The 144,179-nt window shown below is 42.7% G+C and overlaps 4 protein-coding genes and 1 pseudogene across 4 annotated transcripts in view; 2 read left to right on the forward strand and 3 right to left on the reverse strand.

Moving 5' to 3' along the window:
• The first annotated feature begins 1,897 nt into the window (after positions 1 to 1,897).
• On the forward strand, positions 1,898 to 84,792 carry LOC146547090 (BCL-6 corepressor-like). The gene is made up of 13 exons (XM_085264154.1): positions 1,898 to 2,695; positions 23,577 to 23,656; positions 37,521 to 41,123; positions 47,747 to 48,005; positions 52,190 to 52,630; positions 52,725 to 52,952; positions 63,700 to 64,055; positions 69,419 to 69,577; positions 74,992 to 75,158; positions 75,732 to 75,877; positions 77,336 to 77,413; positions 78,731 to 78,914; positions 83,088 to 84,792. The coding sequence occupies exons 2-13, from the start codon at positions 23,654 to 23,656 to the stop codon at positions 84,382 to 84,384; spliced, it is 6,921 nt and encodes a 2,306-aa protein (XP_085120280.1). The 5' UTR covers positions 1,898 to 2,695; positions 23,577 to 23,653; the 3' UTR covers positions 84,385 to 84,792.
• Positions 84,793 to 88,834: 4,042 nt separating this feature from the next.
• On the forward strand, positions 88,835 to 89,596 carry LOC146547091 (uncharacterized; annotated as a pseudogene).
• A 38,316-nt stretch (positions 89,597 to 127,912) lies between these two features.
• On the reverse strand, positions 127,913 to 131,117 carry LOC146547092 (mid1-interacting protein 1-B-like). The gene is made up of 2 exons (XM_085265284.1): positions 130,961 to 131,117; positions 127,913 to 130,251 (listed from the first exon to the last, which is right to left on the reverse strand). The coding sequence occupies exon 2, from the start codon at positions 130,067 to 130,069 to the stop codon at positions 129,587 to 129,589; it is 483 nt and encodes a 160-aa protein (XP_085121410.1). The 5' UTR covers positions 130,070 to 130,251; positions 130,961 to 131,117; the 3' UTR covers positions 127,913 to 129,586.
• A 220-nt stretch (positions 131,118 to 131,337) lies between these two features.
• On the reverse strand, positions 131,338 to 141,548 carry LOC146547093 (tetraspanin-7-like). The gene is made up of 8 exons (XM_085265758.1): positions 141,323 to 141,548; positions 136,561 to 136,749; positions 136,275 to 136,349; positions 136,091 to 136,186; positions 134,679 to 134,834; positions 134,404 to 134,487; positions 134,242 to 134,313; positions 131,338 to 133,149 (listed from the first exon to the last, which is right to left on the reverse strand). Exons 1-7 carry the CDS (start codon positions 141,401 to 141,403, stop codon positions 134,245 to 134,247), a joined length of 750 nt encoding a protein of 249 aa, XP_085121884.1. The 5' UTR covers positions 141,404 to 141,548; the 3' UTR covers positions 131,338 to 133,149; positions 134,242 to 134,244.
• Positions 141,549 to 142,447: 899 nt separating this feature from the next.
• xdh (xanthine dehydrogenase) overlaps positions 142,448 to 144,179 on the reverse strand; it is a 16,048-nt gene continuing 14,316 nt past the window's right edge. The window contains exons 34-35 of the mRNA XM_085265759.1: positions 144,038 to 144,179; positions 142,448 to 143,489 (exon numbers count right to left, since the gene is read on the reverse strand). The exon at positions 144,038 to 144,179 is cut by the window's right edge and continues 26 nt beyond it. Of these exons, the coding sequence (XP_085121885.1) occupies positions 143,439 to 143,489; positions 144,038 to 144,179 (193 nt within the window). The 3' untranslated portion in view covers positions 142,448 to 143,438. The remainder of the gene's footprint in view (positions 143,490 to 144,037) is intronic.

Genomic DNA, 144,179 nt, shown 5'->3' on the forward strand with positions numbered 1-144,179 from the left:
TGCCAGAAAGTGATCATGATTACCGTCCGCAGGAGCGCGCACAGCTGCCTAAAGCTGTAGCACCCAGATTACTTACGTAGACAGCTTCCGTGCAACTGATATAAAGTGCGGTAAGCTGAAGACAGCTTCAACCGTCTGTTTGTTTAAAAATAGTAACGCGACCGCATTTTCTTGTTAGTAACTGTAACAGCGTTGTAACAATAGGAATAGTAATTATTTAGATTACTCGTTACTGAAAAAAGTAACGCCATTAGTAACGCTGTTATTTGTAACGCCGTTATTCCCATCACTGTTAGCCACTTGGCTATGATAGTAAACAGTAGACACTGGGGGCCAGAGGGAGTGTTCGCCTGGGGCACCAAACAGGCCAGGACCGCCCCTGCATAGATAGATACATCAGTGCAACGTATCCACAGTAACTTAAAGTGTGATCACAATAAGCGCTATTTTCATTATTAGACTGGTTCTTTGTTGCCTTATGACCCAGCTTACATTTTCTTAACCATTTCAATTTCGTTCACAGAAGGGTGGGAGTCCATACCAGCTGTCACAGAATGTTTTTCTTAGATAGATTTGTGCCTGCAGTAATACCACAACTGCAGATGGTACTAAACAAACACAAGAAAACTGAATAGTGAATCCAACCTTCAGCAGAGATGTTCCCAGGATATTTAAAAGAGGCAGGAGAGGACCAGCAATAACTCAGGGGCTTCACGGGAAAATCAGAAACTTCACTGAGAAATTAAAAATAATAATAATTAAAAACCAACACAAACCAGCTGATTTTCTTTTTATTCATCGAATTATGATCAGTTCAACTGGCACACCTCCCGCTTTTCAAAGCTTTAACTGAAGCTAACAAATACACTTTGGTTCAACAGTAAAATTCTATCTTTAGTTTGATGTTTAAAACTTTTTTTAAAAAAAATATAAAAGTCAAGTGGACCAAACCCCTGTAAGCCATTAGGCAAAGGAAAGTGGGGTAGTGGACTGTTTGAAATCAATCAATGGAAGAACTTTCACTGCATATTATGTAACATCCTAAAGTTATATTTACAATGTGCACTGAGGAGGGAAACACGGGTTTTATCTAGAAAGGATCTGCAGGGCATATATATCAGAAAGTGATACAGGTGAATCTGTTTTTAACTCTTCTGCTTCAGCCTGCTAAAAGCAGAACACTGGATCACATCAGGTGCAGGGTTTCAAACCACTCCTTTAAACTCAGAACACTCTTGTTTGTCATCTAGTTTCTCGTCTGAAATGTTGTTTACTTTTGTTGCTTGTGGGGTTTATTACCTTTGATTTTAATCAAGTGTTTAAAAATAAGTTTCACTCTTCTGTGGATGGTTCTCCTTGTTATTGGCTTCTCTTCTGATCACCTCATCAAATTTCAGTCAGGCTTAAGGCTTTAATATTTTTTTTGGCATTTTCACTCCTCTATTATTTTCTTTTAGTTTGTTTTTATTGATCATGCTTATTCTTATTTATTGTATTTATATGTTTATGCCTCTCTGTTCATTTTGTGATACATATGGAATAGAAAGTGCCTTATGGATAACACATATTTGAGAGTCCTGTGCTGGATTTTTTTTAAAGAATTGTAATAATTAATATACTAAAGTTTTTATATTTAGGTTGCAGTGGCTTTTATTTGTTGTTGTTGTTGTTGTTTCATCCACAGCAATAAAAGAAAAAATACTGCCTCATGAATAAACACTTTTTCCCACCTCGGTTACTTCCACATGAAAATGACACAAACGACACGGTTTGGTTTTATTTTGGAATCTCCCACCGGAACCGAAATTTGTTAATTGACTGAAATTTGACAGTGGAGCGCGAGCGCGGCGGAGAAAGACGTAGAGAAAGAGAAAAAAAAGAAAGAGAGGGAGTCCGTGTTCGCGTGGAGGAAAACAGAAAAGACAGCGGCGGGTGGAGAGGAGGAGGAGGAGGAGGTGGAGGAAGAGCGGGATAAACCCAGCAGACGCACGGACGACGGGACGGCAAAGAAAGAAAAGGTGGAATAACCTGCGAGCTGCGCGCGAGGCGCCCGGAGGGATATTTTTCTCCTTTTTTTTGTTTGTTTGTTTTTTTGTTTTTTGTTTTGGGGCTCAAAGTGTTTGGATCTGATCTGCTGCTGTCGCTCCCAGCCGGGACTCCGCGGAGGGACACACAAACACACACACACACATACGCACTCAGGGCTCAGTCCGGTGCCGGACGGCACGTGTGCAAGACGGTGGGTGCGTGCCCAGGTGTGCGCGGTTGTCTGTGTGTTTGTGAGTGTGTGTACGTGTCTGCTGTTCGGGGTTAAATTTGGCGTTTTTCCAGCGGAGTTCTGCGCAGCACGGGACACCTTGTTTGTGACCTGTGCGTGCGCGGGCGCACACGACGCGCTCGTGCTCTTTGTAATGACTTTGGAGCGTTTTTTTTAATCTTCTTTTATTTTTAATTTAATTCTGGGAGGAAACCGAATCCCGCTGAGTGTGTGACAGCGTGTCCACGAGCGTGCACGTGTGCGCACACGACCCCGTCCTGCGCCCGCACGCGGCGGATCGATGAGGAGGATGGATTTGTGGATTTATTTACCTTGATGGTTTTTTTTTGTTTGTTTTAATCTCACCTGCTTGGAGCGGATGGATGTTCAGTCGGAAGTAAGAAAAAACTGGATTTTACAGCTCAGGAGAAGAACACGGTAAGTTTTAGAGTTATCTTTGAAATAAAATAGAGCTAAGTTTACATTTAAACTCTTCTGTTAATCCTCTAATGTTCCACTGATGATTAACATGTCTGTATATAACTTTGCACCAATAAACAGACACTGACGTCTTCATATTATCCTGCTTTTAATTCACTTTAAAACACTCAGTTATTCCTCAGACTGAAGAAAATATTCTTTACATTGCTGATATAATTTTTTCCTGCAGTTTGAGAATTTTCCTGCTCATCTCCGACATTTTTTTTATGACTTTTATTGCACTTTTTGTCACATTCACAAGCGCAGAGAGCGCTATCTCCTGACCTAGTGCGTTTGTGTTTTATTTCAGGACAGCTTTTAGAGTTTTCTAAATGTAAGAATTTGCTGCTTTTCTTGTGAACTTGTTATAACTTGTTATAACCTTTTCAGAGCGTTCCACATTAAAGTTTCTCAAGAAATCACTTGTGTGATACCATCATTGGAGATGTGTGCCGTCCATGTTTTTGTGTCACATAACAATGCTGTTCATTTCGTTGCCTCTCATTGGTGTAGTTTCGTTGTTACTTTTGGAACATGTTCAGTAAACCTATGCTGCAGGTACGTCGTAACATACCTTCGCCCTAACCTGACATGCACCTCCCCAGAAATGTAGATACACATTGCGCGGAGACAGTTGCCTGCCGTTGTTTCCTCGTACACTTCCAGCTACTTCTTCTTCTGCTGTCATTTTTCAAATTGAGTGAAGAGAATGGATCAACTAGAAGAGTGAAAGTTCACGACCAGCCTTGTGTTTTAGCACCTAAATTGCAGAGCAGCACTTGCTCACCACCACAACTATAAATGCTCGCAATAGCAAGGTCATTAGCCATGTGGGAAGGATACACCTGGGCTCTATGCAGAAGTAAAAGTCCTACATAATGGGGAAATTATGGTTCAGCGTTGGAAGCTCGTTGACAGCCTGAGTGCAGACACAAACTGGCAGTCTACTGGCCAAAAGCTTCTGCTGTCAGGTGGGGTCAGCATCAAAAATATGATGCCACAGGTCTGTGGACGACTCTTGCTTGTGCATCAGCCAGCGACAGAGAACTACAGTGTGTTCTCTGTGTTAAAAACAATGAAATTTGTGCGTTCTCCTCCTACATTCTTTTGATATTTGATGGGGTTTTTGGGGGGTTTTGTTGGCAGTTCTTCTGTTCTTAGTGAACTCCGGTGTCGCCTCCCTTCCTTGTTCTGGACCACTTCAGCATTCGCACAACCTGCAGTGTCATCCATGTCAAGCAGTTTTGATTTTGGTAAGAGTGCACAGGAGCACAACCCGGGAATACTCGAGTGCGGCTGTTTCACACTTTAGTTCTGGCGCAGCTGCTGATCACTGCGGCAAAGCTTGCAATTACATCTGACGCACTCCTCATCATGAATCCCGGGTATGTACCTCTGAAGTCATACCTTTGGTTTGTCCTCTGTATGGCATTGAGTCTCATCAGGAGCCTTTCAAAAGTGGAGAGTCTGCAAAACGGCTTTTGTACTGGAATTTAACCAGATTATCTGACGCTGCTACTCTCTGTAAATAAAAAGTAGACCTTTCACTGTTTTAAGCGACATGGAGTGGAGAGCATGCACATATTGTGGCAAACTATTTTTATCCCAGGTAAAATTAACACCTTTGCTGCACAAAGCAAAAGAGGGCGAACACAGGACCAGCACAAAGAATCCAGTCAATTTCCAGAATAAAAGAACATATGTGCACTGCTTATGAAGCGTTCTTGGTATAATTGATGTAAAGGACAGAACGAAACCTCATCCACACCCAGTCTACTTTCTGGGTTACTCATGCCAGCCACCAGGCTTAAGCAGGGGTTAGACCAGGGGTGAGCAACTCCAGGTTTTAGATGTGTCCTTGAACCAACACAGCTGATTTAAATGGCTAAATTAGCTCCTCAACATGTCCTGAAGTTCTCCAGAGGCCTGGTAAGGAACTGATCATGTAATTCAGGTGTGCTGACCCAGGCCTGGAATTGCCCACCCCTGGGTTAGACTCAGTTAAAGACCTGCATGTGGACACCTGCAGACACCACAAAACATTCTTTGAGGTCCCGACGGACACGCGCAGAAGGTGGACTTCAGTACAGAGACTCTGAGAATGAGTTTATACTCTAAAAAAATTGTACACACAAGGTCTGCAAAGAACCTTGTGCTCATAGCTGGACTGTGATTTTTTGTTTTTATGGGCCGATGTTTTTTTTGTTTTTTTTACGTAATGGTATAAACAATGAAAGGCGGTGGATTGGCCAGATGCTGGCAGATGTGTAAAAATAACTCAGTTGCTTCGTGGTGGCTATGCCAGAGCTTCCACAGATTCAGTAACATTAGCAAGTGGCTGGTCTCCACCACTTGGAAAGGTGGGAAAGGTGAGGCAGGAGGAGAAGAGACCCGAGGCGGCCGCCGGCCGAGTATCAGGTGAACTGAACTTCAGGTGAGAAGTTATGACCTGCAGTCTCTCTGGGTCAGATATGAACCAAGTTTAGGTGGAGTTTATTTTCGTTGTGCTGACTTTTTACAGTCAGTTACAAAAATTCGTACTGCGTACTAGCTAGCATGATGAAGTTTCTGGGCGGGTGCTTTATTTTTTTCATAAGGTTAGTTATTAGAGAACGGAATCGTCTCGTATTCAGAGAAAATATTACGTGTTTCGTATTGAGGTGAAAAGGAACGCGATTTGTCCCGGACTTCAGCTAGAAAAAAAAGACACAAAGCTGGAGTTATTCTGCGTCTTTACGCTGCACAGCTGCCTCTTCTTCTCTCATTCTCTCCCCCTCCTTCTCCTGTTGCTGCTTCAATCAAGAAACTGATCAATGATCAGCTGATCGGCTTTTCTGTCGCAAGTCCCGTCAGCTGTTTGTTTATCGCCCACTTTGCGCCAGAAAGAGAAAACCAGTGGAAAACCAGTGGAAAAAGAGGAAATCAGTGGATGTCGCGCTAAACAACAGCAGCACGTTTGATCAGCTGTTGTTAGAATTTAATTAATATTACTTTGTAATATCAGCTGGTGTTTGCTGGAGCCACAGCTGTAAAAGCTGCTGGTCATGATATCGGTTTGGATATGTGAGGAGAGGGAAACATGAAGATGAAACCAGGAGATGAATCATCAGAGCTGAACAGGTGATGGATAAACAGGTTTACCTTTTAGGTGACATGAATGAGTTGAAGGGAAGTTATGAACTGTTTCTGAGAGACAAATAACACCAGGATCCTTTTTCTACGTAGCTGACAGCTGGTGCAGGGGCGGGTCTAGCAAAGTTTTGCCAGGGGGCCAGGTAGGGCATTACCAGGGAAAGGGGGGCACAAGGAAATACTTTTCTTTCTTATTCTAATTTAAAATGTCTCGCTTTTATTAAACAATTATCTGAATCGTACAACCAACGTTTTCATTTGATGTAAAATGTATAGAAATCCATTATTGTACATTAGATTATTGTAATCTTTTTTCGGGGTCCCATCATAATTTCTTCAGAAGAAAGTGCTGTATATGATGCCAGTATTTTCCCACATTTTCTAGATGCTGTACCAGTACTGTGTGTAAGTTTTATTCTTTCTCACCTGGCCATCTGTTTCCTTTCACTTTTTAAAGGTTGCCATGTTAGAAAAGATATTTGCCCTGCCATTGATGTGGTAAATAGTTTATGAAAATATCACTAAATCTGTCATTTATTATTTTTAATATTCAGTAATGATCATGTCTTCTCTGTCTTAATTTCAGGTTTCCACCATGTGTTATAGATGGTTTAGGAGGTTAATTCGACCAAGCAGTCTTTGGGTTTCGGCTAAGTTTTTTTTATAATATCAGAATAGGAAGGATGGTGTAGGTTTAAGTTCATTGGATTAATACATAAATCCCAACAAGACAGTGTACATCACTGTCACAACAGCATTTGTTTTCATTCAAAGGCTTTATGGTTTTTCCTATAATACCTGGTGGGCCAGTCTCTAGTTAAAATGCCGGGGCCGATTTTTTGTCCCAGTCCAGCCCTGCTTGTGTTCCCTACTTTATGGTGGAATTAAAGTCACTTGATGGAACAGTTCCCGAGGTGATGCACGCTTAGAGAGTACCTAAGTGTGCATCAGTGGGTTATTTTTAGTGTGGTTATTTTGACCTGTGGAAACAGTAGTGCACTTCCCCACAGAGTAGGTTAATTAGACAACCAAGTTATGAGAGTGCATTGTCTAATGATTTGTTTGCAGATGTTTCTTTTAGGTGATTTTTCTATTTTTGTTTTGCTAATGTAAAAGTACGACTTCTGGTCAGTTTGAAAGCATAAACCTGAAAAGCACCATTACAGCAGGCAGTAGCAGTTTAAGTTGGGCCTGCCCTGATTCGAGTCTCTCTTGCAGTAAACACCAGCAAAGATGTCTTTAGAGTGCTCTGTCCAGTCGATTGGTGCTGAAAATTGAAATTAGCAATGTTAGGAATGGACCATTTGAAGTGTGTTTTTGAATGTGGATCATTTAATAGCTAAATTTTGTTTATACAGAGATGTTTAACCAAGGCATTTTTTGTTCTATAATTTGCTGGGTTGGTCCTTTTGAAAACCAAAATAATTCCATGATTGCAATTGAGGGGAGTGGGGTTAATTTCTGATTGCTGATCAAAACTTCAGCTCATATGTTTTTCACAGAATCAAACTGGGTGGACAGGCTCAATTCTTGCCAGTTATAATACCAATACCTCAGCCATGGTTATTTACTGACACAAAGTATTGGCCAATATTAGTCTTAAATTAAGTGATGATGGAATTTTTTACCTGACCTCAGTGTTTGCCATAAGATTAGACTGGATTAATGTGAGTGGTTTAAAAGAAGCGCCATCGTTTGATGGAGTGTGTCAACTTGCTTGTCCACAGTCTATGCAGGGCTCTAGACTAACTTTTTGCCATGGGCGTACCGGTACGCCTAACTTTTTAAAGTTAGGCGTACCGGCACAAAAGTTAGGCGCACACAAATTTTATAATAATTTATATAATATAATGTGTTTTTCTGGATACACTGTGCTTTTTCACCATTCAAAGATTGATGACACCGTGTCAGAGCACTGGCTATGAATTTCAGATGGATCAGGCCTTAACTTAACAGAAAAGTTAGCAATAGTTCTTTTCCTATTACAGCTACATCCACTTCTGTCGTGCCTAGGCTGCTCACTAGGGCTGGGTATCATCACTGATTTCTATAATCCATTCGATTCCGGTTTTCAAAGTCCCGATTCGATTCAACTTAGCCTCAGACAGTCAGAAATATTATTTCTGATCATTTATCAGTACTGACTTCATCAGAATTGTGAACATCACAGCAGATGCCTTTGTGTGAAAGTAACTGAGAATAAAACACAGAAAAACATGAAGGAGATTTTCCTGGTCTGGCTTTTTATAGCAGATAACCTTAAAAATATTCTACAATGTTCTGCATATAAAGTTTAAATTTCTTCAGTATTGAACAACAGAAAAAATAGGCTTTCTTGTCCGAGGTCATTTAAGTGAAAAAAGGAAAAGACAGCAGCCACAGCGCTGTAAACAACGGTAGACTGGTGGGTAATAAGCGAATGAATAATACAGAAAACAGAGATTGGAGACGGGAAACTGTTCTTGAAATACAGAGAGAGAGAGAGAGAGAGAGAGAGCTAGCTGTGCATGAAGTGTGATTTTTAATAGTCGTGGAAGCAAAACGGCAAAATTCATGACGACATTGATCAAATGTGAAGCGCAGTTTGCTGCTTCTTTTGCTGCTTGCTCGGTGAATTTTGGTTGGAGAGAGACAAAACCTGCAGCTCAGAATCAGCGCAAAAAGACGTAATTACAGCGCGGACCGGACGCATCAGAACCGCTAAGCTCCGACAGAGTGTCCGTCTACGGGCCGTCGGGTTAGAAAGCCGAGAAAGACAAAGTTGATTCTGATGCGTCGGTCCGTTCTGTGTTTACGTCTTTGTGTGGAATCCGTGTACCTGCTCTCATTTACTGTTTGGTTGTTGTTGAAATGGTTTTGTGAGCTTTAATCTGAGAATCTGACGTTTCTGGCAAAACACAGTTATATTTAAAAGTCGATTCAGGATTTAATGAATTGATATCGCTTTATTCAAGCTACTCACCTCCCACTTCCACCTGCACTTTCAACTGGACCACGGCCAATCAGAGAGGTCCCGCTCCTTACTATCTCTTATTGGTTTAGTCCACGATAGGGGCATAATGTGTGTCTGTTGTTGACCACAGGGAAGGTTGCAGATTTTTTTTTTTTTTGCTACCCGAACAGTTGGTCGCACAGGTGCAACCAAATATTTTTTTTAGTTGCACCACTGAAAAATTTGGTCGCATTTGCGACCAAATTGGTTGCGCTCTAGAGCCCTGCTATGATTAAGTCAAAACATTTCCAAACATGCAGCACAGTGCAAAATGATTGAGACACATCTCATGAGTTTATATTTTGCTTCCAAGCAACCAGACCTAGCAGCTGTAAGTTCTTCAGGCTTTTTGAAGCTCTTTCTTTGGGCATTGGCTGCTTTTTCACTCATTTTCAGGCTGCGGGTTGTAACTGACCATTTTCAGAGGAAAGTCTTTTTTTTTATTGTTGTTGTTGCTGTTGTTGTTAAGCCACTTAATGAAAAAACAAGATTGAAATGCCACTGGTGTTGGGGATCTGAGTGACAACACCACTGGCATTTCTGAGCATTACTGTGATCTGAAACCCACTGCAAGGCAGTAAAATCATACCTGGGTCGAAAAAGCACACAAGGGAAAACAATCAGTCATGGATTGGCCTCCCCAGAGCCCAGACCTAAATGTTGTTGAAGCAGTGTGGGATCATCTTGATAGAGAACAGAACCAAAGGCAGACAGCATCCAAAGAAGAGCTTTGGTCTGGCTTTGTTCTCCTTCAAGAAGCCAGGAGAACAATTCCTGAAAACTGCTTAAAGAAATGACAAGAAGGCTTACCTAAAATAGTTAAGGCTGTGTTGAAGAATAAAGGTGGTCATACCAAATATTGATTTTAAGCTTGTTAAATTGTTCAAGAACTGATTTTGCCTTATGGAATGTATTTCCATGTATGTTTGCAGGTATTTCAACAAATCACTGCACCTATTTCCAATTTTTCAAGCAAAATATAAAGAAATGAGGGGTGGCTAGAGATTTTTGTACAGTTGTACAGTATTGTAGAAAGAAAATGATGATGTATCAGTATTAAAAAAAAAAAAACCAAGCAAACTTACTATGTTCGGGGGCTCTCAGCTTGCTAGTTTTGTCCAGTTTAACCCCAAAGACAACAAACACCCAAACCACCTTCAGAGATATATTTGGAATCACCATTTATTGGATGGTGGGTGGCCAGTTGGAAAATATGTCCAGTTAGCCACAAATAAATTCACTGGGTTACATTAGCTACAGTATCTTTGCTAGTTGTCAGGTCATCATAAGGCAAACTGGCAATATGTTAACTATCATCAGATGTGGCTATTTAGATTGAACAAACCGTGATGTTAAGCCTGCACCAGATTTCTTTGGCAAAGGCTTTGAGAACAATAAACTCATAATCCCGTGTTTCTTTCCAACACCAGTAAGATATGTCGTATTGTTTGCTTTGGAGACCCCTAGTGGTAGAAATCACATGCTGTTTATTATTAAATGAGTCTGCGCTTCTTTATATCTCTGTCTGATTTTCTTCAGTGTCACGTTCTCAGAATATTTCTCTCAGCCCAGTGAATTATCTCTTGTTGTGTTCCTGCAATGACTCACGCTCTGAGTTTGCTGTGACACTTCAGTACTTCTTCCTAAATCATGTAAAACCCACAAGGTTCCCAGAGTGTAAAAATATCGCTTATGTAATGTATCCAACCGTCTGTACTCGGATTACAGCCATAATTGCTGTGAGAGAGTTTTTCAAAGTTTAAACTGATCTGAAAATTTATTTTAGTCATTTTTATTTGTGTTTCGTTCATTAACTGATTATCTTTGTGGTTTTGATTTCTATAGTTTTATTTTTCAGGCCTTGTCTGGCAGAGCTGTGCAATCAGCTAAATTTAATTCTGTAATTCTGTCTTCATTTGCTTATTAAAATAAGCTGGTTGAGATTATTCTGCCACATTCTGTTTTGCAATAATGCATTACACACATTAGGGAAAATGTAAAGGAAGAGAATGTGAAAGTCAGCTTCTCTCCCCCATTGTGAGCTTTAGGTCAGCTCACAATTATTTATGTATTTCTTTGTTTAGTTAGTCAATCCATCTTAATTATAATTAAAGATCGAGGAAATTTACTAAATTACAAAAGACAAGGCTTATTCTTTTTAAAAAAACAAGTCTTAAAGTAACTGTAATCGCAGTATTGACCAAAATAACTGTCATGATTTATTTATTTTTTTATTGTTACCATAATCGAGCGTCACTATCTGAAGTCACATACACCAGTAATCAGTTTTAAAAACGATTAGGGAACTTTAATTGAAGTCACATATTTTGATGAATCTCCCAAAGATTTTCCTGGGCTTTCAGCTGTTTTTTTTTCTGGTCTTCATTCTGTCCTAATATTTCCAGACCTCCCACTGTGTTTCTGAAAAAGAAGAAAGAAACCCAGTTTTGGGGGCAGACTCATTCTCTTTGCAGCTACTCATTTAAATCTTGGGCAAAATAGATTTTTGGCTACTTCTACACTAATCCGGGTAAATTTGAAAGCAGTGTTTTTGTCTAAAAACGCTCCGTGTCCACACTATCGTTTTCAATCGTTTTCATGCACACTGAAAACGTTTACTGCGGATGCGTGAAACGTAAGACGATTCGACCTGCGTCATTTCCGTCTGCCGTTTATTTATTTTCCAGTTCTTTGAAATGTTGTGGCAAGATGGGAAAGTTTTTTTAAAGTTTTTTTAAATGGACCGACAATGAGGTGGAGTTGTTGCTGCGAGTAACACAAAAGTACAAAGTTGCTGAACAACAGCTCTGAGTAAACATTCCGTCGTCTTTGAAGAAAAGCTATCTGGATCATGTATAAACTGATATTAATTTTTAATAAGGCTGTCAAAATTGAGACCAAACAAAACAACTGCTGTACAATGCCATTGCCATCTTAGTTGAATTGGTCACATGACTGCATCACATGACTAAATTGCGACATCGTCTTCGAAAGCCTCCGTTTTCGCTGTCCACACTGCGACGCGAAAACAGCATTTTCAAATTTATTCACTTTGGAGAGCGTTTTAAAAAAGCTCAGTTTTCCTTGACCAAAAACGCCATCACAGTGTGGATGGAAGGCCAAAACAGAGAGAAAAATATGTGTTTTCAAACAAAAACGTATTAGTTTGGACATGGCCTTCATTTGATCCCATGTGGCCTTCTGTTATGCAGTAGCCATGCCTTTTTCCACTCTCTCTTCTGTATTTCTTGCAATCCTTAGGTCAAAAAAAGCTATTTTATACTGCTTTGCACCAGGCATTGAAATCTAAAAAGATGAATGTGATCTTTAGATCCTGGTAGAATCGATTAATGAAAATCAATCCTTATGTTTCGCTATCGCCTTCAGTTTGAGGTTAAAACAGGAGGGTTAAAGATGATTTTAGTACCTTTTAAAGGGACTTTATTTCCTCTTTTCTCATTACCAGAGAGATTTCCCAGCCATCAGCAGGGCAGTCCAGATAAATCAAGGTTAAATAAACAGCGTTTTCCCTGCAGGGGTCATTAAAGTTTCATCTCAGTCTCTCGTCTCGTAAAATTAAAACAAAGCTGAGCGGAGAGCACGAAGGTAATGAACGCGTCCAGAAAATTGCAGCTCAGATTGGCCTCGGTGGCCAGCAGCACAGCTGGATCATCAGGAGTTTGAGAGAGGAGCTCCACGTGCAGCTGGCTGCAAACACAGCAATCTGGAGCTGACGTTCGCAACTGTAACATCTACATCTGTGAGGGAATGAGAGGAGGGAGAGATTTTAGAGATGTTTCAAAACATATAACTGAAGGCAGCTGAAAGAGGAAAGATACACTCACGTCATAACTAAAAATGTCTGAGTAGTTTAAGTTCATCTGAGCAACAATTTAAATGTGCTTAGTTTGAAAAAGTAACTTATAAAGGAAGAAGAGGAATAAAGGACGAAGCCACTCTGAAAAAGTCATACATAAATGTCAAATATGCATTTTGTTGTCATATGCTGCATTTTCTCGAGACTTTCTTTAAAAAATAGCTCCGATTTGGTTTAAAATATTACATAATATTTCTAAGAAGGGCTTGCAGTTTCCATTATCTTTGAGATTTTAACATCTAAGAGAAAATTATGTGGCTGAGAAATGCAAAGTAATTTGGTGTTCGTCAGATTTTCTCACAAAAGCAAACAGGGCTCTTGAAGATTCCAGGTATAACATCTTAGTCTGAGAATCAGCTAGAATAGCCAATTCACAACAACATAAAAGCCTTGTTTTTCTTGTACTGTGTCACTCTTAACCCTTAAAGCCTGAAATATGAAATAATTGTGGAAAAATCTTTTTTTTTGTAACATTGAGAGTTTATTGAACCATCTGAGAAATTTGTTAAAAAGATAATTACATTTTAATTTCCATAAATTACTTTTAATTTGTAACTCGTTTACTAAATCTAGCAATTTTTTTTCCTTAAAAATGCATTTTTTTAATGTATGTGTGTAATTAGGTTTGGGTTTCGAAGGGAAAAATCACACTGATGATGTAAAGTCTCAAAAATGCATTAAAAAAGGCATCAAATACAAAACACTATAGGCATTTAAGGGCTTAAATTTAAGGACATACAAATCCAACCTTTTCCATTCACAATCCAGTGTACATAACTTGGATTCAGGTACAGTGGGGCAAAAAAGTATTTAGTCAGCCACCGATTGTGCAAGTTCCCCCACTTAAAATGATGACAGAGGTCAGTAATTTGCACCAGAGGTACACTTCAACTGTGAGAGACAGAATGTGAAAAAAAAAATCCATGAATCCACATGGTAGGATTTGTAAAGAATTTATTCGTAAATTAGGGTGGAAAATAAGTATTTGGTCACCTCAAACAAGGAAAATCTCTGGCTCTCACAGACCTGTAACGTCTTCTGTAAGAAGCTTTTCTGTCCCCCACTCGTTACCTGTATGAATGGCACCTGTTTGAACTCATCATCTGTATAAAAGACACCTGTCCACAGCCTCAAACAGTCAGACTCCAAACTCCGCCATGGCCAAGACCAAAGAGCTTTCGAAGGACACCAGGAAAAGTATTGTAGACCTGCACCAGACTGGGAAGAGTGAATCTACAATAGGCAAGCAGCTTGGTGTGAAAAAATCAACTGTGGGAGCAATCATCAGAAACTGGAAGACATACAAGACCACTGATAATCTCCCTCGATCTGGGGCTCCACGCAAGATCTCATCCCGTGGGGTCAAAATGATCATGAGAACGGTGAGCAAAGATCCCAGAACCACACGGGGGGACCTGGTGAATGACCTGCAGAGAGCTGGGACCAAAGTAACAAAGGTCACCATCAGTAACACACTACAACGGCAGGGAATCAAATCCCGCAGTGCCAGACGTGTTCCGCTGCTGAAGCCAGTGCATGTCCAGGCCCGTCTGAAGTTTGCCAGAGAGCACATGGATGATACAGCAGAGGATTGGGAGAATGTCATGTGGTCAGATGAAACCAAAGTAGAACTTTTTGGTATAAACTCAACTCGTCGTGTTTGGAGGAAGAAGAATACTGAGTTGCATCCCAAGAACACCATACCTACTGTGAAGCATGGGGGTGGAAACATCATGCTACGGGGCTGTTTTTCTGCCAAGGGGACAGGACGACTGATCCGTGTTTAGGACAGAATGAATGGGGCCATGTATCGTGAGATTTTGAGCCAAAACCTCCTTCCATCAGTGAGAACTTTGAAGATGAAACGAGGCTGGGTCTTCCAACATGACAATGATCCAAAACACACCGCCCGGGCAACAAAGGAGTGGCTCCGTAAGAAGCATTTGAAAGTCCTGGAGTGGCCTAGCCAGTCTCCAGACCTCAACCCCATAGAAAATCTGTGGCGGGAGTTGAAAGTCCGTGTTGCTTGGCGACATCACTGCTCTCGAGAAGATCTGCATGGAGGAATGGGCCAAAATACCAGCTACTGTGTGTGCAAACCTGGTGAAGACCTATAGTAAACGTTTGACCTCTGTAACATAACCTTTGTTGGCAATAACAAAGTATTGAGTTGTATTTTTGTTATTGACCAAATACTTATTTTCCACCCTAATTTACGAATAAATTCTTTACAAATCCTACCATGTGGATTCATGGATTTTTTTTTCACATTCTGTCTCTCACAGTTGAAGTGTACCTCTGGTGCAAATTACTGACCTCTGTCATCATTTTAGGTGGGGGAACTTGCACAATCGGTGGCTGACTAAATACTTTTTTGCCCCACTGTATCTGCAGACCCCCTTAGGTCTAAGTCATCATTGTCTAAGTCACCCACACCTGTGATGTAGCTTTTCATGATGACTGAAATAATAAGATCACAGATATAGGATGTAGAAATGGAATTTGTCATTGAAGGCTATCTGGTTCTCCTTTTGAGATGCTGTGGAGTTGCTGCACCTCCACATCAAAAGCAGCCAGCTGAGGTGGCTGAAGCATTTAATTAGGTTGCTCCTGGACGCCTCCTATGTGAGGGGTTTCGAGTATGTCCAACTAGAATGAAAACTCACACGTGAGATATTATACCTCTCAGCTGGCTTGGGAATGCCTTAGTGCCCTCCCAGGAGCGCTGGAGGAGGAGCATCTTTGTTGACTCTGCTGCCCCTGTGATCTAGACCTGGACCTGGACCTAGCAGCAGACAATAATGATTACTTATAATGATTACTTTCTGTGTCTGCTGACTGCCAAGACTTTGGAGGGGGGAACGTGATATTTTCTGACAGCGTAGAATGAAGGTCATCTGTATTCCTCACTGTGAGGAAGAGGCTAGAAATCGTTTTTTTTTTTTTTATCTGTGAAGTAACACCAGGCTGCACTAAAATATTGCTTTCCTAACTTTGTAAAGTCCAATATAACAAGTCAAGAATATAAATTTGCTAACTTTAAAACTTTAAACGACGAGATGAAGATAAGGTAACGTTTAAAAATTTATTTTTCCTGCTAATTCATTGTCACTGGTCAGATTTCAGCTCAGTGTGGGAGTCTCGATTGCTGGTATCTAGAGCCTTGTTAGTTTCTTCTTTTCCTGCTCTCCCTGTGTTTGCACCACCGCACACACAGAGTGGAGCAGACAGAAACTGGAGAAGAGAAATAATGTTGATCAGGTTAAAAACAACACTTTATGTTACCGGAAGTGTAATAAAAAGCTTCCTAACACTGGCATTTTTCAGTCTGTCCCACTCCCCTGACCCCAATGAAAATTTTGTTCAAACAAAAAATCTGTTAATGTAGCAGAGGTGAAATACTAGCAAAGCCTAACAGACCCTCCTGCTGCTGATGCATTGTCACATATGTAGCAACAAAGAAGTGAATAGATCAGTCAGTTTCAGTCATACTTAATCCACCCTTTTGAGTAAAGATGTAGCAAAGATATAGCAGTGGCGGTCCTGTGACCTGCTAGCTTTACCTGTCCACCCATATGGAAAAGATATATATAAATCTTATAAAGTTTGTATCTGTCTTGTGTGAAACTTGTATGAAAAGCATATAAGAGTGAAAACAGATATAAGATCCCTTGAAAAATTATATAATGAAACTTGTATGTTTTGGATACTTACTAAAACAATGTATGAAAGTAATGAGAAAGTGGCCACTTTCATGAGTAATCACATATATGTTTTTACTATTTCTTTTCCATATGAGCAGTTTAAACGGGAATAAATTTTTGGCTTATTGTTTGAAGAGGTTCCACACAGACGTTTATAACATTGCATGTTTTTAGCATCTAATCTCAACGCTTGCCTGATATTTATGTAATTTATTTATATGCTTTAGTAATTATCCTGGACTTATGTGCTATGTGACCTTCTGTCTACATAAAATCTCTAAAGAATGAATAAAAAATAACTTCATCATCACTTCTAGCTACTTCCAGCACTATGGAGAATAAGAAAATTCATCGTGGAAAAGCTAAAAGGGATACAATTCTATTATTTTGTTAGACATTTCAATGAAAAGGTAAAGTGTCATTGATCATAGTCTTGTCTTTGAGTGTAAAAATAGTCCAAATCTAAGTTCATTTGTGGGTTGAATTAAAATCTACAAAGGCCCAGGTTTGTTTGCAGAGCCTTGAGTTTGACATGTGTGCCAACCGATCTACTAGCATAATGCTAACAGCACTGCTACAGCTAGTTCAAGTTTGAGCTTCTAAAGTGTTGATTGTAGATTTTATATTTTGCATTTCACATGATTATGAGGATAAAGTCCTGAAGAAATTATAGAATAATTTGGATAAGAAATGATCTGGTCTGGCACATGAAAAAAAAAGAAGATTTTTAATATGTCCATCCATCCATCCATCTTCATCCGCTTTATCCAAGGCCGGGTCGCGGGGGCAGCAGCCTAAGCAAAGAGACCCAGACCTCCCTCTCCCCAGCCACCTCCTCCAGCTTATCCGGGGGAATAGCAAGGCGTTCCCAGGCCAGCCGAGAGATATAATCTCTCCAGCGTGTCCTGGGTCTGCCCCGGGGCCTCCTCCCGGTGGGACATGCCTGGAACACCTCACCCAGGAGGCGCCCAGGGGGCATCCTTGTCAGATGCCCGAACCACCTCAGCTGGCTCCTTTCGATTGGGAGCAGCAGCTGCTCTACTCTGAGCCCCTCCCGGATGGCCGAACTTCTCACCCTATCTCTAAGGGAGAGGCCAGCCACCCTTCGGAGGAAGCTCATTTCTGCAGCTTGTATCCGCGATCTCGTTCTTTCGGTCACTACCCACAGCTCGTGGCCATAGGTGAGGGTAGGGACGTAGATCAACCGGTAAATTGAGAGCTTCGCTTTTACACTCAGCTCCCTCTTCACCACGACGGACCGGTGCAGCGTCCGCATTACTGCAGCTGCAGCCCCAATCCGTCTGTCGATCTCCGGCTCCCTTTTCCCATCACTCACGTACAAGACCCCGAGATACTTGAACTCCTCCACTTGGGGCAGGAACTCATCCCCGACCCGGAGTGGGCACTCCACCCTTTTCCGGCTGAGAACCATGGCCTCAGATTTGGAGGTGCTGATCCTCATTCCCGCTGCTTCACACTCGGCTGCGAACTGTTCCAGTGCGAGCTGGAGGCCCTCACCCGATGTAGCCAACAGAACCACATCATCTGCAAAAATCTGAGATGAGATTCTGAGGCCACCAAAGCGAAAGCCCTCCGCCACTTGGCTGCGCCTAGAAATCCTGTCCATAAAAATTATGAACAGAACCGGAGACAAAGGGCAGCCCTGGCGTAGCCCATCACCCACCGGGAACGAGTCCAACTTATTGCCGGCAATGCGAACCAAGCTCTTGCAACGGTTGTATAGGGATCGAATGGCCCGTAGCAATGGGCCAGACACCCCATACTCCCGCAACACCTCCCACAGGACACCCCGAGGGACACGGTCGAACGCCTTCTCCAAGTCCACAAAACACATGTAGACTGGTTGGGCAAACTCCCATGCACCCTCAAGTATCCTGGAGAGGATAAAGAGCTGGTCCAGTGTTCCGCGACCAGGACGAAAACCGCATTGTTCCTCCTGTATCCGAGGTTCGACTAGCGGATGAACTCTCCTTTCCAGCACCCTGGCATAGACTTTCCCAGGGAGGCTGAGGAGTGTGATCCCCCTGTAGTTGGAACACACCCTCCGGTCCCCCTTCTTAAAGATGGGGACCACCACCCCGGTCTGCCAGTCCACAGGTACTGCCCCTGATCTCCACGCAACATTGCAGAGGCGTGTCAACCAGGACAGCCCTACAACGTTCAGAGCCTTCAGGAACTCGGGGCGGACCTCATCAACACCAGGGGCTCTGCCACCAAGAAGTTGTTTAACTGCCTCAGTGACCTCGCCCCCGGAAATTGGTGGGTCATTCCCCTCATCCCCAGACTCTGCTTCCTCCTCGGAAGACGTGTCAGTGGGATTAAGGAGGTCCTTGAAGTATTCCTTCCACCGCCTGACGTCAGCAGCGCTCCGCCAGCACTATACACAGTGCAGGTAGAGCACCGCTTTCCCCTCCTGATACGCCTGACGGTTTGCCAGAATCTCTTCGAGGCAGTCCGAAAGTCTTTTTCCATGGCCTCTCTGAACTACTCCCACACCCGAGCTTTTGCTTCAGCCACTGCCCGAGCCGCATTCCGCTTGGCCTGTCGATACCTGTCGGCTGCCTCCGGAGTCCCACAGGCTAACCAAGCCCGATAGGACTCCTTCTTCAGCCTGGTGGATCCCTTCACCTCTGGTGTCCACCATTTGGTTCGGGGATTACCACCATGGCAGGCACCAACCACCTTGCGGCCGCAGCTCAATGCAGCAGCTTCGGCAATGGAGACGCTGAACATGGTCCATTCGGACTCAATGTCCCCAGTCTCCCTTGGAATGCTGTTGAAGCTCTGCCGGAGGTGTGCGTTGAAGATCTCGCGGACTGGGGCCTCTGCTAGACGTTCCCAGCACACCCTCACTACGCGTTTAGGTGCACCAGGTCTGTCCAGCGTCCTCCCCCGCCACCTGATCCAACTCACCACCAGGTGGTGATCAGTTGACAGCTCAGCCCCTCTCTTTACCCGAGTGTCCAGAACATATGGTCGCAGGTCTGGTGATACGATTACAAAATCGATCATCGACCTACGGCCTAGAGCGTCCTGGTGCCACGTGCACTTATGGACACTCTTATGTTCGAACAGGGTGTTCGTTGTGGCCAAACTGTGATTAGCACAGAAGTCCAATAACAAAGCACCGCTCGGGTTCAGATCAGGGAGGCCGTTCCTCCCAATCACGCCCCTCCAGGTCTCGCTGTCGTTACCCACGTGAGCATTGAAGTCTCCCAGCAGGACAACAGAGTCTCCATCCAGCACCCCCCCCCCCCCCAGGGACTCTAAGAAGGCTGGGTACTCCAAACTGCCACTCGGCGCATAAGCGCAGATGACAGTCAGGACCCGTCCCCTGACCCTAAGGCGCAGGGAACAAACCCTCTCGTCCACCGGGAAAAACCCCAACGTACCGGCAGCAAGCTGAGGGGATATTAGAATACCCACCCCAGCCCGCCGCCTCTCACCAGGGGCAACTCCAGACTGAGACAGAGTCCAGCCCCTCTCCAGGAGACTGGTTCCAGAGCCCAAGCCATGCGTAGAGGTGAGCCCGACTATATCTAGCCGGTACCTCTCAACCTCACGCACTAACTCAGGCTCCTTCCCCACCAGAGAGGTGACATTCCATGTCCCTATTGCCAGTCTTGGCAGCCGGGGGTCAGTCCGCCAGGGCCTCCGCTCCTGGCCGCCACCCGGCACACAATGCACCCGACCCCTATGGCGCCTCCTGCGGGTGGTGGGCCTGCGGGAGGATGGGCCCATGTCTCCTCTTCGGGCTGTGCCCGGCCGGGCCCCATGGACTAAGGCCCGGCCACCAGACGCTCGCCCTCGGGCACCCTCCCCGGGCCTGGCTCCAGGGCGGGGCCCCGGTAACCCTGTCCCGGGCAGGGTAAACTGTTCCCTCGATATCCTTTTCATAAGGGTCTTCTGAATCGCTCTTTGTCTGGTCCCTCACCCAGGACCAATTTGCCATTGGAGACCCTACCATGGGGCAAAAGCCCCCAGACAACATAGCCCCTGGGATCCCTGGGACACACAAACCCCTCCACCATGATAAGGTAGCGATTCAAGGAGGAGATTTTTGACACATTTTTAATATGTTTACCAGAAAAAAAATATGAAAACTTGTTAGTTGGCTTATTGTAGCCTATGTGAGTTTACTGTGCGCTTTGATGTTTTAGTATTTCAACATTTTTAAACTAGTCACAGAGTTTTATTGGAAGACATTATACATTTTATTTTACTTTAGAGTCTGTGACGTAGCCTGATCTTCAGTAAATGGTTACAAGAAATTCATGTGACACTACGACCTTACAGAGAGGGGATGCTGGCTAATTTGGATGTCCAGTGAAATTATTGAAGATCATCTCTTGCCTGAGAAGGCTTAAAGACGTCACAATGCTGCTGTCCCAATTGAGATATGGAAAATAATACATAGATAAGAGATGACAAAGAAAAAAATTTGTATTTTTGTTAAAAACATCTTTTTTATACTGTGAAAAGTAAATCAGACTCTTGTGTTTTTATGCACAAACTCAAAATACAGATCTAAAAAACATGAAAGAAAACTTTCCTCCTCTTCTGAGAATTTGGCTCAAATTGTGCCAATAAATTTCCCAGTGAGCAGATCCAGCTGTGTTGGTAACACTTGACGTAATGCTTTCCCAGGCTAACGTGAATGCTAATGCCAAGTCTGAAGCAGCCACGATGTCCTCACTTTGACGGTTTTTGTACTGCAATGTGTGCACACAAGCATACAAAGACTTGAACATACACACTCAAACTCACGTGTGCACACACAGACACACACACACAGCTGTCCTTCAGCGGTCTGGAGATAAGAGCCGTTATTGAAATCCCAGCTCCCTAACAGCCATCAATTACTCTGTGTGTGTGTGTGTGAGTGTGTGTGTGGCAGCTCGTCAGGCAGCTCTGTGCGTGTCTGCCGAGCAGCGCTGATACGTTTTCTCTCTCCGCTGGATTATGAGTTCCTCGGGAAAAGAGGCGACGTGCCTTATCAGTCCTCCGGCTGGGCGATAAAACACAGGTGCGCACACACAGATGTCGAGCGTCGTTATGTGGCTGCAGACAGAGAACGGTGTGTGTGTCTGCGAGTGTGTGTGCTTCACTGTCAGCGCAGCTGAAATGAAGCCCAAACCGTGCACCAGACTACATTGACTTTCTCTAACTTGTTACATTTTTTAACCTTTTATGAGTGAAAGTAAAATCATAAGGTACAGGTGGGCTCACATTATGCAGCAGGCTTTTGTGCAACACTTCAGCTGCATTAACACAGCTTGCAGCTGTTTTGCAACCTTGACACCTTTACACCTTCACTCTTCAGCACAGCCTGAACTCTTATAGGCAAGCTTATAATTTCTTTCAGTAGTCTTCAGGAATAGTTCTCCAGGCTTCTTGAAGGACAATAAAAGCTCTTCTTTGGATGTTTCTGCCTTTTGTTCTGTTCTCTGTCAGCATGATCCCACACTGTTTCAACAATGTTGAGGTCTGGGCTCTGGGGACGCCAATCCATGACTGATAGGGTTCCATTGTATGTTTTTCTATCTAGGTATGTTTTTTACTGCATTAACAGTGTGTTTGGGATTATTGTCATGCTGAAAAATGAATGAAACTGTTGCTAATCAGATGCTTTCCAAATTAAATTGCACTGTGGTTGAAAATCTCACCGTACTTTTCTGTGTTCATAATTCAGCAATTTTAACAAAGCTCCCGAACACCCTTGGCTGAAATGCAGCCCCAAACCATGACAGAGCCTTCACCATGTTTTACAGATGGCTGTAGACAATGTTGGACCTCTTCTGTACATACTGATGATGATTTGATCCTAAAAATCACTCTATCAGACCTGTTACCACTGTGTGACGGAGGTGTGGTCCCTGGCGTAGCTGCAGGGGAGGGGTGGAGCGGTGAGCCACAGGTGGTGGCGATTGTGTCATGAGTGTTTTCCTTCTGTGTGTCTATATAGTGACGGCAGAGTCGAGCGGGAGGCGGGCTGGACCGGGACGAGCTGTCACGGCGCATTGTTATTATAAATAAAAACGTAAACGTGAGCAAAAACGGTGTGTGTGTCTGTGTGTGTCGCATACATCACACACTGATTTTAAATCCAGTTCTTGTATAATTTGGACTCCATTGATGGTTATACCTTGAGGGTTGTGAATGAAAGGAACGAACTGTCTGATCTGTACCCCTATTGGTGTTCTGTTATTGAACTTCTGTTCTAACCACAGCTTATCCATAATGAAGGTATTCATAAGTCCAATTGGCACCTGTACCCACATCGGATCGATGACTGATTTTGTAATCATATCATCACACCTGCAGCCATATTTCTTGGATACGTGGGTAAAGAGAGGTGCTGAGCTGTCAACAGCTCACCACCTGGTGTTTTATTCAACATTTTGGTTCTCAGATCTTCTTCAGGTCAACTTGTGTATGAGTGTAACTGATTGACTTCATTTAAAGTTTTAATACTGAAGAACTTTCAGTGAAATCTGACATGGACATGGACAAAAGTCTGAAGTGAATAGAAAGAAAAATGCATAGTTAAACCAGATGTTCCAGTTATTACTGACTTTTTTCACAACCCTCCAAACACCTGTGCTCACTTTATCAAAGTATCGTCTTCTCAGACCTTCATTAGGTTTGCTTTTGTACAACAGCAGCTGGAATGCTTCCAAACTTTATGTGAAGTTCTTACTTGAAAAGGAGGCAACAACTCCTGCCTGTTTGAACTCGTGTTTTTCAGGCATGTGAACAAATTGCACAGCACTACAGATGATATTTCTTGCTATTCACACATTAAATGCCCTTGACAATCTCTGGAGTTTTTATATTTAATGCAATTCTATGAATTCACTGATCTTTTAGTTCATCAGCTTAATTAAAACACAAAGGTTAAAATTTGTGTGTAGTGTGTGTAAAAGTGTGTACAACAAATCAAACGGAGTCTGTTTTCTGAAGTATCCCTGCTCTGGTTAAAAAGAAAGAAAGAAAGTAGTGAAAATGTCAAAGGAAATGATTTGTGTTACACAGTGAGACCTTTTTCTTTGCAGAAACCTCATGTGGTTTCAGTCTGACCTGCTCTCATGTGGTTTTTCTCTCCATCTGCAGACATGGTGGGCTGAGCGGCGTCCTTGAGGCAGACGGCTCCGTCTGAAGCAGAAACCAGCGGAAGGCAGGCCCGCAGCATGGTAAGGTTAAAGTTCAATTTCAAGTTTATTTTCCTCTGAGCTGTCGGAGCTTTACCTACAGACTGAACTTAACCCTTTAAGACCTACCATAGAACCAAGTCCGCCAGAGCTTATATTATTATTTTTACATGCTGTGGAGCCATTTTTGGGAGCATTTCAAGTTGCTATACATCAATACAACCATTACAGCCTAAATTTTAATATGTCTGCATTAGGTGCATAGTAATTACATAAATTGCAAAAAAGTGCAATAAACTACAAAAAAATTGAAAATCGTTTTTGTTTTTTTAACATATATTTCTAGTTAGAGAAATTTAAGAGGCTCATCCCTCAAAACTGTAAATACAAAAAAGTTGCACAAACTAGTTTCCCACCACAGGAAATTTATTTTGAGTGTCTTCATAGTTTTATTTTTGAAATACACCAATTTTTATACACTGCAGGAAAAATGAAAATAAATATTATAGTGCAAATTTGCAAAATAACAGCATATGCATCAAAATAAACTATTTCCAGCAGTGCAATATGAGTCCTAAGCATCCCAGAAACGACACAGAAAGTCATAAACTCAAACATAACTTTTTAAAACACAAGTATAGGCTCATAAGGCCCCGATCGTAAAAAAAACTACATTTCCGCAAAATGACGTCACTTCCGGTTTCGGGCAGGTCATGCGGTCATGTGATAGTTCGCGCTGATGGACGTAGGAAGTGTTACAAACAGCTGATCGGATCGGCGAAGCGTGTTTCTGGAATATCATGTTTTTGTTGCTGCAAGTGATTTTTATGCAGTTTTTGCAAAGCTATATGTGGAAGGAAACTGTGACCTAGGACAAGCTGATGGCATCAGATGTAAGTACAACTCCTCCGGTTTCATATACAAAAAAAATTATTGCGCTAGCTTACGTGGTTGCAGAGCTACCGGGATTTAAAAATAGTTACGCAAAATGGAGCGTGCCCGCTCCGATCGGCTGTAAAGGGTTAAGTGATAATCACTCCATGCAGAATGAAGTTGAAATGATGATGAAACTTTTTCAACTTAATGTAAGATTTTTAGAGAAAGTCTGAGTTTGGTATTTACGATACAGGAGTCGGGAAACATAAATGAAAATGTTGGATAAGCAACAAAGATCGACCGGTCGATTGTTGTTCCCCTAGACAGCTACTGTAGCCAATATTTCCAAGAGTTTTTCGTGACATGAAATAGCAGTCTAAGCCATGACCTCAGTGGTTTCAGAGTAACTGTTTGGCAGTTACTCTTTAGAAGCTAATTATTTGTTGAGTTGAATTTTCAAGGAAGTGACCACAATTACCAAAGTAAAACATCAAAAAACAAGAACAAAGGTTGGTGATTTTAGATATAATTAACAAAACCAAAAATTGCATACAATATTTTCCGTCACACCTGAAAGGCTGATTGCATATTGTCTTCACCACACCGGTGGGCAATGGGGATGACCAGCTTTGTGACCACAATAAGTCAAGTATAATTTTTAAATTGATGCCATAGATGTAGCTACTAAAAATATCAGTGACTTTGACCTCAACTTTAAATTTGAGGTTTCAAGTTCTGAAAATCTTGTGAATGCAGTAACTCTCTCAGAGAAAGATCTGAACTAGGATTTATACCATAAAAGCTTCTAGGTGAGGGGCAACACTGAAGAGAATTAAATCAGCAATTTGATTTAATTAAATCATATGTCCTTCCTAAATGAGGAAGGACATATGATATTAAATAATCAGGCTGCATGCCCTGGGGTAGCTTGTTTGCTTCTAAATTTGGACATGTGAATCAAATTTCCTTAATTGTGGTGTTGCTTTGTTGTTGTTTGTTGGTATATATCTGTTGGTGTCTGCGTACATCTCAACACTGTAGCACAACACAGCAACAAGCAAATAGGTGCCGTTTAGAGTGCGTTTAGAAAAAACAGCAAACCTTATTGGCAGAATGGTCAAAAGTTTGGGCGCTACAACCTCAAGTGTGTTCACTAGGGGTGGGCGGTATAAACGGTATACGGTAGAAACAATATGAATTTGGCCAACGATAGAGATTTTGACTATACTGCTCTACCACGATAGCACATGTTGATGGTGTCATCAAGCTGCACCTGTTTTGACTGAAAGCATCACAGCGGCTGCAAGCATGAAGAGGAGAAGACGGTGCTCATAAAGAAGAACGGTGCGATGCCGGTCATATGCACCTGGTTTGGGTTTAAGCAGTTGGATGTTAAGCAGAAAAATATTATCTGCAAATTATGCCTGGCGACAGTAATAGCGAAGAGACGAAGCACGTTTTGGAATATGAGGAAAGCCAAAAACTGCGCTTCCTCCACTTTCATACCATTGATTCATTAATGTTGAATTCTCTCGCAGCTGCTCTATTCCCATGTTGTTGCAGCATATTAATGACTAGCCTCATATTGTGGATGGATTTACTCAGCTGTTCTCCTGACTGAAGTTTAGTTAGTTTACAGCATCTTGCCATGCGATTGCATTTGTCCCTAATCATCAGGAACCCTCCCGTTAACTTTCATCGAGTGGAAAAAAGTTAACATTCATCCTCCAGCGTCACTGTGTTTATGTTATGCTAACATAGCTGTGTTGCTAGCAATCACGTAGCACATCATTATATACCAGCTAGCCCAACATCAGTAACCCTAAAAAAGTCACTGCTGTTTAGTTTTCTGTCTTCATTTATGTTGGAAGTGATAGCAGAGCTGTACATTTTAAATATAGCCACAAAGTCGCTAAGTTGGCGACACTGCACGAGGCTCCTGACTATGGTAGCTGTAATGCTCCAACAATCCATCAAGCGGTACAGTGTTGTAGCTTACCTGTCTCAGAGTGACGCTGAAAAACTAGTTCATGCATTTATTACTTCCAGGCTGGACTACTGTAATTCATTATTATCAGGATGTCCAAAAAACTCACTGAAAAGCCTTCAGCTAATCCAAAATGCTGCAGCAAGAGTCCTGACAGGGACTAGAAAGAGAGAGCATATTTCTCCTGTTTTGGCTTCCCTTCATTGGCTTCCTGTTAAATCCAGAATTGAATTCAAAATCCTGCTCCTCACATACAAGGTCTTAAATAATCAGGCCCCATCTTATCTTAATGACCTTGTAGTACCATATCACCCTATTAGAGCGCTCCGCTCTCGCTCTGCAGGCCTACTTGTTGTTCCTAGAGTATTTAAAAGTAGAATGGGAGGGAGAGCCTTCAGTTTTCAGGCCCCTCTTCTGTGGAACCAGCTTCCAGTTTGGATTCGGGAGACAGACACTATCTCTACTTTTAAGATTAGGCTTAAAACTTTCCTTTTTTCTAAAGCATATAGTTAGGGCTGGACCAGGTGACCCTGAATCCTCCCTTTGTTATGCTGCAATAGATGTAGGCTGCCGGGGGATTCCCATGATGCATTGAGTTTTTCCTTTCCAGTCACCTTTCTCACTCACTATGTATTAATAGACCTCTCTGCATTGAATCATATCTGTTATTAACCTCTGTCTCTCTTCCACAGCATGTCTTTATCCTGTCTTCCTTCTCTCACCCCAACCGGTCGCAGCAGATGGCCGCCCCTCCCTGAGCCTGGTTCTGCCGGAGGTTTCTTCCTGTTAAAAGGGAGTTTTTCCTTCCCACTGTCGCCAAAGTGCTTGCTCATAGGGGGTCATATGATTGTTGGGTTTTTCTCTGTATCTATGAAGCGCCTTGAGGCGACTTTTGTTGTGATTTGGCGCTATATAAATAAAATTGAATTGAATTGAATTCAAAGTCGTAGTAAAACATTTTTGACAGATTTTTGAGCGCCATGTACCACGTAAAATCGCACATATAAAATTTGAGGTCAGTAAGCACAACCAGAATTCATACATAAGGCACACCGGATTATAAGGCACACTGTCAATTTTTGAGAAAATTGAAGGATTTTAAGTGCGCCATTTAGTGCAGAAAATATGGTATACAGCAGCAGTCCCCAACCTTTTTTGCGCCACGGACCGGTTTATGCCCGACAATATTTTCACAGACCGGCCTTTAAGGTTAAATGCAACAAAATAAAACTAGTACCGGTACCGAAGATTTATTCATAACACACGTGAAAAGACCCAGGAAAACCGAGTTAACGATAAAATCGATAACAAAATAACGCTGAAAACCAATAAAAACCCTGAAAACTATACATTTCACACCTGAGCCTCAACTCTCGCGGCCCGGTACCAAACGACTCACGGACCGGTACCGGTCCGAGGCCCAGGGGTTGGGGACCGCTGGTATACAGAAAAGATCTATTTATCGCAATATATATCGTTACCGCACATGCTTCAAATTATACCGCAATTTGGATTGTAGGCCATATTGCCTGTAGTGTTTTCAACGAGGATGTTGGTGACACCGAGTTAAACCACAAATGAAGACCCTGGAGTTTAGTTGCAGCTTGTTTAATTGTCTCCATGAACATGTGGTGAAAACTGAAATGACAGAAAATAAACTCCATCTCAACAGGCAGAAGCATGTTTACATCAATAAAGTACATTACTAAAACATTCATGTTAGAAAAATATACATTAATATCCAAAGTTATCTGTATAAACTGTCATATAAAGTAACTTACGGCGTTCCAGCCTGATAATTCGGAGGAGATGGCATTTGATTACATCTCCATACTGCCTTTAGCATGAGGAGCCTGTTTCTCAGCAAAACCGAGTGCTTGACCAAAAACCGGAAGTACTTGACCGGAACCGGAAGTGCCCCGCCAGAACAGGAAATATATTTTAGCGAAATTTTCCTTTTAACTAAAACGTATGTAAAGCATGAATTATTCATTTTAACAACACATATTAATTTTTTAATGGCAAATCTTTTTAGAATTATTTATTTCAAACTTATGAACCTATTTATTCAGAGAAATGCCTTAAGGGCAACACACTCCCCGCCTGGCTTCGGGAGGCCACTAAGCTAAACAAACATTATGCATTCAGTCTTTTGGCATGAGGAGGATAACTTCTGGTCGCATAAATGTCTTTATGCACCCTTGATTGCATGTCTTTACCTCAATTTTCCTTACTCGATCGTCCTTGCTTGGGAATGTGGCAGTGACCCTGGCCATGGGCCAGCTGTTTCGTGCAACCTGCTTGTCCTTGAGCAGAACCAGGTCACCAACTTGGAGGTTTCTGCGTGACCCGGTCCATTTCTGCCTTTGCTGCAATGTGGGTAGATACTCTTGCCTCCAGCGTGTCCACAACTGGTTGGAAAGGGCTTGGACCCGTCTCCATTGTTTGTTGTAGAGGTCTTTATCCGAAAAGTCTCCAGGTGGGGATAGGAGGCAAGATTTCTGCGTAAGGAGCATTGAAGGGGATAGGACGAAAGGGTTCTCTAGATCAGAGGACACTGGGACGAGCGGCCTTGCATTTATTATGGCTGTAACCTCAGCCATGAGTGTGCATAACACGTCGTGAGTCAGTTGAACCTTATTTTGTAGTAGCATGGAGTCCAGGATTCTGCGGGCGACTCCGATCATGCGCTCCCAAGAGCCTCCCAAGTGGGATGCGTGTGGTGGATTAAACTCCCAACTGTCGCCTTGGATAGTTAGGTACGGTTGGAGTGATTTATCCATTCCAAGTTCCTTTGAAGTGCTAATAAAATTGGTGCCACGGTCAGATAGCAGCTGTTTGGCGGGGCCTCTCAGAGCGAAGAAGCGGCGGAGGGCGTTTATGCAGCTGGATGTGTCCAGAGATTCGATTACCTCAATATGCACAGCTCTCGAACTCATGCAGGTAAACATGATGGCCCACTGCTTACTTTCAGCTACTCCGCCCCTGGTACGCCTGGTTGTTATGGACCACGGTCCGAAGACATCAAGGCCGACGTAGGTGAAAGGAGGACAAGTTTTTAGGCGTTCAGGTGGTAGGGGTAGGTCCGCCATGAGTTGTTGTTCTTGTTTTCCACGTAGTTTGCGGCAGGTTAAACATTTGTGGATTACTGAATTGACTAGTTTTTTGCCGCCTAAAAGCCACAGCCCAGCAGCTCTGATTGCTCCTTCCGTCAGATGACGACCTTGGTGCCTTGTTAGCTCGTGGTAATGGCGAGTGAGCAGAAGGGAGATGTGACTGTTTTTTGGAAGAATTACTGGGCTCTTTTCAACACTCTCAATTTCTGCGTGTTTGAGTCGGCCTCCAACAGAAATGAGACTGTCCTGTAACATTGGGCTGAGCTTCTTGAGGGGGCTCTGTTTTGAGATTGGCTTGCCAGCATCAAGGGCAGAAAGTTCCTTTTCAAAGTATGCCTTCTGTGTCTCTTTGAAGATTACAGTTTTTGCTTGAGCATTCTCTTCTGGAGTTTGAGGCAGATGACATTTGTGCCAGCCTTTGCATTTTTTGTTTGGATTAGTCCCATTGAAGGACTTTGCAATGTGGATAAGATTTGCTATGGCTCTGACTAAAGACTGAAAAGTAGAAAAGTGCTCAAAACGCTTACAGATGAGTACTTGGAGGTGAGTGACGTAAGTTTTTACTTCTGGTCTAATTTCTGAGTCCTTATCTGGTTCAATCAGGTCAAACCTTCCACTCAGTTGTGTTGTCTCTGCGGCAGGATGGTGGATGAAGGGTGGTCCGGTGAACCAACTGGACTTTTTTAGTTGGAATGCCGACAGTGACCTAGACGCATGGTCTGCTGGATTTTCCTCTGTGCGCACATAATGCCACTGTTCTGGCTTTGATGACTGGCGAATGCGCTGTACTCTGTTGTGAACGTATGTGTAAAACCTTTTTGACTCATTACAAATGTAGCCAAGCACTACCTTACTGTCCGTATAGAAGTGCACTGCATCAAAGTCTAAGTCCAACTCATCTTGAATGAGGTCAGCCATTTCTGCTGCCAAGACGGCTGCACATAGTTCAAGTCTTGGTATTGTAGGTTCTGACAGTGGGGCTAGTTTTGCTTTGCCCATTATGAACCCAACCTCGACCTTCCCATCTGTTTGAACTGCCTTTAAGTAGGCTACAGCTCCTATGGCCTTAGTAGAAGCATCTGAGAATAAACACAGTTCCTTTCGCTTTGCTCGACTTAGTGAGGTGGATGTGTAGGTTCTGGGAACATGTAGTTCTCTTAGATCCTGAAGGGAATTTCTCCACGTTTCCATCTGCTTTGTTTGTCCTCTGGAAGGGGTACGTCCCAATCTGAACATTCTGAAGTAAGCTCTCTGCGTAGGGCCCTTCCTTGGATTGTAACGGGTGCCAATAGGCCCAGGGGATCGAAGACGCTATTGACAGAGGACAATACGCCACGGCGAGTGAATGGCTTGCTTGAGGTGGCCACTGAGTAAGTGAATGTGTCTCTTGTTATTTCCCAAATGAGTCCAAGGCTTCGCTGGGATTGTGTCTCTTCACCACTTAAATCTAAGTTTTTAATGACAGGAGCACAATCTTCTGGGCAGAAGGCCTGCATAACTGCCTGAGAGTTGGAAATTAACTTATGCAGGCATAGGTTGGATTCAGCGAGTGAGGCTTGTGTTCTTTGAAGCAAGTCTATAGCCTCAGCAGGAGAGGGGACAGAGATCAAGCTGCCATCTACGTAAAAGTGCCTCTCCATGAACTTTACTGTATCTGCACCATAGTCTTTCGAACCTGCTCTGATGGCCTTGCATAGTCCATAAATGGCAACAGCGGGGGATGTTGAGTTGCCAAACACGTGGACTTTCATCCGGTACTCGACAACTTCGTTGTTTAGGTCGTTGTCCCTATGCCACAGAAAATGGAGGAAGTTGCGGTGGTCTTCGCGTACCATAAAACAGTGAAACATTTGCTGTATATCTGCCATGATTGCAACACTTTCTGTCCGGAAGCGGAGAAGAACTCTGACAAGTGTGTTGTTTAAATCAGGGCCAGTAAGGAGGACATTGTTAAGTGAGACACCCAAGTACTGGGCGCTAGAATCGAAGACAACCCTGATCTGATTGGGTTTTTGTGGGTGGTAGACTCCAAATGTTGGAAGATACCAGCACTCTTCTCCCTTTTCCAGTGGGGGGGCCACCTCGGCATGACCATTGGAGAGGATTTTTTTCATGAAGGCCACATAATGCTCCTGCATTTCAGGTTTCCTATTAAGGGTGCGTTTTAAGGAGGAGAACCTTGTGGCCGCCTGCTGTCTGTTGTTTGTTAATTGCTGGCGGGGTTCCTTAAATGGAAGTGGGGCGACCCAACTGTTGTCCACGTCTCTGTAAATAGCATTGTCCATCATTTTTAGAAAGAGAGTGTCCTGTTTTGAGTGAGCTGGTTTGTTGTCGTTATCTGTCCGGTTAAGAACCGTTTGACCCAGAGTTTGTTCGGGCGCTTTACCTGGCCTGTTTGTGTGTGGCATTTCTTTGACTTGCAGAAGGCTATTGCATGGTTTGAAAACTGTAGGGCGGCCATTTTCCAGAACGACTGTCTTCAGTGTGCTGACTGTAGGCCTATGAACATTACCCAGACAGACCTCCCCAACTACAACCCACTCTAGGTCTAGGCGCTGGGCGAAGGGGGCGTTATGGGGGCCGTTAATTCTCTGCCTGACCTTGTGTGCCTGTAAAATGTCTCTCCCTAGTAGCAGGAGTATTTCGGCTTTAGGGTCTAGCTCAGGGATGTACTTTGCTATGGTACGGAGGTGTGGCTGGTGTAGCACTGCGCTGGGAGTTGGGATTTCATTCCTATTGTTAGGAATGTCCTGACACTCTATGAGCGATGGTAGAGGGATCACCACTGACCTATCCAGTGACTCGATATGAAAGCCTTCAGCTATTTTACCCCATGTTTCTACAACACCAGAGCATGTTCTAAGATTGTAGGAGAAAGGTTCACTTTTAATGTCAAAAAGTTCGAAGAACTCAGGCTTGGCTAAAGAACGATTGCTCTGATCGTCTAGTATTACATATGCCTTAACATATGCCTTAACAGCTCTGTCTTTGTAACCTCACCCATGTGAGACATATCTTGGAACATGAACGTCCCCACTGACCTGGACCGCACACGTCTGTGCAGCTTGTTGTGACATCAACCGTGTCATGACTGTTTTCTCTCTCCCCGCCATTCTTTTGTGCTGGAGGTGGAGCCTTGTTGGTCTGTGGTGGAGGACCGGGATGCATGACTGCGTTGTGACTTGTGCTGTCACATTCAGAACACTTTACTAAAGATTTGCATTCCTTCGCAAGATGAGTGTCTGAAGAACAGCATCTGAAGCATATTCCTTTCTCTTTGAGGAAGGCCTTTCTTTCGTCCAGTGGTTTATTCCTCAATGTTCTGCATCTTTTGAGCGGGTGTGGCTTGTTATGCAGTGGGCAGTTCCGGTTAAAGTCCTTGTTAGGGGGAGAAATATTGGTTTTGTGTACAGTAATTGGCTTGCTGGAATTTAAGTTTTTGCAAAAGGTTTTTCTGGTTTTAAGTTTTGCTGTTGGAAACTTGGATCATTGCATTTCTTTGCCTCTTTACATATGAATTCACAGAAGTACTCAATAGGTGGGAAACAGCCTTGGTTGTTCTCTTTATATTGAGAGCCGTGTGACATCCACCTCTCCTGAAGTCCATATGGGAGTTTGTCTACGATTGGGCTAATTCCACGAGAAGTGTCCAGATAGAGTAGACCAGGCAGATGGCCGTCTTCCTTAGCGCCTTGAATCTCTTGCAGTAAATCTCCTAGTTCACGTAGCTTGACATGATCTTTGACTGTTATTTTGGGGAAACTGTCCAACCGTTGGAAAAGTGACCATTCGATTGTTTCTGATGCTGCATAACATTCATTCAGTCTTTCCCATGCTTTGCATAGAGCTAATGTGGGGTTGTTGACATATACTGAACGTATGCATTTCACCTGATCACTTGACTCCCTCCCTAACCACTTCGTCATGAGATCTAGCTCTTGAATGGGGGTGAGTCGGACCTCAGCTGTTGCACTGGTAAACGAAGAGCACCATGCTCTGTAGTTCTCTGGCCTATCGTCGAACTGGTAAAGGCCTGAGATTATTAAATCTCGACGTGCCATGTATTGGGCAAAGGGCTCTGCTGGATTTAAAATGCTGGCTGTGGTGTTATAGTTATGTTGAGGTATGAATGGTGAGCCGCATGGGTTGAGAGGGGTATTTTGTTTCTCCACTTTAGGTTTTGTTTCACCTTTCAGCTGGGTTGGCTTATTTAGAGCAGCGATATTATCTTTGGTAAGCCTTGTTTCAGAGTCGATGGGTTGTGGCTCTAAATTGCCTTCTTCAGAGGGATGCCACGTTACAAATGTGTTGGGTGAGCTTGCTTGGGGGCAAGAAGTGGTTGGTAATTTTTGTGGACTGGGAGATAGCATTTGAGATCGTACATATTCATTTGTATGTTCTAATTTTACACTTTCTGATGGAGATTTTCTACTCTCAGGTTCTTCTTGTATTGCTTCAGCTTCCTCTAGCACTTCTGCTTCAGCTACAGCAGTATCAGCTTCCCTCTGTAATGTTAACACTTCTAATTCCGCATCTATTTTTGCCTTTTTCAGTTCGCTTTGAGCTTTTTCAACCTTTAACTGTGCTTCTTTTGTTGCATAGCATGCTCTCACCTTGGCAGCCTCTGCTTTAGCTCGAGCATGGGCAGCGCTTACTGCTGATCCAGATGAGCGGCTGGTCCTTAAACTGTATGCAGACTTGTTACTGGATGCCATTTTGACCGTGATGAATCATCAGTAGGCGCCTTTTCACTGTAGTGTTTTCAACGAGGATGTTGGTGACACCGAGTTAAACCACAAATGAAGACCCTGGAGTTTAGTTGCAGCTTGTTTAATTGTCTCCATGAACATGTGGTGAAAACTGAAATGACAGAAAATAAACTCCATCTCAACAGGCAGATGGATGTTTACATCAATAAAGTGCATTACTAAAACATTCATGTTAGAAAAATATACATCAATATCCAAAGTTATCTGTATAAACTGTCATATAAAGTAACTTACGGCGTTCCAGCCTGATAATTCGGAGGAGATGGCATTTGATTACATCTCCATACTGCCTTTAGCATGAGGAGCCTGTTTCTCAGCAAAACCGAGTGCTTGACCAAAACCCGGAAGTACTTGACCGGAACCGGAAGTGCCCCGCCAGAACAGGAAATACATTTTAGCGAAATTTTCCTTTTAACTAAAACGTATGTAAAGCATGAATTATTCATTTTAACAACACATATTAATTTTTTAATGGCAAATCTTTTTAGAATTATTTATTTCAAACTTATGAACCTATTTATTCAGAGAAATGCCTTAAGGGCAACGCATTGCCCAGCCCTAGTGTTCACCTCTGGATTTAAAATAAGAACGTGGGACAGTTAAAAGACCCTGGTCAGGTGACTTGAGAGCTCGGCCATATAAGCAGGAGCCTGGGCATATAGAGCTTTTTATGTTAATAATAGAATTTTAAGATGGATTATTTTAAATTTATTTTTTATTTTAAATTTTAGTGGAAGCCAAAGAGAAGCAAGAATAGAGGTTATGCCCAAGTGTAACCGGTTTCTGCTTCATCCCGCTGCAACAGTTCGGCCCAAACAGACTCCTCGACTCTGCGTTGTGTTGTGTTTTTAAAAAGACAAGGAGTCTCTGATCGATCGTTGCCACTTTATTTCCTGAATGGAAACAACGGTGTTGTATCAGTGCAAATGGCTCGCCACACACCACTCCGCACAGCACACTCTCGTATGGCTACGGCAGACTGGCCGCGATTACTGCAGCCATATTACAATTTTTAGTATACAATAAAATAACAGCAACAACAAGTGATGTACCTGAATGGAAACAACGGTGTTGTATCAGTGCAAATGGCTCGCCACACACCACTCCGCACAGCACACTACGGCAGAGCATCCATTAGCATTCCGCTTTAGCATACAGTTTCACACATTAATAAACAAATGAAAAGTACATAAAACTGGTGTTGGACATGTGTCCACTAAGCACTTATTACACTCGGTGCTCATCAGCTAATCAAACATGTTTTATGTGTCTGTACTACTTGGCTATATCGTGTGCGGAACAATACAACTCACCTCTCGTATGGCTACGGCAGACTGGCAGCGATTACTGCAGCCAGCCTCACCTAACCAGCCACACCGAGAGGGGGGGCGCTGTTTCCCCATTGCACTGATATTTGTGGCAAGTGGAATAATACCATATAAACACTGTTACACAAGCACCACCTAATTTTCGCATCATTTCTTGGCCAACTGAAGAGAAAGGCTTGAGAAAGACATGAGCTATAGTGAGCTATATTAATCAAGCCAGGAGAAAATTAAAATGCTAAATATATAAAATAACGAAAATATCCAAATTATTGAATGAAATTGGTCAGATAAAAATGAAAACCATTTAGAACTGTGACATTCTTGCCAACCCAATTCTGTAATCTGTTACAGATTACACTAACGTGTTAAATGGCTTCAAATGAGTCTAAAATGGAACTAAGGAACTAAAATGGAATATTATATTCTTATGCCCTCAGATAAAAGTAAATATATCATTAGTGATTTTCAGGTATGCTGTTTCATTGTTGTGGCTTCATCGGTTCAAGATTGGAATCTATCAAAGAAACTGTTTCCCTCAATCAGCTGAAGGAGAAGACGAGCGACAACTTTCACAAGGATTTTTGAAATTAATGGCAATTTGAAAATAGATCTGTTATCGTCTAACTATAATAAATAAATGCCTGATTTATCTTGTTTAATTTTTGTTCCGAGCTGCTTTCTAACCCTAATTTTCCTTTAGCTACACTTTTCAGTCTCAACCATTCTCCTTTCTCGGTGCCTTAAAAAACAGAGCGAGTGAAGGATCTCTGCCTCCTCCTTCTCATCTCAGGCGGCAACCCAGCTGTCTGGATAATTTCCTAATGGCCCTGCGGCTGATAGCCAATCAGAGATGGTTCACCACGCCGTGTGACAGGAAATTCAATTAGGCTGCTTTTTTTCTTTCAATATTGCGCTCCCTGACTCTCTCTCTTTTTCTGCCATGCTTTCCCTTTGTCTCTTGCCCTCTCTTTGTTTATAGCATTTCCTCTTTTCCCCCTCTGTCTCTGGCTCTTCTCTCTCACCCCCTGCCTCCTCTCTTTTTTTCATCTCTCTGTTTCCTGGATCTGCCGAGAGAGAGAGAGTGAAAGAGTAGCTCCGGGCGTCGTATGTCATCCAGGAATACTAAAATAAATAAATAAAAGGAAAGAGTGCTCTTATTTTTCTCCATGACAGGAAAATGAAATCACAGGCTTTATGTCTTGCAGTTGAGATCCCCTAAATAGACAAAATTCTTTTTTCCTCTCTTCATTCCCGTTTGTCCTTGAAGTGCGAATTTAACCATGTGGTGCTTAACCATATATTTCAGAGTATGTACTGTACTAAAGGGAGAATCGCCTGCACTGCAGAGCCCACTAACATCCAGCTGACAGTGTGGGATACTTAGTCTTCAGCAAAAGTCATATATGTAATTTCATATCACAAAATGTCATATCATAAAATATAACCATTAAATGCACTGCGGAATCTCATATTGAAAAATGTCATATCATGAAAGGTTGGATCACAAAATTTCATCACAAAATATTGTATCAACTTAATGCTTCACAGTGTGCTGCATCACATTGCAAAATGTCGTATGAAGAAATGGATCGCAAAATATTATAAGATAAAATTTCAAAAACTGTTTCTTGACTCAAATATAAAGATTTGCTATTATTCTTAGCATTTTCTGTATCAATCTGAGAATCAGAAAGGTTGTTGCCTTTTTTGTGCATGAAAGTTTTTCTGACTTTCTGTTAGTCAGAATTAATGATTATTGTAGAAAACAGTTCTTGAGGATTTTACAAAAGAATACAGTTATTCATTATTTTCTCTTACTCTCTGTTACAGGTGGATGCCAGTGCAGCTCACAGGATGAACCCGTTAGCTGCCCTTAGTATTGACCGCAATGCTCTGGTGGGGGAAAACCTTCGCCCCCATGGAGGAATTTTTTATCCTGGCATCCATCCTCTGTCTTCTGAAAAACCCCAGGAGCCTGGTACCTCACTGCCACTTGGCTATGATCTCCTGTATAAACCAGATGTATCCCTGCTTGAAGGCCAGAAATCTGCAAATGGATATGTTGGACTGTATAAAAGCCCAGCACCAGGACTGCAGAAACCTTTACTTGTTCCTGCTGCAGCTGGTGATGGCTTGGGCTTGGACCGCAGAGTAGGATCCAGTGACAAACAGCCAGAGCTGGGTTTGAATGGTACCAGTAGCTTTCTTAGACTACCTTGGATCAGCCCCTATACCGATGCTACAATGTACCCCTTCCTGGACATGGCATACAAGGCCTCATTCCTGTCTCAGCAGCCACCCTTCATCCACCAACAGCTGGCATATCAATCGTTGTGTGCCTCCAGGCTTGGGAACAGCACGCCTGGAGAGGAGAGACTTTTCTACCTGCCTCCTTATTTACCGGCCCATATCTCTTCTCCACTAGGCCCTCCAATAAGGATTTCTACAGCCACCCCAGCTTCTACAGTACTTTCACCATTACCCCACTGCCAGGACAAGACATTGCAGGGCATTGGTTCTCAGGTACATCAAGAACCCTCTGCCTTCAGCACCAGTCCTCAGAATCATCAGGATACCCAAGCTCACGCTGTTCACCATACAGAGCGACAACATGAGAGTAGCAGCAGCAGTGGTGGAAAGTCCACTCAGACCACTTCTACCAAAAATACTCTCAGCAAAACTACTGATGGAAACAGTAGCACCCATGTTTCCAGCTCAGCTGGTACTGATGCCTTAGAGTCATCCCCAGTTACCCTTCCTTCTTCCTCACTTCCAACACCCCACCATCTCAGCAACAGTTCTGCAGAACTCCAAAAGTCCCTTAGCAGAAGCACTTCCTTATCCTCAACCTCAATTTCAGTGTGTCACCCTTTTTACATGAGCTCTGAGCACTCCTCCCCTATACACTCAGGCAGCAGTAAAACCAAAGATGTCACCTCTGACTGCAGTAATAAAGAAAAGTGTATATCACCTGCAAAGACATCACTTGACAGAGTAGGACCTCATAAGGCTGCCAAAAACCCCAGAGAAAAACCTTTGGATTTGTCTGCTAAAGAGATGGAAGGTTTTCCAAGTGGATTCCCAACCAGATTAGAGACTCTGTCCAAGTTGGGGTATGTGCCACCATCTCATTACAAGCTGTTAACTAGTCAAGACCAACAGATCAAAGAGAGTTTAACCCGACCTGTTAGCACATCAGCTAAGACTTCAGATCATCCCGAAATGATCAGCACTGCAGGCCCCAGCTGGGCTACTCCAGGTCCTTCCTCTGCTGTCATCTCTGACCACAGCAGAGGCTCTCAGTCTATGAAAAACCGAAGTGTGGACAATACTGTTCACCAACAGCACCCTTCTGGCTCACCTGGCTCTAAGAGAGTTGAGTTAGCCAGTATTTCCAGTACTGTCTCAGGAGGGCAACCTTCTGCAGCATCTCCTTCTTTAAATGCCAAAGTTGGGTGGCCACAAGTCCCACCTACTGACTCTGACAAAGTCCCTCCAAACAGCAAAGGGGAAACTCACTCTGGAAAACAAATCTTAACTTCTGCTAAGCCAGAGGTTAAAGAGAGCCAGACTAAGCATCAGCAGCCATTTCGTTTAGAAAATGGAAATGGCTCCAGCCAGATGTATAGTGATTCCTATCTTCCTCCTGGCTTAGGTTATACTAATCGCTATGTCCCGTACTCAGTTGCAGAAAATATATCCATGCAGCGACTGTCAATAGCAAGTAAAGGACATGTGTACCCGCATCCACTATTACTCGGTAGCAGCAGCTTTTACTCATCTAACATTCCACCAAGACACGGCCTCCCATATGGAGTTCATTCATATCCAAATTCCCAAGAGATTACCTCAACTCCAGTTTCAAAATATTCAAGTCTTACAAGCAAAGAACAGCTTGAGATCAGGTCCAAGAGCCAGGATAAACTCTGGACTTTAGAAAAGCCAGATGTTGACAGCTCTCGCACACGTGATAATGAGAAAGACAAGTCCAAGGCCTCAGGTAAAGGCCTGTCTGCCGTAAGAGATGATATAGTTTGCATTGACCTGGTGCATGATGAGGCAGAAGATGATTTTTCCACCAGTAATTGTGGCTCCACATCTACCAGAACCGAAGATTTCTCCAAACATGTACAAATCAGAGAAACAGAGCCAGGGCCTCCAAAAGGCATCCTTTCAACTCAAGGTACAGAGCAGAGACTAGGTTCACTATCCCACACTTCTCATCACACCTCTTCCTCACCTCCTCCTACTGGTCAGGATAGCACAGTGGAAATCCCAGAGGAGGAGGAGGAAGAAGCAATTAGTCCATTCCCAGATATCCCAGAGGAGGAGACAATGCGATGTGCCCGAACGTCTCCACAGCAGTTTTCTAGAAAATGTAAAACTGGAGCCTCTGCTGGTTCTGGGAATCAAACGTTGAATGCTACTGGTGGTGGGAAAAGTGTTACAAGTGAGGTTAGATCAGAAGTTTCAAGCAGTAAAAATATTCAACCTCAGCAAAGCCCTTCCAGAAACGTAAGCTCTTTGGTTCCTGGAAGCAGAGAAAATAGTTCTAGTGATTGTACTAGTTCCAACAACAGCATGGGAGTAGTCTGTACAATGAGCCCAAAGAGCTCAGCTCACCATGGCAGCACTCAATCAGAAAGTCCCGTTTACAGCAGTATGGGACAGAGTAGTAGAGACTTCAGTCCTCAGGTTCCAGCATCCAGAAGTTTTAATTCCAGGCCATCACCTGGAGGAGCCCAACTATATGCCAACAGCAACCTAAGAGGCCCCTCATCATGTAACGGAAATGCAAACAGTCCAAATTTTAGAAATTTTGTTGGGCCATGCTGCAGAAATCTGACTGTGAGGGCACCAACTTTTGAACCGAAACTTTTCAGCAGCCCAACTCGTGAAAATGTTAACTCTATGCCTACAAGCTACAGGAGCAACAGCCCTCATGGTGAGAACTGCAATGCAGTACAATCAAATGCTAATGCCAGAGCTCCTGCATTTGGAAAGTTTAGTAGTCAGAGTTATGGAAGATCCCTCTCTAAGAGCCAGCCTTCTGGAAATTACCAAACAGCCGGTGCAAGCAGCACCCTCAGGGTTCCCACATATGGAAATAGTTTTATCCAGGGCCCAACCTGTCAACACCTTTCACCAACCAGTGATGGTCTGAACACGATGCCAGTGGATCCGATGCTGGAGCTGTTAGTTAACAAAGACCTTTCCTCTACTATTAGCTGTGGAAATGAGAAGGAATTCAACATGCAAGACTGCGTGGATCCCCTGGCAGATGAAGAGGATGGTCACAGCAAATCCCGTGTCTCTGGCCTCACCAAACGCATTGCCAATTCATCTGGCTACGTGGGAGACCGATTCAAATGTGTGACCACAGAGCTTTACGCTGACTCGAGCAAGCTGAGCAGAGAACAGAGAGCACTTCAGGTAAGGCATCATGTCCTCATCCCTTCGTTATTCAATGATGGTATGGTGAGACAGAGAGAGCAAATCAGATTTTCTCTGGTGGTCTGGTGTGCTATGATTACACCACTGCTGCCTCTTTGGGTTTGTTTTCTGATATTGATTTTTCAGCTTACTGTTCATTAAGGTAATTTAAGTCACACTCACTGAAAGGAAACAGACTCCCCATTCACTGTGGTCCAATTCCACAGTGTGAAGCTTCTTGTAAACATGGAAAAAGTATTTTAAACCAGGGTTACTTTTTTAAAAATGACATTATCTAATAAAGTCCTGGAGCAGGGAAATGCACAGGAGACTGAGAATATTTACCAAATAATAAATTGTGCCTGAAAGAAGGTCATTTCAATAATTTCTTGTGCAGTTATAACATTATGATAGCCTAAAAAATTGAGACTTCCTTAGCTGGATGATTGAGCATGCATCAAAAAGCTTTATCATAGGTTTTTATGAACATTCATATGTGGCTAAGTTCCTTTGCCATTTTGGCTAAAATATGGTTGGAATGCAGCTTTTAACTCAACTGTTGTGGTGTTTCTCGGTTTTATTAAGAAATTAAACATGAACATATGTGTCAGTTTTGCCTGCTGATGCGCAGCCAAGGAGATATTTGTAGGAGGAAGCAGGAATTGGTTTTCTCTGAGGATGCGGTCCCTCACTAGCTTCCCACCTACAAATTATCTTTGGAAGTTGCAGGAGGAGTAAAAAGAGAATGCTGTGATTGTTATGGCTTCTATGTAGGAGGAGTGAATCTCAGCATATGCTGCAGAGCGCTGGTCTTTAAATTACGGTTTTGATTTATCAACTGATTGTTCAATAAGAAAAAAACAAAAACAAAACAACCACAGCATAGCGTCAGCAGTTTTAAATTATTGTGGAAGTGGTGGAGAGTTAAGGACATGAACATTCGGATAGAATCACCGTTTGCAGATGTCTGAACAACTAAAACCCTCCGACTGATTCTAAAGTTCATTTTCATTGTTGGTTGTTTCTTTTGCTTTCATGCACAGTCAAGTCACTTAAACCTTGTTTATACAGGACCCAATGTACAAAAACTGAATGTAAATATGGGCTTATATGAGGTGGCTAATGAGTGAAAAATATTTTGAATTTGAATTAATTCAATGATGTGGCAGTAAAAGAGGAGGTAAGTAAAACAGAAACAGTAAAATGTTGCTTTAAAAAGCAATTATAAGCCACAACCTTAAAGTTAGCCCCAGCTGGTGGATTTTTGGTCTGCATTTAAAGAAATCAGCACTTTCAGCTGCGCTCACAGGGCCAGAGTCTACTGTTAATGCTTCTGTTTTTTTATTGTTAACCCTGATCATAGAGTGTTCAGATCTAATCCAACCATACAAAGAAAAGCAACCTAGAATGTCAACAACAGACTTAGCAGACATAATATGGGATTTTAACCGTAAATCGGGAGAGGAGGTTTGTTTGAATCTGCAGTGAAGAGTGGTCGGATATGAGGAGGTATTTAGGAGGAGAGTGGCTGCCTTCTCCTCCTCTCTTTTGCTTTTCTGCCTGCTGATATTTGGGGTCGAGCTGAGGTCGAGTTAGGATAACTCAGCGGCTCTGTGGCTCCAGGCAACTGTTAACCTGATGGTTTTTCCCCAAACTGTGAAGGAAACAGTGGAAGGAAGGAAGGAAGGAAGGAAGGAAGAAGTCTCTTTTGCGTTTTTTCTTCCTTTCTGTCTCTATTTTTATATGTTTATCTTGGCTTTTTCTATTTTTTCTCTTCATCTTTCTCTCTGAACATCATTTTTGCTTTCTTTGTTCCTCCTTCACCTCCTCCTCTTCATCCTCCTCTCAGTAGATGGAAGAGGATGAATTCATTGTTTTGTTTTGGGTTTTTTTCCTAAGAAGTCCTCATCTTCATCCTGCAGTCCCAGATTAGCTTTCACTTCTTTAAAGTTTTTGTTTTTGTTTTGTTTTTTATTTACTGATGGAAGCTGCTAAATGAATAATGAAGTACATTTCCAGACAGGCAGCTTTAGAAAGCCTATACTTTACATTACAGCTGATGTAACGCTATTGAATTATTTGGGACGCATAAATTTTTTGTGGTCAATTTGCCTAAATTTGTCATCATTTGATGTCTCTTTGTTTTATGGTCATTTTTTGCCTTTTTGTGGTCCTTTTTTATCTCTGTGTTTTAACTCTCTTCATCTTTGTTGTCATTTTATATCTATTTACAGTCATTTTGCCTTTCAATTTCTTGTTTTTTTATCTCTTTGTGATCATTTTGCATCGCTTTCTGATCATTTTCTGTTTATTTCATTTTGTGCCATTTTCTGGTCTTTTTTTATTTCTTTATGGTCATTTTTAACTTATTTTTATTCATTTTGTGTCTCTTTTTGTTCCATTCTTCATCAATTACAGTGTTGAGTTTAGCATTAAACCAACAGCTCCAGAAGGATAAACAACAACTTCAGGGTCTTGTGTTTTCAGTAAAATTCTATTAACTATTTTTTTTTTTAAACTTTTTTTTTCAGGTGACACTTGAAGCCCAGGCACCAGATAAACTAATTACGCAATATTACATTTAGCCATTACTGTTGCACATGCAGGTTTATTGTTGCACTGATTCTTCATGTTGGGCTCCATGTTTTCATGTGTTTCCTGTCCATCTGTTTATTCCCTGTACAAAGCTGTTTGCTCAGTCAATCGTGGCTCCTGAAGGAGGGTGCCGGCTCAAATTAACTCACATTTTTGCTCCTACGCCCCTGGGTGCTCTCAGCTCTGGGCAGCAGCGTTGGATGGATTTGTAGATCGTTTCACGGGCCATTAATTTTTAAAATGGGTTTGCGGTCAGGGCAGAGTGAGGTGAGTGACTAATACCAGGATGTCAGGCAGCGGATCAGGGGAGCAGGCACCAATGGTTAGTAAGGGCATAACAAGCCTGTAAAACCAAAGATGAAGCTTTCAGAAATGAGTGTGGTGCATCTTGGGATGTAAGCTGTAAACATGCATCTTCTTCTTTAGGATCATAACAAAATGTCTTTCAGACATGATTGGAGGTTTCTTGATTTGTCTCTGGTATCTTAGTTCAGGTAACAGAGCAGAACAGGAGTGGCAAATATTTAAATTCTGAAAGAAAATATCACGTGCTGGTGGCTACAGAATATCCTAAACAAGAGCATCTGAAAAGACATCGGTAACAGTGAATGGGGAGAGGCAGGTGATGGTAAAATACTTAAGGAGTATAAAGCGATTTTTGAGATGAGCACTGCAAGAACGCTTGCCAATGGTTAGAATTTAAGTAATAAAATAAGCCGAGGTCTTTTTTTATTATTAAAATGGCCATGAAACTCTGTCTTTAAAAGAATCTCAAATGACAAATTGCTGTTAAGCACAGAAAAAAAACAACTATTAATGCCATTAATAACTCTTTAAAGGCAATAAAAACTTTACATTACGGAGGTTTATGTAATAATCAGTAAATAAGAAAATCTGATCATGTAAAGAAAATAACATTTGGAGTTAAGTACTCACGCAGCAGGCTCAGCAGATGCTGAAGCACATAGAGTGCAGAGCTTGCCAACTTTCTGAAGAGTCAGTCGCTACAGACCTCCAAACTTCATGTGACCTTCAGATTCGCTCAAGAACAGTGGCAGAGACCTTCATGGAATGGGTTTCCAAGTGGATGCAGTGGTGTAAACCACACTCCCACTGGACTCTAGAGCAGTGGAAAAGTGTTCTCTGGCGTGACAAATCAAATGGTCTAGAAATCTAATGGATGAGTCTGGGTTTGGTGGTTGCTAAGAGAACAGTACTTGTGTGACTGCATTGAAATAGAAAAAGACAAAAACTGAGTCAAGCTGCATCGAATCAAGCCAAGTAGGTATTTTTGCCAGGATTTCAGTGTTTTTTCAAAATCCTTATTCTGTATTTTGCGGTGACTCAAATAAAATTCTGTCACACAATACGCAGGGATAAAAATTTTGTTGACCATTAAGTTACGTACAGGTGACGTTAAACAAGCCCAAGTGGAGACAGACATATACATAAATACCAACACTGAACTATGATTTTATTAAACAGAACTGTTAATCCATAGTTCAAATGAATGAATGAACTGATTTTAAAAACCCTAAATTCAAAATCATTGCGCTGAGTTTGAAAGCGTTAGAGGTGAAAGAGGTTAGATAAAGTTAAAAAAAAAAAATGAAAAGAGATGAACATGCTGAAAGGAGTTGAGGTGTAAATGCTAAAAGTTTCAAGCAAACTGTGATCCCAGTTGAACTGAAAAAAACAATCTGACAGATTGTGAGGAGAAGAACTGAGGGACTTTGTTGTGTTTGAAGCTTCCTGAAAGGAATCAAAGTATGAGTGTACTTTAATTGGTCATAAATGATTGGTCACTAACAGCATATGCAGTTATTTTACAGAAATGCATTAAATTTGCTGCCTTTGGTTGATCGTTTGAAGGAAAGAAAGATTCTCCAAAATATGATGCTGTTTTCTGGACTTCATCCCAGCAGCACCTGTTCACTGTTTGTTTGGAGCAGCTTCACATATTTCTCTGCGTGTGTCTGTTGCAATGCCAGCAGGGAGTATTTTTTATCTTTCAAAGCAGCAGAGTCGGGGGGTCACAGAGCGACTTCTGAGTGTTTAGGATTTGTGGTGTGTTTGTGTTCTGAGGCAGTGAAATCATGAAGCTTCTCGAGGCTCCAGCTGCCACAGAGAAACAGAGGTGAGTACCTCTGGCTGACAGCTGCCGCCGCCTGTGAGGATCACTGAAAGTCCGGAGTTAGAGGTCAAGAAGGGAAGGTGATGGCGACCAAATGCTGATTCTTTTTTAGGGACCAATCCTACAAATATTGACTGAAAGAGGTCAAATACCAAATGTGAACAGGATCAGTTCAAAAGCAGAAGCTCTTCTTCCTGAGAGCTGGAAGGTGACCCAAAATCTAAAAAGATTAAGATTTGTCAAATAAACAAACCTCTAACCTCTAGCGGGCTCATTATGTTACCTGAAAATTACTTGCGTATATTTCTATGCCAAGATGGACTCTGAATGACAGTACAGAATAATCCGCATATATTATATACTAGCCCTTTATATATCTCCTCAGTTCACACTCCGTATTAGGGTCCTGTGTCTTAAAGCCCTCATTAAAAGTTCACTTTCTTCTGATTGGCTAGCTCATGGAAGTCTGCCTGGGAGCAGCACCGAGTGCTTGTTAGCTGGTCAATATTGAAAGTACCACAGCTTTGGGTTCATAGGGATCACTTTCATCCTTAGTTACCTCATTTGAAACTCCTGAAATGTTTACATTTAATAATATGTATTACTGAAAACAAGGAAAACAGATCAAACCTGTGCTGTACTGGTTGTTTGGTTTCGTATATTCACATGGAAACAAAACAGTAACGCTGCATGACTCCAGTTTTGATGGGCCTAAACCCCCGTCCACACAGGGTTTCAATCTGGTTGCCTAGGTAACCCTCTAGTATTTACTACCCAGTCATATATTGGCGGTATCCTTAGCACTTATTGGTAGTCGCTTTAATTGTGTAACTTAATGAACAGTTTAACTCTAGACCAATCCAACGCCAGCAAATGTGTCCTCCATTATCACGAAAAGTCAGTAAATGTCATGGACTTTCTTACATCTCTGGTTGCCATGTTGCTTCACCGTGTGTGGATGATGCTTTACATTAAAAGCCCAGGGTTCTAAAAACTCAGGTATCAACTCAGTATGTACTGCATAAACTCCATGTAAAAGATTCTTTATGACTCTAATTTTTAAAGCATCAACCCTACTATATGTTTACTTTGTTGTCCTGTTGGTTTTCTGAAGCCAGAAATGACCATCTTTGGACGAGAAGGTCAAGTTGTAATTTTTCTCCTCATATCAGGTGGTTTGTTTTGCAAGCTGCATCTACAGTCCGTATGGAAGCATCACACAAACACACAAACACAGATACCTTCAAATTAGTGTGAAGTAAAATCAAAAGCTGGAGCTCAGTGTTCTTCTCTGTTAGTACAGTTAACCACACAGCGGCCCATCATTGGTTAGATAGTCCAGAGGTCCAATTCAAGGACTCCAGATAGCTGAGCAGCCAGAGCCACCTGTGTCGCCACCCACCTATCAGTCAAAGAGGCCACGTCCCTAAGAATGCAAACTTTGAGTACAGTCTTTGGAAAGGAGAACATTAGCTACAGAGACCAACACAGTCGTTGTATCAAGCTGTAAACAAGTTTATTTCATAAATGTGGACATTTAACATTTTTATCTCCAGACTTTGCTGCTTGATCAATCTCAATTTTTTTAACTAGTCCTCTATCCTTCATTTTTTATTGAGCTCACTTGTTTTTTGTTTTTTTGTGTGTTTGTTTGTTTCATTGAATAAGCTGCTGTCTGTTGGCTAAATCAATCAGAATAAGTGGACTAATTAATGTACTGATCCATCCAGCTTTAGGAGTGCTGGTTGGTTTCTGGGGAAATAATAAATTTAAGATGTGTAATGAAGGTCAAGAGGGTCCAAACGCCTCCAGGCTAAAGCAACATGTTGACACTTAGTCGTGTTTCAGGCTCGACCGACGCAAACTCTCATATGTGCTTTTCTGTTTTTCTCAGCGTGCCATGCTTCGCTTCTCCGAGCTGGAGCTGAAAGAGAAAGATGGAGACAGAGGACGAGGAGGAGGAGAAGGAGATGAAGAAGAAGTGGAGAAAGAGCTGGCAGAAGGCCAGCAGGGAGAAGAAGAAGAAAAAGAGGAGGAGGAGGGGGAGAAGAAGACAGATGAGGCGGGTTGGGAACGCTGCCAGCAGAGTGAAGGGAGGCGAGGAGGGGGAGGAGGAAGAACTCCCACTGCAGCCGCTGCTGAGGCTCCAAGAGGTAAGAGGATTTCCTGAGAGTTCTGCAGGATGACGCACACACATGCACACGCACACAGACACATGCACACATCACAGACCCACAAAGACATAAAAACACACGCCTTTCTTTTTTCCAGTTGATCTCACTCGCTTGAAGTCGCTCAATTTCTTTGTCTCTTTCTCTCCTTTTTGTGCTCTCTCTCCATCTGTGTGTGTGTGTCTGTTTGTGTGTGTGTGTATCTCACATACACGCACACATTTGAACTCTGGGTGCACTTCTCTCCTTTTAAACTGAGCGAACCGCTGCCCTCATTTTCTCTAGAAAGCCAAGCGTGCCCGTTCAGTCACACACGCAAACCATCAGCGGTTTCTCTTCCACATTTTTAAAAGTAAAAGTTTTAAGCGCAGAGTCCCGATTTGTTTTGTTTCACGCTCGGTTCACGCTGCTAAAAACAAAAAAAGTCCCAAAACGCTATTTCAGGATCATTCAGTAGGTGTTTTTTAGGTGGTCGGTTTTGGCTTGTTTCAATGAGTTTTTCAAACTAACCAAACAAGTCTGACTGTGATGATTCACTTTAAGTCATTTTTAACTTGCATTTCTTGCAGTCACAGCTCCACAGGCTGAAATCTGAGACATTTTAAGGTTCAGTTGTGTTACTCATGGCTGGATTCTTATGTTTAACCTGCTGTCAGTTTTTTGTTTGTTTTTTTGTTTCAGATTGAGTCATTCTTGGGTATATAGCAGTTTATTTTGTTTGCAGTGTAAAATTACAATTTTTAGTTCTGTGTTAAAGCTACACTGTAGATACGTTGTAACCACACGCCCCTCTGAAACCCTACAACATATCCTAAAGTGTGTCTTTGTAACTACACACTGCGCTGGTGCAGGCTCTGACTATTGTGGTTGACCTGACCAGTGCCGTAGATTCCTCCTGAGCATTTTCAACATTTTAGCAGGGGTTTTTTTGTTGTTGTTTTTTACAGTTTATTTATCGGTAAGAGTACACTCATTGTCTCAATATAAAGACTCATATATGTAACGAAAAGAAAATGCAAAACCTACAAAAATCTTTAATAATTGGCAACGGTGGGAAGGAAAAACTCCTTTTCAATAGGAAAACACCGCCAGCAGAACCAGCCATCTACCCCAAATGGATAGGGGTGAGGGGAAGAAAAGTATGAATGCTGATAAAAGTGTCAGACAGTTACAAAGGGAACGTGGTAGGCTCTGCAAAGGCTCTGCAAAACTGTGGTTGTGTTATAAGTATGGAGTGTTCTCCTTATCCACCAGCAACGAGTCTGACAGTCTGAACAGGGAACTTATAAGCCATTAAAGTGAGCCAGATACCCCATTCTCCCTAAGCATACTCGGACAGAACATCTGAGGGATGTGATCAAATGTAGGCTCAAGCGTGTCAACCAGGAAAAACCCACATCAGCCAGAGCTTTAAGGACCTCAGGGCAAATATCATCCAGCCCCAGGGGCCTGCCAGAGAGGAGTGCTTTGAAAACTTCAGCAACCAGTAACTTCTGCCCTTACAATCAAGTCCTCTACCTGATCCCCACTTCTTCCATAACCATGTATTTGCTTCAGCTACTGCTAGAGCAACTTTCCACTTGGTATGCTGGTAGTAGTAAGCTTCTTCCAGAGCCCCACAAGATAGATAAGTTTGATAGGACTCATTTTTAACTTGTGGTGTCCCTAATTGGGTTTGGGGATTTCTGCTACAGAAAGCACCTACCATCTTGCTACAGACCCTAGCAACATAGAGGCAGACCTGGCCTGTTTGGACTCGGTGTTGCTGGTCTTTGATGTTCTGGTGGAATTTGAAGATCTTCTGGACCACGACTTCTGCTAGACACGTACAATGTATCCTTCCTACACAACTGGGCACACCAGGCCTCTCCAGCATCCTCCTCCACCGTTGTTACTTGATGCAAAGCATCACCAGGTTGCAATCGGCTGTCAGCTCTTCTCCTGTCTTCATCCGAGGGGCCCAGCCGTGCAAAGCCAATTATTCTATTACAGTATTGACTATTGATGTGCAGCCAAAGGTGTCTTGGTGCCATGTGTATTGAATAACACTCATATGCATGAACACCGTGTTTGTTTTGCACATCTGTAGTTAGCACAGAAGACCACTCATGTTCAGATCAGGCAGGCTGTTTCTCCAAATCTAACCCCTCCAGGTTTCACCGTTATCACCTATTGTGCGCTCTCCAGCACCCAACCCAAGAACTGTGTAAAGGTTCAGGTACTCCTAACTGTTGCTTGACACACAAGTGAAAGAATAGTCAGAGCTTGTTCCCTGATCTGCAAAGGGAATAAAGGTGAACCTGCCCTTTGTAGCTGCTTCTCAGCCTTGGAAATCCCCTCTCCATTCCCTCTCTAGGAGATTGGTTTCAGAACCAGTGCAACATGTTGAGGTGACCCCCACTATATCCAGCCAGTATCTCTCGATCTGTCACACAAGTTCAGGCTCATGCTTCTACAGAGCAAATAAATAAAAGACCGGTGAACATCTATACACTGTTGTGCTTTTACTGCCTTACTGCATTTTCAGTTTTGCTGGCTTTGTCAGAAAGGTGATACAGTTGTGCTTTTATGGCTTTATAGGCAATGTGGGATTACATTTTAGGATTAGGGGAAGCCTCCTTTATAAATATATCTGACTTTGTGACTGTGCAAAAATCATTTCCTTGAATGCAAACATTTTCCATTTGAATTATAGTGTTGCCTTACATATGGCAACTTTTTGGGAGGGGATTTTATGTCAGATTATTGCTGACCTCTGCTGCAAAAAAAGATTTTTAATGAAATCCTAAACTAATGAAAGGATCTCAGAAACATTGAAAGTATTTTTTTGACAAAATTCAAATCAGCAACTTAAAAAGTTTTCGGGAAAATCAAGAGTTGCTCAAATCTGCCGCTGCTGTTCTCAGGGCAGTTTTATTCTCTGTGTGCGTGCTAAGCGGCGGTCTTTAGTGCACGCAGCCAGACAACAACGTTTCCATGACGATTGCTTTGATGGCCCGTTGCCATAGCGCATAATGTGCCTGGAAGCAACGGGAAGCAGGGCAAGTCAGATGATTCAGAGAAGAGAGAGCATGGGAATATATGGAGGGAGAAAGATAGGGAGGCGGGATGATTAAAGACAGGATGAAAGAAGAATAAAAAAGATGACAGAAGAGAGAAAGAAAGGAATGAGGAGAAGAAGAGAAAATGTGAAGATGAAGATGGAAAGAGTGAGCGAGAGACATAAAAGATGAGGGAGAGTATAAGGCGCCTGTCTTTGATCCTCTCAGCGGAAAAACAGAACACAGCTGTGTTTGTATTGCTCACTTTGTGAGGACTCAGCTTCCTTATGGGGACAAAAAACAAGCAAAAGGTAAATCAGGACACTTGAAGATGAAGATGAGGTTAAGGCATCATTTTTCCCTGGTTTTTCAGAAGGTCCTGGATGCCATCTGGGTCAGTGGTGGTGTTGTCCAGGGGAAGATTAAAAATGTTTCAAATAAAATTATAAGAAAGCAGCTGGATAAACCCCTGAAATTAAGCTGCAAGATGAAGGACTCCTCTGCTTGCAGACCATAAATAAAGGAAGTTGGGATAACGTATGCTGTTAAATGATGAGGGCACACAGCTGTGTAGGTTTTGGTTCAGTTAAGAGCAACAAGAACACATATACTGTAATATCGCCTAAGTCTAACTTCCAGTTTTTAATATATGGTCTCAGTTGAGGTTTTTTTAGATCAATTATTTACCAAGTCACATTTCGTAAGAGGCAGGCCATAAACTTTCCAAAGTAAAATGACAAAAAAACACCCCAGAAACAACTGGAAATAATACTAACCGACTGACATCAGTTGTCTCCAGTTGACCAACCTGAATGCATAGCTCTAACTGTCGTTGTCTTTGGTTGTAACTAATAATGCAAGGTCTGTTGGCACTGAATGCAACTATTTTCATTTGGCTTATGGAGCGCCACCAAAAATCTTAGCTGTCTGTCTTTTCTGTGCATTCTTCTTCTTCTTTAAATCACTTATTGAAATCAGTGTCTTCAAACTATTACAAATTATGCCAATGTGTTTTCAGTAGTTAGTGTCTTCCCTCAGTCATTTTAAGATTCAGGCCCTGTACATGAATAGTGGTGTTAAACTAAGATGTACATTTTTTGTTTGTTTTTTTTGTTTTTCATGCAGGTTTACACTCTCCCTGCCCTCACAACCACCTCCCTGTCTTGCCACTTTGTTGCAACTCCGACAACCTTCCCATCCCCAAGGAGAAGAATGATGGCTTTATGGAGAAAGAGAAAAAGAATGAACATGAAAGAGGAACTGGTCAGGAGAAAAAGACAGAGAACACTTGTTTTGGCTCACAGACAGAACAACAACAAAGGTTTTTCCCCCCATCCAGAGGCCTGTTTCAGGGAAACACCTCCACCCTTATGTCCAGCCCAGGCCTCACAGGTTCGAATCTGAATATGGAGATAAGTCGGCGGCGTATCTTCAGCCTTGAGCCTTTCCATCAGAGCAGCATCATAAACAGCCGGCTGAAGAGAGGGAGGGAGGAGGACAGAGAGGAGGAGATGGAGGTGGAGGAGGGGACGGAAAATCTGAGCAAGAAAGCCAAATTCACAAACGGTAAGAATTCAGAAAGTCTTCATGTCTGTGATTTTATCTTTTTCTGTTGGGATGCTGGAGTCTTCTCCTACTGACTCACTGGTCTTGATTACAGAGTCATCTCTGGAAGACGTGAAGAAGCTGAAGGTCTGCATCGAGTTGAATGGCCTTCGGCTCAACAAGCCCCGCCTACCCGGGGAGTTCAACCAATGGCTTCCCACTGGTCAGAGATCAGCAGAGGCCAACAGGAAGTTCAGAACAGATGTCCCATCCATCAGGGCGAGGTCAGACATCAGCGAAGGCTGGTGTGAGCCCACATTTATGAGAAGGGATGGAACGAGAGGTAAACCCTCAAATTTTGCTCTTTAAACTTGACACTTTGCCTCAGATGATTCTACGTGTATTCAGGATCCGACTAAAGAACAATAAAAAAATTTAATGTACTGTGAAACTGGAAACTAAAGAATAAAATGTGTTTAGACACGAGTAGAGACATGTCTATAAGCTGACAGCCCATGTCAAGTTTCATGATGATTTGGACTTGTTTCACTTATTAAACCACACTTCTAACCCACGCTGCATGAGGCACACATTTATGTGTCAGCGGCAGACCTCTAACAACTTTTATTCTGAAGGCAGAGCTGTGGGTTCAGAGCAGAAAGCTCTGCTGCTGTTGCTGCTCGTGCTGATGAAATCTCTCTCTGCGTCTCTCTGCTGTCATCAGTCCTCCACCTCTCCATTTCCTCCTCCACCCCCTCTCGTCTCTCCCTCACAGCTCTTTTTCCTCTCTCTGTGATTGCCGGAGCACACGAGTGGAATTACACCAACGACGTATGTGTATGTGAGCGTGTGTGTAAATCTGTGTGTGTATGAACCCGTGCGGCCTCGTGGCGTGCTAATAGCCGTCTAACATCTCCCAGATGGAGCTGTCACACTCGCAGTAATACATAGGGAATGTGTTAGCAGCCTCCTCCTCCTTGTCTCCTTGCTCTGTTTGTTGAAGGCTGCTCGGAGTGGCACTCACAGTCTGTGCTTGTTCTCTTCAGGATGTCAAATTCACTTTAACTCAAACCAAATAAATCCAATTAAATCCAAACCTGCCATTAGTGGTGGTGGTGGTGGTATTGGTGCATCTGACTTACAAAGTCTCTGCTGATTTCATGCACTTGCCTAAGATCTGCAAATTTACTACATGCTAATGATGCTGATAACAAGGTCTGTAAAGCTATTACTTTTTAGGAGAAACAAGTTGGAATTATTGCAGACCAACACGTAATTAATTTAAATAAACCCAAATGCAGCACATTTGAATGCTGTTGGAACTTGATTTGTCAAGATGATACAATCAAAAGCATTGATTTAAATGTGATCCATTTACATCAAAATAGGAATGGACCAAATGGAGCACCCTGTGGTACACCAGATTTATGAAATAATTTAGGTGTTTAATTTGAACAGCCATTGGCTGCTTATGGTTACTTTTCTGCTGTCGTGGAGTTTGCTGGGAGCGCTGAGCAGTTATATTTACCAAAGCATGCACTGCAAGGATTTTGCTCACACTGATTGTTTCTCTGTATGAATGAATCTGTAAATACTGAAGTTATGTCAGTTTTTGTTGTCCAGAAGATTAACTTTACCAATGACTTAAAGCACTTTGAAGATATAGGCAAGGCCTTCTTTGATAAAGACATTGTCTAGATGGGAACATATGTTGCTCTAAACCTGTTTATTGCATTTAGCACTGATGGCCTAATATGCCACCATACCATCAGAGACGCAGGCTTTTGAACTGAGCACTGATAACAAGCCAGATGGTCCCCCTTCTTTTAGTCCAGAGGATGCTGTGTGTTCCATGTTTTTTAAAAAAAAAAAAAAAAACTATTTCAATGTGTCTGATCACAGAACAGTTTTCCATTTTGCCTCAATTTTAAATGAGCTTTTGCCCATTTCTGTATAATGTTCACATAAAGCTTCTTTGCATGATAGAGCTTTAACCTGCAATGGTGGATGGCATGGTAAACTCTTTTTATCTATTTCTGGATGCGTTCCTGAGTCTATAAGGTGGTTTTCATGACAGAATTATCTTTGTTTTTAATGCAGTGCTTCCTGACAGCCCAGAGATCAGAAGCATTCATTACTGATTTTAAGCCTTTTTCCTCACACACAGAGATTCCTCCAAATTCAGTGAATCTTTTGATGATATTGTGTATGTTATATGAGAGATCTTCAACTCTTTTCAATTTTATATTGATAAACTATTAATAACTGCAATTTTTTACAGACTGGTGAAATCTGCCTCTCATGGATGCTCTTTTTATACCCAGTCGTATTAATGATATGTAGTCAGTTAACTTAATAACAATGCCCTCCAATTGTTTCTTTATAGCACCAATGATTTTTCAGGCACTTCCCAACTTTATTGACATGTCTTTCTGTCATTACACTCAAAATAAGGTAATATTGTTTTTATGAAAAACGCCTCATTCTATATAAGACTGAAGCCATATAAGAACTCCTCCTGCATGTATGGGGTAACATGGAATCTGACTGGGCCATGATACTCAATTTAAGAAGCAGCCCGTAGGACAGTCATTGGTGTGAATCTTGGTGGTAACCTAAGAAACCACTAATGGTTGTTGGTGGTAATAGAAGCCATCAGGCTGTAGAAAGAGTACTTTCAAATTTTGTTGGGCCAGGGGACTCCTGAAAAACCACCAATACCTGGGGTCGAGAAAGACTGCTGCCGTGACAAAAACAGAGGCTATACAGAAGGACTTTTTGTTGGCCTTAAAGAGGTTCCAGTAAACCATTCAGAAACTCAGGAAGGGAAAGCAGGGCTTGGTATTTTTGGTCGGGGAGTTGCTGGTGCACATTGTGAATACTGCCATGTGGTGGAAGTGGTACTTTGAAAAGCTCCTTCCTTCCTGCAACAACACTGTTGTTGGTCAAGTTTACCAAAGGAAGCAGAGACTGAAAACTTGCTGAATATCTGGGCAAAAGTTGCAAAAGTTTCCCCCTAAAAGCTCTAGAAATTGTTGGGCAGTCTTCAGACACACCTTTTCAGGGATACATGAACATCTGGAACAGTACCTATGAGGTAGCTGGGAGAGATTGTGGTTCTCATTTGCAAAAGGGTTCCCTCATATGTGATTCAATTGTCATGGTAACACACTGTTCAGCCTGTTGGAGAAAGCTGAGACGGAAGCTTGGACCCTCTTTTCCTTCTCCAAAAAATTCCACCTTGGAACAGTGGGAAAGCTCTGTACTAGGGGTGCAACGATACACAAAATTCACGGTTCGGTTCGGTTCGATACTTTGGTGTCACGGTTCGATATTTTTTCGATACAAAAAAAAATGTTCATGCCTTTTTAATTTGTCATTTATTAAAATTATAAATATATATTTTAACACAAAAGTACAGTTTTTAAATTTAACCCTAACCCTTGTGCGTGTTGTTTTTTAGCTCGTCATATTGCAGCCACAGAAATTCTTTTGTCCATGAAACCATAAAGCTGCACTTTCTTTTTGCCTTATAGTCTGATTTGTCATAACTTCTCCGTTTTGTGGTAAGCTTTTCTTTGGCTGTCACTTCTTCACCCTGACCTGTCTTATTTGGCTCAGCAGAACTGAAATGCTTTTACACACGCACTCACATAAGCTCAGCGATTCTCTGCGCGACCAACCTCTCACATGTTTAAGCTGCGGGAGATTTCACTTGTCATGTTTGCATAGTAAGCTAACGATTAATAAGACTATGTCAGAGGAATTGGTGCACAAATTATCATCACTCACAGATCAGTGCTGTCGCTCTCTATACACAGTTCGCACGATTGCAAAGTGAAAGCAAAAAAACAAGCGCAAATTCAAACACGATTTCAATATGTCACATATTGACAGTGGCTCACCCAATGACATAATTACCCAGCTACATTTCTGAAAGAATGCAAAAGCATTGACATATATTTTTCCTTCCTACAATAGCCCGACAGGCAGGGGAGAGATAGCCCCGGGACGTCGGGCTAGCGATATTGCGAGCCCTGTATCTGATTGAGGAATCACTCATCTTTGGAAAAGAGAGTTTATTACAGAGAAATGTCTCTTTCCAAAATAAAAGCTATACTATCCGCTTCTTCTGGGCTATATTCTCAGCAGCATATTAAACATATCAGGTCTCCATAAGGAGAATCCTGTGCTAACAGCTGTCTAAATGACTCGGCTAAAGTTTGTAGCATGCATGCTTGTTGTTTTTGTCTTTGCATTAGGATGATGTCGGTGTAAATGTGCAGTCATATTCGTTGTGTTCCCACTAGTGCTTTCAGGTTAATCTCGTTGAAATAACCTTAACGCCACAACACGGCAAATCTCCGTTAACGAGCTACCCTATACAGAGGGGCTAGACGGCCAACACGTTAACGAGCTAACTGCGCTAACACACTAGCTCCCACCCATGTAATTGAGCATTGCATGGCACATCCAACATACTGTTTTACTTTAGTCCATGACTCGCTTACCTTCAGGGTCATACGTCACATGAAAACCAAAATAATTCCAAACGCCAGATCTGAATGAGGGTGGGGAGGTCCACTTCTGTCTCGCTAGCTTGCCCTGCGCTCTTCCTTCTGACCATCCTGTCTGTGTTGAGTGCTCAGTGAATCTGCGTTCGACTACTCCGCCTAGGCTGCACTCTCGAGCCTAGGCGGAGTAGTCAAATGCAGATTCACTGAGCGCTCAACACAGACAGCATCGTCAGAAGGAAAGTTGATAAAATAAATTACAAATTTTGTATTGTTCTTTTTTTTTCTCCCCTTTGGTTTTCTTTCTTTCTCTCCCCCTCTTTCTTTCATTCTTTCCCCCTGTCCTATCCCACAGTCATGTCTGTCCCGTTTGCAACTGAAAATAAAATAAATTCATAATTATAATAAAGGTCAATCAAATGGACCAATATGATGATCCACTTAAAATAAATCCTCTTGGCATCTTTCTTGGCCTCAAGACAACAATTCTGATGGCTATAGATCCAAACGGGACACAAAAAAAAAAAAAAAAAAAAAAAAAATTGAAAAAAAAAAAATTGAAAAAAATTGTATTGTTCGATACATATGCGTACCGAACCGAAAGCACTGTATCGAACGGTTCAATATCGATACGAATATCGTTGCACCCCTACTCTGTACCCATGGGATCATGGGAGTTTGACAATCAAGTCTGCATGTGTCTTATAAATTTGGAGAATATTTTTTTCCAGGTTCCCTGAGGTGAAGTAAGAGGTCCTCTTAACTGTATAACTACAGGTTTCATGAGTCACAGTTACCTGTGGTCATACCTCAGTATAAGCAAGCCTTGACATAATATCAAGCATGTCTTGGTGGGTGTTAAACTCCATAGAGGATGTCCCTTGTTGCCATTTCTGTTATTCATGGACAGGATCTCAGGCATAGCTGGGAAGTGGAGAGTGTCCATTTTGGGAACTTCAGGATAGCATCTGATTTTTGCAGATGGTCTGGTTCTGTAGGCCTCAGAACATACTTTTGACACATACTGGGACGTCTGAAGCAGAGTATGAAGCAACTAATATGAGTGTCAACATTTCTAGTCCATAATTCTCTGCAGGAGAAGAGCAGATAAGTTCTTCTATGATGCAGGAGAGTTGCTGCCCCAAGTAAAAGAGTTTATCTTGTTTATAGAGGATGATAATGTGGACCATGAGATTGACCAGTGCTGCATTCACAGCCACAGGGGAGTTGTACCAGACCAGACAACCAGACACCCTACCCTTATCTGGGATCACTCTTTGAGGGTGTTTTCATACCTATAGTTTGATTACTTTGGTCTGAATCAGTTGGTGAGTTTGTAACCTTGTAGCTTTTCCATGTGGTTTGGGTTGTTTTCACACAGAGAAAAATCAGAGTGAACTCAAAGTTAACCAAAATACATGACAATGAAATACGTGAGAATGTTCAGTCTGCTTATTACTGAGATGTCTGGGTTGGGAGCAACAAAAGTAAATACAGGAACACATTGCAGTCTTCTGATGTATCCGAGAACACTGAGAATTCATGTTCATCTCACAGCTAGTTGCTGGTCCATACACAACTTTGTACATCATAGTGCAATTCAGTATTCCAGAATGCAAAGCATACAAGTAAGTTTTTTAGCTCAAACTTACAACATACTAGGGTGCCGGTTTGGCTCAGTCGGATGAACGAGCGACCATGTTCCGCATGGTTGAAAGTAGGGCTGCCACAAACTATTATTTTGATAGTCGACTAGTCACCGATTATTTTAGCGATTAATCGACTAATCAGATCATGCATCCATTGGACGTAAAAGTACAGCTTACTGCACAAGCATGCATCTGCTCTTATATAACTATCATTAGCTTACAGCTTTAAGTGTGTAAGGTATGTGCTAACTAAAAATAAAGACAAGATGATAGTTTATTAAATTTTAATGAAATTTGCAGATTGTTTTGGTGAAGTTTAATAAACTCCTTGCTATCTAAAATATAACAGGACACCGGAGTATATTCTCCAGCATCTCACACTTCTGATAATCATTTGTCTGCTTGACGTTTATTCAGCTGTGTAAAAACTAGAAGTTTAATCTCAGCCAAACCGATTTACTCAGGAACAAATAAAATACTACAAAAAGCCAAACAATAACATATTTAAGTTATCTAAGTGACTTATATATGTTTAACCTGAGTAGTGGTGGGTTTGAAAACGATTTGCCGGGAGTCCATTGTTCTCACGGGCTCTAGTGAGCCTTGCCCCCGGCTAGCTATCGAGCTAGTGGGTAACAGACGTCTCCGAAAACGTCGGAGCGCTTTTGAAAATATGTGGTGTCTTGATAAACTGAGCAGATATTTGAGATTTACACGGCTACATTCTCGTCTGAAAATATGTTAAACGTTTATTTTGTGACCCAGAAAGAATAATAAGAGTAATATTAAAACTAACTAGCAGCCACCATTGTTGGAAACTGAGCTGGGCTGCGCTATTAATTCTGTGATACAGTTTCTTCTTCTTCGGGGTTTAACGGCAGCTGGCATCCTTGTACATGCAGTGCTGCCATCTTCTGTTTCAGTCCATTATTACACTCTTAAATCCTACTACTTATCCCTGCGTCTTTTGTGATCTCATAAAGCTTCAAACGACGCATCGACTATCAAATCAGTCGTTGACGAAATCGTTGACGAAATCGTCGACGTAATCGTGACTCTTCGACTAATCGTGGCAGCCCTAGTTGAAAGCAGCCAGCCCGGGTTTGGGTCTGGCCCGTGGCCCTTTGCTGCATGTCATCCCCTCTCTCTTCCCCTCCGCTTTCCAGTATATATTCACTGTATTTATCCAATAAAGCTAGTCAAAAGGGCCAAAAATATATATTTAAAAAAACTTGCAACATAACTGGTAACAGTTCATTTGTAACTCTCTTGTTCAAAGGGTCTCAGTGCTGCTGTTTTGGACCCAGTGCGATTACTATGTTCACACCTGCACAAACAAACCGCGCCAAGGGGGAAAACAGATTAAATACCGAAGGTGTGAAAACACCATGAGATATATTGGAGAGTTCAGATAATGGGAGGGAAATTGGAGCAGAGTCACTACTTCATTGTGTCAAAAGGAGCGAAAAGATTAAAAGCTCCAACTCTAAAAAGTTCTCATTGTAACCTGAAGCCAAGTGAGGAAGATACAAAGTGATAGAAACGCTCCTGTTGAATTCTATTCGTAAGGCTCTTCTTCTTCACAAGCTCAAGAAAAACGTTTGTTGGTCAATTTCATGACTTTTTAGACCTGGGGATAATGTCACCAGTTGTGACATTATTTATAGGCAACCTCTCCTAGTGAGTGTGGTCGTGGGCATTTGAAGGAAAATTACTATTTACTGTGTACTTTGAACTATATTGAAAGATAGCCATCTCCATTCTGTTCTATAAAGACTATGTTCAATCCTAGTTTTATTCAGTTCACTGATCTTTACAACTGAGATAATGGAACTTGGGGAACACAGTAGAATTTTCTTCTACGATCGATCGATATGCACAGTCGCACCTGAAAGCACCAGGTGTTTGCAAGAGGGGCGTGGCCAGTGATTCCAGATAATGATCATGTCATGCTTGAGAAAACAATGAATGCTGCAGTTTGATGATTAAAATGAGGAGCTGTTTTACTGCGACACATCCAGAGGGATTCGCACAGACACACACACTCAGTATTAGCCCTGTATGTGTGTGGGTCTTTATACGTGTCTCTAATTTTGTGCGTCTGCGCAAACTAGCTTCCAGTAAATGATAAATTCCTGTTTAGTAGCTTCACACATTCACGTGCGCCCTCATTATGTGCTGTATATGTTAATCCTATTCACAGAGAATGAGTACGTAGGTGAATAAAGTGTGTGTGTGTGTGTCTCTGTGTGTGTGTGAGTTTGTGTGTGTCCAGGCTGATAAATAATTCAGCAGATGGAAGCGGCGTGACTCCCCGTCGGCTCTCAGAAAAAACCTCTGGCTGTGTGTGTGTCTGTGTGCATGCGCGTGCAGTGGCATTTACACATTAGCGGTTGTGTGTGTGTGCGTGAGCGTGTGAGACGGCACAGCATGTGTGTGTTTTTCTGTGTGAGTGTTTCCTCCAGGCGTCTGCAATGGAAAACATTGCAAGCACTCTCTCTCTCCTCCCCTCCCCCACTATTTGCTACCTCGTTCGCCCGTTCACTCGCTCGCTCGCACGCCTGCTTGCTCGCTGCTCCACTCAAGCGAGGAAGCTGTGTGTTTCTTTGTTCCTCTCTCACGCTCTCTCTTGCTCTGTCTCTTATTATCTAACCCGTCCCCGGCTGAAGGACAGACGGCGGCTCATTTTGGGCGATGAATAGAGTCTTTGCACAAACAGGAGAATGATCACAAGCTGCAAGAAAAGTTTAAGTTTGTCGCACAAATTGGCCATTTTTAAGGTCACCCTGAAAATGTATTGACTCCGATTAACAGAATACAATTTTTAAGTGACGTCCACATTTAGGTTGGACATACATTGACAGCTGGCAACTTGGATAAAAAATACCATTAACACAAAGCCATGGAACAAATTTTTCTATCATATCTGGTGTGATCTGTGTTTTAAACTGTCCTCATTTTCATTCATAACTCTAACTCAGCACTTCTAAGGGATATCATCATCCTTGATGTCCATCCAGCCTAAATCTCCATCAAGTCCCTGAAAAATCTTAGAACACGACATATTGTTCTAAAATAAATTAACTGTGGTGTATCACATCTTTGGAAGTTTCGTTTTTCTAGCCATACTTAGGCCTGTTTACTGCCACACCTGTTGTCAATCAAGAAATAACTTAAATAGGACCTGTTTGACAAAGTGGAGTAGACCAAAAGCTCCTCAAAAGCTAGACATCAAGCATAATCCAAGGAAATTCAGGAACAAATGAGAAAGGTAATTGTGATCTATCAGTCTGGAAAATATTATAAAGCCATTTCTAAAACTGTGGGATTCCAGTAAACCACAGTGAGAGCCATTATCCACAAATGGCGAAAGCATGGAACAGTGGTGAACCTTCCCTGGAGTGGCTGGCCAACCAAAATTACCCCAAGAGTGCAGTGAGGACTCATCCAAGAGGTCACAAAGACCCCAGAACAACATCCAAAGAATTGCAGGCCTCAGTTAAAGTCACTGTTCATGGCTCTTCCATAAGAAACAACATTCATGGTTCATGGAACCAGGAATTTTGCTGTCTACAAAAACATCCTAAGAAGAATGTCCAGGCATCTGTTCATGACCTCAAGAAGAAGTGCACTTCAGTCCATCTCTGAAGAAGAACAAACTGAAGAATTTGGAGTGGCCTAGTCACAAGACCTGACCTGAATCTGATTGAAATGCTGTTGCATGACCTTAAAAAGCTGGTTCATGCCCCAAAACGCTCCACTTTCACTGAATTACAATAATTCTGCCAAGATGAGTAGGTCAAAAAATCTCCACAGTGCTGTAAAAGACTCAGTTATGACAAACACTTGAATTGCAGTTGTCACTGCTAAGGGTGGCCTAACCAGTTATTAGGTTTAGGGGGCAATCACTTTTTCACACAGAGCTGTGTAGTTTTGGATTTTTTTCTCCCTTAATAATAAACACCTTAGTTTAGAAAGTGAATTTTGTGTTTGCTTGTGTTATCGTTGTCTAATATTTGAATTTGTTTAATGATCTGGGGAAAAAAAGTGTTACAAACATAAAAAATAGGAGATCAGAAAGGGGCCAAACACTTTTTCACAACAACTCTAGGTCTTCAATATATTCTCTGTCAGAAACAAGCCATCCTGTCTCTTTAACCCTCATCCATCCATCTATTATCTTGGCTTATCCAAAGTCAGGTTGTGGTGGCTAGCATCTCCCTTAGAGATAGGATGAAGAGTTCAGTCATTTGAGAGCAGCTCAGAATAGAGCTGCTACTCTTCCACAGCGAAAGGAGCCTATTGAGGTAGTTTGGACATCTGACAAGGGTGCCTCCTGGGTGAGATATCCCAGCCATGTCCAACCGGGAGGAGGCCCTGAGGAAGACCCAGGACACGCTGGAGGTTATATCGCTCTGCCGGCCTGGAGATGCCTAGGATGTTCCCCTGGAGAGAAGAGAATGTTGTACTTTCACCTACAAATTTGTTTCTAGAGATTACTGAATCCATTATATTTTCTCCTAGCATCATATAAATTGCACTTCAGGATTTATAAAAACTAAAATAGAATTAACAACCTCTGATTCAAGACTGAGATATCTGTTAGATGGATTGTGATAAAAAGTCATTCTTATCTCTGGATAAATTGGAATCACTGTGACCGTCAGCATTTTAATGTAACTTTAATTAGTGACCAGATACCTGCAGGACATGCGTTCTGTTCACAGCCAAAACAGTGATTTTATACCTAACATAATGCTTTTAGTCATTGTTCAAGTATTTCCACCACGATAAACAAGTTGATACCTGATGACTTTTTAAAAAAATTATTATTAATATCATTTGTAATTTTGAATCAGTTCTGCCAGAATTTATGTTTTGACCAGAAACAATTCATCCCTGATTTGTCTTTTGTTTTTTCTTTCAGTTTTCCACATGGCCCCCCATCCTTCATCTCCTACCCATCTACCCCGGCAACCATCCAGCTCTGTACCTCGGCAACCTGCTCCCACATCTTTTGCCACCTTCACTTCCTTCCACCTTCAGGACAAGCATCAGAAGTTGAAGGAGAGCCACAAGGTGTCCAATTTCCTTCCTTCCTTGCCTTCTCTTCCTCCCTCTTTCTCTTCATCACCTGACCCCCATCCATTCCGCTGCCATGATGATGACCCAGACAAGCCGAAAGGCAAGCGTCCCTGCAAGACGAAACACACCAGAGGAGAAGCAGCAAAGGCGGAGGGACAAGACGAGGGTGGAAGTGATGAGGAAGAAAGGAACGGGAAGGTCAGTTTTTTTGTTTTTTTCTCTTTATAAAATGTGATTTATTTATTATTTATTTAGAACGAATGGATTTTTGAAGGACACCTTGAATAGAACTGTGAGCATCTGAGAGAAAGTGCAAGAGGTCATCTGTGTATATGCTTAGTTTATGTGCTCTATTTCTTCCGCTGCGTATTAGCAAGGGGATTACTGGCCACATCAAAAGAATAGAGGACAAGACCTCTGACTCATTTCCTCTCAAAATATGAAAATAGAAAAGTGTGATTCATTTTGTTTTGCCATCACACATAAAAATAATGAGACAGGCAGGCCACCTTAGATTTAAACTGCACCCTTCAAATGCACACAAATGTGGAGAAATTGAGTTTGTTTTTGGTTTTTTTGTTTACTTAAATGCAGAAATGGTAACACATGCAAATGATGTGACTCAGAATGACTCAAACGCCCACACACTCACCCAGAGGGATGATGTCAAGAGGGAGCGCTTGTTTAACTCCTTGATATCGTTTTATATCTGTAGTAATACACCACAGCTGAAGGTAAAATCTAAGTGTCTAAATCAGGTGCTCGTCTGTGGACCGAAAAGAAAAGGGCATCTGGAACCGTTGTTTTATATTTGGTAAAACAAGTCCAGGTCACAACACCCACCAGTCTTTCTGGACAAAATGGTCCCTATAGGTTTGAAATACGATGGCTAGAAGTCAAAGTCTATGAGATAAGTGTGAGATATCCTAATCCTCAAGAGAAGTCTAAGCTAAAATGCCCATAAAACCAGTAACCAGTTCAAGATACCCATAAAACTGTCTTGGTATAATGACAAAACCTAAACGAGTCGCACATGACTAAAACAAGATGGCAACAAGTCCAAGTAAAAACATAATTTCTGCAGAAATGGCCAGGACGGTTTTCCAACACTCTATTTTTCGGTCTTGTTGTTTGTCCTCCCTCTCGTCTCTTTTCCGTCTCTGTTAATCGCTGCAATTATCGTCCTGATTGGAGCTCACTGGGAAAACTCAGCAGGGACGTATGTGTGTTTTTACTGTCTGCGTGTATGTGTGTGTGCATGCGCGTGTAATTCAATTCGCTGCAGATTAAACTGAAGGAGAGAGCGAGCGAAGGAAGGAGGGAGGGATGGAGTGACTGAAGGTTATGAAGGAAGAATAATATTCTCCACATGTACTGCTGGTGTGCGTGTGTGTGTTCATACTGTGTGTGTGTGCGGGCGGAGGATTGTGTCGTTTTGACAGCTGCTGCACCGGAGATTTCCTCCGGGCAGCGAGGACACAAACACACGCTCACACACGCACACACTTTCTCTCTCTTCTCGCTCAGCCCTCCTCCTCCTTGTTGGAGTCTGCTGCGCTAGAAAACACACACACACACACCTCCAGGGCAAAGCTCGCATCCTGTTTGCCGATGCGTGGCGGCGAGCGGCTTCGTTTGACAGACGCCTGCACACGCACATTACACACTCACACAAACACCCTGACACACATAAAAACATTAACACGCACACACCGTCTGGCTGCTAAGCGGTGGAGGCTGTTACGGTGGCGTCAGCAGCTCAGCGCTGCATTTTCATCCAGCTCTACCTGCTTCTGATTTGATTAAAAGTACAGAATATATTTGTGTATATTTAGGTTTGTTTCTGCTTGAATACCACAGAAAATACTTTTCATCACTGGAAAAAGATCAAGAAAATGTCCTCATTTATTAAAGTGACCAGTTAATTTTAATGTAAATATATTAGGACCATTATCAAATTGCTTCTGCCAATATTGTGAATGTTTAGTGTTTGTTGGTCTTGGTTTTGTTTTTCATTAATCTGGCAGTTCTGCCAAAGAGCTCCTGAGCGATGAACACTTGTTGAACTCACAGCCTTGAACCTTAATGTCGAAATAATTAACTCTTTGCAGGACCCAGTATCCTCTGGTTGGCTGATAGTTGTGTAGTGTGGTGCAGTAGTAGTAATTGCATTGTTAGTTTTGATCTGATTTCCCAGTTTGCTGCTATATCCAGTTTACTCTGCCGATACAAAAGAGAGAAGTCATCTTGATTTTTCGCCAAATCATCCAATTCTGACCTCCTTGTTGTTTGCATGATGGACAGGCTGATAGATGTGGTCAGGCAGGAGTCTCCATGGACTGTGATGTTTAAAGATGACACTGTGATCTGTAGTCAGAGTAGACATTAGAAGTAGTGAAAGTTGATGAGTTTAAATTCCTGGGGGTCAACCATCCAAAATAAAAGACGGTGCATAAGAGAGCTGAAGAAGAGAGTGCAGGGAGGGTGGAGTGGGTGGAGACAGGTGTGCAGGGGGATTTGTGACAGGACAGCAGCAAGACTGAAATGGAATGTTTACAAGATGGTAGTAAGAATTGCTGTGATGTATGGTTTGGAGATGATGGCACTGGTGAAAAGACAGGAGGCTGAGCTGAAGATGTTTAGATTTTAATTGACAAGATTAGAGACTGGACAAGATTAGAAATGAGTACATCTGCGGTTGAGCTGCTGAGGTTGAGCATTCTGGAGACAGAGAAGCAAGGCTGAGATGGTTTGGACATGTCCAGAGGAGGGATAGTGGATAGAGCAAAGGATGGAGATGGAGCTGCCAGGCAGGAAGAAAAGAGGAAAAACTCAGAGAAGATTCATGGATGTAGTGAAAGAGGACAGAGGCAGAAGATTGGTGCAACAAAAGAAGAGGCTAGAGGAAGACTGTGATGGAGGCAGATGATCCCTTAGGAGCAGTCTAAAGATGAAGAAGAAGAAAATATCCAGCTGATTGGATCTGACTGTGCTTATGTTAAACAGCATGTGTTGCGGAGTCATTTCTTGGCACATATTGGGCCCCTTACTGGTGGGGCATTGTTTAAACACCATTAATCCAAAAGATCAGCTTTGTGGTAGAATGGGAAATTTCCATCATGGGTGTGGAGTTGAAAAATCTGCAGTAACTGTTTAATGCTATCATGTCAACATGGACCAAAATCTCTGAGGAATGTTTCCAGCACCTTGTTGAATCTGTGCCATGGTCAATTAAGGCATCTGGATGCAAATTGGGGTCCAATCCAGTGAACTGGGTAATTAATTAGCTGGTGGGTGTGTAGAAGATTCAAAAAGTACACCAAAAATGCCAGATGTTGCATGTTCTTTTAGCAAAATGATTACAGTATAGTAAGCCAAATAAGCTAAAGTTGGTAGATGGTAGTATGTACAACCAGTCTAAAACAAGCTTAAAAGACATCAAAGACTTCAAAAGTAGGTCAAAATCCAATTCCAAGATAAAATCCACAACCAACCCCAAAATACATCTCAAATACATCTTGAGCCAAAGACCAAATCCACTGCCGTCTAAAGCCTGGTCCAAAGTCATAATCAGAATCAGTCCAAAACTAAACTCAATTATTTTTTTCGAAAATTAGTCCAGACCGTGTCTAAAACCAGTTTAAAACCAGTTCCAAGATCAAATTTGCAGCCAGTCCACTACACACTCTGGAACAATTCCAAAACAACTGCAAATCTATTCTAAACCCAGAAACCAGTCCAAGGTCGAAATCACAATTTGTTTAAAATCAGTCCAATACTGTCAGTGTTGGGAAGGTTACTTTTAAAATGTATTCCACTACAGATTACAGAACATATGCCCCAAAATGTATTTTGTAACGTATTCCGTTACGTTACTCAATGAGAGTAACGTATTCTGAATACTTTGGATTACTTAATATATTATCATTCTTTTTACAACTACATTAATGTACTATTGCTGTGTGATTTATTACTATTACTGAAGGTCTGAACCATGGTAAAGGGACCTCTGGCTAATACGTCGGTTCCGTGTTGGGCTTGTAGCCAAAAAATGCAGTCGATTCTTAATAGCTTACTTACAACTGGGCTCGTCAGGCACTCTTCTTGGCTGCAGTGGTTATTATTATATTTACATGCTTCCAGCTCCCGTTTCTGCTCGATGACAACTCGTAGTTTTCCACTCCCCTTTTTCTCCCTCCTCGCGCTCACAGACACATAACGTGTATGGCAGTCCATTCTCCCTGCAGCACGGACTACACTGCCCATGAAGCTACATTCTTTAGGGCTATGCCTGTAGCATTCTGCCTATTAGCTTAGCACAACAACAACAACAAAAAGGCGCTCTCTCACCCAGGAAACACACAGTCGCAGAGAGAACGCGCGTCACCCTGTAACCATGGCAACCGTAACGCTGCCGCCTGGAACAACAGAACGTAGCTGTCAAACAAAACCCAAACAGTCCTGACCCGCGACAATATGAAACAGGAAAATACCGCCGTGTAATCCATTTATTTCAACAAAGTAACTGTATTCTGAATACCACCTTTTTAAACGGTAACTGTAACGGAATACAGTTACTCATATTTTGTATTTTAAATACGTAACAGCAGTTCATGTATTCCGTTACTCCCCAACACTGAATACTGTACATGTTCGAAAGTCTAAAAGTAGTAAAATAAGCTCAAAACCAGTTCCAATATTTAGTCCAAAACCAGATGAAAACCAAGTTAAAATCTATACAACAGTGGTCCAAAAAACCTTGTAAATACCACCTTAAAACTAATAACATATTAACCAAATGTGAAGCCAAAACCCTGAGCTCCAAAAATTATCTAATTTTATGAGATGATGTGAAAAAATTCACACAGGAGCTGCAGCAAGTTCTCCAAGTCCAAAAAGTTGTGCAGAGAACTGATCATCAAGAACACATGAGGACCTAAAATGACACCACGTGGAACCCCACACAAGAAAGAAGACGTTACTAATCCTGCTAAAGCTTTTCTTTGTTGTGCGTTAGAGTCAAAGTGTGATCCTGAGTGGCAACAACGCACAACAACACGCCTGAGGAAACAAGATAAAGAGGAAACACATGAAGGGGAACAGTAGGGAGAGGGGCGAGAGAGGCATGCCAACAGCGAGGAGAGGGAGAGAGAATCCTAATTTGTTCCTCCTTTGCTCTGTCTTTTACTTTAAGACAAACCATCACTCCCTCCTCCTCTTCCTCCTTCTCCTCCTCCATCTCCTCCTGAGCTTTCTGTCATCAGCCTCAGGCTTCACACACATACTCACAAAGGAAAACACACACACACACAAATCACACGAAAACAGAGTCGCGGGAGCAGAGGTGGTGACAGTGCTATTTTCAACCGAGCCTGAAAAAGTAGGGCTGTGCATGTGTGCTTTCGAGGGGGGGGGGGGGGGATGTGGCAATGACAGATGTAGAAAGACAGTGAGCACATGTTTTTGTGTGTGTTTAATTGTTTTGTGGGTATAAAAAAAAAACTCAAGCACATGTTAATCACTTTAAATGTCACCTTTTTTTCCTCCAAACACACACACAGGTCGCTCTGTCAGACTCATCTCGCTCGCCCAGTCATCGACCTCCTTCCCCACAACACACCCACAACGCCCGTCCCGTCCCTCCAGAGGTGCGCCGGCTCATTGTGAACAAAAACGCCGGAGAGACGCTGCTACAGCGAGCCGCCCGGCTGGGATACGAGGTAATAAAATGCAGACACACACACACGCACAGGTGTGCGGAGAGGTGGGTAACAGTTTTAAATTAGGCAGTCACAACTGTTGGTTGTACGTGCAAATTTGATTGACTTTAGTTCAGTTTGTAACATTTTAGTCCATTTATTTATCGGGGCCATTTTTGGCTAGTTTCCCTCGAGGACAATGTAGTCCATTTTCCCCTTGAGAGCTATTTTAGTCCAGTTTCCCTCCATCAGTGTGCACGTGTGCATGTGGTAAGTAAACTGCATGTTGTGTGTCTTGCAGTGTAAAAAGCACGTAAAGGATAGTTAAGAGTAAAGAGGTACAACTGGTGCCTTTACCATCTTAGTCCAGTTTTCCTCTTTGAGCGGGGTTTTGGCAGAGGTTGAAGCAAAAACTGAAGTTTGATGAAACCATTGAACAACACTTCTGGTCAGCATTGATTCTGGCAACCCATCAGGCAACTCTGGAGAATTTGTTTCCTGTTCATGTGTAGTGTCCTGTTTATGTGGAGGGGGTGGAGTGCTGCTGTCCTCAGCTGTGGATATGGTTGGAAAGGAATAATTTGAGGATCCCCTGAAACCCACTGACACGTCATCCACAGAGGAAGCAGTCTGGGGAGGATGACTCACACATTTCTGTCGTTAAAATCTCTGAAGTAATTCAACAGCTGTTTATTGGACTGACTGGGGTAGGGGTTTCTCTTCTTAAGAAAGGCAACCGGAGGATGTTCTCCTTCAGCAGGATCCCACTCCTCAGTTTCTCTGAGAAGGTCAACATCAGGGCATACTCAAGGTGAGATTTCACCTATTGGTCAATCCTCAACTTTAGGTGGAAAGATGCAGTTTTCATCCTCGTTGTGGACTTGGAGAAGCTATTCAGCCATGTGCCTTGAGGTATCCCGTGGGGAGGGATTCAAGGGTATGTGGTATCGGGCTTGTTGTCACAGGATATTTGGGTCCTGTACAGCCGCAGTGGTTGGTGGTCTTAGACTTTTGTCTCTGCTTTTGCAGATTGTGTGGTTTTGTTGGATTTACTGAGCCTTGACCTCTAGCTCACACTGAGGTGGTGTGCAGCCAAGTGCGAAGTGGCTGGAACGATAATTAGCACATTCAATTCTGAGGTTCTCAGCTGGAAAAGGATGAAGCCCACTCCAGGATGACAGCAAGTTTCACATGAAGTAAAGCTGTTCAGAAGTTCATAATTGAGGGAAGATTCGAGCAAGACATTGACAGACAGATTGGTGAAGATGCTGTAGATTTACTGGTTGATTTGCCCTCAAACATAAACATGAGCTGTGAGTAGTGACCACAAGAAAGCTTATCACAGCCAGCTGTAGATGCCTCCTTGGTGAGATGTTCAACTGGTAGGAGACCCAGGACATGTTGGAGAGATTAAGTCTGTTGCCTTGCTGTCCCTGTTGTCTGAAGAATTGGCATCTTTGCTTAAACTGCTGCCTCTCTTACATGAAAATCTGAGTCCAGTTTTCCTCTCTGACATGTAAGTCTAGTTTTCCAGTCCAGTTATTCTTTGTTATATTTGTATCCAACTGTCTTCAGTGGTTTTTTTAAATGTCATTCTCATCAGTAAATTCAGTTCTGATTATAAACTCTAAGAACAAGAACAAACATCACTGAATTCATGGCTTCTGGATTGTTGCATCAAAATGCTTTAAAAATAAATGTTTTTTTTTTATCTTTGATGTCAGGCTAAAAGAAAATCTTTTCGTTTTTTAGATTTTAGTTTGGCATTATGAACATCAGACATGTACACCGAAATACGCTTGGACGTTTTCACACATTCATCCATTCATCCTCCTCCGCTGAGCATTGTTCTGCCTCACTCACTCTTTTTCTTAGCGGAGATCATTAATTCACACACTCCTCTTCTCGCCTTCCTTGAACTTTAATCCCCCGCTTCCAGATGAAAAAGATTAGAGAGAGACTTGCTTCCCATCCTTTCACATCCCCTCTCTCTCTAATTGAATTAGCCCTCGGCTCACCACTCACTCATTCCTCTTTTTCCCTGGTTTGATTCATTTTTCATAAAAATGAAGTCTCACCTTCATCTAAACACAAACTGAAACGCACGTGTGTACCGATCTACAGCAACAATATTTTCAAATTACCGAAGCAATAATTGGATCCGAAAGGAACAGTTAAAAGAGATAAAAATCAGACACTGGTCTCGTTATTGCAAGTGCAGAAATAGTGAAAAAGTGTGTAAAGAGTCTCAGCTTTTCTTTGCCGCATTTCAGAGCAGCAACAGTTGATCAAGATGACTGCAGTTCATAATCAAAGCAAAAAACTGATGCTTTCATGTTCTGTTCTCAAATGTGAAATTTTGCTGTAAAGTGAATGGGTTTTTCTTTTCTTTTCTTTTTTTTTGCTGATTGTACAAAAAATGGAAAGGCTCCTCTGTGTTCTTGAATGATAATTGGAAATGAAAATACTCATCAGATGCAGAACCATTTTAAAACACTGCATGACCAAGAAAAAAAAAAATCAGACAGTGTAATATTATATTGGACCATGTTTAGCTTTGATGACAACACAAGTGCATCATGGCATCGTTTCAATAAGCTTCTGTCCAGTTTTGCATAATTTTTCACCAGGATTGTGAACACATGAACAGATGATGAGTAAGACTGTTGTATAAAGACTTCTACAGCACATCCCAAAGATTCTCAGTAGGGTGAAGGACTGAACTCTGTGCCGGCCAAATCATGTGTAAAAAAATAAATAAAATATAAAATGATGTCACATGCTCCCTGAAACACTCAGTGTGAGCCCGATGAATCCTGCCATTGTTTTCTGGGAAGATGCCCGCGCCATCAGGGGAAAAAACTGTTGATTATTCAGTCCGATAGTCAGCTGACGTCATTTTTTGTGCACATAATATCACTGAACCTCGACCTGACCAACTGATGCAACAGATAATATTGTTGCCCACTTAGATTTGTAAATTAGGCAACAGGCGTGATGGGTGCTTCACTTCATCCACCTCTCGTCTTACCTTTATGCACCCATACCTCTGAACAGGCTAAATGTGAACTCATCAAACGCCATGACATTTTCCATTGCTTGAGAGTCCGGTCTATGTATGTTCCCTAGCAAACTAAAGCCTTTTTTTCTGATTAACCTCATGATAATTGGTTTTCTTAAAGTTATCTACAGTGTATCAGACAGTGTAATATTATATTGGACCATATTTAGCTTTGGTCCCGTTCCCTTGACTTCTTGGTTTTCCTTCACCATCAGAATGCCAAGAAAACCAGCCAACTACCAAAATTACCTCTAAATGATGCTGAACTGATGATTAATGAAGGTTTTTATTTTTATTGTTGTTTTTAATAATTTTAACATTAAACATCTGATTCAGAAAAGTCTGATAAAAATATCCACCTGCTAGTAAATATATGTTGTAAACTATTGTTGGAAGCAGGCTGATATTACTGTCCCGCTTTCCTGGCTGTCATCTCAGGTAACATCAATTTGAATTTGTGACATTGTGTTACAAACATCACAGCACTTTTTTTTTTTTGTTGTTATTTCACTCAAATTCACTCAATGGGCTTGAAAATTAGTTTGGGATTTTTGTTTTGTTTTGGGGGGTTTTCAGGGTCACACACACACATTCACATGGTGTGAATATTTCATGCTCTGTGTGACGGCTCCTGTCAGGGCTCACAGGTGTCGCCTAGCTTCTCGCTCGCTCTCTCTCTCTCATTGAGGTGCAGCAGTGAAGCTAATGAGCTCAGTTTGCATATGAAGCCATCATCCATCATCGCATACACACACACATTAACACACAGGTTTCCGTGCACACGTATAGAAGAACAGAAACAGTGAGGCTTTAATTATATTCTTAAGGTGGAACTGCTCTTTACTTGTAACATGATGTTTCCATGTTGGTATGTTCTCCATATAGTGTGGAATAATAAAGCCCTGTGAAACAAAAGTGTGTCTTTAAGGGCTACTATATATTTTTTAGAGCTAAGGACAATTTGATTGAGGTGGTTGGTTTTATTGTTTGTATAGATGACTGTATCATCTACATAGAGACAACTAAATATTACCACATTAACCCAACAAAACATTGTTTATCTGATCACTTTTTTGTGTGTTTGTGGTGATATATATTTAGTCCTGTGCAATTCTTGCAGAAGGTCAAGTGGGATGTGTAAGGGGGGGGAGTCAGCATGAGTAAAGAGTGGAAATGATATTCACAATAAGTCAATTTTATATGTATTTTATTAGTAAACTCTTTTCTTTATTTTGGAAATAATATTAGGCATTCTGTTGTTTTTAGGTCATTTTTTTCTCTCCTGGATTTCAGTAACTTCTTGTGGTCATTTGCTGATTGGTTCCAGCAACAGTGCACGATGTTTGTGGATTGATAACATATGGTGCAGCTAACAGAATTAATATTCCCATGATGAATTGAAGTCACATTCAGGGAAGATGGAAATGAATGTTGAGACGTTTCTACATTTGTTGTACAATTTGTAGTTATCATTTGCACTGTTAACTTGGGGACATCTTTTAAAGACAGTAAATTTTTCTGGTGGCACTGGTTGGTAAATGTAGCCAAAAATCACCTCTTTCTAAAACCAGAGTTGCTACTGGTGGCCACGTTTGGCTAAGTCACACAGACCTAGAAAACAGCCAGAAACCCACTGGTCACTAAGAGAAAATCTGTATTTCCTGAATGGTTGGCAAGTACTTACTGGCAGTAGCTAGGTAAAATTAGTCATAAGGTGGTATTTGATGCTGAACTAAAAAGCTCTTTGAAATTGCTTTGTTCACTGGCAGATTGCTGCAGTCTGCAAATACTTACCAGCTACTTGCCAAATAATAGTGAGACCTGATAAAGTGCAAAGCAAAACAGAAATGGCAAACATTCACCTTCAAGGTAAGGTTGAGCCTTACAACTGCAACCAGCACAATTTAAAAAGTACAACCTTTACTTTGAAGGTGACTAGTCCCCTTTTATGGTTTGTATCAAACTTTGTGTCTTTGTAGACAAATCACCATTTTCCATGCAAACTGCAGAGGACTATGGCAGTCTACTAGAAAGTTTTTGATGCAGCATCCCTTTTAGAACAAATTCCATGTGGTGACTACCATCGGCCCTGAGCAACCACACAACAACTGGCAAGAAAATACACTTTTTTCCCCCTTGTGACCTGTGGTTTCCAGGGTATCATAGGGGATGTATTCACAGAGGTCTCAAGGCTTGTGTGAATGCAGCCTGACACAACATCTTGCGTGTATAGCCAAAATTGTGCACACTGGACTATTGCAGAAGGATTACAACATTAGAATGAATGCAAGATGAAAAGTTGTTCATATTCTGTGATGGGTTTGTGACAGGAGGGAAAATTTACTGTGGTCTCAATTTGTTTCCACATTTGCAGGAGGTGGTCTTGTATTGTCTCGAGCGGCGAATCTGTGATGTCAACCATAGAGACAATGCTGGGTACTGTGCCCTACATGAGGCCTGTGCCCGTGGCTGGCTGGGCATTGTACGCCACTTGGTGGAGCATGGAGCCAATGTCAACTGCAGTGCTCAAGATGGAACCAGGTACCTTGCATCAAAGGAGATTTCTGCATTTGTTAGATTAAAATATAAAATTAAAGTGTAATATGAGTTCTTGCACAGGTTTCCTGGATGTTTGAATCCTATCCACTATCGGTAATTCATGAAAGATGTGTAAATGGGGACAAAGCTGAAACTGAGGTCATGAAAAATCAGATGGACTTGCAGCAAACGTAAATGTTTTGCAGGCTTAATCACATTTGAACCAAATTTTAGAAATGAATAACCTTTATAAATTTAGAAATTGCTTTTATTGTTTGTCCATGTGAATACAGAGTCAGAAGTGTTTTAGATGCCTTATTATGTTTGAGCTAGTCCAAGAACTCAAATCCAGTCCAGATTCACATCTTATTATCTACCTTATCTAAATTAAATAAGGTTATGTGAATATAATGGGTTATGTGTCTTCTTCCAGTGAGCACATTAATATTAGAAACTGTTAAGCACAAAATAAAGTAATTTAAAGTCAGGTAGCAACAGCTGCTGCTGAAACTGATTTTAAAAAGTCCTTCAAGTGATGAGGACAGATTCAGTCTCTCTTTCTTCTTTTCTCATCAGGCCACTTCATGACGCTGTGGAAAACGACCACGTGGAGGTGGTGCGCTTCCTGTTGGCCTGTGGCGCTGACCCTACTCTGACCTCCTACTCAGGACGAGCACCAATCAACATGACCCACAGCGCTGCCATGGAAACCTTTCTGGAGGGTAGGACAATAAGGAGAAGGAAGAACATTTGTGTGTGCTGTCTGTTAACTGTTGCTGTTTTTTACACATAAATCAAGTGCTGCTGATGATAATGTTTTGACATCTGTCACTTTCTTATCTGGTCAGATGGACTTAAGTTTTCAGAGCCATTAATTGACTAAAAGTTTTAGGTGGCAGTGACAGTTTCAGGTCTTGCATACTCTGCCAGTTATGAATATGGAGCATCACTACACAGACGTTTTCACATGCTCAGGTCTGGACTCTAGCTGAGTTCGTGTCCAAGATTGTGATGAATTTTTTCGTAAAGCCAGGCAGTATTCTTCAGTTTGTTTTTGTCTTAAAATGTACACCTAAACCCTGAGATCGTTTGTCCTCCTGAAAAGGTTTTCAGGATCGCTCTGTATATTTCTAAATTCATCTTTTCTCAGCCCCGGTCACCAAAAACCATTCCTTCAGCACGATGCTACCACCACCATGCTTCACTGTAGGGATGTAGTTATTAGTAAGAAATAGCTTCATCTTGCTCCACCAGTGCTTTTCCTGTAAGGTTCCCTATAAACGATTATCAAGTCAGAATTTCTTTGCTGAGAGACATAACAGAGCCACAGAGTGGTGTCCTGAAACAGGAACTACTGTAGATGAATCGATAAGGTGCACTCAGAACACCATATATGTTGTCTTTCCTTGCTTTTTTCTGGTCACAGTCAAGAATCTACATTTCTGAAAGGCTTGCCTTTTTGAAGGGACCTCATGAAGCAGTCAGGCTGCCAGCTGTCAACACTCAGATCCACAAAACAGGATAAAACCACCGACTGTCCCACTTGCTCCCATTTTCTGTCCTGATGCGCTTCGCTGTGTTTACAAAAGTCATTAAAATTTACACATAAAAAGTCCTTTGTCCTCCGAAGAAAAATGAACAAAAGAAAGTGGAAAAAACAAAGAATTAAACATATCGTGAGAGCGAGAAAAACAGTGGAGTAAACAAGGAGGAAACAGAAAGGAAAGCGATGCAGCCTGAGTGTGTGTGTTTCTGTGTGTTAGTGTGTGCGCTCGCCAGCCTGTCTGATTACCATTCCCTGCCTCTATTTGTTCTCTCTCTCCATCTCCCTTTTTTCCCTCTCTCTCTCTCCAGAGGGGTTTAATGAGGCTTGGCTACTGAATCCCAGAACAGCTTACTGCTACACACACAGACACACACACACACACACTCCTGCCAGCATCCGTCTACTCAGCGCCAAGCGCCGCGGCGACGAGCCGGCACCGTCTGAACACAAACACTCATCTTCTTCTTCCCATCTTTCACTGTGGGTCTGTGTGTGCGAGTCTGTGTGTGCGTGTCTATGCGTGTGCGTCTGTGTGTGGCTCTATTGTTTTCATCTCGCTGCCTTCATCCTCTCTGATTGGTCGGCTCTTTGATCAGCCACAAAAGCCACTGACTCTGCCGTTCTCTCCCTGCAGACTATCTCTCTGACCTCCATGGAAGGTCGGAGGGCGATCCGGGAATCTACTGGGAATTTTACGGCAGCTCAGTCTGCGGTTAGTTTACACACAAACACACACACACGTGCACACACATACACACCAATGACATCGTCAGAGGAGAAAGGCAGGAAGGCTGGGAAAGATAAATAATTTAGGATTAAAGGAATTGCATGGCCTGCAGCTGAAGACAAAAGTTAGATGAAAAGAAATGCAGTTGAACTTTTGTTAAAAAAAAAAAAAAAAAATCCAGGGACTCAGAAAAAATCAGGACAAAAGGAAGCTTTGATAAACCAGCCGGGACTAAAAGAACCACAGCAAACTCAATTACAGCTGATGGAACTACAACAAAACCGGTTAGAGCTAACCTCTAACCTCTAAACCAGTTAAGAGTAAAGGCACTGCCATGAATTTAATTAGGAATATATAATTACCCCTAACCCTTTTTTTTTTTTTTTTTTTTTTTTTTAATAAATAGGACAGGGGGAATGAATGAGAGAAAGAGGGGGAGAGAAAGAAAGAAAACCAAAGGGGAGAAGAGACGGTGAGAAGGGGGGGGAAGAGAGAGAAAAAAAAAAAAGAACTCCTGGGTCACCTGTATGGAGAAAAAAAAACAAACAAACAAAGAAAACAAACAGAGGAGACAGCAAACAACAAAGAGCAACATAATAATAGAGAAAACAAAGCACCATCACAATAATCTAGCTAGTCATAGATATCAATATTTACTAAATAATAAACGATATTGTGCAGCACGCAAGATAGACAGCGCACAGTGTGCTTTGAGGCAGCAGCCAAGAAAGCTTTAGTCCGCGTCTGTGAATACCCATGTGTGCATACCTGTGTGGATCAGCATGCTTGCATTCCAAAGGTTTCTCCATGTAATGAAGAAGAACTACCATTACACCACTCATAACTACTAAACCTGTGTGTAATGATTCCAACTCTAAGACACTGGTACTGAAAACATTTGCATTTATCGATATTTCAGTTAACAGTTAAATGAGAATTAAGTGTAAATACAAGAGCAGCTCGTTGTCCAGTAACAATTGAACTGAAGTTTAGGATAGGACTAAGAAATTTAAACTGAAGGTTTGGGGCTCGAGAATTAATGGTCTTTGGAAAGTTACAATTAAAGAATTAAGACCACATGGTAGTGAGCAGTAGACAGCTGTTTGCCATCACGTCAGCATCAACCATGGAAATCACAGGTGACCAAGTCAAACTGCTAGCTCCCAGAGTATTTACAAGGAGGCCATTGGTGTTAAAGCAACTCACAATAGGGAAAGAAAGCCAGACTAAAACTGGGACTAGTGCAGAAAAGGACCTTCGATGATGATTTTTATGTGTTGTTGTGGACTCTTGTTTGTGCAGAGACATCCAGTGAAGAAGGTGTATATAATATCCTTGCTGATCCACCGGGACCAGAGGAGGAGGAAGAAGATGAAGAAGAGGAGGAGGAGGAGGAGCAACGTGCTAGGAGGGAAGTGTTTGAGTTTGAACTCTCCGACCGACCGTTGCTTCCCTGCTACAACATCCAGGTGTCACTTTCCCAAGGGTAAGTCCAAAATACCCACCGTCCTTATGTCCCTCTTAGAAGCTTACATAACCAGAACGTAAAGGTCAAAAACAGGAGCAAGTATGCTCAGAATATCAACTTAAGAATCTAATAATGAGGACAGATTTAATAGAGCAAGAGTTTAGGTAGCTTTTTCCACCAGCACAGTATACTTGTCCATGCAGAGCCAGCTCTGGCTTGATGCCTTTGACATCAACCTGCATTTTGACAGCTCTGAGAAACAAACATTACATATAAAGGTGGGAAAATATCCATGTGAACAAGGAACTGCGGGTTGCAGCTGTGTGCCTTTTGTGGTGTCATGCTCATGCCAGCTTTTTGGTGCTGGCACCAGATCTTGTTGGTGGAAATGAAATAAATGTTTCCTTATTGGGCACCTGCAGCTCATTGTTGGAAAAGAGGTAAATGACATGAAAGACTAAAGCTTGTTAGAACAATGCGAGGTGGATATAGAGGATAAAACCTGATGGGCCTAAAAGATGGAGAAAAGGGACAAATGTCAAATTTTGTTGTCGTAAAAGATCTTGGACTCAAGGATGTAGATTAAACACATCGGAATAGCGGAAACAGAAACTTGGATCGACTGTATTAGAATTAACAGGCATTAGAATGGGATTAGGATTAGTGGTGCTCCTGATTAACTATTACTGTAGGTACTAGGTGGATAAAATAAATTAGACCTCAATAAACTAGTGTCTGGGACATAAGTTAAAAAAAAAAAATTAATTATAATTATATATATATATATATATATATATATATATATATAGATAGATAGATAGATAGATAGATAGATAGATAGATAGATAGATAGATAGATAGATAGATAGATAGATAGATAGATAGATAGATATAGATATAGAAATATATATGCATGTGTAACCATGGAGGATGTCTATATAAAATAGCCTAGTCTTTTCTAACTAAAACAACATGTACATTGTAGCCACAGCTGCCCTGGGGCGCACTGACAGAGAATGAAATGCCTAGAAGTACTACAGGACCACTGGGTCAAGGAATTAGAAGTAAAGGAAATAGGATAAACAAAAGGGCCATAAGTGTGTTAGGGTTATGATTAAAAGATCCAGGCCAAGACTAAGAAGGCTGGGATGAGAAGAACCAGGGCTAAATCCAAAAGGACCAAAGGATCTAAGACAAAAGCCAAAGCGAGATGAACGAGAACTTAAAATGTATGCGTTAAACAAACAAGGATCGAACAGGCTTAAACAACATGTACCGTAAGAAACTGAACTAGAACTAAATTCAGGACTGAATGTTAGTGTCATGGGCTAGGTCTGTGACCCAGTGTTTGAGTTCTTATATGTATCTTTTGTATTCATTTGTGCCCTAGTTTAGCTCACCTAGTTAATTTCTAGATTGCTGTTTAGTCTTGTTCCTTAGTTGTTTATGTCATCTCCCCCTGTACTAAGTCTCCCTGGTTCATGCGTCATGTCTGCGTGGTTATGTTTAGTTCATGTCATGTCTAATCTCCATGTTTCCTGTTTTACTTTGAAAGTCTGTATTCAATGTCAGTGTATTTAGTTTCAATTCTCCTGTCCTGTCGTTAGGTTCATGTGTGTCAGCTGTGCTCCCATGTGTGGCCACTTCCCCTGATCATCCCTCATGTGTATTTAGTCTCTGTGTTTCATATAGTCTGTGTCGCGTCGTCTGTGTTCCCACCCTCCATGTTGTCACAGCCAGTCTTCGTATTCATAGTTATGGTTTCCTGTGTCTTCATAGTTTTTTTTATTGTTTTACTTTCCCAGTTTAGTCATAGTTTAGTTTGTCACTGCCTTTCTGCCTTGTCTGCACTCCTTGTCACCAGCCACAATAAAGGCTCGCTTTCAGTTAAGTTTACTCCAGTCTACTCTCGTGTGTTCGCACCTGGGTCCACCACACACACCACCGCACGGTCTGCCTCCGCAGATTGTGACAGAGTTAAAGGACAAAGGACAAAAAAATGACTACAGGAGGTAAAGAAAACAGAAACGTAACTAAGTATATTAGGTAGAAAGCTAAGAGGACTAGGGACAAAAAAAATGTAGGTTAAAGGAACGGGGACTAACCCGTGTATAACCAAAAGGACTAAGACTAAAAGAAACACCAAATATTAGGTTTAAGGACTACATAGTACAGGAGAACTGGGCTTAACAAACTCAAACTAAAGCAGCAAGGTTAAGTAAGTCTAACCTGAGATTAAAAAAAAAAAAGACCAAAGACTAATTTATTAATAATATTGGGGCTACAGAACTAGGACAAACACACTGGGACTAAATTAGGGCTACAGGCACTAATTCTAAAAGACCAAGGGCTACAGGAAATAGTGCTAAATGGATGTGACTAAAGAAAGAGGGACTAGCAAATACCCCACCTGTGTACACACTTTGTGTTTCTTATTCACACTCATTTTATCTTCTTCACACTCACACATTCCTCCTCAGTGTTGTTCTAACACGTCTTTTCACACTCGCACACACTCAGACACCAATTAAGGCGGCGGAAAGCAGCTCGGAAAGGAAAGAAGGGAGCAGCGGAGGAGGGAGAATGGATGAAGGGTGGTGCGAGAAGGAGAGAAAAAAGATCCTCGGCGGAGGAGAGGGAGGACAGACGGAGAGGTCGTTAACGAGGATTGCATCGCTGTGGCAACGCAGCTAATTGGCTTCCACTCCGTCTTCCTCCCCTGTCGCTTTTCTCCGCCTCTCTCTTTCTCTTCTTCGCTCACTCTCTTTTTTCCTCTCTGCCGTCTGATGTTGTATTAATGGCTCTTCCTGGATACAAGGCCACCGGGCAGCGACACACATTTCACCGAGCTGTTTAAAATTCAGGCAGCAACTGGCTTTAAAGCAACATGTGGCCTTGTCCATGGCACTGAATGTGTGTGTGTGTGTGTGTGTGTGTGTGTGTGTGTGTGTGTGTGTGTGTGTGTGTGTGTGTGTTAATCTGCCCTTGACACGCGCACACATTGACAGACATTGTGAATCAATAACAGCTCCATTGATGTTTTCAGTTGCTACAGCAGAATATATAAAAGAGGAGCTGTCACCTTCTTTTTTCCTCCCACCTTCCTCTTCCCTCTTTGGCATCCGTGGAAGCCAAATTTAAAATTTTGCCTCAGCTGAATATATAATATATAATCTGTCAAGCACCACTGCAGTCATTATACAGCAGCCCAAAGTGTTCAATATTAAATTATGGGCTCGAGCAGCAATGAGTGGGTGAGGGGTTTTATTATGGGCAATGTAGACCTCTTCAAACCTGAAGTCTTATTTTTTCAATGTACACTATGCGGCAGTAGAGAACACTCACTAATATGTCACGACTGGATTGTTGGTTTCACGCGCGGTACTCTCAAGATAGGGCCCTGTGAAACTGCAGTAGAATTCATTTCACTTTTAGTGGTTTCAGTTGTAGTGATTACTGGCCAATCAGGATGCATTGGGAGATTGTGTCAGTGTAAAAAATTGCACAATAGTGACACAGTAAAATTAACTTGCTTACTTGTTAAACACGATACATGTGTTCTTAAAAACTGTTACATGTAGTGGAAGCCTAATGCGGGAGCTGCAAGTTTGACAACTTTTTGTAGTGGCATATTCAAGCCACTTGACCAGATTTTTACCAATAAAACAAAAAATTTTCCTCAAGTTTTGACATGATAGCGTACCATGGAAAAGTATCGAGACACCCCTGAATTGTCTTGATGCATGCTCAATCATTCTGGGTAAGAAAATCCCAATAGGTTGATTTTGTTCATCGGGGCGTAGCGTTTTCAGTGGGAGTGGGGAATGAAATGTTTAACGGCTTATTGTTTATAAGGTTGGGGAAACCTGCAGTCAGCTGAGACTGAAGAGGTCACGTGGATGAGTGACGAAAAGTTTCTCCCACTGAAAACACTTATGTCCAGATGAACAGGATCAACCTTTTGGCACCCCTGAATTCTTATTATTTTGCTCCAAGAGGCCAAAAGCACAGGGACAAAATTAGGGCTACACGCACTAATCTCACTCAAGTTGTTCAAATCATAGGAACCTGTTCAATGTGTTAAAAAAATTAAAATATATATATATATTGACATCGAACTTATCACTCTATGAGCCTTTTAAAACACCATTTGAAATTGATCTGTACATTTCCCCTTCTTGTTTCCTCCAGTCCCAGGAACTGGCTCCTTCTTGCAGATGTCTTGGGTCGCCTTCGGATGACTTCTCGGTCCTTTCGCCGCCTCTTCCCACAGCTCAACGTCCAGTCCATCCCTGAAGACGAGTTCTACCGGCAGGCATCCTTGTCACAGCTCCTGACAGGTCCTGATGAACAGGAGTTGGCCTCCTTCAGGCCAGATGTCAAAGACCCTCTGGAGCTGGTGGAGGCCACACCCGAGCTGGCTGGCATGCTAGGCTCTTCAGTGGAGTTTGTGGATAGTCGCTGGGACTCACTGGAAGCTTCGCCACCACCAACTCCATCTCCACCACATTCACCAAGACCGCTGCAGCGTGTTCCACCACCATTATCCCCAGAGCAACATGGACCAGATGCTGGTCCTAAGGTGGGAAATGTGGTGCTGAGCCAGACTGAGTCCAGGGGTCAGGGATTTAAAAACCTGGGATATTCTACTCCAGCAGAAAAGGCAGAAACTAAACTAAATCCCAGCATATGGGAACCACAAAAGCAAGGAATTAAAATTGCTGTGGGTCCTTCAACCACTAAGCCAAACATGACATTGAATGCTAGCCTGTGGGAACCACAAAGACAGCGTTCTAAGAATCCTCAGGTCATGGGTTCTGCTAATCCGGACTCTAAGATGGACTCAAACCTGTGGGAACAACCGCAGCAAGGCAATAAAACGGTCCAAATCACTTCGGTCAAATCTGATGTGATGGCTGGGACTAGCATGTGGGAACCACAACGACTACGAAGTCGAAATCCTGGGATTTCTGATGCTAAATTGGACACAGCAGTATTAGAAACACCACGACTTCGGAATAAGAACATTGGGAATTCCACTCCCACTCATTCAAATGGTGCAGTGGATGCTAATGTGTGGAAACGGGAAAATCAAGGAAACATAAGCAACAGGGTTTTGGACTCTACAAACCCAGCTGCTGCAGTTGACTGTAGTGCTTGGGAACCCCAGCGACTGCGAAGTAAGAATGCTGGGATCTCTGGCCCTGCAAAGTCGGATGTCAGGGTGGATGCCACCACATGGGAATGTCAAGGAATAAAGAGAATGGGCAGCAACAGTGGAGCACCAAAAAGAGAGGCTAATCCCTGTGTCACCCAAGGTGAATGCACTAAGAACATAAAGATGGACCCTGCTTGGCAGAGGAACTTGACGAATGTTAGAGTTCATATCAGGGACTTGGGAATGAAAGTTGGCACTGTTCCAAGAGACTTAAAGAAAGAGCCAGGTAAAGTGGTTGGGAAGGGTGCCAGGATCAAAGGGAAGTCATGAAATGACAAAACACCAGGAAATTTGAAGAGACATATCCTGACAGAAATAAACTGAGAAGCATTCCAACATACATGTAAAAACATTGTAAATTAATATCTGGACATTGAAAAGACAGTTAACTCTGTGGCAAGACTGTACCAGTATTAAATGTGTGTTATATGTAAACTGTAAATAGTCTTTGTTTGTTTCGGGGTTTTGTTTGTTTTTTAATTTATGAGCACAGAATTGACGGATCATTTTTTTTCTTTGTAAATGCAGTCTGGTGTAAATACAATGGCATTCCTGTTGACATGCTAAGATTGTTGGTTCACGTCTGGGAAGCTGTTTGTTACCTTTGTGTGTAATTTTGTATTCAGCATCCTGTTGGCTTTTGTCACCAATCTATTACTGTCCAATAAATATGAGGAAAGAAAACAAATGAGTTAACTGTCTGAATTATCCTGAGCAAACTGCAAAAACTTGAGTTTATATACTCATTTTTACAGTCATGTAAAAAATAAAATTTGGTACACCTCATGATCCAGTAGCTCGTAGAACCACCGTCAGTAGCAATAACTTGATGCAGTCTTTTTTATGTATAACTTTATTATTCCCTTGTATCTTTGTTGAGCACTACTGGCTCACTTTTCTTTACAGCATTACTTACATTCACTGAGGTTTGTTGGCATTCATTAATTAACAGCTCTATTAGGGTCCTAATTTCAGCATTTCAGTGATGTTGAGGTATGATGTGATTGTAAATTGCAACAGGGGCCATGATAGAAAAACTGCATTATGCTGCTAACTGAACTTCCGCTCTTTGCAAACAACTGCAAAGGGGCATGCTAATGCAAAGCTAACCAAGGACCCAGAGTGATTTTAAAGCTGAGAGAATGCCAACCCAATATCTATAAATATATATGGTGGCCCCTAGATTAGGGCTGCCACAATTAGTCGACTAGTCACAATTATGTCGACTATCAAAATCGTAGACGGCTAATTTAATAGTCGACTCATCGCTTGAAGCTTTGCAAAATCCCAAAAGACGCAGGAATAAGTAGTAGGATTTAAGAGTGTAATAACGGACTGAAACAGAAGATGGCAGCACTGCATGTACAAGGATGCCAGCTGCCGTTAAACCCCAAAGAAGAAGAAGCAGTGTCCGGTATCGTAGCTGTGTCCAAATTCAGGAACCGCATCCTCCTGTGCCCACATTTGTAGGCCAATTATGTTACAGCGACACGACGAAGACTGTCCAAATTCGAAGACTCTGACAAATGCGGCCGACAAATGTGCCCTTCATTTCCCCAGATTTGAAAGATGGGTCGGGTGTATACTTTGCTGCCCAACCTATCCCAGAATTCATAGCACGGCCCTGCTCAGTTTCCAACAATGGCGGATGCTAGTTAGTTTTAATATTATTCTTATTATTCTTTCTCAGTCACAAAATAAATGTTTAACATATTTTCAGGCGAGAATGTAGCTGTGTAAACTTCAAATATCTGCTCAGTTTATCAAGACACCACATATTTTCAAAAGCGTTCAGATGTTTTTGGAGACGTCTGTTACCCACCAGCTCGATAGTTAGCCGGGGTTCAAGGCTCACTAGAGCCGGTGAGAACACCGGACTCCTGGCAAATCGTTTTCAAACCCGCCGCTGTCTTTCGCTACTCAGGTTAAACATGATATAGAAGTCACTTAGATAACTTAAAAATGTTCGTTTTTGTTTTGTTTTTTGTATTTATTTGTTCCTGAGTAAATCGGTTTGGCTGAGATTAAACTTCTAGTTTTTACACAGCTGAATAAACGTCAAGCAGTCAAATGATTATCAGAAATGTGAGATGCTCGAGAACATACTCCGGTGTCCTGTTACATTTTAGATAGCAAGGAGCAGACGGCTGAGTTTATTAAACTCCACCGAAACAGTCTGCAAATTTCATTAAAATGTAATAAATGTATTGTTGCCTGTTATCTGTTGTGTCCCGCCGGCTCTGTTCCTGTGCTACGGCCAGTGTAACTACCGCCCTTCCCCCCTCTCCCCAGCGCAAGCACAAGGCTCGTGTGCGGAGTGAAGCGAAAAAAAGTGTGAGAGTGAGAGAAAGAGAGAGAAAAAACACGCTCACGTTGTTCACTTCAAAGAGTCGACTCTAACGGTGTGTTCACACCGAACGCGATGGATGCGAATAGAGCGTCAGGTTCACATGTAAAGTCAATGGAAAGGCGCGATGACCCGCGTTTGCGGCTCCCGCGAAAATTGGGAAGCAGATTTGCGTCGCTAAAATGCCAAAACGCCTGAAATGTGCGTCAGTGTAGCACGTTTGGAGTGTTTGACTCGCGAAAAAAACCACGCGTGTCAGTTTTTGTGTTGCATTTTGTGCATACGCGCGTTACGCGTCTACCGCTTGAGTTGGAAAAATCTGAACTCCAGCGTCAAATCGCGCCGCGACAACCAATCAGGAGCCTGGTGACCAGTGTTGGGAAGGTTACTTTTAAAATGTATTCCATTACAGAATACAGAATACATGCCCCAAAATGTATTCTGTAACCTATTCCGTTACGTTACTCAATGACAGTAACGTGTTCTGAATACTTTGGATTACTTAATATATTGTGGCGAGTTCAGACAAGGAGGAGACGGAGGTATCGTTTGGTCTTGCTTCCCGTGAGCTAGCCAGGGAGCACAGCCGTTTATTACATTTGCAGAAGAACACACTGCCACTAGCTAACTGCTCAGCGCGGCAACCACAACACACATAGGGCGCCCTCTGACCCCGGAAGGACACATCGTCGCAGCGAGAGGGCGTCACCCGTCACCATGGCAACATACACAAAACATAACTGTACAAGCAGAACCCCGAACAGCCCTGACCCGCTACAATATTATCATGCTTTTTACAACAACGTGAATGTACTATTGCTGTGTGATTTATTACTATTACTGAAGGTCCGCGACTCCGAACTGTAGTAAAGGGACCTCTGACTAATGCTGGGCTCACACTGTGCGATTTTTGGCCCATTTTGAGCCGATTTTTGAGTCGTGCGATCGTTTTGGCGATCGGCCCGATTTTGGCCTTCATCGTGCGTCGTGCATTGTGTAGTATACGTGGGGTAACGAGAAGCGATTGACACCTCACGACCAGCTCCCGATCATCAATCGCTTGGTCGTGAGGGTGTCACCGCAGTTTGCCATACTGCGCACGCGCAAACACAAATGTCAGCGAAAAAGACGGCGTAGCACGGCAGTGCAGCGTGTGATCTGGACACAAGCGATGGAGGCACAACCTGTAGAACCATCCGAGCCCTTTCGATGTGGCCTCACAAAATTATCACGACCACAACAACCGTGAAAATAGTTGGATCGACACTGCTGCTCAATCACAGCTGCCTGACCAATGTTTTTCATTAGCAATTTAGCAAAGTTGATGGTGGTGGTGTGTCTGTGTGAGTGAAAGACGGAGAGGGAGAGCGAGCGACAGAATTTCTGTTATAACCTTCATTTTTATGGACGCACAGTGTGAGCACTCAGGTCGCATCAGAGCATCGGGCCGTATAGTGTGAGACCCTGCATCGTGACCTATGAACTAATAACCCCTGCGAGTCAATCGTACAGTTTGAGCAGGAGCTGAATCGCGCGACTGAAAAAATCGCACAGTGTAAGCCCAGCATAATACGGCGGGGTCCCTGTCGGCTGGTAGCCGAAAAATAGCTCTACTTTGTTGTGTGGGTCAACTTTTCTTGCGACAGACAGAGAGAGGCGTTGAAAGGCTGCTCCAATGGAACTTGTTGTTTTCGGAGGAAAACACGAACACAGTGTACAGTTGAGTCTTAATAGCTTACTTACAACTGGGCTCGTCAGGCACTCTTCTTGGCTGCAGTGGTTATTATTATATTTACATGCTTCCAGCTCCCGTTTTTGCTCGATGACTGCTCGTACCTTTCCACTCCCCTTTTTCTCCCTCCTAGCGCTCACAGACACATAACAGGTATGGCAGTCCATTCTCCCAGCAGCACGGACTACACTGAACATGATGCTACATTCTTTAGAGCTATGCTTGTAGCATTCTGCCTATTAGCTTAGCACAACAACAACAACAACGAAAGGGCGCTCTCTCACCCAGGAAACACACAGTCGCAGAGAGAGAGAGCGTCGCCCTGTAACCATGGCAACCGTAACGCTGCCGCCTGGAACAACAGATCGTAGCTGTCAAACAAAACCCAAACAGTCCTGACCCGCGACAAAATGAAACAGGAAAGTACCCCAGTGTATTCCATTTATTTCAACAAAGTAACTGTATTCTGAATACCACCTTTTTAAACGGTAACTGTAACGGAATACAGTTACTCATATTTTGTATTCTAAATACGTAACGGCGGTACATGTATTCCGTTACTCCCCAACACTGCTGGTGACATGGCTCTGACCTAGGTCAAAGGGGCAGATCCAGCCAAAGCCCTTCATTCTTCATTCAATATGGAGGAAAAGCTAATCAGTGCCCTGGCAAATCATCCCGAGCTCTATGATGCTAGATACTATTTCTACCGAGACAGGAATAAAAAGGACCTAGCTTGGAGACACATAAGTGAGGAGATCGGGCAACCTGGTAAGTTCATTCCTTCTTCTTTTTAATTTTCAGACTGACCCGATGAAGCCACGCAAAAGCTAGCAAGCCCGCCTACTGTCCCGCGATTTTCCCACTGTTGTACAGTGCAGAGCATCGCTTCCGCGTCATTGATGTTGGGGGGTACGGGAGGACCAGCGACGGTGGTATTCTGGCCAACTCCACCTTTGGTCAGGCTCTTCGGGCTGGGACTCTCCATCTGCCTCCTGACCAGCCTCTACCTGGTGGAGAACACCGTGGAGCCCAGCCCCATGTCTTTGTGGCTGATGAAGTGTTCCCGCTGCGGCGTGAGCTCATGAGACCTTTCCCTGGACGCCTCCTCCCTTTAGAGAAGAAGATCTTTAACTATCGCCTTTCCAGGGCCAGGATGATAGTGGAGGGTGCCTTCGGTATCCTCTCCTCACAGTGGAGGTTGTATCGGCGCGCTATGGATCTCCGTCCTGAAATTGTGGAGAAGTGTGTGAAGGCAACTTGTGTTCTCCACAATTTTCTGCGCTGTGTGGACGAGAGAGGGGCACCTGCTGTGAGAGGTGTGGCACCTGCTGTGGTGGAGCCATTGCAAGGCCTGGGTCGTATGGCAGCAAACAACTCCTCCAGAGAGGCTGTCCTGGTGAGGGAGGGCTCACTTCTCGACAGAGGGAGCTGTGTCTTGGCAACCAAAGGAGTAGCCTGTTTGAAGTCCGAGTGACTTCCCCACAACGGCTCTTTTAAGAGCCACCCACAAACCTCTAACGAGTGTTCCTGTCTTTTTAAATTTTTCATAATAAATGTAGCTCTACTTCAAAATAAACTAACCTCTTTTTACTCTCTTAAGTAACTTAAGATTGAGTGCAGGTCAGGGAGCTCGGAGCGGATGGTGCGCTCAGCTGACCGCACAACCCTCTGTAGAGCTCGTCTGTCCTGCATGGTGCTGTTCCCGAACCAGGTTAAGATGTTTCCCGTCAGGATGCTCTCTATGGTGCACGAGTAAAAGTTCCTGAGCACCTTGGAGGGCAGTTGGAAGTCTCTCAAGCGTCTGAGGTGGTAGAGACGCTGTCGGGCCTTTTTCACCACGGTGTTGATGTGACAGGACCATGACAGGTCCTGCGTGATGTGAACTCCGAGGTATTTGAAGCTGTCCACTCTCTCCACTGGGCACTCGTTGATGACGGGGGTCTGGTAGTTCCTCTCCTGCTTAGTGCTGAAGTCCACTATCAGCTCCTTTGTCTTACTGACGTTTAGAAGGAGGTTGTTCCTCTGTTCCCCCTTCTAGTGTCCAAGTGAGTGAGTGATGTGTGGAGGAGATGAGAGATGGCATCGTCTGTGGAACGATTTGGACGGTAAGCGAACTGTAGTGGGTCCAGTGTGTCTGGTAGTGAAGAAATGATGAAGTCTCTGACCAGGCGTTCAAAGCACTTCATCACTACTGAGGTGAGGGCTACAGGGCGATAGTCATTGAGAGAAGCAGGGTGGGGTTTCTTCGGGACAGGAACAATGATGGACTCTTTGAAGCATGTGGGGATCACCGACTGAGATAAAGAGATGTTGAATATCTCAGTGAACACAGGAGCTAGCTGGTATGCGCAGTCTCTTAGGATGCGACCTGGGATGCCGTCTGGTCCTGCTGCTTTCCTGGTGTTCACTCTTTTGAAGGCTCTCCTTACTTCATGCTCGGAGATGACGAGCACGTTTCCGGTGCTGGCAGTATCTTCCTGTCTGCAGCCGTTAGCGCCGCTAGCACTAGCATTGTTGGAGTCCTTAGCTGCAGCCTCGAAGCGAGCATAGAAAGTGTTCAGCTTGTCTGCCAGAGTCACGGTCGCGTTCGTCATACCGGTTGTTGGTGCTTTATAGTCCGTTATTGTCCTTAGTCCCCGCCATAGGCTCCTAGAGTCACTCTGTTGGAGTTGTGACTCTAGTTTCCTCCCGTAGCGCTGCTTCGCCTCTTTCACCGCCCTCCGCACGTTATATGATGCGGCTTCGTATGGGTCCATGTCCCCCGTCGTGAGTCCCGTGTTGTAGGCAGCGGTGCGGGATCTCAGAGCGTCGCGGATGGTTTTATCCACCCACGGCTTCTGGTTGGGAAACGTTGTGATAGTCTTTGTCTCCACGGTATCATCCGCTAGTTTCCCGATGAATCCCACAACCGCTTCCGTAAACACGTTGACATCATCATCGGAGCTGTTTCTGAACATGCCCCAGTCTGCGTCATCGAGTGCGTCCTGTAACGCGGCCACCGATTGATCCGTCCAGCGCGCGACCTTCCTCTGAACCGGAACTTCCTGTTTCAGCCTTTGTTTGTATTTTGGGATGAGGAAGATGGCGGCGTGATCAGATTTGCCAAACGGAGGGCGGGATTGTGCCTTGTAGCCATCCTTGACCGTAGTGTAGCAGTGGTCCAGTGTCCTTTCACCTCTGGTGGGGCAGGTGATGTGTTGATAAAAGTTCAGCGCTGCGCGTTTGAGGTTGGCGCTATTAAAGTCCCCCGTCACAATAAGCGCAGCGTCCCGGTGTTGTGTCTGGTGCTGTGTGAGTGCCTCATGCAGCTCGCATAAGGCGGTGACCGTGTCCGCTTGTGGTGGAATATAAACGGCACTTATAATGACCGATGTAAATTCCCGAGGTAGATAAAAAGGACGACACATGATGGACAGTAGTTCCAGATTTGGTGTGCAGGAGCGTGTGAGAGGAACGACGTTCGCACTGTTGCACCAGTTGTTGTTCACCATTAAACACACGCCGCCTCCCCTTGACTTCCCCGAGTCCCGTGTCCTGTCCATGCGGTGAACCGAGAAGAACTCGGCCGGCTGGATGGCGTGGTCCGGCACCGCTGGGTTCAGCCATGTCTCGGTGAAGCAGAGGAGATTGCAGTCCCGAATGTCTCTCTGGAACTTTATCCTGGCCCTGAGGTCATCAAGCTTGTTCTCCAGTGACTGGACGTTGGCGAGCAGGATGCTAGGCAGAGGTGTGCGGTGTGCACGAGCTCTCAGCCTGTTCCTGACGCCGGCTCGCTTCCCTCTAGGCCGCCGCCGCTTCCCTTTGTTCTCCCTCGAGATCTCACTCGGCCAGCTCGGATCCGGAGTTAAAAACTTCGAATTATGAGTACATTGTATACCAATAGAAACAAGAGTGTCACTGTCATACCTAATGTACCCAATGGTGATGATTTTGCCGATTTAGAAACGCTGAAAACTAACTTAAAAAACAAAGACAAAGAAAAAGTGGTCAGAGCAGTCGTGACGGCAGCCGACCTCACCGGCGCCATCTTACATCATTGTAAACATACCTTCTGACTGACACACCCCTGCTGCCTCTTCGGGCTGTCCCTGGTCCTCGGGGGAGAAGTTCTCCACGGTCCGCACCATATTGCCGCTAGTCTCCCGCGGGGTGAGGAAGGGGTCCAGAAACCCCATGACCGTGAAGAACTTCCATCTCCTCCCCGATCCTGCTGCAAACCCACTCCTCTTCTCCTTCTCTGTCCTCTTCTCCTTATTATATGTGTCCCTGAGGCTCTTCCACTTTCTCCTGCAGATGTCCTCTGAATAAACGCATTATCTGGTTAGCGTACCACACTGTATATAGGAACATAGTGAAGACAAGTTACTTAAGAGAGTAAAAAGAGGTTAGTTTATTTTGGAGTAGAGCTCCATTTATTATGAAAAATTTAAAAAGACAGGAACACTCTTTAGAGGTTTGTGGGTGGCTCTTAAAAGAGCCGTTGTGGGGAAGTCACTCGGACTTCAAACAGGCTACTCCTTTGGTTGCCAAGACACAGCTCCCTCTGTCGAGAAGTGAGCCATGAATTTCTCCCTCACCAGGACAGCCTCTCTGGAGGAGTTGTTTGCTGCCATACGACCCAGGCCTTGCAACGGCTCCACCACAGCAGGTGCCACACCTCTCACAGCAGGTGCCCCTCTCTCGTCCACACAGAGCACACTTCTCCGCAATTTCAGGACGGCGCTCCATAGCGCGCCGATACAACCTCCACTGTGAGGAGAGGATACCGAAGGCACCCTCCACTATCATCCTGGCCCTGGAAAGGCGATAGTTAAAGATCCTCTTCTCTAAAGGGAGGAGGCGTCCAGGGAAAGGTCTCATGAGCTCACGCCGCAGCGGGAATGCTTCATCAGCCACAAAGACATGGGGCTGATGAAGAGCGTCAGGTTCACATGTAAAGTCAATGGAAAGGCGCGATGACCCACGCCTTTCCAGCCTCTACCTGGTGTTCTCCACCAGGTAGAGGCTGGTCAGGAGGCAGATGGAGAGTCCCAGCCCGAAGAGCCTGACCAAAGGTGGAGTTGGCCAGAATATCACCGTCGCTGGTCCTCCTGTACCCCCCAACATCAATGACGCGGAAGCGATGCTCTGCATCCACAACTGCAAGGAGAACAATGGAAAAAGTTCCCTTGTAGTTGTGGAACATGGATCCTGAGTTGGGGGGTGCCTTCGTCTGGACGTGCTTCCCATCCAGAGCTCCACAGCAGAGAGGGAAGTTTCAGCGCTCCTGGAATCCCTCTGCGATGGACCGCCAGTCTTCAGTTGAAGGCACAGCCATGAAATCGTCCACTAGACAGTCCCAGATGGCTGTCGCTACCTGGGGGATGATCTAGCTCACCGTGGACACACCGACTCGAAAACTGAACGCGATGGTCCTGAAGGAGTCCCCGGTGGCAAGGAACCTGGACAAAATTGTTTAAAATGAGTATTATGTGTACTGCAGTTACAAAATACATTATTGAAATTACAAAATTACAAATTACAAAACATAAATCTTACATAAAACATTTTGTAATTATAAGGATATATTAGATATAATCTAAAACAGTCAGTGGTGATTATATACAAATATTCAACTATCCCAGAATTAAACCAGGTCTAAATAAAAAAAAGGAGTGAGTATCACTACAAAGATTAACCCACAGTGGTCCTAATACCAGTTTGATATCAGGCTGTTTAATACTGAAGCTTTGGGACCTTATGTCCAGTTTCTTTTCTGACCATTTCCTTGGCTTCAGTTGTGGATTAGATTAGTTTGGAATATGGCTCTGGGATGGTTTTACACTCATTTTTGAGACTTTTTGTCAGACTTAGCGTTAGACTTATGCACTTTTTTTGTTCATTTGTTTGTTTCAGACTATTTTGACTTTGGCTCAAACTAGGTTTTACACTATATTGGAGTGTTTTTTTGGCATTTGAACTGGTTTAAAATCTGGCTTTCAAACAGTGGCTGTCGTGTTTTTCGATGTCAGGCCCTGTCTTGGACAGGAAATCAGGAATGATCAGACACCTCCTCGTGGTGTTGCTGACGGAAAAGAATGTAAACACGTGTGAAGTTTTTACCCCATAGTTGTTGACCGCGCTCACTCAATGTGTCCTCAAAGCCTCACAGACATGCTGAATGCATTTTATTCAGGAAGTTTAAAGCTGCATTCTTTACATTAACAGCCTTCAACGTTTAGCTGTGATAGTCAGAGACCGATGTTCCTCACAAAGACACGGAAAGTGCAAACGAGGTGACTCACTGGATTCTCAGAAACTGGGACAAACTACTTTCTCTTATATGAAAGAGAGCGAGGCCATTCATGCATCCTGGATGTTTTCTCTCCTCTGTGTCTGCTGGCCTCGCACGCCCTCCCTCACTCAGCTGTCTTCACTTTTGATCGCCCACACCCTATTTATCCTGATAGAAAAAGAGAGAGAGAGAGAGATGAGTCATTCACACATTATTCACTTTTCTCTCAAAGACACACGCATTTGGTCTTCTCTCCTTGTGAGGCCCATCGATCAGTCTGAAACCACACACAATGTCCTCACAAAACAATGTCCTCACAGGTGTACTCACAAAACACAATACAAAGGTGTGGGAAGGAGAAAGCAAACACTCACACAATCTGTGGTTTTCTCCCTGAGAATACTAATAGACTTGTCAGAATAAAACTAAAACTATAGATATCCAGTCTTTTAAACGCATACAAACTACAAGATAAAAGTTCCTGAGTCAAATATTTTGTGTGATAAATTACTTCATTTTGTTGGTCAGTTGACAGTGAATCTCTTGGTATATTAAACTGATGTCATTTTGTTGGATGTTGAATGGTAGTTGAGCATTGGGTGATGAATTAGTGGGCTTGCTTGTGATAAATATTAATTTGGTGGATCAATAAATTGGGAAGTTGTCAGTCTCGTTAATTAGATTAATTTGTTGGTGATACTTTAGTCTAGATCAACAGAGATCTACACATTTATGGTGAGCCATGACTTTTACACAAAGACTAGCAGAGACGATGACCACACTGCTGACAGATACAGTTCTTCTTCACTCCTTCCTTCCTGGGTGAAGAACTACATATAAAAACTGTACTGTTAGCAAATTGTACACATATTATCAAAAGTAAAGCTGCTTATTCTGCTGAAAAACATAACCGTTAGTATTATATTGATTAGTATTACTGCAGCAGATGTTTTGGGGGGTTTTCGGAGAGGGGTGAGGGGAGGCTCAGATTAAACAAGAGCAAGGGCTATACTAAAACTAAAGCTTTTTCCTAATATGACCTTTAGCCACATGATTGGACCAGATGTGCCTGGTTTTGTTGTTATCTATTGTCCAGCTGGACCTTACTCAGCATTTCTGTCTGATTTTGCAGACTTTTTATGTGATTTAGTGCTCAGCTCAGGTAAAATAAATATTGTGGGTGACTTTCACATCCATGTAGATACTAAAAATGACAGCTTCAACACGGTATTTAATCTATTATTAGACTCAATTGGCTTCTCTCAACATATAAAAGAACCCACCCACCACTTTAATCACACTCTAGATCTTGTTCTAACATATGTCATAGAACCTGAACATTTAACAGTGTTTCCTGAAAACCCTCTTTTGTCCTGTTATTTCCTAAAAACATTTAAATTTACAATAATGGATTACCCTCCATTGCCCCACCCAGGGACTCCAAGAAGGCTGGGGACTCTGAACTGCCGCTCGGCGCATAAGCGCAGACGACGGTCAGGACCCGTTCCCCGACACTAAGGTGAAGGGAACAAACCCTCTCGTCCACTGGGAGAAACCCCAACATACCAGCAGCAAGCCAAGTGGATACCAAGATACCCACCCCAGCCTGCTGCCTCTCACCAAGGGCAACTCCAGACTGAGACAGAGTCCAGCCCCTCTCCAGGAGGCTGGTTCCAGAACCCAGGCCTTAAGGTGAGCCCGACTATATCTAGCCGGTACCTCTCAACCTACCACGTACTAGCTCAGGCGCCTTCCCCACCAGAAAGGTGACATTCTATGCCCCAATTGCCAGTCTTAGTAGCTGGGGATTGGTCCGCCAGGACCTCCCCTCCTGGCCGCCGCCCGGATCACATTGCACCTGACCCCTACAGTGCCTCCTGCGGGTGGGGGGCCTGCAGGAGGTGGGCCCATGTCCCTTTTTTGGGCTGTGCCTGGCTGGGCCCCATGGACTAAGGCCCCTATCCCGGGCAGGGTGAACTGTTTCCTCGATGGTCTGAATCGCTCTTTGTCTTGTCTCTCACCCAGGACCACCAATTTGCCATGAGAGACCCTACCAGGGGATAAAACCCTAGCCCCTGGGATCCCTGGGACACACAAACCCCTCCACCACGATGAGGTAGCGATTCGCGGCGGGGAAGCTTACAGCACCTGACAAGTTTTTATTTAAATATATAAACAATAGTGTAATTAAAATGGTTACACCTGAACCCCAGCCATCTTCTAGGCTTCACCTCAGCTAACCAGAGTCCCTGAACTCAACATCTGGACTGATTTTGTCCTAATGGAGCCTTTTGGATATTCCAAAAGGCTCCATTTCTACAAGAAATATGGATGCTGTGAGGTTAATTTACTAACAGACTCACTAGGAAGTCTGTACTCTAGTTTTTGTGAGTGAAAATAAAATGTTATTAGTTTATGGATGCAGCGTACTAAGTTTGCTAGCAACAGCTGTTAACTTAGCACTCCATTTTCTCTTCCAAATAAGGTCACTTCTGGCTTCCAACTAACATGGTGATAGCCATTAAGCCAAGTCCACAAACCAGCAAGTGATGTAATGATGGCTATGTCCTTTCTTACTATGATTTCGTGTTGGTTTAATTTTATATTGATTAGTTCCTGCATTTAATCAGTGATCTAGCTGGTTTGTGAAGGAACCTTCATGTGCGTTCCTGCTTTTTAAAATGTGGTTTTCACTGACCCGCCAACAATGAACACAGACATATTCCATTATTGTGAAACTCCATGGCAACAAACTGAGCTTAATTAGCGAGGGGGAAAAAAAAGTCTTAAAGACCGAACAAGTGAAAGAGGTGGAGATGAATACAGAGTGATGTGAATATGAACCAGCTGTGTGTGTGTGTGTGTGTGTGTGTGTGTGTGTGTGTGTGTGTGTGTGTGTGTGTGTGTGTGTGTGTGTGTGTGTGTGTGTTTGGGCGTTAATGTTGGTGGAAATATGTTGTATGCCTTCAGCACTCCAGCTTCAGCTTCATTTTTTTCGTTGCTTCAAAGTGCTGCTCAAACACTTAGTGTTTTTATTAAAGCCTTAAACACCTTTTCCTCTCAAAGGACACAATGACTCCAGCAGCAGTTTCAGTTGTGTCACTAATTCAGTTTAGAGTTAAAACATGAATACATTTTTTAAAATTAATAATTCTGGGAAACTTCCTAGCGTGACGGACTGTTCCTTTAAGTGATGATAAACGAGGCGTCCAGCGGCTTTGGGTTTCATCACCCTCACCTCCCCCATCAGAGGCACACACTTTCATGCAGCTCTGTCAAAGCTGCCGCTTACTCTCCGGCTTTTTGTGTGTGGTTTTCTGTGTGTGTATGTGTGTGTATAATGAGTGTGTAACCGTGATTGTGTGTCTCTAAACGTATCCGTGTGTGTGTGTCTGTGTGTGTGTGTGTGGCTGCCTAACACGATGCTGAAGACGACGGATTGAATTGCTAATGCGCCTCAGGGATTGTGTGCGTGTGTGTATCTGTGTGTGTATGTGTGTGTGGTTCGTCTGGCTGGCAAGCATGCGAGGCTGTTTAGCGAGCGAGACGAGCAGCGCTGCCGATGAATATTTAAACAGAGAGAGAGAGAGAGAGAGAGCAGCCATCATTTATTGATGTTGGTGAAGGGAAAGATGAATAGCCTGTCTGTGTACACAGCGCTGGAGAGGAGTGTGTGCTGGAAACAGCCGGCATCCGAGCGCAAGTCGACTCTGAGGCTGTATGGGAAACTGCAGAAGCCTGAATGTGAGGCTTCAGAACAGGAATCTTCTTGATCTTTGCAAGATTTGGTAAAAGTTTCTTAGATCATCTAAGAATTTGTTACGAGCATTGTTTTGAATCCAGACTCACCAGTTTCAACCAAAAGTTTGGAGCTGATATCAAAAAAGTGTTCCACTGCTGACATAAACTTTGTGAAAGTCAGATGTTTCAATAAACAACTTTTGGTTGGTTATTAGCATTGCTCAATTGTCCAGTCATTAAAACTGAAAGTTCCTAAGAGTTAAAAACAGTTAAAAGCAGTCTACATTCCAATAAAATGATCAGTGTAGCTATGTCTGTGAAGGTTCTCAGTCATCCAGGTCATAGTCAGATCGTAGTCAGATCCTTTGACTACGATCAGTGTAGCTGTTCTCCCAGGTGTTACAGTAAAGTTTAATGAAAAGACATACACTGTCACGGTCCTGGGCCTGTGGCCCAGTGTTTTGATTCTACATTATTGTTTATTGGGTTCTGTTTTGCTTTTCTAGATTTCTTGTCCTTCTGAGTTGTGATTTCTAGCTCTTAGGTTTAGTTCTACCCTCATGTTCCTCCTGTTTCCTCTGTACTGTGTTAGTATTGTCTCTGAATCCTGCCTGTGGAGTTCCTGTTTTACTTTGAAGGTCTTGTCTCATGTTAGCGTATTCTGTTGTACTTCCTTGTCCTTACTAGCCTAATGAGTCCCAGCTGTGTGCCCACCTGTTCCTCGTTTCCTCATGTGCCTGCCAGTGTATTTTAGTCCCTGTCAGTTAGTTCTTGTTGTTGCGTTGTTAACGTCAGTCCACCCTCATGCTGTGTGGATCTCCCTGTGTTTCCTGTGAGTTTATGTTGTTTCCCAGTTTAGTTTAGCTTGCTTGGTATGCTTGTTTTCCCGTGCCAGCAAATAAAGCTGAGTATTTTGAGTTCATCCCTCCAGTCTGAGTCCTGCATTTTGGGTCCACCACTCCTGCTTGCCTGCCTGCCACACAGCCAACCATGACAGAACGATGCGACCATTACATGGACCCAGCAGACAGTGAGCTGTATGAGCGCCAGGAAGCAGCCATTGCCCAGCTGGAGGAGGAGCTCCGGTGGAAGCCATGGCACGCTCCAGATTTTGAGCACATATTCCGTGGAACTCGGCTGGCTTTTGGAGGTCCCCGAAGTTGCCAAAAGCCTCCGCCTGTTGCCCCGCTCGCATCCAAGCCTGGGCCGCTTCAGGTGGGAGTGCTCCGTTTTTCTTCTGATGCTCACGCTCCAGCCTCTGCATTGCCGTCCCGCAAGTCAGAGGCTCAGCTGTACACCCCGTCATATTCCTCACCTCAGAGGAAGCGGCGCTCATGCCGCCGTCACTTTTCACCTGCTGAGCAACTCCCAGTGGTGAGTTATAATGACTGCCTTTTACACATTTCACCTGAAGCCATAACTGAAAAGGACAATAAACTCACCCCAGACACTGTTGGAATCTCCTTTTTGGATGATGAAATTGACTGGGAAAATTACTTTCATTTAGCTCCCTGGGATGGGGGTTTAATTAAGGACAAGTCACACACTTCAAAACCTTCAAACTCTACTAAAACAAAGACTGTAAAATGTGGTGGGAAAGATGCAAAATGTATTTTTGATAGGCCTGTTTTTGTTGACCCGGTACATATTAACCCTGAGCCTGCCCATTCTAAGACTGTTTTTTCTGAGCCTGCTCCTTTGCCTGCTCGTGTTCCTGCTGCCAGGGCAGCTTGGGCCCAGCGTAACCCTGCACCCGTACCAGTTCCTCGGGTGAGGGAGGCTGAGGTCCAGTTGGTCCCTGCTCTGGTTTCCAGGCCGGCTGAGGCTCTGTCCGTTTCTGCACCCGTACCAGCTCCTCGGGTGGGAACAGCAGCTGCCCAGCCATTGCCGGTGCCTGTCCCGGCTTCCAGGGTGAGGGGGGGCCGTGAACCAGTCCACCCCTGCACCCACGCCGGTCTCCAGGGTGAGGTCAGCCAGGATACAGCCCGTCTCCGCACCCGTACCTACTCCTCAGGTGGGAGCGTCCAGTGTCCAGCAGGTGCCTCATGTTTTGGAGGCTTAGGAGAACTAGTACAGCTTAATGCTTATCCACCACCACCACAAACTTCATTACAACAACCACCACTCCATCCTCTGCTTCAGTCTATAGCTCAGTCATTAGCTCTGTTAGCAGCCCAGTCCATAGTTCAATTTCCTGTGTTACCGTTAGCTCAGCCCTTAGCACACTGTGCAGCTCTGCCATCTCCCCAGTGTTCAGCTCAGTCATTTGTTCCACCACCTGCTCAGCCTTCTGTTCAGCCAGTGGTCTCTGCCCCTACTGGTCATGCCACACCAGCTGGAGGGCCCGAGGAGCCCGTCCAGCCTCATGCCACGTCGGCTGGGGGGCCCGAGGAGCCCGTCCAGCCACCACCTGGGGCTGCCACGCCGTGGCCTGCAGCGCCTACGCCGTTGCCTCTGCTTCTGCGTCGGCCTCGCCTGGTCCAGCCTCTGCTTCTGCGTCGGCCTCGCCTGGTCCTGCGGCTGCCACGCCGCCGCCGAAGCCACGTTCTGCACCTCGGAATCGCCGGCCACTTTCCGGGCCACCAGCTGGACATCATCGCCATCGAGGTCGGCCCCCAGAACTGTTTCCCCGTCGCCGCCGTTGCCGCCCGCACGGTCGGCCCCCAGAACTGTTTCCCCATTGCCGTCCGCATGGGTCCACCACTCCTGCTTGCCTGCCTGCCACACAGCCAACCATGGCATACACGAAAGGAGACAATTAATGAAGTTTAACAGAGATCAGCGTTAGCAGGAATTTAGCTAGCTAGTTCACATCTGGAGATGATATTCCATTTTCTGGATGAAGTTAGAGGTACTAATTGGAAGGTTGGTGGTGTCATCCCTGGCTGCTCCAGTCTGTAGGCTGCAGTATCATTCAGCAAGATACCGAACCCCAAGTTCCTCTCAGTAAATCCATTGTTGTGTGAATGTGTTAGACCACTTGGACATGGGGAAAAAGTGCTTGTATAAATGTGCGCGTAAATTGCTGTATAAGATATTTTGTGATTTGAGTGCTCAAGTGGAATAGAAAAGAATTGTATAAGAATGACTCAATTAACCATGAAAAAAGTTTTTAAAAAAGTAAATACTGCTTTAACTTTGGAGCTGAATGTCCAGGAACTTCCCCAGAAGTGGAAGATCTCCCAGTTTTCTCTTGGTCCCACCAGATTTGTGATGTTTTCCTTTTTTTGTTTGTTTGTTATGGGCCTGAGATAGGCTTCCGTGGGAAGCCTATCTATCTCAGAGCCACGATGAAGTTGTGGGTTGGCATTTTCTCACTGGTCTGCCTGGCCTGGTCCACAGGAGCTTCTCTTTTCTGTACTTTCCTTCCTGCACCTGCTCCGAGTTAACGCATTAGAATGCTATTTTAAGGCTGGCTGGCTACTGCTGTTCTCCACCAGATTATCGTCACTGGTATGGTAGTAATCAAGCAATCTTTGAAACTAGCAGTTTATTGTGCTATCTTTCTAGTCATCCATTGGAAGACAGTTTGAATGGACAAACCTGCCACTCTAACCTGAGCCTAATCAACAGGTATGTTGATGTCTGTACCTGCAAAGGAATGGAAAGTACTTACCTGTAAATCACATGCCTGCCCACCTTCTACCATTGCATTCCCAGGCATGTTAGAATCCTGCCTGCCTACTGATAACCCCTCTGAAACTTTAATTCCAGTCTGTAACCTTTGAATTAAGTCACAAGTTCAAGGCTATCGCTTCATAGTCACCTTGGCCACTTATAACAGGTTTGCTTTTCTCTGTTAAAGCTTACAGTAACGTTCCTGCTGTGAAACCTCCCTTTCAACCTATTAACTTCTTCCAAGTAAATCCACTTTTGCATTAAAACAAAATAAATAAAAATTTTAGGTCTATTTTCTCTGTTAATTTTGAGTCAAAACATGACAAGTTTCTTATAATCTATTTACACATCATGGGCAATGCCCTACAACCATCAAATCAGTTGTCCTGAATGTCTAGCCTGGACTTCATTAAATGTAATGGTTTAGAGCTTGATTACATAGTTACTACCACCCGCAACCTGTCACAGTGTAATGTTAGAAATTACAGGTTTGTTTTGTTTTGTTTTTTGGTCATAAGCAGAGAGTCCTTGCTGACCTTAGAGAGTAAATGTGACGAAAGTATTCAGGAGAAAACGCCGCGTATACATTGTTTATCATGACTCTGGTTTTATGTGGCCTATCAACACAATTTTAAAAACTGGTATATATCATCTTGTTGCTTTGTCATCTTGAAGTGGTCATGTGATTGGCTTACCACGATTACTTTAATTCTTCCTCATTCAAACAGCAGCACTCATGCGATTGTTTTGCCCCCTCAGCTCCAGGTGTTGTGCCAAACAGTGATTGTCTGCCAGAAAGTGATTGCCGTCCATGGGAGTGCACACAGCTGCTTAAAGCTGTAGCGCCCAGATTACTTACTTAGACAGCTACTTCAACTGCAAATCCATGCGAGTCTCACATTCCATCCCAAACAGACTCTGTTGAATTGAAATCTTGTGACAATGGAGGCCATTTGAGTACAGTGAACTTCACATGATCAAGAAACCAGTTTGATTTCAGCTTTGTGAAATAGTGAGTCCTGCTGGAAGCTGTTGTAGACTGTGGTCATAAAGGGATGGACATGGTCAGCAACAATACTCAGCAGGTAGGCTCTGGTGGTTAAACAATGCTGCCTTGGTACTAATGAGTGCAAAGAGTGCCACAAAATTATATCCCACACCATAACATGACCAGCAGTCTGAGATGTTGGTGATAGGCAAGACGGGTCCATCATTTCCTGGTAACATGCAACTGACTCCCTTTAGGAGTCTACCTCAAATGGAAATTAGATAAACTGCAGGGTTTTTCTTTATTTCTCAATATCATCCAGTTATTACTACAAGCTCAGCAAGCTCAAACAAACAAACAACAAAAACACATCCCTTCAAATCAGCCTAGTTGCATGAGGGTGAATCTGCAAATAAAGTTAGAATCATTGAATCGAGTCTTGAGATGCCAGTTTAGGAGGTGGGATTGACAACTGAATGTTAAATATGCGGTTTTATGACCTATATAGAACCACCACTAGGGGTGATCAAAAATGTGGGTTTTGTTGCTGCAAAGCAGGAGCTTTGTCCATCTTTATAAACAATCCCTTGGCTAAACTAAGCTAGTAACTTAACTGTAACTTATCTTAATGTTACTTACTGTTACTGTGGAAGCTGTAGGCTCTTTCTTTATTATAGCGATTCATCAGGCTCAGTTAAAAACATTCTTTTGGAGGCATTTCCACATCAATTAAGGGACTAAATTTGAAGTTAATGGTGCATTAACCATTATATAAACCCATTAATCACAGCCTATACAGCTCAGTGAAATGGATGCTGGAGTTTGGCTTTGCGTCATGAAAAACTTCCTCCATCACTTTCACCCTCTGCTTTTGCTTCACTGGCACAATAATTGCTGCTTCTCTCATCTTTCAAAGAGAAAGAGGAAGGGAGGTCGTTTAATGTTTACACGTCAACAGGAAGGCAAGAGGGCAAAGGTCAGTGGGGGTGACCTCCGAGGCGGTGCTGACAGCAGGAGACAAACAAACACAAAGAGAAAAGAAGGAGAGGAAAAAGGTTTGGAGGAATGCACGAGGGTAAGCGAGTATGTGTCTGCATGTGTGTGGGAGAGAGAGAGAATAATGGAGGAGGGAATCAAGACAGTTTCAAGGCTCCCCCTTTCTATTCGCTCGCTCGCCCTCGTTGTCTTGCTCTCTCTCTATCGCACATACACACACACACGCTGCCAGACAAGGTCACACACACACACACACACACACACACACACACACACACACACACACACACACACACACACACACACACACACACACACACACACACACACACACACGTTTTCATGCTTCACTGCCAAAGCCTTCAACGGTCTCTTTTCTCTCTCGCTCTCTTTCTCGCTGAAATGCAGACACTTGCTCGCTCGCTCGCCGCTGCACTCGTCTGACCTGCTCGCTCTCTTTCCAGGGAGGGAAAATGAGGAAATCAATTAGACTCCCCACCTCCTCCTTCTCCCCCCGCCTCCTCCCTCCCCCCTTCAGTCCTTTCTGATGTGGGCGATTTCATCCGGCACGGACCCGACTTCTCGTCTTTCAGATCTTCTGGTGTTTTGTTACGTTCAGTTTTTAGATGTTCAACTAGAAGTGCTGCGACTGATGCAGGCGGAGGGTTTATGAAGGTTTAACATATCATATGGAGCAGAAATAAGAGTGCAGGATCAGCCTTTAACATTTATCCTGAAAGTTTTAACAAAATGTTAAAAATGTTCTACCAAAATATCCGTCTTTTAAACAACAAAAACAAAACATAATTTCAGCTACACTGAGTTATTCAAATATATACAAAAATCATTGACTTCAGTAGCTACTTGAATCAGAGCTGGGAGGTTAAATTCTGATGCAAACGGTCTTTCAAGATGACCAAATGGAGGACTGCTCAATGACACCATTTCACAAAAAAAGCAGGAACGTATACAGCGGTTCATTGAAACACATCTGTCTGGTCAAGCAGTCACTCTTGGCCCAGATGTGGTCCCAGCTATCTGTGAGAGGCACCTCATTGGCTGTAGCCCAAGTGAAAACAAAGAGATGGACTGTGCTTTCACCCTGGTAGATTCTTTAGCCATGTTTGCATCTGCTATACCAGATGAGTTTGTGAATGAAGATCAGTGTGGTGGTTTACCAGTTATTCCCCATATGCCAGTAGAGCATCTAAGAGCAGAACAATGAGCTGACCCATGTTTGAGGGAAATTATTGCTCAATTTGAGACTGGGAACAAGGTTCCACCCACCGTTAGAAAGCAACTGCTGGATATTCCCTTATTAATTAGGGAATTCAGTCGCCTTGAGCTACACAATCAAATACTGTACCGAACACAACAAGATGGAGGTTGTGTAACCTGGCAACTTGTTCTTCCAGAGCAGTTTCGAGACACAGTCCTCCGTAGCCTCCATGATGATATGGGCCACTTAGGGATTCAACGCACTCTCGACCTGGTGAGAACAAGGTTTTACTCGCCAAGGATGGCTGCAGATGTTCACAAAAAGGTTCAAACCTGTGATCGCTGTGTTCTGAGAAAATCTCTCCCTGAAAGAGCTGCTCCTTTGGTCACAATAAAGTCCACCAGACCTCTTGAGCTTGTTTGTATGGACTTTTTGTCCACTGAGCCTGATAGGAGCAATATTAAGGATGTTCTCGTACTTACAGACCACTTTACTAAGTATGCCATTGCAGTCCCAACACCCAATCAGAAAGCTCAAACAGTTGCTAAGTGCCTGTGGGATAATTTCATTGTCCACTATGGCATTCCTGAACGTTTGCATAGTGACCAAGGGCCTGACTTTGAGTCACACATCATCAAGGAACTATGCAACATCATGGGTGTTCACAAGATCCATACTACACCCTACCATCTCAGGGGAAACCCTGTGGAGGAGCGGTCTCCAACCTTTTTTGCGCCACGGACCGGTTTACAGAGGTGTGGACTCGAGTCACATGACTTGGACTCGAGTCAGACTCGAGTCATTAATTTTATGACTTTAGACTTGACTTGAAAAAATGTTCTAAGACTTGTGACTTGACTTGGACTTTTACACCAATGACCTGGGACTTGAATTGGACTTGAACCGGTTTACTTGAAAAGACTTGATATTTTACCCCAAATATAAAATTTAACATGCATATTATATAGAGATTGAAAATGTGACGTCATTCAGGGGTAAAACCGCAAAGGATTCTGGGAACTCGTGGCAAGAGGTACTAGCGTACGCAGGCTTTCAATTGAAATCACAGCGATAAAAAAGAAACACAAAAATGGCAAGAAGCTGTTGTATTATTAACTGCAATAGCCGGTCGCATGACAGCCACGGGAAGCCGACGGGTAAAGAGATCGGCTGTTATCGGATTACGTCGTTGAAGAGAAATTGTTCGAGCCATGTTTCCGAAGTAACAAAGACGCGACGGGTGGCCTGGATTGCAGCCATTCAAAGACCAAATATAACGTCCCAGAACCCTCCAGCTCACAGGTTAGTCTGCTCCAAGCATTTACACAAAGGCAAATCTTCTGTTGTAGTTAATGCGTCATTTTCATAACATAATTGGTGATATAGGTTACAAGCAAGTCTGGCGCTGAACAGAAATTGTCGCGCTATGCTCCTTTATTTATTGTGCATAAATAGTGAATTGTCCTGACACAATATTGCGTTTCGCCTCTGTTATTATGGTACATTGACAAAAACATATACTTTTATTCACAGGATAAAACAGGTTTTTTGTATCACTAATTGCCCAGTACGATTACAGCATACAGTATTATTGTCACTGCTACATTTCTGTAACGCGTACCAGAAATTATTTCCACTGCTAATTAATTACCGTTGAGCTTAAAGGTCCTATTAATAAACGGTTAACGATTGTGTATTTATGAAGACGATTTGTGAGACTGGTAAACTTATGATACGTACGATGGTCTTTCGTTCTACACGGTGCATTTCAAGGTCCTGTACCCATCCGTCGGTAAACTGTACCTGGGCTTGTTGCAGTGACCTGAAGTTACTATGTCGTGCCAAACTGCATCCAAGAATAACATGCAGCTTATCTCAGAACTGTCGGTGAAAATTATTCTTGGAGCTAGGTTTAATTGAGCTGCATTTTAAAGAGGTGCAATTTCACAATTTGTGTATATTTTCTAAGTTCACTATTTTGTCATGTGTTGAGAAAAACACAGATTTAAAAATTACATGGTCTAATATTTACATTTAGCATAACTGCAACATTCTTTTTTCGTTTTTTTTTTTTTTTTTAAAGACTCGAAAGGACTTGAAATTCAAAATTTCAGACTTGTGACTTTACTCGGACTTTTACACCAGTGACTTGAGACTCGACTCTGACTTGCCTGACATTACTTGAGACTTGACTTGAGACTTGAGGATAAAGACTTGAGACTTACTTGAGACTTGCAAAACAATGACTTGGTCCCACCTCTGCCGGTTTATGCCCGACAATATTTGCATGGACCGGCCTTTAAGGTGTCGTGGATAAATACAACAAAATAAAACTAGTACCGGTACCGAAAAAAAGAAGATTTATTTATAACACACGTGAAAAGACCAAGGAAAACCGAGTTAATGATAAAAACGATGACAAAAGAACGCTGAAAACCGATTAAAAACCCCGAAAACCATACATTTCAGACCTGAGCCCCAACTGTCGCGGCCCGGTACCAAACAACTCACGGACCGGTACTGGTCCGAGGCCCAGGGATTGGGGACCGCTGCTGTAGAGCATTGTAATAGGACGGTGTTGAACATGCTTGGTACATTGGAAAACAAGGACAAATCACAGTGGCATAGCTTTGTGAAACCCTTGGTTCATGCGTACAATTGTACAAAGAACGACGTAACAGGATACTCACCTTATGAATTAATGTACGGCCGTAAACCCAGATTGCCCACCTGGCTTTTGGTCTTCCCCTCAGAGACAACGGCTACAAGTCACATTCGCAATATGTGCAAAGTTTGAAGTCACGTCTGGAAGAGAGTCACAGGATCGCGGCACAAAATGTAGCAAAAATTGCTGACAAGAATAAGACCAGATTTGGCTTGCGTGTAACTGCTTCTAAATTGGAAGAAGGAGACAGAGTTTTAGTGCGTGCTGTATGCCTGAGAGGAAAAATAAACTTGCTGATAAGTGGGAATCAGATGTTTATGTTTATGTGGTACAGCAGGCGGGACTCCCAGTTTACACCACAAAACCTGAGAACAAGGACGCTCCTTGGCGAACTATCCATCGAGACCTCCTACTTCCTTGTGGTTTTGTCACACCTACTAAGGAGAAGCCTGTTATGACAAACTTCACACGCAAGCCTGTAACACGGCAATCAGCTAAACAGTCTGATGAGACTGAACCTTCTGAGACAGAGGAGGATACCATTTGGTTTCGTGAGAGGCTTCCCAAAGAAACCATTCAATTCACCACAGTGTACGAGGTTCCAAAATCATGCTCTGATGCAGATGATGGTGAGGCAGCACAGACGAATTTAACTGAAGACTGCTTAGCTGTTGATGATACAGAAGTCAGAGAAGACTTGTCTCATGAAAATCAAGAAATCATTGTTGAGGATACTGCCTTGGATGCCATGAGTGAAAAACGCTCGGCTGCTGATGTTCCTGAAAGTGAAAGTGACTTAGCAGACAAATCTACTTTTCAGGGAGATGTTCTTCTAAGCAGAGAAGACTCTGACGTTGAGCAACAAAGTGTGGAAGGTGATAAAATGGACACTCTTCATCGTTCAGTGAGAAGTAGAGTTCCGCCAGAAAGACTGCAGTATACCCAGTTGAGAAATCCACTGATATCTGTTGTGCAATTCTTATTCCAAGGCTTGAACTTAGCTTTTACTGATGCTTTGCAAGAGAGTAAAGAGTTTGGAACTTGCCAGGAGCCACTCTCTCAAGTGGTGAGGTCACAGCCATCTCCCATGCAAAGGGACTTGCATGACTTTAGGAGGGGAGAGTGTAGCCCAGTGGCAAACAGATGCAATTAGAGACTGTTTATTGTAATTATTATTAAAGGGGTTTTATTCTGTTCAGTTAAAAACACTCATAATTGGAGAGAGACTCTAAAGAAAAAACCCAAATTATTTTGTATGGAATTGTATTATTTGTGTTATTTATTTATTTTTGTTTCTCAAAGGTTATATTTTGTCGGTTCAACCAATCGGATTGTTTGTCCCGCCTTGTGTTTTCCAGTTTTGTTGCGCTGCTAAGGCTGCTTAGACCACACGCGCCATAGCTGTACCTGTGGGAAAACGTAGTTGCTGTTGAAACAGTGAAGCTCTTTGATTAGCCACCAGATTTGGATATCCAAAGCTAATTTTATGACTACGAAGTGCTTTGCACTGGTAAGGTTTTTTTTTTTTTTGATTTGGAGAAAGGAGCTGAGACTCCATGGAGAACTTTGGATTACAGACTTTGTGGAAATCCATAGAAGAGGAATAATTTTCCATTGCAATGGATGGCGAGCCACAGCCCATATGGAACTGAATCTTGACTTCTGGTTGCCTGAACGGTGGTAGGACAAAACTGTGCAAAACATACATCGATCGAGGACTGAACTCACATCAATAAACTGCCAGATCACCAAACAGGCCTGAACTGGATTCTATTGACACTTTAAAAGACCCTGGTCTGACATTCCTTTCTTTTCTTTTATTTTGGGTATCTGTGCACGCACACACAATTTTGGTTATTATTGTTAAATGCAATACAGTGCACAAATTTCAAATACAGTTGAACCATTGCTTCATCATTTGTGATTGTGTTTTCATTGTGGTTAGCCATCCTCTAGGCTTCTGCCGTTCCTGAAATCTTCTGATTTGCCCATTGTTTATATATTTTGTTACATACTGGTTACACTTGCAATAGTTTTGGTGATCTATCCATGGCGTACCCTACCTCTTGCTCTATGACAACTAAGGTGCACACTCCCAGCCCCCCAACCCTTTATGACCCTGAAATGGATAAGCAGAAGAAGATGGATTGATGGACTGAAGACTCTTTGAAGATGCCAAAAGCCTTCAATTCTACAAAATGTGACCTCTAGCAAGACAATCATGGACACACCTTTCCACCATTATTTCCAGTAAGTATTCACACTGCAAAACTCAAGTATGTTGTTTGCATACTGAACTACATTGAAGCCACTTTATAGTATCCACCAATCCATCATTTTGGTATAAGGCATGCAAGCAAGAGCCTCCTGATGGCCTAATATTTAACCACCCCAACCAGCTGCTTTGCAACCTGGGAATTCTTATCCTCCTTTCCAGCTCCAGTGCTGACCACACCCACTCAAAAACAATGCAGGATCACCAGCATGCAATGCTGCAGCACCTGTCACTCTAGATCACTTACAATAACAGCAGGTATACTTTTTATGTTACAATCCACAGACTAGGTGAGGATAGTAGGAAGTTGGACACATGAACAGTTTGCCGTATCTGTGCAATTTTCAAAAGAAAAGGGACGGAACAAAACTGCACCGAAGTCCTGTTGTCAAAGATGTCTACTTTGTGTATTCCCAGGGTTTCACTCGACAGAGGTTAATTCTGGGCTTTAACAACACTCCGAACGCCTTATGGAGTTATCGTTTCTAAATGGACGCCAATCAAGAGAGCATGTCCTGACTGTCCTAAATCTTTAACCGGCCAATCATCATGTATTACAAACAGTGTTTTATGGTCAAAACCAGCTTTTCTGTAGGAAAAACTAAAGGGGAACTGTTTCTTTCAGTTCGTACACATAATCGTTGCCTGATTAATGAAACCTCGATCATAGCACCTAGGATGTAGCCTGTGCACATGGCCAGTGCCACTGTCAGTGTGCTTGTGTTGCTCTGTGATTTCATGGTCAAAACAATGGTGGAGTTTCTCTCTCCAAGTTATCTAGTAGTCAATTTAAGAAATATGGGCAGTTCAAGCACTGTAGGAGGTACAGAACGACATGTACTTTCATTTCTATGGAGGTGCACGCCAGGTACGGCATATGTTTGCAGAAGGATTTGTAGCTAGAGAGTAAGGACCAGCGCCCTCTGCTGTGCTACAGGTTTCGTGCAAATTTATTAACATGAAGTCAACTGGAGTACTCATAAAAAATGCTAACAACAGACTTTGTGCAACAATGTTTTAGTGGACGTTTTGTAAAAAATGTCCTGTGTTTTGCAAGGTTCCGCTCATGTTAGCATTTTTCTTTTGTTGTTTATTCACCCTGTAAACAGTTTAGATTCAAATGAGCTGTGATACTCTCATGCAACATTAAATACATGACAGTTTCACGCTGTAGCGCCCCCTAGCTATGCTGCATTAAGGCGTCGCAGGTGGTATTTTAAGCAAACCTGCAGGATTTATTGCTCCTGCTGGTGGGTTTTCTTTTTCTGTGTGCCGGCTGCTGGCTGGAAGAGAAAAATAGAGCCGAGCTTCGCCCGCAGCTGCAGAGGAAAAAAAAACATCCGTGTGCGCGCATTAGCGCACACACACACACACACACACAGGCAATCAGGGCGTCACATGGAAGGCTAAAAGTGTGTGTGTGTGTGTGTGTGTGTGTGTGTGTGTGTGTGTGTGTGTGTGTGTGAGAGAGAGAGAGAGGGAAATTAGACTGCCTCATTATTCAAATTGGCTCGAAGGAGAAACGACGCACTCGCCTCGTTTACGCCTCAACAGAGAAAGAGAGGGGGAGAGAGGCAGAGCGAGAGCTCCCCGATCTGTCACTCCCTCCTCCCGCCTTCCTCCTCCGTCTCCTCGTTCTGTCATTCACCGTCCCTTTGTCCTCTCCCGCCCCCGTCTCCTCTGTCACTCACTATACCCTCCTCTCCTTCCTCTTCCTCTCCCTCATCCCTCTCTCCATCACCCTCACCCCTCCTCCCCTCCTCCTCCTTCTCGTCCTCCGATCTGTCACTCCTTCCTCCCCCTCGTTCTCTCCTTCTCAAATTACATCCTCGTTGCCGCCTCGTTTCTCATCCCGTCGCCGAGGGCTGTCGCCGAGGACCGGCGAGGGCGCTAAACGATTTCCCACCATGCATCACTCTGCACACGCACACACTCACAAACACACACACACTCTTACCTTTTTCCATCTCCTTATAGAAATGCACATTGGACTAGTTGGTGAGACGGAGAGAAAGAATTTAAAGGTTCTCTGCATAACCATCATAAATCATTATTAATGACGCCGCATCAGATATTTGCTCTCCGTGTACGTGCTAGCATCGACCAAATCATTAATGAGTCATCCACAGGCTGCCCTGCTCTATCAGGTTACTTTACTGATACATGAATGTATGTTTTCCAACAGCTGGATTTAATCCCCAAAAACAGACAATCTATGCTGACACTGACCCCAGTTTTAGCCTGGCGGTTAAACTCTTCTTTGTTTCAGGCGTCCACTCATGAAGCAATTCACTCAGCATACAATGCATTGTCATGTGGGGGTCTCTGGTTCATGTTGCTTGGGTAACTCTGTAAGCTGGTATCCTTCACTGTCACTTACAGTCGCTTCAATCTGTCACCACAAAAATGATAAAAAGTTTGATTCTAGACCTGATCACTTTGAGACACCAACGATAACACTGAAGTCGGTGAACATCGTGTTGGGTAATGATCTAGGAGCCAGGTGAAATTGTAAAAATTGACCAAAAAACTTTTGATTACTTTGAACACCAGGAAAGCAGCAGGACCAGACGGCATCCCAGGTCGTATCCTAAGAGACTGCGCATACCAGCTAGCTCCATCATTTCTTCACTACCAGACACACTGGACCCACTACAGTTCGCTTACCGTCCAAATCGTTCCACAGACGATGCCATCTCTCATCTCCTCCACACATCACTCACTCACTTGGACACTAGAAGGGGGAATTATGTTAAAATGCTCTTCATAGACTACAGCTCTGCATTTAATACCATAATTCCCTCCACACTCACCACCAAGCTGGAGCATCTGGGACTCAGCTCATCTATGTGTCAGTGGATCTCCAACTTCCTAACTGGCAGACCACAGGCAGTAAGGATGGGCGGACATGTCTCAGCCTCCACCACTCTCAGCACTGGAGCCCCCCAGGGGTGTGTTCTGAGCCCCCTGCTGTACTCTTTGTACACATATGACTGTGTGGCCACTACCAGCTCCACCACCATCATCAAGTTTGCTGACGACACCGTCGTGGTGGGCCTGATCTCTGATAATAACGAGACGGCCTACCTGAAGGAGATTAGGAATCTGGAGAACTGGTGCCAGAGGAACAACCTCCTTCTAAACGTCAGTAAGACAAAGGAGCTGATAGTGGACTTCAGCACTAAGCAGGAGAGGAACTACCAGACCCCCGTCATCAACGAGTGCCCAGTGGAGAGAGTGGACAGCTTCAAATACCTCGGAGTTCACATCACGCAGGACCTGTCATGGTCCTGTCACATCAACACCGTGGTGAAAAAGGCCCGACAGCGTCTCTACCACCTCAGACGCTTGAGAGACTTCCAACTGCCCTCCAAGGTGCTCAGGAACTTTTACTCGTGCACCATAGAGAGCATCCTGGCGGGAAACATCTTAACCTGGTTCGGGAACAGCACCATGCAGGACAGACGAGCTCTACAGAGGGTTGTGCGGTCAGCTGAGCACACCATCCGCTCCGAGCTCCCTGACCTGCACTCAATCTACAGCAGGCGGTGCTGGACCAAGGCCAGGAAGATCGTGAAGGACCTCAGGCATCCCAACAACAGACTGTTCTCTCTGCTGAGGTCAGGAAAGCGATTCCGCTCCCTGAAGACCAACACAGAGAGACTGAGGAGGAGCTTCTTCCCGCAGGCGATACGGTCTCTCAATCACACCACCACACAGTACTGACCCACACATATGGTTCTTACACACACACTGGACTTTCTGGACATTGGTTTTGCACAACACTGGTCACTATATTCTTCATTTCCGGTTAATACTTGTACAGCTGCTGCTATTGTGTATATATTTATTTATATTTAGATTTCATACATTCTTATATAGTTCTATATTGTGTATTTTGTTGTACAGTTATTTTATTTTCAACTTTAATTTATATATTTATCTTTATCTTATTCTTCCCAGTTAAATTTACCCTTCATTCTAATTTGTGTTGTACAGTTATTTCATTTTTAACCTTAATTTATATTTTATTCCTTCCTAGTTAAATTTACCCTTTTTAATTTTTCATATTTATTTCCTATCTTATTCATAGCCTTTTCCTTTTTTGTTTTCTTTAGGTCACGAGCAGTTGTCCAAGCATTTCACTACATATCGTACTGTGTATGACTGTGTACGTGACAAATAAAATTTGAATTTGAATTTATCATTAGCAAGTTGCTGCAGTTGCCCATAGATTGTATGGAAGATCCCAACTTGTCTGCTGACTTGTTAACTACTTGCCAGGCAGTAATACAAACTGTTAAAAGCTAACCTTCAAAATAAAAGTTGTGCCTTTGAAATGTGTTGGCCGCATCAGTGAGGCTTAACTTTTATACTGACGTTTTGCACTTTTCAGTTTCAGTTGGCAACTATTTGCAGACTGTGACAAAGTGGAGAAGCAGTTGCAATTCTCTCCATTTGTCCCATATGTGTTTACCTTTTTTTTGCACATTGTACACATTATTCTGTTTCTAGGTATTTGCTATGATTTGCTATTTGTCAAGTAACATTGCTTCACTCACTATCCCGGGTTTGTTTGTGTAAGCGTTTTGTTGCCGGCAAATCAAACATTCTGCAAATTAAGACAAATACTAAGTTATGTTTCTTTATACTTTATTATGTTACAGATTAAGTCATTTGTTCATACTTACGCTGTTTGTCTTTTCAGTCATCATGAGTGTCAGGTGTGGGGAAACGCCCGCCTGGCATTTCCTCATTTTAAAGTCCTGATCATGTCACACATGACATCATCAGGTCAAACCAAGTGGAGGGGTTTCTTTTTCCAGAGAGATGCTTCCTTTTGTTTGTGTTAATGTTTAAAGAGATTTGTTGAATGTTTTTCCTTTTGTTAATACTGCCATTTAGTTGTGTAAATGTGCATGTTAGCAGTGTGTAGAGGTTTTGTGTTTTTAGATAATCTGTGTAGAGTTTTAGATCCCTCAGTTGAGTGAGTGGTACTGGCTGGGCAATTGGAGGGAAATTGATGGCCCTATTTAAAGCCAGTCTCTACCAGATGCAGGAGAGGAGAGGAGAACTGTGTCGCCAGAGCCATGTTATGTTGACTTTTTGTTAATTGAATTGATTTGGGGAAAGTTTTGTTAAGTTATACATTAAATTAAGTTCACTGTAAATAAATTGCCCACCTTGGAAACCTAAAATGTCTGCATAGTCTGCTTCCCTACCACCTTCCTTGACGTTCAAGTCTGACTACTTTACACAGACAAGTTGGCATCTTCCAAGCAAACCATGAGCAATTGTGGGAATCTATTAGAAAAATTAATTGCAAGGATTGATGCAGCATCCTTTCAGTTACCGATTTTACCTAGAAACAGTAAGTAACCACTCACGAAATGCACATTCTTCCCAAAGCAACCAGAGGATGTGGTCTGGATGTGGATGTAAGTACTGTGATCTCACTAACTGGATAGTAAACTTCCGTCACAAAGCTTCAAGTCAAATATTGCCACCACTATCTTGGTGTTTTAAAACAAATATGATGAGACTAATGTGGCCATCAGTTTATTGTGTACATTTACATCCTGCTTTTAAGGATTTGTGTTTGGAGTGGGTTTCTCTGTGCGATGAACGTGTTATCAGATTTCATGTGCTACACGAGCTGCGGCATGATGTCAGTGTCGACTCTCCATGCAAACTTCACTTTACTGTGAAAATCTGCTGTTCTTTTTTCATGTTTTTATGATCTTCTGCTGCTCATTTCATTTTGCATCTAATCACCGCTGATGATGGCATGAGAAACAGTAGCAGAGAGAGAGGGGGTGATGGAAAGAAATGGAAAAGAGGCGAGAAGAAAGGACGAGCGGAGGGAAACAGAAAGAGACGGAGGCTAATGGATGTCTACAGGGTCGCATAAATCACACACATTCTGTGTGACAAATTGATCGCCGTGCTGCAAATTTCCCCCAGTGCAGCAACTGACAGGCACTGTGTGCATGTTTGAGTGTGTGTGTGCTTTCAGGAGGAGCCAACAGGATACAGCAGAGATAGAAGGAGAAAGAACTGAAACAAGAAGATGGAAAACAGACTGAAGGAAAGGTTAAGAGGGGCTGATCAAACTCTGTGTTGCCTCTAATGGCTCAGTCCCTCTAGAGTCAAAATAGGACAGCAACCTCTTTGCAACTAGGGGAAATTGGTGGATGCCTTGTTTTTGCATTGAAATTCATTGCATTTTGCGCCACGGACCGGTTTATGCCCGACAATATTTTCACGGACCGGCCTTTAAGGTGTCACGGATAAATACAACAAAACAAAACTAGTACCGGTACCGAAAAAAAGAAGATTTATTTATAACACACGTGAAAAGACCCAGGAAAACCGAGTTAACGATAACAAAATAACGCTGGAAACCGATAAAAACCTTAAACTATACATTTCACACCTGAGCCTCAACTCTCGTAGCCCGGTACCAAACGACTCACGGACCGGTACCGGTCCGAGGCCCGGGGGTTGGGGACCGCTGCATAAGGCAACCAGTTGCACCTGTTCATCCCACAGTTCAGTGAGCAACACTCTGAAGCTCTGGGCGACCACTTTTGTAACACACTAGCACAGGTTGCTTGATAGGAGGCAACCTGTCTGCAAACAATCACGGTCTGATTCACACTGACTACAGCTCAGTCTCAGACAGATTGTTGAAGGTGTGCAAATAATTGCAGTCTAATTTGTAAATGCCAACACATTGCAATCAATCTGATCGCAGCTTATCAATGTAACTCAGATGAAAGCAACTCATCCCTTTTTGCCACATGGGACTCAACTCAGCTGTTTGTATTTCTGTGATATTACTGTATAAAGACAAGGCTGTAGCTACTATACTACTGCACTATTAAAAGTTTGCACAGTTTGCATGAAATTGCCAACTTGAAGAGATTCAATCATACACTTGTGGTACACAGATTTTACGACTTGACGCACTGATGTTGCTTTGACAATGTCGATATCTGACATCATACATGATAGAAATGTTACAACGGTTGGAAAAAAAATCCAGTTTGTGGAAAAAAACTCAAATGCAATTACATTATTTCCAGTTTTGACTTCTTCTCTTGCACCACCGGTAATGAGCCACATCCATAATGGTGAGCAGAAATGGATGCGGCAACAATAACAAGCCACCTCTCAATTCACTGTTGTGATTGGTGTGGGGGTAGGGACAGGCTTAGGGCGTCGGGGGGTTCCCCGGAGGCATCTTCCTTGGGGGGCTCAACCCGGGGTAGCGGTCATGTCCGGTTGGGGGCTCTGTTGGCTCTCAGGTGACTGTGTCCTCGCGGCTGCGTGCAGCGGGGCTAGGGGAGGGTCTGTGCTGACGGACGTGGGTTACTGACCTGGTAGCCTGGCTGGCCCTGGGTGGGTCCGGGATGTGCGTGAGGTTCTGGGGGCGCTCCGTCTCTGGGCTGGGGCCCGGGCCGGGCCTCGGGGGCTTGGGTCCTGGTTGGTGTGTTGCCGGGGTTGTGGGCGGGTGGGTGCATGGGGGCCCAGCCCTGGAGCAGGGTGCCACCGGTGTGTCGAGCCACCTGGGGGGCCCTTCAACTGGTGGGGGAGATGGTCACATCTTGCAGGAGCTTTCCTCTCTTCAGGAGCTCTCTCTGCAGGAGGGGGAGATACAGGAGAGGTGGAGGAAGATCTCAGCCTGGGCGTTTACTGTCTTATGTAGTCTGGAAGATGAGTGGATGGTGGGGTGGGTGCAGTTTTCTCTGTGGTGGGGTTGGGTGGACTGTCCCGGGCTCTGTGGGGCCGGGGGGCGCTGCTGCACTGGGCCCCGGTCTGGATGGGCCTGGGCCCCCTTTCCCTGGCGGGTCGCGGAGTGTGGGAGTGCCTACTGGGGTCAGCGGGGGAGCTGGCCCCAGGGAGGGGTTACCTGCCCCTCCCTTCCTTCCCTCCCCATCTCCAGCTGCCTCCCTCTTCCCGCTCCACCACAACCACCCACACATGCAGGGCCTTGGAGTAGGGGTATGTCACCAGGGTGCAGAGGAGGCTACCCCCCCTCTGTCCCCTTCTGGCTGCCTCTGCCTCAATTTTATCCCACAACTTAGACATTCACATTATTCACACTCTCATTACACATACATATAGGATCTTGGGGGTGGGCACGATACACGGAGTCCAAAGTACCATCAGGGTGTACACCCCACCCCTGGCGTCGTTGCCCACCTCTCAATTTTAAACACACTTAGACATTGAGGGCTATCAGGAGGGACTATGCGCTTACCTGCTGCTCTCTGGCAGGTAGCTCCATGCCCTCCTGGGTTTTAATTGCACTTTAGAACACACATGCATCAACACTACAATGAGCGGGTGGAGGGAGGTTTGGAGTCTTCTCCCACCCCCATTCTCTGCGGCCTGCTGGAGCGGGAGGGCTAGGAGGAGTTGGCCGTCCGACTGCGGTCTGGAGTGTGGGGCCTCCCTGCTGCTACGGAGTCGGGGTGGTCTGCCTCTCCCCACCGCAGGGAAAAGGGTAACACCACCTGGGTCTGGGTGCAGTTCCCCCTCCAGGGGCAAGGGTACCTAGACCCGGTTTGTAGAGTACGCTTGGGGAGTGTGATCGTGTGTACAGCGTCTCTTTATGTCTGTCTCCACGTTGGTTGAGTGTGGAGTGAGTGCATATGAGAGCATGAGGGGGGGAATGGATGTTTGTGTCTGTGTGTGCCTGTATGTCTGTGTCTATATGTCAGGTTGGGTGTCAGACACCACCTCTCTGGGGACACCTCAGGCCCTCCAAGGTTTGGAGGCCTATCTCCACCCACCACCACTTCCCCTGCCGGTGGCGGACTCCCTCAGGTGTCGGTGCGTTGGTGGTTCTTTGTGTCTGGGGGTGGGCGTCCAGGTACACACCGGCTCACTCCTTGGCGGCCGCTTATCGGGGCCTGGAGCCTGGGGCTCGCTCGGGCCCCTTCGGAGGTGGGGTGCCCCCGGCCTCTCGGCCTGGGGCTCGGTCACTCAGGAACAGCTGGCGGCCGGCGGAGCTCATGGGCGCGTCACTGCAACTCCCCCTGGCTTCTGCTCCGCGGCTGCTGAGTGAACCCTCATCTGGGACTCTCCTCAGCTCTTACTGGAACAGTGGCGCGGCTGCCCCTCTGTTGGTCTTCCTTGGTCTCTTGTGTTCTGGGGGCCTCTGGATGTCTGGAGTTTTGATCTCCTCCATACCTGCTTCACACCCTGGAGGACAGGGCTGTGGCCCCCCCACACTCCCTAGCAGATCGTTACATGGAGAAACCTTTGGAATACAAGCGCGCTGATCCACACAGGTATGTACACGGGTGTTCACTGCTCGTAGACCCAAATTACACCTTTCTTGGCTGCTACTTCGAGGCACATCTGTCCTGCGTGCTGCACAACAACATTGAATATTTAGTATTTACTGCTGTTTACACTTAGCTAGATTAATGCGATGGTGTTGTGTTTAGTATGTTGCTTTGTTTTGTTTTTTTTGTCTTTTTTGCTTGTTTTCTATTCCTCTCTCAACAGGTGATCCAGGAGATTTTTATTTTTTTTCTCCCCCCCTTTCTCACTGTCCCTCTCCCCTTCTGTTTTTCCTTTCCTTCCTCTTTCTTTCTCCCTTTCCTATCCCTCACTCATGTCTGTCCCGTCTGTAACATCTGAAAATAAAATATAATAAAAAAACAAAAAAAAACAAAAACAATAACAAGCCAAAAACAAGTGGAACATTAACTAATGTTTACTAATGTTAGTCAACAAACAGACTCTCGCCTAAATAACAGAAAGTGACTGTGAACTATTTTGAACACAAGCTACCCATGGTTAAAAAAACAAAGGTTACACTTGCCACTCCCTTTTTGGTTATCAGTTTCCCATAGTTTGTCTGGCAGAGAGTGATTTGTCTGCAAGCACTTGCTGACTATTAGCCAAATGGTACTAAAACTTAAAATAATTCTGCTGGCAACCAGAGTAAAATTGTGCCACTACTTACATACTTACTTTAGACTTTGAAGGCAAATGTTCTCCATTTTCGTGTTTCACTAAAGTAGCCGTCTTCAGTGGAAAGCACAGACAACCACGGCAATCTGCTAACAACCAAAGTGTTTGCCAGAAGACATTCACCAACCATTCGGGGAATACAAATTTTTCCATAGGAGGCAGAGGTTACCAGGTTCTCACTGATCAGTCACTATCTAACTCTCATCAGTCTCCAGCAACCACATAGCAAACAGTCATGGATCAGATCTGGATTGACTTTACATTGTCATACGCCCAAAAAGGTGGATAAATTAATGTCATTAGTGGTCACTTGACTGCAAACTAGGCAGAGGTGATCAAATTCATTTTTGAGGCTTCGGATTGGGGCTTCTCTAACCAATGGGTGATGTCAAGCTATATTTGTGTTTCATTCTCCTCTTAGCAATTAAAGTAATGTTAGCTTGAAGAAACACAATCTAAAAGGAAGTCCACACAGGAAGTGACTAGCAGAGATGTTGTGCTCATGAATCATCCATGATCATCCATCCATACGGCCATCCATTCTCTTCTGCTTTTCTTTCTCCTTTCTTTATCAGTGTCGCCTGGGTGATGGAGCCTATCCCAGCTGTCACTGGGCAAGAGTTGGGACACACTCTGGCCAGGTCGTCAAGGCTGGATTGTGAACCATTAAAAGTTTATGATGTTCAGCAGCTCCACAAGATAGCAGGTGAAGAAATTTCCGGCGATGCAAAGTGGAACAATTGAAGTAAACATTTCTCAGCTTGAAGGAAAGCGACTTGAGTGACTACTAATAAGAGTAAGGGATACAGTTAAGTGACAAATGAAAACGTTACTTATCCACCTAGAACCTTCGATGGGCACCAGCGATCATCTGCCAGTGACAAAGCAATGCTTGACTCTGGACATTTGGATGCCCATTAACAAATAGGAAATTGACCCGAAAGATTTAATCCGTCAGTCAATCCAATAATGGCAGAAAGATGATAAAAATATTGACCACAGTAGCTACAAACATGAAGGTCATGTTAGGTCAGATACTTGAGTAAAATAAATAACATAATTTTTATTCTTCTACTTTTTATTATCATAAATTATTTGCTGTTAACTTGGCAAAAAAGGTGTTTTTTAGTGTAACAATACAGTTCTTGTTTTGGTGCCCCCTGGTGGTCGGATTGTGATTAAAAAAAAATTTACCTAGAAAATGTGTGAAAGCTGTCATAACAGAGACATTTGTGGTGTGTGCATGTGTGTGTGTGTGTGTACAGGCTGTGGAAACCTCCGACTGTCTGTCAAAGCAGTGAGCCGCAGAGGGAGGAGGGAGACACACGCGCGCAGGCGAGAAACATCGTGTGGGAGAGAGAGCGAGCGGCGTGACAGGTGAATAATCAGAGCTGCAGCGCCGGCCGTCACGGAAACGAGGCCTGACAGCACCGACAACGCCGGAGACACGCACACAAAGAAACACACACACACACACACACACACACACACACACACACACACACACACACACACACACACACACACATAAAGAGGAGGGCTGGGATTAGGTTTAAAGTACAAATACACACACACACACACACACACACACACACACACACACACACACACACACACACACTGATCAGCAATCAATCACACAAAAACTTTAAACACGCTCCTCCACACCCTCCTGCTGCTGACCTTTGACCTTTAATTTTCACACTTTGCCTTCATTCCTCCGCACGCAAACATTTACACACAAACTAATGAAAACCGTTTTTGTGTGTGGGTGTGTGTATGTGTGTGTTAATTATTCTGGGCCCAACCTCCCAAACACTAATTGGCACTCTGACACGCACACACACACAGACACATACACACACTCACTCTGCTGCACAGTGATATGAGGTGTGTGTGTGTGTGTGTGTGTGTGTGTGTGTGTATACAGTGGTGTTACCACAGCGCCCCCTGCTGACATTTTTATTGAAGTCTGTTAGAGGACAAACTGCAATAAATTAAATGAATGGAAACTTTAACTTTCAATAAAATGTATAAAAAACAATTTTAGATTTAAAAAAAATTAGAACATTGTTTTATTTAGATCAAGCATGTTGTTTTCGGGCGTCAATCCAGTCCCTTTATAGGTAAGTCTTACTACCTGGCAGCCTTCTTTAAAAAACCCTCTGGGCTTTTATTTTGAAGTCAGAGTGTATTATGCCCTGAATCTCATACATATGCATCATGCACTTGCAACATTAACTGTACCTTCTGTAGTATGGGCTTTTCACTCCTGCAATCTTGACTGCAACTCATTGCACTGAAAAGCACTTTAAAGATAGGGACACCCCCTGTAGTATGACAGGGTTGCATGCACTTGTGTTTTGTATCATGTTGTGCTGTTATGTGCCTTACTGTATCGTCTCCAGTTGGTCCAAAATGCAGCTGCATATTACCTCAGTGTTGGCCTCTCTACACTGGCTTCCTGTTCCTTACAGGATCCAATTTAAAATCTTACTTTTTGTTTTTAAATCACTTAACGGCCAAACTCCTTCTTACCTGTCTGAGCTCCTATTTAACCTGGAGGGTCTTAGGGTCGATTTGTGGCTTTTTCAAATTTCGATTACATGCCATTTGCACAGTGTTGAATGGAATATAGCGAAAGTCTGCAAAAAAAAGTTCGGTCACATTTACTGTTAAAATTTCAGTATGACTTCCGGAAATTAGCTTCAGTGGCTAAGCTAGCGATAAACTTACGCTATCGGACCTAGTGGTCGATTTGTGCCCCATTGAAACCCATTATAAACGCTATTTTTCACGGCAAAAAAATTACGGTCAAATCGATCGTGATCGGTAATGCTTCCGCTTCCGCTTGCAGTACTGGCCTTAGAGTTGTAATTTTTTTTATTTGTCCACCGGGTGGCGCCCTTGCTCCACATGTGACGCCTGCTGGAACATACACAGGCGTCCAGCGGCCTGCTCGAGACAGATACCCGGAAAAGGCAGACTAATTTCCCGCGTACAGCAGCAGCTTGGCCCGCTGCTCGTTCCGGACCATTTTCTGACCTTAGGATCATTTGAGGGTGCATTAATTTTTTTTAATCAACAGGAAATGACGTATTTGTTTTCACGTGGTAGCGGAAGTGTGTGCTGCAGACACGGGAACCGAACCATATGCTCCGGCGCTGCGCGAAACACACCCGCGGCAGAGGCACTCCTCCCCGGGGGAGCAGGAGCAGCAGCGCCGCCTGGGGACATTTTTGGCTTCTGGAAAAAAAATTAAAACCGGATCGAAATTAATGTTCGTGCCAATCTTTTGTCCATCTAAAGGCCTAATTATAATAACAATAAAATATTACTTCAAATGTTTTTTTTGGAAAATATTTTATGTTTTATGTTTTATGTTTTTGGGGCAAAAAAAGCAGTGCGCTCATGTGACGAAACCGGGATATAAAGGGTTAAAATCCGCGAAATGTAATTAAAACTTGACATGAATATTTCAAGGAGAAGTAGGTCTAAAAGATTGGCTAATTTAAAGTGGAATAAAATATTAATATATAAATTTTTTATAGCGCTTTTTTGGGCGTGGTCGATTTGTGGCTCTAAGACCGATAGTGTATGCATTTTTCTAAGACCCTCCAGGGTTAATTATGCTCCAGAAAGAACCGTGAGGTCCAGGTCAAAACTACCCTTTAACTATTCCACGCGCTAAACTGAAATCTCATGGTGACAGAGCCTTCTCTGTGGCAGGTCCCAGACTCTGGAATAGTCTTCCTCTTAATATTAGATCATACAAATGCTCAAACACTTTAAACCTTTACTAAAGACACATTTTTATAGTCTAGCATTTAAAACACATTGACCTAAACATTTTGGTTTTTGTGGTTGTTGTTTTAGTTGTTTTTATTGACTATTTTATTTATTAATTAATTTTTCTATATTTTACTGCATTGTTGTTGTGCATTTTATTTATTTTAGTGGCATTTTACATTGTTAAGCACTTGCATCATGGACTTTGGAAATGTGCTGTATAAATAAACTTGACTTTGCTGTATGTGTGAGCACACCAAGACAAATTTCCATTAACTATATTGTTGAAATGGCCCAACAACTTTATCCCTTTTTTTCCACCACCAGGTTGCACTTCACAGAAAGCCTGATAAATTCTGGTGAACCAAAAACATGCAGTAGTGAATTATTATTTTGAGATAATTGACCAGTATTTTGAGACAATAATCTTAAAATGAGATTTGAGATACTAATCAGAACTATTGGGTAAATCTCAAAATTTTGAGATGACAATTGACCAAACAATTTCAGATAATTCACTCAAAATATTGAGATGATGACCAAAAGGTTTTCATAACCCAGAATTATGAGCTATTTACCCAATATTTTCAAATAATAACCAAACATTCTGAGATACCATAAATTTGGGGTAAACTATCTCAAAAATTTGAAATGTTCACCCAAGATCTTGAGAAAACCCTAAATTTTAGACATGTGGGATAAATGATCTATAAATTTGATATAATTTACCCAAAATACTGAGATATTAACCCCATGTTTTGAGGTAACCCAGGCCTTTTAGATAAATGGCAATTTTTTAGAACATTTACCAAGCATTTTAGATAATCTAAACAAACAAAAAAAAGAGATAATGACCCAATATTTTGAGATAACCCACAATCCTGACATACTAACCCTAAATTTGAAGTAAACTATCTGAAATCTGGAATAGTGAACACAAATTTTGAGATAACCCTAAATCTTTAGATAATGACCCCAAATTTTGACAGTGTTGAGACAATTACCTAAAATTTTGAGACAATAACCCTACATTTTGAATGTAACGTTTTGATATTTATGGGTTTTGTTTGAGGCCCAGAAGAAGTAAAAACAGAAACCAACATTATCCAAACATCATCTTAGGCCAGGTGATTTCACGGAGCTATTCAGTGACTTTTGGATGGGCATTATGTGCTCATTGCATGGCTGATTCACCTGAATGGTATTTTACCTAATTGAGACAAACAAATTAAGGGGAGTGTTCCTATCCAAACCTGTCATACTGTTATAGTAAAATATAATAATATAATATTAAATAATATAATAGTAAAATATAATAAAATTGGTCCATCTTAAAAACATTAAAATAATTTTTTTTGGTCACTTTTCTAACCTTCTATAAGGCTACTCTTCTTAATATTTGTTCCTTAATTAGTTTTTCTTCTTTATATATTATTTTCTTTATGTATAAATAACTGATGAATCAACATAAATGGTAAATGGCCTGTATTTGTATAGCGCTTTACTAGTCCCTAAGGACCCCAAAGCGCTTTACACATTCAGTCATCCACCCATTCACACACTGGTGATGGCAAGCTACATTGTAGCCACAGCCGCCCTGGGGCGCACTGACAGAGGCGAGGCTGCCGGACACTGGCGCCACCGGGCCCTCTGACCACCACCAGTAGGCAATGGGTGAAGTGTCTTGCCCAAGGACACAACGACTGAGACTGTCCGAGCCGGGGCTCGAACCAGCAACCTTCCGATTACAAGACAAACTGCCAACTCTTGAGCCACAATCGCTCCATAACACTAAGCAGCAGATGGTTTCTGGCGGGTGAAGGGGCGTTCACTGACTCCTCTGTGCTGGAAACTATCTGGCAGCTGAGTTTAGTCATTTCAGCTCCGAGGTCGGAGGGATTATGGAAGATTACAGGTGAATGGAGGTGTGATTGGCTGCAGATGTCCTGTTAGTCTTTCCATGAATTTAATGATCGACAAGATTCACCTGCTGATCTGATACAACCCAGAATAACCCGGCGATGACGACTTCCTGTTAATCAGCATTTTTACAGATCAAAAAAAAAAAAAAGATAGTATTTGATGCTTTTCTTTGTCACACAGGGCATTAATGGGAACCTTTCTGGAGTTTAGAGCAAGCAAAAAATCTGAAGAAAAAGATTATCAGCACTGGTTAATTTTTAATATGTTAGGATTTTGGAGAGATGTTGCTTATATCTTTAATTTGTACCAATTTGCTGTGGATGACCTAGATTTATTAGTTATTTTTTTTATTTATTAATACATCTAGAGCCATCTGTAAGATCCCCAGTCTTTGCTGTATCTTATAGGTTATGACTAATATAATGTCAAACCCTAAACCTGAAGGTCGGGCTGCTCAATTTAGGCAAAACTCAGCAAAAACAAACATAATTGTAACTATTCATTCACTTAACTGTCATATATTTGTTGAACTTTAAAAATACATGTCTTTTTACTGGAGCTTCCTTGCTCTTTAAATAAAACTGGGTCATTCAATGCCAGCTCATTAAATTCCTCCCACCTGCCCATCACAGATTTGCCTGGAAACACATTTCAGGGCAAAGATGCACTTATTTATTTATTAGAAATTTCCATTGTCTAAAGAAGTCCATCTGGATTTGGTGTATGGTGTCATACATGGGGAATATCACAATGAAGTTGGACATTTGTTTTGATATCTGTGAAACTACCTGCATTATTTCAAAGATATTATGTTCCTTAACACATGAAGGTTTGAGACCAGGAGGATACACAAATCCTTACGGGGCATCTGGCATAAATATGCCAAATCAAACATGTGGCGCTACCTGCTGTGGTGAGCCCTGTGAATATGTGCCTCGTACATGAGAAGCTCTGGTTTCTACAGGCAAATCTGCTGCCAGATATCTAAATACTTTACCTAGAGCTCCACTTCTGGGAGTCCACATTCATAGAAACATGCTCCCAGATATTCCGCCTAAAACATTTATTAAGGGGTTTTCTGCTGAGGTTTCTCATGTGATGTCGTGCCCACAAGGCATGAGGCAAAGGGCCGCCATTTCCAGTTCGTTACATTTTTTGTTTCACTACAGCTCAGAGGGCAGCTGGATGGAGTTTGTGGACAAATCCATCACTTCAAAGCAAAATATGACCTCTGCAAGACGCCAACAACTAAACCAAGCATAAGGAGGTATTTGTCACCTGGTTGGGGAATAGACATTTGTTCCTAGTGCCAGGTGGTCACTAACATGACTGTGTAACAGAGGCTTTAGCTATCATTTCCCCTTTGAATGCAATCAACCATCAGCAAACAGTTGGTAAATACTTAATAACAATAATATGAATTCCTTCATGACAAGTGGTTTCAGACTGGTTTCTGGGCCTGTGACTGGGGCCTTATTTACTTGATCATTCAGTTACCATGATTGTCACACATCACAAATGATAACTTGGGAGTTCGCCTTGTAATCGGAAGGTTGCCGGTTCGAGCCCTGGCTTGGACAGTCTCGGTCATTGTGTCCTTGGGCAAGACACTTTACCCGTTGCCCACTGGTGGTGGTCAGTGGGCCAGTGTCCGGCAGCCTCGCCTCTGTCAGTGCGCCCCAGGGTGGCTGTGGCTACAATGTAGCTTGCCATCACCAGTGTATGAATGTGTGTGTGAATGGGTGGATGACTGGTTGTGTAAAGCGTTTTGGGGTCCTTGGGGACTAGTAAAAGCGCTATACAAATACAGACCATTTACCATAACTTAATGTCATGTGGTTAGTGGTCACATGTCTGCAAAACCACAACATAATGAAATGCAAAATGATCCCTTAAAAAAGCATCTGAAACCACCTCTACCTCTGAAACTTAGCAGATTCAGTTTTTAATTACCATTAAAACTGCTGGGTTAGTGTTGGACAAAGATCATTGTTGGGGTTAAACTACAACAGTTGCCACTTTTCTAAAAACTCCAGGAAGAAGCTCTGTTTCAAGCGCAGAGACAGAAATGAGAACAGAAAACGTCACAGTGTCACCTTTCTTCGGCATGCTGACATGCCACTAGTGTTGTCATGGTAACACGTGGTCTGGAGCTGTAGATGGTTGCAGCAATACGGAAACCATTTTTTCCCCCAAATGTGGTCAGTAAGTTTTGATGAACGAAAAGACCAAAAATACACACCAAAATCTTTTAATGGTCAAACTGGACAGAAATAGAAAAACCAATAAACATCAGTATATGTACACCCAGCATTCTTCACACACACAGACTCCAGAACGCCTTCACATGTCATCGACCATCAAGCACAGTGTTCAATTCATTAACAAAGCTTTGAGACGACAAACAAAACATTCGCTTCTTTAAGTTCAGTTCAAAAATCAGCCAATAACCATTCATTACACCTTCTCTTTTATTCAGCTGAAACCAGACAAAAACAATGAGTTTCTGCCAAACTCCTTAAAATTTTAAAAATAAGGTGCTTTAGTCCTTTAATAAATGGACAAACTGTGGCATCTTTAAAATATCAGAACTTCCACATTTAAGTTAAACCAAAGAACTGAGAATTTGTGGTCTGGTTACAATCGATTGTCAGGAGATGTTAACAGGTTATGAACGATCATGCACCATGAGAACTGGGTTCTTATTACGATTGGGAAATTTAAGGATTCATATTTTCTCCTTTTTGTGCGTCTAAAGCTGTACAGAAATGTCAAGCCAGCTTCTTTTGTGCTCTCGTGTGTTTGCATAGTTTGGAATTTGCAGCATGAAATGAAGGATGTCAGGAGATTTTTTTTTTGTTTCTTTTAAACGGACAAACGTCAACCCTGAAAATAGAATGCAAGCAGCCCACCACCTCGACGAAGTCTTCAAGGGAAAAAAAAAAAAAAAAAAAAAAAAAGGGAAGTCCATGAAGAACATGTTTTAGCTCTTCAACTACAAACTGCTGTAGGGAGGTCAGAGCAGAGACACTCTAATCTGCCGAATCTTAACAAGATGTCATATCCAGAAGACAAACAGTGGATTCAGGTGTTTAAAGTATGCCAAAGAAAGAGTTATTGGAATCAGAGACAGATTTCTGGCTCAGTGGCATTCCACAGGGATTATACCAGGATCCTATTTCATTTAAAATGGTTTAGTTTAGGGTTTGTTTGTTTTTTTAAGGTTATGTTTGTTTACAGTAGTTTAGAAGTGCAACAGATTTCTTCTGATGAAACCACCCAAATATTCAAAATTAATCAATTTTAGATCCTTTGTCCTTCTCCTGCATACCCATCATCTATCTCTTAAACGTATTAATTTGAGGTGATTTGATTTCATGTGAAAACATTCTCTACAAATTCATTACTGTACTGACTTTAGTAGCACAGATCCAGACTTAATTCAGAATTTTAAAGCTTGAATCAGCTTTGTGCTTAGTGACATATACTGATGTCCCTGCCAAGTCTCTTCAAAAAGACCAAAGCATAAATCGGCTATAATGAATGAAGTCAGCATCAGTGCATGTGCCAAAATGAGATCCAAAAAGCTGCCGGTGAATACAAAAACGTGGCATTTAAGATGATTTAACGACCCTTACAAGGACTCAGTTGACTGAATAACTGTTATTAAAATTGTAGTTCTCATTATTTGACAAAAAATGCCCAAATTGTTCCAGTCACACAATCAATCTGCAGATATTTTTATTCACCGTTTTTGGGACTGGCTAGTTAATTTAACACAATGATATCCACCACTGTGGGCTGTGAAAAAGCTTTTAAGTGAATTCTGGCGTCTGCACATGCTCCTTCCTTCGCTTGTAGTTACTGAGCTAAAACCCATAGAGCGCCAACCGTCAGGACATTCAGCGCTCAGTTTCTGCAGCCGATCTCCTCCTTGTAGCGATTCGTCAGTGTGTTAGCTTTATGCGTCAGTTTCGACAGAACCGCGTGGAGTCCATTCAGGTGGAAGTGAAACTGCTTCTCCAGGTCATCCTCCTCTGCCACCACCATGCTGGCCACACCCGCCTTCTCCTTCCGCAACTCCTCGCCTTGCACGACGCCCCACTCGATGTCATTGCGGATGGATTTAAGCAGGATGTATGAGCTGTACATGTCAGTATCAGGCTGGAAGTAGGCGCTGTCGTGAGTGGGGCTGGTGCTACCTGTGCCACCACCGTCATCCCCACCATCCCCGTTCTCTGTCGGCTTCAGGTCATCCCTGTCGTCCAGCGGGACGTCCCGCAGCAGGCTGGGCAACATCACTGTCTGGTCCATGTTGTTGACAGCGCCAATGAAGCGGTTCATGGCGTTGAAGAGCGAGTTCTTCTGGTTGTAGGAGTCAGGTATCTGCATGACGGCGGCTGATGAGGGCCCGTGTTGGCCAGCGGTCGCAGCGCCAAACTTAGCCCGCTAATGCTCCTTAAAGGATTACTGAGAGACTGCGGAGGCACTCACTGCTCCAAAATGGGCCAGCTCCTGAGCTGAGGGCCCCGTGTTTCTGCTGCAGGACTCCAGCTGACCCCAGAGGCATAAACCTGATATAAAAACACAAAAGGAAGAGGAGGAAGGATGAAGCAGCTTCAAATGGAGACCCAGCATATCCAGGACATCTCCTGGACATGCTGGACACCCATGACATCTGCAGGGTCATTTGAGGCCTTCATGATTTAACTACAAAGCTCAGGGATGGGGGAACTAGCCAGCTTTAACAGTATATCCTGCATCCATTATCGGACATCGGATTCCCCCCGCCTCACCGCCGTTACTCACTTCATATTCAGCCACCTCTGTTGCTGCTGAAGATCGGTTTGCATTATTTAAATCTCTCTGTGCTGCACAGCCACAGCCTCGCATGCAAATAAACGTGAGGTGCTGGCAACGTTTTTTTAAAAACAGCTTGAACACCTGCGGTGGCAGCCCGGGCAGAGGAGGAGGGGGGTCTGCAGGAGAAAACACGGAAATGAAGGGGAATCACGGCACCGGCCTCTACCTGCTTCATTCTAAAGCTAAACCAGGGGACCTTTGAACAGGCGGGCCCAATAAACCATCCTTCCAGTCTATGTAACTGTGAATTAGCGACGCTTACACCGCTTGAATCTTCATTTTAACCGGAACAAATGACCGCACAGCTGCTCTTATTAGCCTCGCCACCCCAGCCAGCGGGTGATTCCGGGTACCGTTAGCTCGCTAAGTCTACTTTTAAAACGGGTAAACACCGGCGGCAGTGCGCCTACGTCAGCTTACCGTATGTCGGCTGTGGTTCCTGGGTACCAAGTCGCTGCTTCTGCCCGTTAAAGCTGTCCGGAAAAGGGATCTTGCAGACGGTCGGGCCGGTGGTGGTTGTTAGGGAGGCAGGAGAGTCGGGGCGGAGCAAAACATGGGATCACGATCACAGCCAATCACAGAGGGTGTGACGTCACGGAGAACGTCGGATAGTGTTGCATTGTTTATAAACTGACTTGAATAAAAATAAAGCTTTGGAAATAATATATTTATTTACATTTAAGGTTTACAACGAAAACAGTAGTTACATTAAAATTTAAATATATTATTAAGACTTTGTTTTATTTTATATTGTTTGTCACGTTTTGACTGATGCAACCTTGTCCCCCCTCTTTGGGGAGAAATAAATGTTACTTTTGTATGAACAAACAAATAAACATCAATATCCTCCTGAGAACCCAGGAAAAAAGAATCTTCCCATGAAACGTTTTTTGTGATTTCCTTCCTATTTGGAGGTAACAGAGACCACCCAAACACATCAGATATCAACGGAAAGCCCAAGATGTCCTTTATTTAGTACATCAGGACTTAGTAAGGTAGCTCAAATAAATCAAAAAAATATAGATCAAATAATATATATAATGATAATGATTATAAAATCAGACTAGATTATATTTCAAAGGAGTCAAGGATGATGTTACTAAATGTTCATTACAAATTTAATTTAAAATATTACAACTTTTAAAACTCACTAGAAGTTTCTGATTCCATATAAGGAAGGTTTTCACAATCTCATGCTGTTGTTTTCATTTCCACAAATGACTATTTTAAAGATTATTTCACATGTTCTAACGTGTTTGCATGGATCCACTCAGGGAATTCTGGTTCCCCACAGTCAGTTCTAAAACATGCATGCTAGCTTAACTGGTGATCCTAAATTGTGTGTTATGTGTGATTATGGTGGTCTGTCTCTAATGGATGGATGTGTAAAACATTGCCCCCGTCTGGCTCCACATTATATTACGACTGAATTCTTCCCCAGCCATAAAGTATTTATTTTCACTGTGTATTTTAGTTTATTACCAGGATGCTCTTTTTTTAAATAATGCCAAACAGCAGTAGGTATACTTGTCAGCTTCTTATTAACACAAATATCTTATCAGCCAATCACATGGCACTAATGCATTTAGGCATGTATAAAATAATCAAGACAACCTGCTGAAGTTCAAAGTGAGCATGAGAAGGGAAAAGAAAGTTGATTTAAGCGACTCTGAACATATGATTGCTCTCTAAGACAAAATAGCTCAAGAAGATGGCAGCTTTAGTATTCAGATGGTGGGTTTACAATTTGATGAATGACATGCAAGAAAGGGTCTCTCCAGCTTTGTATCAGTGGTTTAGTTTTTTTCTGGTGTAAAGGTGTGATGGATATTTTCTTGCTGAGCATTGTTTAAAAGCCACAGTCTACCTATGTATTGTTAACTATCCTAATAATTCTTCCATTAGGAAAACGCACCATGTCACGAAACTATATCTCAAAGTGATTTCTTGAACCTGACAGTGAGTTCTCTGTACTCCACTGGCCTCCACAGACACCATATCCTCAATCTAATGGAGCACCTTTGGGGATGTGGGTAAACAGGAGATTCTTGTGGATGGATTCACATGGATGTGGAGCTGACAAAGCTGCAGCAACTGTGTGATGCTATTATGTCAAGGTAAAGTTACATGTAAGGTTTTCTTATGTTGGATTTATCGACACAACACGCAGCCTCCTTTATTTTGTTGAAAACATTGCATGTCTCAAATAGTTATCAGTGAGTTTGTCATTCAGAAAACAGAAATATAAAATCTGTCACATCACAGTACACAGAATATGAAACATGAACAACACGTCTTTCAAACACAGCACACTGCCACAGAATCAAATTTCAACTTTAACCTAAAAATGTGAAAGCCTTTCAAGTGTTCTGGTGCCCCTAAGAGGGCTTTCTGAATATGATTGTTACTGACAACAGGTTTTTTCAGGACCTGAGCCTGACACACATACAAAGAAAGATCCTAACAACACAAAGAGAGAGAACACAAAGGGGTCAATTTTCAGTATTTCACAGCAAGACACAAAATAAATACAAGAGGAATGCTAACAGTGTTTGTATGTGTGTGTTTTTCCTAAGGTTTCCATGGTGATGTACATCTTATTCACTTTCCTGCAAAAGAAAACAGACAAAGGAGATGGAGGTAAACAACAGCACATGCTTGTTTTACATTCACTTAAAGAGTTGAGAATGTGGTCAGGTAAACTTTAGATTAAAGTTGGGTGTGTTCAGCTTTAGTGTAAGTTAGGTGTAGGTCTATATTGGGGGTACATCAAATATAGTTGAGGTTGGAGTTAGGTTGGGAGTAAGTTTAATGTTGAGTCTTGGGGTAGGCTAGGTGTAGCTTTAGGTTTTAGCTTGGTTTGAGATAATAATAATAATAATAATAATAATAATAATGTCATAATGTGTATGTGCTAGTCCCCATGGGGAATTTACTCCTCTGCATTTAACTCATTCACCCAGTGAAGCAGTGGGCAGCCACCAATGCAGCACCCGGGGAGCAGTGTGTAGGGACGGTACCTCAGGGTAGCCGTTCAGTGGAGTCAAACCCCCGACCTTCCGATCATGGGGCAACCACTCTACCTACTGAGCTATCCCTGGCCCCAGCTATCCCCGCAGGTAAGGTGTAGTTTAGGTTAGGAGTAGGTTTAAGGTATAGTCTTGGGGTAGATGGTAGATTGAGGTAGGTCAGGATAGATGTAGGATTGTGAAAGGTTATATAGGTTGGGTAAAGGTTAATGTTTTGTATAGGTGAAGGTCTCAGTTTGTATTAGTTAGGCTTGATTTAGGTCAAGATCTAGACTTGCATTGGTTGTGTATCTCTAGGTTTGGGGTAGTTTTAAGTGTAGATTTGGGCTAGGTTCTCTGTGTTTGATGTAAGTTAGGTTTAGTTCAAGGTCTACATGTAGGTTTGAAGTAAGGTAGATATGAGTTAGAAGTAGGTTAAGATCTAGATTTGCGACTTATATAGCCTTTTTCTACTGGTAAGTACTTTCTTACCAAAGCTGTGTTTTATGCTTTATGCACACATTCCTATTATATTTTTTCCTATGCATAAACACTCTAGTTTAGGATACTTTTGTTGTTAGATCTCACTTTCAGGTGGGTTAAGTGTAGCTTTGGTTAGTTACGCTACACCTTGGTTGGTTAGTTAGTGTCCATCAGAAAGTGATAGGTTAGTGCCGGGGACGTGTGGATTACCTGTTAGATCATCTCGTACTGGTTGCTGTTGATGAAGTGAGACAAGCAGCAGGCCAGAGTTACACCGACCAGCTAAAAAACACAGAGAGATGGATTTTATTTCTGCTTCAGTGTCACTGTCTCCTATTGTCTCCTATAGATTCCAAAGGCCATGTTTAGTACCTGAGAGAAGGCAATACCAAAGGTAACTCCAGCAATGATTCCCATGTTGCTCTCTATGAAGGACACAACCAGCTCATAGCAACCCTGCGGAGACAGGGTAAAGTGATTTGCAGTAAATACAGACTGATGGATCACCATCATGTGACCACTTAGCATAATTGTGGTTGTTAGACTTAATAATTATAATAATCTTAATAATCTCCACAAAAAAGCAAATGCAAATGAAAACTTTTGGGAACTGAATTTTCTTCATGTATTATTTGTGCCTTCCTGACCTCTTTGTAGACCTTCTGTGCTGCCAGAGTGGTGTTCTTCAGGTCTGCTTCATTGCAGTCAGAGACATGAACACAACAGCTGGTAGGAATCCCACTGATGGGAAAATACACACTTCTGAACCAGCTGGTGTAATTATAAACTCCACAGCAGTGTAACTGAAGAAACAGAGACAACCAAATCACCACTTTTCAACATCTCATCATGTTTGTTTCTGAATGTGTGAAAGACGTCATCAGTGTAAAATCTGCATAAAAGAACGCTGGACATATCAGCAAGTTTCTCTGCCTATGAAGTCTCTGACATTGTTCCTTTTGCTTCTTTTTGTTTGTTTTTTTTAATTAGGAAATTAATTATCTCTATTGTATGTTATTGTCCTCATGCAGACTGCATATTTAGTTATCACACCAACCCTTAAAATCTTTATTCTTTACGGAGCCCCGCAGGGGACATGGGAGAAAAAAAAATTAAGACGGACTTTTGCGAGATCTCGCAAAACTTTTAGCCGCATTCTTCGGACGCCGGCTCGAAGCCGACCGGGAGGTCGAGACACGATGTGCCGGGAAAGCAGTGTTCCTCCCGGCTATAGTAGGTCTCGACCTCCCGTTAGCTTCGAGCTAACGGGAAGAATGCGGCTAAAACTTTTGCGAGATCCCAAGATAGTTTTGCGAGATCTCGCAAAAGTCCGTCTTAATTTTTTTTCCTCCCATGTCCCCTGCGGGGCTCAGAAGTTCTTTAATGACATGAGACATGTTTAATAAAATAAAAGTAGTTATATCATTTTTATATGTTTGAATAACTGCATTAATAAAACATGTGCATCAATATTTGAAATATATTTGATTGCTACCACAGGAGTGTGTATATGTGTGTGTGTGTGTATATATAACAGTGACACTGACATTTTTGGTACCCCTTATTGCCTTTAGTAAAACAAGGGGAGGACAACTTTGTTGACTGATCCATGAATAGGGACCGACAGGCTTGCAAGAAGTAAAGTGAAATATTTGCTCTCTAAAGAAATAAAATAAAATTAATGCCACAGAGGGTTGTTTAAAAGTTAAAACTATAAGAGACCAACAATATGACCCTGAGGAACACCCAAAAGAAAGAACAAATGTAGGTGTTGGTAATAAGGTAAAATGCTCCATAGACTAGCAGTTTGGACTTTAACTTGACAAGTAAAAGATCCCTGGTTTGGTCTCAGTAGAGGACACAAAATCCTTTGGGGTTATGTCAGGAAGGGCAACCAGCATAAAACGTGCCACTTCCTCCCATGGTGACCCTTTGTGAATAAGGGACCACCCAAAAGTTGCTTCTTTTATTAAGATACTTGGCAAGTTTAGAGGTAACTTTTTAGTTTCCAATATACTACTTACGAAACATTAATGAGTGGATCATGGAAAACACCTACTCTGCGTTGGACACCATCCACTGCCACACTCCTGTCATCTCGTCCGTCGTATCTCATCACTGCTGCACTGTAGGCAGTGAGGAATGTCCCTTTAATCTAAACATGCAAACACAGACAGATATTGGTCAGAATGAGCAGCTGTGTTTTTTGAAGGTATTCTGAAAACTCTCAAGTGTGTTTTGACCTCATGACGAAAGACAAATCCAGAGATCCCAGCAATGAGTTCAGTCATGAAGACCAGAGACAGAAACACTGCGTACTGAGGAGAGATCAAAGGTCATGAGGTTGGACAAGGAGTCACACCATACGGAATGAGCAAGTTAACTGGTCATTAAACCTAAAAACTTGATAGATGTATTAGTTAGCAGAGATTTTTTAATTTTGAAACCTTTAGTCACATAAAAAAAAAACCTCATAAAAGGTTTAGTCAGACATTTGTTAACAAATTCCGAGTAAGCTGGAAGACCCACCAGTTTTAACATCCAAGGACGCCCCCTACAGGTGGCAAAACAGCCGAACAGTCCGAACAGGGCAATGGCAGCGCCGGTGCCAGTGAGGACGTAGGGAGCACTGGAAGGGCTGCTAGAGATCAGCAACATGTAGGGACCCAACATGAACTTCCACCATAACCCCACCACCAGCAGGACCACCCCTGTCACCTGAAGGAGTGTTTAAAAAATGAGTGTAAAAGAAAAAGAAAAGAAAAACTTAAAAACTCTACATTGATTGATTGTAATTTGCATTTTAATCTATTTCAGTTCATTGTATTAACTGCTCTATTAAAAAAAACAAAATAACCCACTAACATTTTGGTAGATGGTTTATTAGTGCGAATTTCTCTCTTTTTAAAATATATATGTTATGTTAGCTAACATCATTTTTATGATGATATGCCTGTTGCTATATTTAGTGGCTATTTTGAAGAACTGGACAAAAGCAGCATTTAAATATACAGTTATACAGTACAATTTCAAATTAGAGACAAATCACTGATGTGCAAGTGTAGAAAAAGAGTAACAAATAATTTTGGTAATGACCTGGGCTGTTTTTATCATTTTACTTGGTTGGGAATTGAATAATTTATTATAATATGAGACAAAAAAAGACGTAGACTTCTTATTTATTTATTTATTTATTTAGCAATTTAGTGAAAAGACTACATAGCCATGATAAAAAATAAAAATCAACAAAAACTTTAGTGTTCACAAACAGCTGATGAAGACATGAACCTCATATGACCACAGATCCCTTATAAACTCATCATTCATTCATAAGGAAGCATAAAGGCGTTTTAGTTTTATACAGTTGGTACGTAAAGCAAGTTACAATGTTTTCTGTCCAGTCAAAAGAAATCATTCTTATTGCAAAAGTTTAATCTGCAAAAGAAGTTAAAGCTGTGCAGCAGACGTGTTGAACCGCACACAGAAGCTGGGACTGTAATTAAGCACCACATGTCTCTGCAGACTCTGACAGTGAAGTGACAAAGTGACAAACAGATGGGAAAAGAAGCTGGACCAGCATCCCCATGACAAACTGGATGCTACATACAGCTGAAACCAGCTGAAAGAATTTAGCTCAGCAGCTGCAGACACAGTCAGAGCACACAGAAGAAGAGCAAAAGTAACTCTGACAAACTCATAATGTCTGCAGTGGTGTTTTCACTCCAGTTTAATTCACTCGTTGTGCTCCGGGGTAGCTCATCGGATGTCTTCAATAATAATTGCATCCATTTTACGGTTCGGCACTTAGTTGTGACAGTTAAATTTAGCAGCAAAGAGGTTTCAGAGTGCACTAATGTCAGGGAATGTCCTCAAAAACATTCCCAAAAAACACCACTGTGGAAATGTGTGCTCCACCCAGTCAGAGTGGATTGGATGAATGGTTGTCAGTAGATGTAGTACAAGATGGACACTGAGATTACTAGAGTAGGTGGTAGGTTTGTGTTTATAGACCAGGTTTCTATAATGATACAAATATATTTAAATATATTTGTGTTTAAAAGAAAAAGATTGTGGGGCATAATGGGAGGAGGGTAGGCGTCCATAGGTCACATCATTCCCAACACCAATCTCAGCCTTTATTTTGAAGTCAACTGTCCACAGACATCATAAAAATCAATAAAAAATAATTACCAAAGCACTTAAAAGCACCCGGGCCACCATCACCAACTCTCAATACCAGCCTCCTTGTCAAAACTGGTAATTATAAAAATAAATAAATAAAAACAAAAAACATATGAAATGTGATTCAAATCTGCAGTTCTTCTTCTTCTTCTTCTTCTTGCAGTTTGGTTCTTAATTTTTCTCTATGCTACATGAGTCCGTGGATCTGATTTCAGCCTTTCAAACTAAAAATATAACAATATTTGAGCACAGTGTACAAACAAAATCACCTGACATATTTATTAAAAGGTTTGTTTAAAAGGTTCTAACAAGGTGAAATTCCCTTGTTTTGAAAATCACTGTAAATTCTCTTGAGGACCTCTCATGCAAATATCAGTTTCATGATTTATAACTAATTTTTCTGATGAGCCAGCTCTCTATCTGGATACTATGTCTTGTTCAGGTGGTTTATGAGGACGCCTGATCAGATTTGGGAGTAAGACCGACACAGGATGAAAGAGGAGAAAAGGCACTGGCTGCTGGCAGGAGATAAATGAAGGAGGCATTTGATTTTGACTCCCGGTCGTGCCGGGCTGCCTGCTGCGCCTGTATGAGCGTTTCAAAAGGAGTCATGCTGGGATGTTGAAACACTCCGCAGATGACAAGAAAGCCGTCTGTCAGCTGGAGTCACGTCAGGTTGGTTTGATTCGGGATAAAAGTGGGAGTTTGTGTTTGTGCAGCAGACAACAGATTGTGTCTGGGAAGATTAAAAAAAAAATCTGATTCACTTCAACAATAAATGGAGCGGGAAATAATGTTCGATATCTTTATCATTTACTTTGTGCCAGCAACAAAGACAATGGCATTTATAGTAAAATGTGACTCACATGATTCTGCACTAGATTATTTTGTTGTAAAATCTGTTATGAAAGACTAACGTTTGAATCTGGAAAAGAAATAGATCAGATAAGGTCAATATTAAATATTAATTTAATGATAATTAAATTAAATTTAATACTCAGCAGGTAAAATTTTTCTGACAGACTGAACTACAGTCAGCGTCCATCGAGAGAAAACAGTCTCTCCAACACTGAAATCTCATTCAGAGCAAGAGGAAGTTAGTCTGTGCTATTGGTTAGATCTCTAAGACCACACAAAACACAGTCCTCATTAGGACAAATGGGCCACTGCAATAGGAAGGACCTGACAATGATCAGATGCTAAAAATCCAATAGCAACCAAGACTGGAAAAGAAGCTGAACTCAATGAACTCAGTCTAAGCAACAGCTAAAGCTGGGGCAATATCTTGGGCAATACAGCTAACTGGACTGCAATAGAAAGAACAGCAATAAAAATGGCTAGGCAACTACCAGGACAAGGCAACAACCTGGACAAGATCATGATTTGGGCTCCCAAATCTCTAGGCATTAACCACGGCCAAGTGACTTAAACTCTATATGACAACAACACAGACCAGTCAATAACTGGGGCTTACCAGCAATGTTAGGATACAGCCAGAGGTAGGCAACAATCAGTTGTTGCAGCCACAACCATTGTTTTCATGACAAGTAGATTAAGCAGATTTAGGCAATAGAAAACCACAGGACAGACTGCTTAGAAATTAGGGATAGGAAACAAAATGGGGAAAAACAGGACTACTGTAGGCAACAAGTAGGGATACTCTAAACTCTTAACAGAAAGTAGGCCTTGTTAGGATAAATAGGAAGCAACAACAATGACAAGAAAATGTTTATCACCTATAAAACTAACAGCATAAATGAAAAGTCAAAAAACAAATGTAGCCCAATTTGCAGGATTGGGCAAACAATTCAAACAAGGCAACAATCCGTAAAAAACAGCAGTGAAGTAAACAATCAGGAATACAAAACAATGAATCCTCCTCAACAACAGGGTATGGCAACTTTAGGCATTACAAGACGAGAAACCAGACAAGTCAACAATCTGGGTTTTGTAGGCAACAGTTAGCTAAAAAGGAAACAATGTGGACTGGCTAGATAGTAGTGTTAGTCAACTGCTGCAGCAATGATATGGCCAGACTCTTTGAAAAACCTAGGTCATCGGCATCAAGGCGGCCTAGGCAACAAGCAACTAGAAAACATCAACTCAGAGTAATCAACAAACTGAGATAGAAACTACACAGAGGGCTGCAAACAGGACTGTGTAAAAAAAAGACAACAGCTGGGAGAAGATTGTAATGAGGAACAGGTAGCAGCCCAGACTAGACTGTAAATGGGACTGGACTAAAATTAGCACCAGAATTCAGGCCTTGTTAGGACAACTGGGAAGAAACATAACTGAGGACTAGAAAGTAACTAGCATAATCCATTAGGTAACAATCAATGGTACACAGCCACCTGAATGGTTTAAAAAAATCAGTCTAGGGCAATATAGCTGTATGGGTTACAGTGGAAAGCAACTAACAATAAACAACCACGTCTAGGCTGCTAATCAACAGGGCAATGTATTGAGAAAGGAAATAACTGGGACCAGGAAAAAAACAAACAAACAAACTAGTGAACAATAATAAGAAATAGGACTGAGCAACTGATCAGGCCTAGAAAATAAAGGTTGAGTGAAAAGTTGGACAAACTAACAACAACAAATTAAAGATGGTTCGGAAATACAGATTGTTGATTATGAAACAAAACAGGAGCTGGACTAAGACAACCAGACCTGAGCCTGAAAGAGACAGAAAGAATATTCTGATCAGCTCTACTGACATGACTGCTTCCTGTTATCAGGTGTTGTTTCAGCAGTGCCCTCTCCAGAGGTCCATGTCTTCATTTTCAGGTTGGTGTCAGAGCTCTGGCTTCATCCTACTCATTCCTCAGAATCCAGATAATTACCGATCCTATGACCTTTGACTTTGTCCACTTTAAAAATAGATAAATTGTTGAAGTTTTTATCTACTCACCTGCATGTTTAATTAATGCAGCTTATTCTAAAATTGATCAAATTTACACCTATTCAAACTATTTCAGTCTGAGGATTTCAATGACATTTCAGCAGTTTAAACATGTTTTAAACAAACCCGTTGAGCTCTTGGATCTGATTGTGAGACAGGATTTAGCTGAAGTTAAAATAAGACATGAAGAACAGGTTTTCTTACCCAGAAGATGAAGGAGTAGAGCAGCAGCAGCGTCTTCAGGCAGAAGATCGCCGGTTTGGTTTCCATCCTCCTGGGAGCCATAATCCATCTGAGACTGAGGGACCAAAACCAGAACTCCGCTCGTCTTTCTCTCTTTTATCACCACAGGAAGAGGGAAACCTCTCCCTCACGATGACAACCGCTCAGCCCCCTCTGCTGGTTTTACCAGTAACTGCACAACAGAGCAAGCTCCTCATGTTTTATGTTATTAGTTTATCTGTATTAACCTCACATTAATTACAGACAAACACAAGTATAATACATGATTTTCAACATTACGATTTAACAAATAAAACATTCATACAAACACAAATATTCCCCATTCAATCTTTGAACATAAACCCTTATGGACATTTTGCATGTAAAGTCCTTTTAATTTAGGCACATTCTGAAGCCAATACTTCAAGTCAAACTCATAATGGGGGACATTTATGTGTAGCAGGGTAAGTGTTAAGTGTGGTGCTGCTCCTTTCCCCTCTGATAGCCTGCTTTGAGTCTAAGTTCTTTGTCTAAATCTGTCCATTAGACCATGTTGAGCCTCTCAGACGGCTCCACTCTAGATGTGAATCAGTTTTAGTCATACTACAGTGTCTGTAGTGCACATACATATATAAATATTTCAAGTAACCAAGCTCTGTTTAATGGGTGAGGTGTGCTGGGCCTTCACAGGCAGGTGTAACAGCAGCTCAGACTCACTGATAATCACCACCATGTTAATTGTGTGGTCAGTGTGTGAAGAATGAGGCTCGCGTGTTTGTACCATCACTTTCTAACCACCAACCAAACCTGCACGAATCCTTTAGTCTCTTCACGTCAATCTGCTGCAGCTTTCAGACCAATCAATCAGATCATTAATGCAGTCAGCAAAATGTCAACTCAATGTGCTTCCTTTCAGTCACATTGATAAACATGTTTGAGCTCTGTGAAATACATTTCATCCCCTGAAAGATTTATTCTTGAGTTTTAAACCACATGCAGCATCATTTTATTTACAGGACTTTAGTGGTGGCTCTGGACGACTGAATGTTAACTTTGACAACATGAGTCAAAGGAAGAAAAGCCAAACCAACAGATGTGTTTAATATGTTTATTTCATTCATATTGCAACAATTGCTTTGAGCAAAGCAGTCAGAATTTAAACTGGACCTTTTCTGCTTGTTTTTAATTCTAGGAATCACTGTTCAAAATTATCCTTATTTATCTCACACTGGGACTTGGTGTAGTTCCCAGTTTATCATCTGCGAAACTAAGAAGTAGTTGCTGGGATTGAAAAGTGTAGCCAACACCTACAGTTCCCCTAATGTGCCTGTGAGGCTCTAAAAGTGAGTCAGTCCCAATAAACTCCTATGTTAAAATTTCCAGCTTTATAATTGAAATAAACATGTTTTTAGCCTGTTTAAATTTAACAGAGGCTTAAAGTTTGCATTATTTAATGTGTGACCTCTTTGGCTAACTGCTAATTGCAGGACTTTTATTGCATTATTTAGCACCTATAAGCAGATATCTGTGTATGTACAGCTCTCCCTCTTGTTCCAAATATGGTCACTTCTGGCTTGAAAAAAAGACTATAGTGGTCAAAATGTTGAGGCTTGACAACAAGACTTTCCAAATCAATAGGAAATTAGGTCACGGTGGTTATCTAAACCTTTTTTAACAACCGTCCCACAGAAAAGCTCACATTCTAATAACTGGACAGCTCATGAAAGGCTGGAGAAGTGCAGCAGCTCTTGGCTATGAGCTGTGCTTTGTCTGTATAATGACCTAACGTTAGCTCTGTAACACTGCAATATTATATATACTCTGCAACAGAAAATGCAGAAAAGGTCCCCTTTGATTAATACCGAGTTTACAAAATTACAACTGAAATATTAAAGTGAAAGTGTAACAAAAAATATTGAATTCTTTCCTATTAATGCTGTATCAGTAGACAAATATTAGAGTAGCACCAGGATATCCTAATATTCTAATCCTATCATAATTGCGTAATATTTGGTCCTTCAGGAGCTTTTCTGGTAACAAGGCTAAACGTGGCTTAATGTGTTCTTGAGGTTTTTTGATTGATCATCAGTGGAGCGTCCTACACCTGAACAGACCAGGGGATAAAGGTTCCTGCTTCAGCCAGAGGACACTGCAATAGAAAAACAGCTGGTAAGTTCAAATATAAACAGTTTTAGGTCTCTCAGTTTCTTTTATCCAAATGACCTTTCTGCATATTTTCAATTTCTCCTTTAAAGACATGAAAAAGATTTAACCATCTCACAATGTAAAACCTAAATGTTGTCATTTGTTTCATCCGTTCTTTTTTATACCCACAAAGCTGAAATTCTTTTGATTTTTTTTCTTTTTTCTTTGCATGTTTATCTGGATCCTATCTCTTCAAATCTGACAACAGTGCAGTTTGAGTCAGCTGGGCAGAAAAGAAATAAAACTGTTAATCCAGAGCTGTAACAAGACCTGATTCTCACTAAACCTTTTCATGGACAGGATGCCGTCGTCGGCATAAAAGCTAACAATAAAAGCTAATGGAAACTTGAACATCACAAAAAGTATTTTGTTAAAAGTTGGAGTTATGCTGCAATGAGAACATGGACGATGTAGTTACTCTCATTTTTATGTACTGAGTGTAAACTTTTATGCCTGATTTGTCAAGCCAGATCTTTCACAAGATTTTCATACCAGTTTAGTGAAGCGGTCACTGCAGGCATTGCGGATCCTCTCGGCAGAAGCAGGGCTGTCCAATCTAAATGGCCCGGTAATCCCTGACTCTGCCCGTGCAGCACTGATGGCATCTTTGATGGCATAAAAAACTGAAGATGCC

The sequence above is a fragment of the Mchenga conophoros genome, linkage group LG23, assembly GCF_057382185.1.
Source record: "Mchenga conophoros isolate Kocher_MC1m ecotype Shallow Benthic linkage group LG23, M_conophoros_male_GT1.1, whole genome shotgun sequence".
Classification (NCBI taxonomy): Eukaryota; Metazoa; Chordata; class Actinopteri; order Cichliformes; family Cichlidae; genus Mchenga; species Mchenga conophoros.

What these genes read in the sequence shown, in the direction of transcription:
- LOC146547090 (XM_085264154.1), top strand. An exon ending in AGGAAGAAAGGAACGGGAAG is followed by an intron (nt 64,056 to 69,418) that starts GTCAGTTTTTTT and finishes ACACACACACAG; the next exon opens with GTCGCTCTGTCAGACTCATC. An exon ending in CCGCCCGGCTGGGATACGAG is followed by an intron (nt 69,578 to 74,991) that starts GTAATAAAATGC and finishes CCACATTTGCAG; the next exon opens with GAGGTGGTCTTGTATTGTCT.
- LOC146547092 (XM_085265284.1), bottom strand. Translation starts at nt 130,069, where the DNA reads ATGCAGATACCTGACTCCTACAACCAGAAGAACTCGCTCTTCAACGCC.
- LOC146547093 (XM_085265758.1), bottom strand. Translation starts at nt 141,403, where the DNA reads ATGGCTCCCAGGAGGATGGAAACCAAACCGGCGATCTTCTGCCTGAAG. An exon ending in GTCCTTGGATGTTAAAACTG is followed by an intron (nt 136,350 to 136,560) that starts GTGGGTCTTCCA and finishes ATCTCTCCTCAG; the next exon opens with TACGCAGTGTTTCTGTCTCT. An exon ending in CACAGAAGGTCTACAAAGAG is followed by an intron (nt 134,488 to 134,678) that starts GTCAGGAAGGCA and finishes CTGTCTCCGCAG; the next exon opens with GGTTGCTATGAGCTGGTTGT.